The 144,179-nt window shown below is 42.8% G+C and overlaps 1 protein-coding gene across 1 annotated transcript; it reads left to right on the plus strand.

Moving 5' to 3' along the window:
- The first annotated feature begins 100,594 nt into the window (after positions 1 to 100,594).
- Positions 100,595 to 102,236, plus strand: ADRB2 (adrenoceptor beta 2). The gene has a single exon (XM_033096480.1). The coding sequence runs from the start codon at positions 100,848 to 100,850 to the stop codon at positions 102,099 to 102,101; it is 1,254 nt and encodes a 417-aa protein (XP_032952371.1). The 5' UTR covers positions 100,595 to 100,847; the 3' UTR covers positions 102,102 to 102,236.
- Positions 102,237 to 144,179: the final 41,943 nt, after the last annotated feature.

The raw sequence follows: 144,179 nt of genomic DNA on the forward strand, positions 1-144,179 counted from the left end.
ATTCCTAACCACTATAGCTACGTTTTCTGTAATTTGCAAAATTAAACAGTCCCAATTGTTGAACTCAAAAAATACTCTTCTCTGGAGACAACTGATCCTTGGGTGGTGAAAAGATAGCTATCACTTTTCATATAAGCACTGCATTATTTGATTTTTGTAAACTTTGATAGGAAAAATAAAATACAAAAACAATGTTAATTAGGCATGGAGTGTAAGCAGCAAAACATCAAAATCTATGGTTTGTGGCTGTCTAGGGTTACCACACGTGGGGATTTATGTTATACAAGTCTTGGATAGTTCTTTAAGGGAGGCTTTAAATTATAGAAGAGATCACTAGAAAGTATTGTGTCCATGTGTATGCACACACACAAACATATCCAAACAAGGCCTCATCGACTTTAGATGACATGGGAAAATACTCACAAAATACTATCAAGAGAAAAAAGTGGAATGCCTAGCAACACACTTAAAAGCATCCCAAATGTACAAATGCCTGTGGTAGCAGATTAAAAATCTATGAGGAATTTCACAAAATATTAGCAGTGGTTATCTCTGGGTGGCACAATAATACATCATATTTGCTTTTTTTTAATTACACTCTTCAGTATTTGTCAAATTTTCCACACTGAACATGCCTTACGTGGTTATCAGGGAAAAAAGCAATGTATTTGCTCCCACATGTTGTAAAAATGTTTTCTAATTGAAAAGAGTCCTGGGCATTGATGACATAGGGATTTGGGAGCACCAGCTGACATCAGCTGTGTTGAAGGAGACTAGCGTAGGGGGTGTGACTACACCTGGGCCCAGTTGATGGGAAATGGAACCCAGCTCCAAAGGCAAACTGGGATGATCTCATCATCATGTGAGGACTCAGAGCAGCAGGTGTGGCCTGAGACAAACCTGCATAAGCAGAGAGTGAGTTCCGCACAGAGACATGCCCACAGGAACCCAGCCACTCACCTCCAGGGATGGACAGCTAGCCCCAGGCAGCCACGTTGCACTCTAGCTTCTTTCATCCTCTAGCCAGAGATGAACCTGGAAAGTGGAGTGGAGAAAACGAAGGAGCACGTGATAAGGGCACGAGATGACACAGACTCAGGGCGTGTCCTTCTGCACACTCAGGTGATAACAAAGACTGGCTTTGTGTGTTTTAAAGCTTCTAGTATCTTCCTGATCCAGAAGGCAGCCTGGGTCATAAAGTACCTTTAGGAGAGAAAACAGAAGGTACAAAGTAGATGTAGATACTCTCTCATGTTGGCACCAGTAAACATAATAAACTCCAGATTAAGAACACAAAGTCACAGAGGTGCCTTTGAAACAAATCAGCCAATCAGCTGTTAAAAATAGCAAAAATATCAAGATCTTAAGGAGACAATGAAGAATTTTTTTTGAAGGGAAACATTTACCTGGCGAATAAATTGGAAATTAATAGTCCTCCATCTAAGCTTCATTTTATAGCCTAAGACATCAGATAATTAGACAAGACCAATGTTTTTAAACTTTCAGAAAGTTACAGAGTACAATTACCCAAAGAACAGGATTTCAATATAAGATTGAAACTAGTTAATTAACAGGTGAGTTCTCTTGTCTGCATTTGTCCCATGCAGTTTAAAACGGAAATACTTTCAAAGGGAAAAGGCAACAATTCGCCATTCCAGACTTTCTAACTCTTTCCCACTCAGGTCCACACAGTATGTGTGTCGCGCCTTCTCCAAAGCTCAAATGCCTTTACATTCTGCCACGTGGCCGAGTGCAGTTAGACCCATCAGGTACTAGACATTTTTCCAGCATTCCTTTTCCTCCTAGCCTCCACCTCCTCCTTTTTCTAATAATAATGATAATAATGACAAGATAAAATGTAAACTGTTCATCTGACCTCTTAGGGAAAATATCCATAATGCTTTTGGGCATTTATTATTTAACAAGAGCAAATCCTTTAAAATGTCTGAGCTGCTTAAGGACAGAGATGGTCTCTTAAATCATGTCTGACCCCTCAGTACCGGGGCAGCATCTGGCACATAGGGACACTCAGTCACTCTTCTAAGAATAGTGAATGAACTCATGAGTTCTTCCAGCCGACCAAACATAACTACTTCACACCCTGCTATCATAAAACCTCCTCCTTGAGGAACTTTATGTATGATAGACCCATAATAAGTCAATATTACTTATCAGAGGGGCTGGGAAGTAACATGCCTGTTCATTTCCCTTGCACAAATTCCATTGTATGTGCTTGTCAAAAAAATAGAGAGACAAACACAACAATTTAAATAGGGGCAATTTTGCCCTCCATTCCACTCAAGGACAGTTGTATGTCCTAGACTTAGCATGAGCTGGAGGAGTGAATTTCATTTCCCTCGTTCACTTGTACCTCTCCTGAGATGAACATTTCACTGTGCTCAGTGTTATGTACTTTTCATATAACGTTCCCTGTATACAAACAAGCAATATTACCTGACACTCAACTAAAGAGGCAGCAATCCACTCTAAGCTGGAGAAGAAATCTGCGAAATTGGGTTTATTCTGAGATGACATGCGAGTTCCCAGTGTTGCCCTTTATAAGGAAATGTATTAGCACTATAATTTCTGCCCATTTGTTATTTTCACCTTTTAACGAACTGCATGCAAAGTCTAAGATGCGACTGCACTGTAACTATCTACAGAGCCTGGGAAGAGTGATTGAGCGATCTGCTGTGTGTGTGAATGTGCACGTGAATGTGTGCGTGTGTGCATGTTGCCATGACAGGGTGCAGTTTTAGGCAGAATGGAAACTCACCTTTCATCGCAGAGCTTCACAGTCCTTTGCCTTTGATAGTTAAGAAAATAGATTTTGCAGTAATTATAGAGGTCCCTGCTGCAAGGCAATGACTTTTTTTTTCTTTAAATTGCACATATGTTCTTTTCAAAGAGAAAATGAGATCACAGTTGGGGGCAAAAACAGTTGAGGGGTAAGTCCATAGGACAGTGGCTCCCAGAGAATGAGTTCAGGGCAGCTGAACTCATATGCCATACACAGGGCATCCGTGTCTTGGAAAATACTTGTGCATTCCATCATTCACAGCAATTGAAGCTATGAAGAGCATCAAAATTACAAGCTATGTGACACTGGACAAGCTACTTCCCCTCCACAGATCTCATCTCTCAAATGAGCATAACCATGATATCTACCTCATAGGATTAAATGAGATAGCACGTGTAAGTGCTCTGACACATTTTCAGGAAGGCAAAACTTACTCCATAATTAGTTATTATTTTCACTCATCACTCATAAAATGAGTGTTGGGATTAGTTTTGATATTATAGCACAGCACTGTCCAATAGAAATACACATGCCACATACATAATTTTAAATTTTCTGGGAGCCACATTTCAAAAAGTAAAAAGAAACAGGGAAACTTAATGTAGTAATGTTTTATTTAGTTATACACATAGAATATATTATCATTTCAGCATGTAATCAATATAAAATTATTAATGAGATATTTTGCACTCTTGGTCTTGTACTCTGTCTTTCAAGTTGAGTATGTATTACATCTACAGTACATCTCAGTCCAGACTAACTGCTTTTCACTAGCCGAATAACTACATGTCTGCCATATTGAACAGCACAGTTCTAGATAACAGTGAGTACAGTTTTAAACTTAGTCATTTGCTTTGGCTGGGGACATCTAAAAAGCAATGCCTCCAAAGCACTTGAAAGTTAAGCATTGAAACCTTGGGTGAGAGATTGGGCTAGACAGAGATAAGGAAGCTATTCACACTGCACGGATGGCCACCACCAAGCCTGAAATCTTTCCTAAGGGGCCATCTGTTGGGTTACGGCATTATATCCACAAAGCAGTTACCGGAAAATACATTATCTTGAAGGAACAGTTGCATCCACTATTTGGATTTCTCCACGGACCTATGAGAGAGCAAGAAAAATTTTATTACACTTGTTTTCCTGATTAAAGCCCAGTTACTTCACAGTGAGTGACTGCAGTCCTATTTATCTACAATAATCATGAAAAGTTAATGGACAAGCAGAGTTGTAATAATGGTTAAAGGAATGGAAAGATAGTTTTTTGTTCGTATGTGAACCAGAAAAACACTGACAATGAATTGTGAAGCAAAGAGGCAAATCGTGGTGTGTGTATGTGTGTGTGCGTGCATACGCACATGCATGTATCTGACCAGTGAGGCCATGTGACCTGCTAAGGAAGGATTGACTTAACTGTTGACCCAAGAATCCAAAAAGATTCTGAGCAGACACATGCCAGAGGAAAGAGAGGAATAAGTAGATAGGATTCCAGGGTAGGAATTAATAAGGTATTGAAACTATCACTGATGACACTTGGGCTGATCCCCCCAGCCAGGCTGTCTCATGAGACTTCTCACAGCCTAGAGGAGAGGGTCTACTCTCCTTTTCAGGCCTCTCTACATACAGTGGAAATGGCTCTTGTTGCGTCCATCTACGACACCCAGACTGTGGGCCTAAGGATGGAAAATGACTACACATTTGAATCAATTTATTGTCTTTCGATGAGTAAGATAGAGGGCTTAGGAGCTGCAACTTTAATTCTACTATACCTGGGCTTGGATGCTGGCCCCACCCTCTGAGCCAGAGCCTAAGCTCTCCACACCTCTGTTCACCTGGGATCCGAAAGCATCGAGGTACCTCATTCACAGGACTGTTGTAAGTCTTGAGCGTGTCTCTGCACACAAACCTCTAGGCTCAGTGCCAGGTACCTCATTAATATTATCGTTTGTTCTAAACTCTCTTCTTGCAGATTTCACTTTGCTAAAGGAAAGTGTTTAATTTGGCAGATCGTAACCAAGAATAAGCACTTGGATGGTTCTATACATTTTATGCCACATTATGCATTTCATTATTTGGGGTAGTTAGAGAAAAGAATCAATAAAAATGCCAACAAGGAAGGCAATTTTTAAAAATGTCATTACCATATTCAAACATAAAAATAGAAGGGAAAAATGTATTCCAGCTTCTTGAGGAGAATCTTTAAGGTAGCATTGTGATCCCACACCGGAATCTTCTGGGGACAAAAATTCAATAGAAGGAAATTATGTTCTGAGCCTCATTCAAGGGAGTTTAGCTATTAAAACATGAACATACAGCCTCACTTATCAGATAGTTTCTGGCCCTGAGAAGCTACTCTGACCTCCCCTCCAAGCCTCTCAGATTTCTCATCTGTAAAGTGAGAGCGTTATACTAAGATCCCCAATTTCCTTCTGCTTCTCACATCTGAGGATTCTGCATCTGTAATAGACTTCAGTTCTGCAAATTCTGTTAATGAGCCTGTGAGAAAATCAAAATAACTAACTTCTGAGTGCCCTCTCCCACCTGAGAAGAGAGATGCTCCCTAGCACAGAGAAACTGGAAGGCAGCAGCTGCAGTTTGAGAGGTGGCGGGGAGAAAGCAGGAAAAGAGGGAGTTTGAAGGTCCCTGTGGACTAGGTTTCCCCTTCACAGTTGTTGAGACATAGTTACTCAGGATTTGGTTTGTTTTTAAATGGCTATAGGTAGCTGGGTGTGTTTTAATGACATCAGTCTTTGATCAACCAGGTGGGCTGCCATCATCACCATTCCTATTAGTTGCAGAGAATACAACAGTCACATGATCAGGTTCACTCCCTTTCAGATTGATGCACCTCTCCTGCCCCACACATAACTACGCTGGTCTCTTTCATGAGATTATTGAATGTATCCTAAAAGTGGCTACTTGACCCCTTTTATCTGGGAAAACCGAAGATGACAAATGTCTAGGATTTTATTTCTTACAGAGTTCATCATTTTCTTTACCTAGATCCACGTCCATCCTTTGCACACAGACATAAGCAACGGGCGGACTGTATTTTTTACTTTTCTGAGGTTTAATTCCTCTCTTGTATTCTTTTCCCTTTTGTGTTCCAACTCTTAATACTTCTGAATTGAAATAGGAAACTAAATTCACAATTGATGAGAGAGTTCTTCCCACTCTTGCTTCCCCACCTTTTGCAGGCTAATTCCAGGATGATTCTCGAACACAATGCAAGCATTGTCTCTCCAGAAGCTCTCCTGACCTCTCTCTTTTAACACCTGTGCAAAGCCTATCATGTCACTTACCACACTGTATTGAGGTGACTGGTGTAGCAGCCCACTCTCCACCTTGGTAAGCACTGCGTCTCATTCCCCTTCTTTTCCACATGCCAAGCATCGCATCTGGCATTGAGCAAGTCCCAGAAAGTGTTCGTTGCCCGCAACCACCCGACAAACAGCAAATTTTGAAGCAGCTCCTGCAGGCCCATTTTCCTTTACAGATGCGCGAAGGGATGGGGAAATAGGGAAAGATAGGGAAAGTCCCTGTCTAGGTTCCCATGGGAACCAAAATAAATATGGCAACAATTAAGGAGAAATGAATACACTAAAAATATCATTTTGTAAAGTAAGAGAATGTCATTTCTTCAAGTATTCACATTGTATCGGCTGCCCTTTCTTTCCTTGAGAAGAATGTTGTAAATGGCTTAGAAAGTGATCTTTGTTACTTACAAAGCTTACCTTCTCTATTCTAATAATACAATTCATATGTATATTGTTATGAACTAAATGTTTACGTCCCCCTAAAATTCATATGTTGAAATCCTAACCCCCAATGTCATGGTGTTAGGAGGTGGTGCCTTTCGGAGATAGTTAGATCGGGAGGGTGGAGCCCTCATGAAAGGGATTTGTGTCCTTATAAGAACAGACAAGAGAGAGATGGCTTTCTCTCAGTCATATGAGGATACAGTGAGAAGATGGCCATGTACAAACTAGGAAAAGGGTCCTGAGCAGGCTTCGGATCTGCCAGCACTTTGATCTGGGACTTCCTAGCCTCCAGAACTGTGAGAAATAAACGTTTGTTGTTTAAGCCACCCAGTCTACAATATTCTGTTATAGCTACCCAAACTGACCGAGACAAATAGATAGATGATAGATAGATAGATAGATAGATAGATAGATAGATAGATAGATAGATAGATAGATATAGATAGATATAGATAGCACTGAAGGGTCTGAAACTGTGACCCTCTCTCTTACTTTCATTTATTCATTCAGTCAGTTTTTGTTGAGTGCCAACAACCAAGTGCCAGATACTGTGGTAGATTCTGGGGACACATCATGACTAACAGAACCAGAGGAGTCCTCTTCCTCACCGAGCTCACAGTCTAGCAAGAGAAACAGACAACTTACGAAGCAAGTCAAAAATAAATACATTCTTACAAACTGCACCGGTGACAAGCAGGAACTAGCAAGGCATTCTGATGGAGACGAACGGAGGGATAGTTAGGAGGAGCCTTGCTCAGGAAGAGGCATCTAGGACAAGAGACTTGGAGAAGAGAGGGACTAGTCTATGAAGAGCTGGGGGCCGTGGCGGGGGAGGGAGAGACTGTTCCAGATCCATGCAAACAGCCTAAGGCAGGGTGAGGCCGGCGCTGGAGGAACGGAGAGAAGTCTCAGGCGACTATCGCAGAGTGAAATAGGAGGAGAGTGACTGCATGTGGTGAACAGGAATTTAGATTTTGCTCGAAGTGCATTCGGAGGTCACTGAAGGATTATAACCGGGACTGTGTTATAATCCACTATACATTTCAAAGGTCACTGTGGTTGCTCCATAGAGAACAGTGTTGAGGAGATAACCAAATATGGATGCCAGACATGAGGTTTTCAAAACGTTCAGCACAAGATGGTGGTGGTTTAGATACAGATGGTGACAGTAGAAACAGGAAGATGCGAATGTGCTTAATGAATATTTTGAAAGTTGTCATGTCAGGACTTCCTGTGTCATTTCTCTGCTCAAAACCTTTCGATGGCTCTGATTGCTCAGAGTGTAAACCAAAGTTCCTGTAGAATCTGCCCCTTCCCTCACAGTTCTGTCCTCAGTGACCTTGCTGGTCCTTGAACATACAAGCCATGTTCTCAGCTCTTCTGTTCCCGCTGCTCAAAATAATTTTCCCCAGATTGTTTGGATAGCCTCATGGTTCACCCCCTCAACACTTTCCTTTTTGGCTCAAATGTTTCTCCACAAATCGCTTCATGACCATGTTCTTTAAGATCACATGTCCCCACCCCAGCAATGCTTATAACCCTTTCTGTGTTAGTGTTCTCTTTGGCACTTTCCACCTTCTACCATATGTCATTTCATTTTTTATTTTATTCAGGGTCTGACTCTCTATACTAGAATGGGGGAAACTTCCATGAGATTCCCAGAATGTGGAACAGAGTCTGCAACAGGAAGAACCTCAACAAATTTCATTTTATGAGTGCAGGAGGTAAGGGAAGGAATCAAGGGTGAGTTCCAGGTTTTAGGTATAGATGATTGGATTATGCTTTTTAATGAGATGGGAAACACTGGGGGTAGAGGGACTTTTTTATTCTATGATAGGATGAAAACAAGTTCAAGTCCATGGATGATGTCAGTATTTGGAATACAGTGGGGATCAACTTATTATTTTTCGAGAAGGTAAGAAATACTGATTTTGAGGACACTGAGAGTCCTAAGTAGAACAGCTAAAGAGAGATCCGGATGATCGCTCTCTTTCATCCTCTCTCCTTTGCCCCTCCCTTCTTCCACCACTTGCTCCCTTCTTGCACACATCCTTGGGCCTTCCTCATCCTTTCTGCATGGTAAGCCCTCTATCCAACTCTTGCCCTCGTTGCTTATTATCGCTTCTGACATTTGCTTATAGATGTCACTTCCAACCAGACATAATTTGGCTTCTGAATCCCCTGCAAACAAACACAGTGGTTTTTATCATAGAATAAAATCCCTCTACTAATTTTCCTCAACTCATCCTTTCAAACTATTCACCCACTTAATAATAGCCTGAACCATCCCCTGGGAGAGTAAATTGAGACCAAACACATACCCTTCTCCACCTACTTGTTCAGGCCTTCGGTGGTAGGCCCACCTCATTCCTCTCTATTATTTTGTATAATTAAACATGGGATTTATTCTGCAGTGACATGGCATAGCTAGTGGCTTTCCTTAGGACCAAGAAGACTGCTAGAAAGCCTTTGGTGAATAAAATAAACACCAGCATTTCACTGGAGAGCCATGAACTCATAAAAATGCATTTTTAATTGCTCCCTTAACACTTTCATCCTGATGTTAAGCATCCTGCTCCTTGCTGGCCCTGTTAGAAAAGAAATCTTTGAATTTTCTGTTTGAATGACATACAGTTGTGTAGAAGATTAAATGAGGTAATACATGCAATTAGGACAGTGTTGGCATCTAAAAGATGCTCAGTAAATGTTAACTGTTCTGAACTATCAAAGCCCTCTCCCTCTGCCTGTTGTTTGATCAGGGCTCATCCAAAGAAAAGACCCCCAAAAGGATCCTCAAAATCAGGCTAAAACCTTCCCCTTGCTGAAAGAAGTTCATCGCTTTTTCATACTTTTGAGCCTGTCAATCTTCATCTGTTTTCAGCCAGAGACCTCATAAAGGGGTTGAAATTGCTTTTTTGGAAATATTGAAAAACTTAGTTTACCAAAACAAGATGGTTATTAAACTCAAAATCATGAACCTTAGTGTTTTTTGTGGTTTCTCAATGATAGACATACAGTGGCAGGTAGAACGTAAGAATGTGAGCTCTGAAAAAGACCTTATCCAATTTTTATCCAATTTTTTCATTTTCTTTTTCTTATAGGAAATTAAGGTCCAGAGGGAGAAAAGACGTTTGCCTAAGGTTATGTAGTGAGTTTGTGGCTGAGCCAGGATGAAACCAAGGTTTCCAACTCATAGTCCGGTGCCCTTCAGATCATCTTCTTTCACTGGCGGGGAATTCTTCATAGAGACCTGCAGCCAAATCTCACTCCACACAAGGACAGAGAAAGGGAATCCTTAAACCCTGAGAATCCAAGACACTGACAGTCCCCCGCACTCATGGAAACATATCAGGCACAAAGAGAGAGCCAGAAACCAGGGCAAACGTCCTGGTTGGTCCTCCTTGAACTAATCCAGATTGGACCTAAACTGAGTGCCAGTTTGCAGAATCAAGAGCAAGCCAAGGACAGGGAAGGGATGGAAAAGGAAAGTGGTATGCATATCCTACGTTATGGTTTTTTTAAGGCAAGGACCATATTTTTGTAATCTTATATTTCTCAATATTTGTTGAATGAATAAATAACTTCTCTGGCCTTTCTCTGTCATTACCTTTGAACAATATGTTAAACATATTCTAAACCCCTGTCAGAGCATCAGACAGTTATATTAACTTGAAAATTCAAGAACTAGACAAAATTAAGAGCTAAAAAATAAAGTGGACCAAAAACTAAGCTCCAAATAAATGTGCCTAACGGACTCATTTTCTAGCTCATTTATCTTCTTTCACGCAATTTCTTAGTTCAATGTTTGTCTTAAAAGTCTTCTTATTTTGACAATTTTTAGACAAAATATACGTAGTCTCTCCAGTCATGGAGGAAAGACAGACAGTAATCAAATGATCACACCAATAAATGTATAATTACAGTTGCAATAAGTAGTATGAAATAGGGGGAACTATGAGCAACAATAACTTAATTAATAGAGGCCAAGCTTACAGAATGTGGGAGGTGATGGTCTACTGCAATTCATATTCTTCTCCATGTTCGAGTTCTGAGTTCAGTTCTATCTGCTTTCATTTTAAGACCCGAGCAAGAAATTCTCCTACTACCTCAGTGGTCAATCTGATTTTTCAAGTGCCATTCTTTTAGGGGTTCTGCTTCACTTCAAAGCAGGAGCAGAAACAGACAGGAAACTAGATTCTATTTATTCAACAGATGTCTGTGGAATGCGTGCTATGTGTCAGGCATTACAGTTTAGGATACAATGGATGGCAAAATGGACCTGGCTTCTGCTCTCCTGATGCTACAGTGTTGTTGGAGAGGCAGATGGTAATCACATGATCGTACAGCTAAAGATATAAATACAAATTATAAGTGCCAAGAAGTACAGGAACCTATGCGAAAGCATAATTTAATTGCAATTAAGGTTCTTGACAGGCTTTTCTAAGAACTGAAATTCACACTGAGATTTTTTTAAACCACTTTATTAAGGTATGATTGACATGTAAAAAGCTGTATATATTTAATATATACAACACGGTGAGTTTGGTGGCTAGTACATACTTATGAAACCATCACCACCATCACAACCATAGACATATCTATCATCTTCCAAAGTTTCCTCCTGCCCCCTTTATTATTATTGCGTGAGTCGGGGGTGGGTAAGAACACAACATAATATCTACCCTCTTAGCAAAACTCAAGTATATAATACACTATTGTTAGCTATCGGCACTAGGGTATATAGTGGATCTCCAGAACTTATTTATCTTGCATAGCTGAAACTTTGACCATCACCTCCACATTTCTCCATCCTCCCAACCCCTGGCCATCACCATTCTACTCTCTGCTTCTTTGAGTTTGATTATTTTAGATTCTACATCTAAGTGAGATTATACAGTATTTGTCTTTCTGTGTTTGGCTTATTTCACTTGGCAGAATGCCCTCCAAGTTCATCCATGTAGTTGCAAATGGCAGGGTTTCCTTATTTTTTAAGACTGAAAAATAGCTACATGCAAAAGAATAAAACTGTACCACTGTCTTACACCACACACAAAAATCAACTCAAAATGGATTAAAGACTTGAGCATAAGACCTGAAGCCATAAAACTCCTAGAAGAAAACTTAGACAGTAAGCTCCTTGACATCATACTTGGCAACAATGTTTGGATTTGACACCAAAAGCACACACAACAAAAGCAAAAATAAACAAGTGAGAGTACATCAAACTAAAAAGCTTCTGCACAACAAAGGAAACCATCAGCAAAATGAAAAAGCAACTTATGAAACAACAGAAAATATTTGCAAACAATACATCTGATAAGGCATTAATATCCAAAATATAGAAAGAACTCAATAGAAAGAAAAAGAAAACATGATTTAAAAATGGACAAAGGACCTAAATAAATATTTCTCCAAAGAAGACATGCAGATGGCCAACAGGTATATGAAAAGGTGCTCAACATCACTAATCATCAAGGAAATGCAAATCAAAACCACAGTGAGATATTACCTCACACTTGTCAGAATGGCTATCATCAAAAAGATAAAAGATAACAAGTGTTGGTGTGGCTGTACTGAAAAGGGAACCCTTCTGCACTGTTGGTGGGAATGTAAATTGGTACAGACATTATAGAAAGCATATGGAGGTTCCTTTAAAAATTAAAAATAAAACTACCATATTGAGATTTAAAGAATGATAATAGTTAAAATAGAAAGGAGTGATGTGCTGGTATAGATGGAAAAAAACTGCCATCAGGCCAGGTTGTCCCTGGCAGATTATTTGACCCAATGATTTAAACTGTAAACTAGAGGGAATTGAGTATTCCAGAGTAATGAGCTAAATTGCTGAGGCCAGAGAGCCAAATCTGGCCCTGCTGTCTGTTTTTGTACAGCTCCTGAGATAAGATTGGTTTTTACTTATTAAATGGTTGAAAATGATCAAAAGAAGAATAGTTCACGGTATGTGAAAATAATATGAAATGCACATTTCAGTGTTTAGAAATAAAATTTCATTGCAACAGGATCGCACACATTGGTTTTCATACGTATTGTCTATGGCTCGTTTCATGCAACTGCAGCAGAACTGAGTATTTGCGACAGATTATATGTCCTGCAAAGCCTGAAATATTTGCTCTCTGGCCCTGTACAGAAAACATTTGCCATAACTTTTTTTCTGGATTATGAAACAGTGTTTCTCTTGAGACAATAATATTGTCAGCTTTGACATTGCTGTTTGAGGGAAGGATTTGAATGTTTAAAGTCGTGGAATTATATTGGTTCCAGGAAAAGTGCTTTCAATGTGTGTAAAAGTGATCGGCCTGCTCTCTGGCCCCAGGTGTCCCTAAAAGATAAGTGAGGCTCCAGTTGAAGCCTTCACTTCCTTATAAGCCACTCTGCCCTTACTAGAACGAGTCAGTCACTTGCAGGGGTGGGGGCACTGGAATTCCAATTGCAGTGGCTTCTATGCAAAAATAAACAACAAACAAACAACAGTCATGCCTGTGGGACTTGTCCTCTCCCCTGTCAGAAGCAGATAGCCAGCATCTGGTGCCACCAAAGCTGCAAGGACCTGTAATCCTCATTTCCCTCATCTTGCTGCACCGACACAGGAAGGGTGAAAAGGAGCTTGCACGACTAGGAGTGCTGACATTCTCTGTTCCCCTCTGTCACGGTCAGTGGCTCCAGGTGGAGGGTGTGAACAACAAGAAGTGGACATGCTTGGTTGCCCATTTGCTCCATGTGCATCTGACAGCTTGCAGAAACCGGGCCAAGGAGTTTAAAACAGAAAATAGTCCTGCTTTCATCCCTTCCTTTGAGAGGAACATTATAACGAGGAGAAGAGTAGTCTAGGCAGAGGAAACAGCATGCTTGAAGGCTCCCAAGTGAGAAAGATGTTAAAGAAAAGGAAGGAGGCTGGTGTGACTGGAGCTGAAAGAGCAAAGGAGGGAGTGCAGGAGGTGAGGTCAGAGAGAGGCCGTAGCCAGCCCGTGCCAGGTCATCTCAGGACATTGAACTTCGTCATCTGTGCTACCTGAAATCGTGGAAGGGTATTGAGCTCTGGAAATTGATGAATGGTATCCAAAGGCATAGCTCATTACATTTTCCAGAGATGGCCACAGCACATATCCCAACCCCCACGCTCGTCTTCCAATGTGAAGTAGATATTCCTCCAGGGAGAGACGCGCGGTCTATGTTTCCTCCCCTGAATCTGGGCAGGACTATGACGAGAAGTGACCCACAGGACTTCCTAGACTAGGTCATAAAAAAGGGTTGCAACTTCCCCCTGGTCCTTTTGGAACCCAACCGTCATGCTGTGAGAAAGCACGGAAACCACATGGAAAGACCACGTGAAATCTTTCTGCCCCCACCGAGGCCCCAGTGAGCAGCAAGTGTTAACCTCCAGACCCATGAGTGAGCAAGTCTTGAGATAATTCCAGCCAGCCCCGATTTGCTGAGTCACTTCAAGCATTCTGGTATTCCCAGCTAAAGTCCCAGACATTGTGAAACAGGGTAAGTTTCCCCTCAATTCCTGACCCCCAGAATGTATGAGCATAATAAAAAGTGTGGTGTTGTTTTATGACACTAGTTTGCAAGGGGGAAGGAAATTAGGTTCCACAGCAACAGATAACCAGAGCTAGAGGCTAAAAACCCTATAGTCTAGATTTCCTAAATCCCATTCTTGTCAGTTCCCTTCCTTTTTCAGTTTGTAGAATATCTACAGGCAATATTTCCCTTTGGTGTTTAACTTAACTACATAGGACAATACAGGACCCTTTCCAGGTCTGATCTAGGGCTCCCTTACTAATTCTGTTGTAATGGCTTCAGCTCACAAGTTCAATTCTTATTTTTTTTCTTTTATGTTGTATTTATCTTTCTAAAAAATTTTTATTACATTTATTGGGGTGACATTGGCTAGTAAAATTGTATCGATTTCAAATGCACAATTCTGTATTACATCATCCATATATTGCATTTTGTGTTTACCACCCAGAGTCAGTTCTCCTTCAATCACCATGTATTTTATCCCTTTTTCCCTCAACCACCCTGTCCCTTTGCCCTTTGGTAACCACTAAATTGTTGTCTGTGTCTAGGAGTTTTGTTTGTTTGTTTGTCTTGTTCATTTGTTGCTTTCAGTTTTATATCCCACATATGAGTGAAGTCATATAGTTCTCAACTTTTTCTGTCTGACTTATTTCGCTTAGCATGATAATCTCAAGATCCATCCATGTTGTCACAAATGGCAGTATTTCATCTTTTCTCATGGCCGAGTAATCTTCAATTCTATTGCACAACCTAAAAACTCATAGCATAACCTGATAGGGCAGTTGAAAAAGACATTTTAACAGAATTTGCAATTTTATCTTGCTTCTCTTCAGAAATATAGCCCCTCTAAGGAGGAAAACAAAACAAAACAAAACAAAACTGGTAAGCCAAAATCACTCTTGGTAGCTACTGAAGATTAGAAAAGAAATGAATATTATCTGCAAATCTGGTTTTACCTGGCTGCAGAAAAACATGGGAAAAATTACCACCTGCTCAAAAGTTGTCACCTTTCTCACAAACCCTGACATGATTCACTATTCAATCTGCATGCAAATTAGACCAGAACGCTGCTTTCTTACTCATCATAACCTGTTTTCTTGGAAACAAAGCCCTCCTGGGCTTACAGGAAGTTTGACATCACTGCCCAGGTTTCCCCCAAGTGCTGACAGGGAATCCTCCACGGGTGTCTTGTACCAGAAACATGCCTTGCTTGTCCATCACCTGCCTATCTATTCTTGTTGCCCTGATACCCCGAGGAGGAGGCTTCTAGCTAACAGAAAAGGAGGAGAGGCAACTGACCATCTCTCTGCTCTGGTTCTCGACCTCCAGCTTTGCAGCCTCTTCTTTCACAAAGAGGACGAAGTAGATAGTGGGACCGCTGGTGAGGGCTATTTTCCCACCAAAAGGGACTGATAACCCTCAAAGGGGAGAGTAATTTGCTCTGCTTTTGACAGGCCCTTGGGCTGCTCTTTTAAAAAACTGTTCGATTTAAATATAATAGCCTTCCAGATCAAATCTTTTCATTTCTAAGAGTAGATCGATTCCAATTTACTTCTGAAATTCTGCTTTCATGAAATAGCCTGTTTTACCATCTTACGGGATTCTGGCTTTTATGGTGGATCTTATTGAGCTGCTGAGATGGATGAGGTGGGTACGTGAAAGGGTTTTGTAAAGCCTCAAGAGCCATGTTACAGGAAGAAGAATCCTGCTGACTGTCCCACTAACATTTTTGAGCATTTATCAGGTGCCAGCCATGATGATAAGCACTGTCCACAAAGGATTTTGTTTCATTCTCCCAACACCCTTAGGAAGTTGAAAGTCAAACTGTCACCATTTTACAGATGAGGAAACTGAGGCTTGGAGAGCTTAAGCAACTTTCACATGGTCACTCAATAGCTGGGTAGAGACAAAGTTGGGATCCAACCCAGGTCAAACAGCTCCAAAGCCAGCACTTAACAGAATCCAGAGTTGACTCTGACGTGGATCGGAGCCAAGTCTGGGACCCGACGGACAAAGCCTTCCAGGTTTCATTCAGTTCTAATCAGGCAGCAGATCAGCCACACAACACAGTTTTGTAGGATGTCTGATCTCAGTTGATGAATGATAATCACTGCCCACAGTGTTTGCAATTTTTCTTCTTGACTGTTTGGATATGGTTGTTTTTAAAAACCCTTGAAAAAGTACTTAGCACCTAAAAATACCCCCAGTAAACTATGTAATGTAGCTTCTAATTTGAACTCGCTTAGAATGGAATGCACAGTCATCATGATATCAAAAGTAGAAGCTGCCCAGGATGGGAGTTTAAAGGTCTGGATTAGGATTCCTGTTCTGTCCAGATTTGTGGGGAAACTTGGATAAAGATAACTATCCCACCCCCTCTTTGCGTGATCCCAATGGGGGTGTCAGTCAAGAGCCCCTAACCTCTGCGGACTTTAGGGTGTTTCCATGGCCCTTATCAGGGCGGTCAGATTCCCTGGATTTCAAGAAAAGCACAAAAGTAGAGCACATTAATGTTCGAGAAAAGACTAAGCTTCAGAGCTTCACTCCTCAGATGCCCAGACCTGCTCTTTCTAAGGTCTGGTATGTCAACTTTCCTTGGAATCTGTGACTTACCCCAGATCTTCCCAATAAATTCCTCATTGGCGTATATTAGGCTGAGTGGTTTCTGTTGCTTAAAACCAAATAACTTAGTAGAGTGGTTCTTAGAAGGAAAAAAAATCAAAACCACAGCCTAGGTGGTCCCTAAATTCTCCTCCAACCCTAGTATTTCATGGTTTTTATATGCCCGTCATCCTAAGACCTAAAGTTGTTTCTCTGCCACAGCATCCATCCTTCAGATGCAGGTTGAAAAGGAAGAAAAAAAATCTTGCAATTTGACATTTTCCCTACAAGCTTCAATGTAGCTAACTACGTGAAAATCTGGGAAGGTTTGCCTGAAATTTCCAGTCTTCATATTTACTATAAAACGTGATTGTGGTTAAGTCTGAGGAAATTGGAATGAGCTTTGGAGCTGAGAGATCAGCATTTAAAATTATCACTGCCATTGAACCTTGTTTCATCTCTCTGAATCTCAGTTTGCTTCTCTATAAAATGAATGTGGCACAATGACTGATTAAGACATTAAATTGTGTTTTATTCTCACTCTATTTTTAGCTTCCAAAACAGCCTATGCACGTATGCTTGTGTGTAAATGCACGTGCATTAACACAAATGTGTGTGCATAGACTCACACACAAGTACACACACAGAATTCCAAGAACAAGAATTCCAAGAATTCCAGGCCTTTATGTGCCTCTGACGTAGAGCCAAAATGAGATGTCTGCAAATAAAGCCTGCTTCTGGGCCTGGAACTTCAGGAGTGATTTGTGCTAAAGGAGGGAGTACAAGAGGAAGGACAGTCCTCAAGACAAGACAAGAAGATCTCTGGGTTCCACTCGTAATGGGAACGTGGACCCTGATTCCCAGAGCTGTCCCCAAGGAAAGACCAGGACCTCAGAGGGAAAGTCTAGTCTCAGCAAAGTTTCTCCACAAGCTTAGCATAGAAGGTAACTTACTGCCCAATCGAGGACACGTGCAAGTGTGGACAAAACAGGTTATCAGTGGTCACCATGGAAGACTGGGACCAGGGGATTTGTATGTGACTCTAGTAAGGGAGGAAAACTACCCCCAAATCCTCTGGATTGAATTTCCTGCCCTCCTGTCAAGATGGCGACTCAGAGTCAGATTTCATTTAATTTAAAGAAAACAATTTGACATTTCTTGTATGTATGTATGCATATGTATACACACACACATACACACACACATACACATATTTACAAAACTCAAATTATGCAATACACCACACACAACATATATATTCTGGATCCTTCTCATGGCAACGCATACAAATATGACTAATAATTTTTCAATAAAAGTAGCACATGCTCATGGTTAAACAAATTCCATATGTAGAAGGTATAAAACACAAAGTAGAATTGTCCCACTCAGTTGCAGAAGTTACCACTGTTCACTATTTCATGTGTATTCATTTGAATATTTTAAGCATATCTGAGCAGTTCTTATGTCTGTTTTTAATTAGTCTTCACCAAGATGGGTTATTGTGCTCCCAATTTCTTCTCTCCCTGTGGCTATCTGAACTGTCTCTCAACCAAAAGATCCTACAGTCTGATTTCTCAGCCATTCCCTAAGTAGAAGAGTGGTTAGAAATAGGAACTCCAGCAAAAGATTTATATTTCTAAAAGGGCCAGATATTTTGTCTTCTAATTTTTTTGAAGCCATAAATAACAGACAGTGATTAAAAGAAGATACACAGGCTACTAAACAAAACATATATAATTTCGTGTGTGATCTAGTGTTAAAAACAGGCCATAAATGGCTTTTTGCAACAAATCTTATCTACTTAGTCTCAATAATGGTAAACCCAAGTCCAACTTTCATGCTTACAAACCTGTAATGGAAAAGATTTTCTAGTCTGTTTATTCAATGCATCTCTCATTTATCACATGACATCTCTGTTAGTCCCAGTTTCCTAAGCCAAAAGTAATTCAGGAACTTAAACATCTGCTAACAACCAGTGGAATTTTCAGAAAACACTATTGTAAAAACAACTTTGATTACATATCCAGTCTTCTCTGTATTCCTTACAACGATTTCTTGTATGTGGAGGAATCTTGATCATGTCAAAAGCTAAGCTCAAGACCACACTACATTAAGCCCTACTTGACACTACAGTTATTTGTATCGTCGTGCAGTTCCCAGTATTGTCCCTAAAAGGAGCTCACTCAAATGCCATGGAGAAGGGTGTGCACTTCTGCAGGTAATAATAGGGAGTCATCAGAAACTTTTAAGTAGGAGTGGCACTCAGGGTCCGCCATTTGGAAAGATGGCGTTAGCAGCCTCAGGAAGAGGTATTAACGTGGCTGGAAGCTAGAGATGAAGCCCAAATGCATGGTCCAAGTAAGACATGGTGAAAGCCTGAACCCTGAAAGTCGCAGTGGGATGAAGTGAGCCAGGCAGGTCCAGGAAGATAAAATCAGTAGGATTGTTTGACATTATACCAGGTAAGAGAATGACAGGGTCACAATAACCTGGAGGTTTGTACCTTGAGTGGCCCAATAGTGGCATGGAGTTCTAAATGTAGGAGAGGAGCAATGAGTTCCATTAAGGAAAGTTGTACTTGAAACATCTATTAAATGGCCTCCACTTCAGGTACAAAGAGAGCATGCGAAATAATCCATCATGGAAATCAAGACTATAGTTGGAAAAGTATTAAGGGCGAAGAGGGAGAAGATTATATGAGAGATGTAGCAGCGATATAAAGGGACACATAGAAAACTTCCCACAATTTCAGTTCCCAGGGTCACAAGACTCATTTCTACCCAAATTTGCTGTACTCAACAAAGAAGCTGACAATGGAACCCGTCAGCTGAGCCCAGAGGGACTCCCAGGGCTTACGCTACTAAACTTCATCGCCTCACAAGTATCCAAATGATGCCAGGGACAAAGGCTTCCCCTTTAGAAAGGAAACCTGACAGCCAGCTTTCTCCCTCTGCCGTCCAGATGGTATTACACATGTCAATTAGAAATGTTCAGGAAGCGCTTTCCTCTTTGTAACCAAGAGAAACATTTTCCTTCTTTGGAGCCTGCTCCCACTATCTCTCCCTCCTTAAATGGAATCTGATGTGTTTTTCCCCGAGTCATCCATGACTGGTCCTTTGCACTGTTTGTGCTCTTGGTAGAGACACTGCAGTGGGCAGATAAGGATGGAGCTCAATGACGTACACGTCTGCTGGTTTCCTTAGCAATGCCCCAGCAGACTCCCCGTTCCCCTACAAACCTGCTACTGAGTCAGCCTGCTCTCAGCTACAGTCCAGGCTCTGCCAGAACAGCACTTTTAAAATAATAATGACTCTTTCCATCATGGCACTTTACAGTTTATAAAGATCTTTTGCTGTCTTTATTTCGTTTTACCTTCTTTATGTCATTTTCTCTTACAGAGAAGATATTATTATCACCATTTTTTAAGTAAAGAAATCAAGGCTCACTAATGTTTAATGACTTGTCTAGATGGCAAAGGAATAAGTCAAGAGGATGACCTAGATTGCAAAGCAATAAGTCAAGAGGATGAGGCTTGGAAACAGGGGCTCATGGAATTTGGGCAATAGTGGCCACTGAGTCATGGCCAGACTTCCTCATACAGTCTGAAGACCAGATAGGGGTTATTCCAGCCCAGGGTGAAATAGGAGCAGTTCTTCCCTCTGAATTAAAATATGTTTAAGATTTACTGGAAAAGTCTAGCTCATGGGCAGTAATGATAAAAGGCTTCTTAATTCAGCCACCAGCTTGCACCCCAGGCAGGCTTCATAGTCAAAATACAACAATTTCTATAGTGCTCATCACATAACAGTTGTACTATGGACTTATCACAAGTGTGCTTCTACCGTTGGTCAACGTGTAAATTTAGTTTTGCTTTCACTGGTAATTGGCACTGCCATGGCAAAGTGTCAGGTGTAACACTGAGTTGAATGCTTTATTGAAATAGTACAGAGTTGGTAGAACGTGTTTGAATAATTGGTACAGCTTAATACCCAGCTGGCATCTAAGAAAGGGTGTGTGTTTACTGGCATATGGCTGTGTGTGAACATAGGAGGAGCTGGAGATCCACATGCTGACGGGTGATGAAGTTGCACAGTACACTGGAAGCTATGGATGCTTCTGGTACATGGGACTAGTGTTTGCATTGTAAGTATTGCTTACTTGTTTAGAGACCTTTTGAATCTCTTCATCTCCGGAGAGGAGCTCTGGATTTCTAGACTTTGGTTGTGAGTCACACACTCAAAAACCTGAGAACTGCTATTCTAACTTCTCTTTCCGGCACAATCAAAATAAACACGTAAGACATTTGATTGAAAATGTCCTTGAAAGACCATTGGAAAAAAATTTAACAGCCATTGAGTTAAACTATCCATTCAGATTTAGACTCTATGTACAAAAAGTTATTCTACCTGCCCCACCCGACTCATTGATAGGAGTCCCATTATCTCACAAGACGTCTGATGTTTCTACCACACATTTCCTTATTTCCAACAAATTATTCTAGCCGTCTTCAGGGTCAGTACCAGTAGCCTGCAGGTCGCAGATTCCCTGTAATTTTTGTGGACAGAGGATCACAAGCTTCTGCTTGGATCCTTCCAGCAATAAAATGACCCACCACCTCTTAAAGCAGCACTTCCTTAATATTTTTCTTTCATATTGATTAATATTTTTGCCTTTTTATAGCTTCAAGGAGAAGCAATTAAGCGAAAACGATAAGGTTTGGGGTTTTGAAGTCAGATAACCTGTATTGAATTGCCAGCCGTGCCACTTCCTGGTTCTGCAACTTGGGATAAATTACTTAATACTTTGCATTCGTAATGTTCTAATCTATATATAAGGGAGAATAAAAATAATAACAATACCTACGTCTTGTGACTGTGATAAGGATTAATTAAAATAATGCATGTAATATTCTTATAGCACAGTGCTTGGCACATAGTAGTTATTTCATTAACTGTAGCTACTATTAATATGCTACACCTTGTTCTCAGCCTAGTCTTATGGAGTCTTGTAAAATAGATCAGCAAGCTCTTCTACACATAAGCCTTCCCCTATATTTGAAAACTGCTCCCATTGACACCCTTCTGTTAGGGTAACTGATCTTAAGTAACCCTGCAAAATAAGCACAAACCATTTCTGTCCTCCCAAAATTAAATAAAAGATAATAATGCTCATCATTGACGTTTTGGAGAATAAGACTTGGCCTCTAAATAAACATAGAAGTGATTCATAAAGAGGTAACGTGGTAAAGCAGTGGAAAGAAAACCCAGCTGGGATTCCCGAGAAATGGATTGTATAATACTTGCTCCATACCCTTGGGCAAGTCGTTTGACGACTCCAATATCTTCAGTTGCAGGGAGAGGAAATGAGACAAATGTCACAACACTGTCACGGGCACTAAGGAGATACATACGCAAAACTACTATGAGAACAGTGCTTAGCACATAATAGGCATTCAACTGGTTTAGGTTGATTTTTATTTCCAGGCCCAGACACTTGGACTCCACTTTAGTATTCTCAATCTAGATAGTTGTCTACAGCCTTTCAGCTCATGGTTGTGATGGCTTCGTTTACTAGTTTCCCTTCTTTTAGTCTATCCCTGAAAGTCTGGTTCTAATCACTTGTTCAGAATCCAGTAGCAGAATATAAAAGGCATAATAATCATGGATCAAAATCTATGAGAAGTGATCAAAAACAGTGTTGAGAGAAAAGTGCAAAGCTTTCCTTGTTTTCTTTCTTAAAAAAAGAAAGAAAGAAAGAAAGAACTAAGTTCTCATCTTATTGTATAAGACAAGGAAATGAGTTCTTTAAAAAGCCCACAGCAGAACAGGAAACTGTAAATGTGACAGAATAAACAAATAATTAGTTAAATTAGCTAAATAATTTAAAAAATGAAAAAAAAAAAAGTGATTTATATGACCAAAAATTATTGGCTGAAAAAGACTAACAAATGGCCAAAGGACAGTAAATTAATTTAAAAACGAATAAAATTATAAATGAGACCAGAAATAGAGCATCCAGGATAATAGGAAAAAAATGTGTGAAACACTTTGCACAGTTAAATGCTAATTACTTTAAATTTCCATGTGAAATAAAGTATTTTCTCGAAAGCAAGGGAATTGTCACTTACCGGGTGCTGACCATGTTCTTTGTCATAGTACTGGTTGTTTTATGTACATTTCCTTTTCTTGTCTGTGTGACTACCCTACGAGATACATATCTGTCCTCCTTTTCTATCCAAGAACTGAAGCTTAGAGAGATAAAGCTGTATGTCCAAGGTCACCCAGCTACTAAGAGATGCACCTGGAATTCAAATTCAGGTCTTCAAACCCTATCTTAGTTATATTTTTCCACATTTTTATCTTAAAAATATAAAACTTCAAAATAATCACAAGAAGAAAGAAAAAAATTGAATACCCAGTAACTAAACATGTTGAAAAATTGTTCACATACCACACAAACAAAACTGGATGTACTTGTTCAGATCAAAACTGGTCCAAATTTTCAAATAGCAAATAATAACCTATCTACCTACATCATTCCCCCAAAAAGGAAATAATGGCAAACTACCTAAAGTACTATAAAGGGAAATATTGGTCTTAATTATAATTGTGAGTAGGGTACATACATATACACACGCACACACACACACGCACACACAACACACACAAACACACACATACACTACAGTGAGCTTTCCCCTTATAGACATACATTTTCTTTTTAATAAAAAGCCAATTGAACAAAATGATAAATTATTACGTACTATAAGACGATATCATTTATATGAAATTTCCAGAAAAGGCACATCTATAGAAAAAGAAAGTGGATTAGTGGTTGCCTAGAGCTGGGATGGGCGGGAAGGACAGGAGGTAGTCATAACTAAAAGGTATGGAGTTTCTTTTTGAGGTGATAAAATTGTTCTCAAATTAACTGTGGTGATGGGTATACATATTAGGTATATTTGTGAACATACCAAGTACCATCTATTAGTTTGCTAGGGCTGCCATACCAAAACACCACAGACTGGATGGCTTAACAGAAATGTATTCTCTATTAGAGGCTAGCCGTCTACCATCAAGGTGACAGCAGGGGTTCCTCTGAGACCTCTGCCCTGGGTGTACAGATGGTCACCCTCCTGCTGTTTGGTCCTCATACGGTCACCTTCTGTGCACGTGCACCTCAGGTGTCTCACCCTCTTTTTATAGGACACTAGTCATATTGGAGTAGGGCCCCACCTTACCAGCTTCATTTTTACCTAATCACTTCTTTAAGGACCTTCTCTCCAAATATGGCCCCATTCTGAGGTGCTGGGAAGTGGGACTTCATCATATGAATTTGGGGGTGGGAAGGACAGAATTCAGCCGATAGTACTATCAAATTGCACACTTTAAAAGGATGAAGTATGTGATCTCTGAATTCTATCTTAATAAAGCTGTTTTAAAAACAGTATAAGAATGCTCACTTAACACGATAAAAGAAAAATCTTTAACTGAAAGCTAAAATTAAACTTAGAGAAACATCAGTCATTCTCCTTAAAAACAAAACCGTGATGTTACAGAACATTTGGAATGAAGGGTATACGGCTAGCAGATGGGATAAGAGAAGAAAAGGACACTTATAAACTCTTGAAGGAAAAGAAAACTAGGCAAGAAAGGAGATGACATCTCCATGACACTATACCTGACCCTGCCGCGTGTCACATTAAACCATCGTATTATTCATTCACTTATCCAGTTTTTGAGCAGCTACCGGCACTCTGTGATTCTTCTAGGTGTGACATACAAGAGCAAACAAAATGAAGACTCCTGCTGTCATGGAGCTTCCAGTGTAGCAGGAGCAGGGATAGAGACAATCACAAGTGATGTCTGTATGCTAGGAGATGATAAGAGCTACTGAAAAAAATAAAAGGTTTGACAGAACACAGCGACCAAAAATTATTGAGGAACGGCGGGTTGAAAGAGTGTTGGCCATACAAATATTTGGGAGAAGAGCATAGAGACCCTGTGGTAAGAGTGTGCCTGAGGTGCTCGACAAATAGCAAGAAAACCAACATTGCTGGAAAGAAGTGGGCAGAGAAAAGAAGAGAATAGTGAGACCAGAGCAGGAGGTAATGAGAGCCAGGTCCCTGCAGGACCCCATGTAGGCACTCGGGCTTTTCCTCTGAGTAAGATGAGGAATCATTGCAAGGTCGGGAGCAGAGAAGTGACAAGATAATCCTTACATTTTAGAAGCAGCCCTCAGGTTGCTGTGTTGAGATTAGAATGTAGGGAGCCAAGGGTAGAAACGGGAACATTTGGGGACTATTGTGTGCAAAAATAATGAAGACTGAATATGCATTTTATTGTTTAAATGGTGGCATATACTGTACAGATGGAGAGAATGCAGGGGTAAGGTAGAGCAGGGATGAGATAGGAGTCGAACCACCATCTTCCATATCAAGGAGTCAAGTAGGGAGTAACTGAAACTAATACATAAAGGGGGGAAAGCATAGCATTTAGAAATATTAAGTTAATCAAAATAAAATATAGCTAAAAATCGTTTGAAATCATTGCCATTAGAGAGAGAAACTGGGGAAGAGGGACAAGGAATAGCTGTTTTTTTATAAGTCTTTTCCACTCGATGGTATTAACGATATGAATGTAATCCTTTGATAAATTTTTAGAAAGGACCAGAACAAGGTTGGCATTTAAGTTCATAGTTAATGTTGGGTTGGGGAATTGTGCAACTGTGATAAGTTACAAAGGAAGAAGTCTAACTGTTGAGAAAGTATATGTAGAATACTAATTTCAGATGGCAAAATGCCTAGTTAAAATAAGTCAACTGAAATATTTCAGTAAAGTGATCTGATAAAGAGGCTTTTTTTTTTTTTAAACTTACTGGCTAGTAGAATGTCATGTCTAATGAACGTTTCTCTTAAGTGGACTAGAATTGTCTTTACTACTACAAGTTCAGTGCTGAATTCAGCATTCTACTATAGTCCATGATTAATATCCTAGAGACTTGCTCTTTTTAATTCTTAAAAACTAAATCACCATTCAGTTTTACCTGTGGTTTAATATTATTTACTGCTGAGTTCATTTGGGAAGGAAAAAAACGTTGCATCCTTTCCTCCTGGATATTTCTGGTTTAGAAACAATTGCTGAGCAAACCAACAAGCAGTTCAAGCACATGATATGCTCTTGTCAAAAGCCAAGGGCAGGTCCCTGCAGGTGACTGTGAATATTTACTTCCCCTGCTCTGGAAAGGGGAGCAGAAAGTGGTTTCCATCTGAGTTCCCGTCAACAAGTTACACCTTCACTCATCCATCCATCCACTCATGTATTTCATCCCTTGTTCAAATCCTTACTGAGCAAAAGTAAGCTGGGCATCAAGATTCAGGGAGAAAGACTTACCTGCCAGCTATCGGTGGGCTTGTGTGAACAACACATTAAAGGCCAAGTACAGTGCGCTGCCGGAAGGACTAAGACAGAGGCTTGCCCGGAGTCGTAGCCAACTCTGAGCTAGCAAGGGTGCAAAATGTGGGGAAGAGGATGTGACAGAGAGGCAGGAAAGGAAGTGGATTGTATTGGTTGAGTAAAAGGTGGTAGGACAACTGAGCAACTGCAAAGGAGGGAAATGGCAAAAGATCGTGTTATGGGGGAACCATGGATATATAGAGAGAGTGTGTGTGTTGTTCAGTGGTCCTAACCTCAAGTGGCAGAGGAGCCATGCAGAGCGAGCAGAGTGAGCTGGGTCCTGGGACAGACAAGAGAGAGTAGTGCAGACTATGGCGAACTGTGAGGGGACAACCCCCCAAGAGCTCCAGCTGTTGACATGAGGCAGGACCTAGTATTCCCACGGCTTCTAATTTTTCAACATAAATCCAGACTTGTGTTATGGTGTGTGTATGAAACTGATAGTGAATTCAAATGCTATAAGATTATAATGATAAAATCGACCCCCACCCCCCCCAAATATATGGCTGATTTCAATGGCTGAGAGTGATTAGTTTATTATCCCTTGCATAGTGGTTGAGTTGTTCTCACTTTAAACAAATCACTAAAGTTATCCTAAGCCTCCGGCTCTGCATCTATAGTGATAATAGCATTTAATCTAATTTATTTAAATTGTGGGATTTTTGTGAGAATTAAATGAGGAAATTAATGTCCAGCTACATCGCATTTAAAATGCTGCTTTGCTATAAAGTTGTCTGTCATGTAGTTTTATTAAAATACACTGCATATACATAGAAATGATTGCAGTATGCTACCTATAATGAATCATTACAACACACTCTCTACACATATATATTTCTTCTCCTCCAATGAGAGCTCAAGAACGAACTGCATGGAAGGGATTCATGAAGGTCTGTAGTTTACTATGATGTTCGTTTCTTTTCTGCCATTTATTTTGCATTCTGCCAAGTAGTGTTGACCTGTCACAGCTGATCAAGATTGGGCAGGTAACAGTGCTGGGTCGTCCTTAGGGTAACAAAGGAAAGGTGTCAACCTGCACGCTGAAATGCAAATGTCCCCCCAACTCCAGGAGGCTTCAGGAAAATGGCTGGAGCTCAAAAGATGCAGATGAGCTGGCAGTTGGGTTGAGTGCAGACCTGGAGAAGTATGAAAGACATCCCTGCAGCCCAGGAGGATCGACTAGAAATTGAATTGAGGGGAATTGATAGAAACTGTGATTAAAGACACATGATGGTCTCAGGGTATTTGAAAAGAAGGGAACAGCAATAGCCAATGAACAACGTATACAAGCATCTATACGGAGCATGGCCCACAGTTAGTTAGCAATCCCATTTCCAGAAATTTCTACCTTGAGCTAAACGGTAAGTGTTTTGTATAGATGCTGGATCAAAAATGTGAGCTTTTATTATTATTTGCTTGATATGGTTAGATTATATTGTACATATTAGAAAGTGATAAAAATGTGAAGCTGAAAAGATAGATGGCCAGAGACCAGATCACAAAAGGTCTTAGCGGTTATGTTAGGGAGTTCAGAATTTCTCCAAAGAGTTGGGAATGCACTGAAAGATTTTAAGCAGTGCATTAATCACCTATGTTAAATGTGCTACATAACAAAATAGTTACTGCTTTCACTCAACTACGAAATGATTGACAGGTAACTGAAATACATGTAATGTTTTTCTTTTTTTTTTTAGTTCTCTCCAGTGTGACAATGCATCTACCAAGTGTAATCTTTAGAATCTGCCTTTAATTAATAGCGTATGTTCCAGTGGAGAAATGAAATTTAGGTTCCATATGCTCTCCCCAAACGGTGACATTGCTTCTGAACTTTGCATGCTGGTGGCTGCTCTAAGATAGCATAGCATGACCATAAGACAAGGACCATGAGACCTCATTGGAAGAAAGTCATTTCCACACACTTGAACCACAACCGAGATAGTAGACAGCGGAAGTGAATCAAAGGATATATTAGTGCTGCTTCCTGCTCTCTCAAAACAACAGCTGATGGAGGCAAGACAGGGCACTAAGTGGGTGGTAGGAGAGAAAGAAGCTGCATTTTGCTGATGGAAATAGCTCCTAGGTAAGGTCTAACCCACAAATACGAAATAACCTCCCACTGGGGGAATGTTTTCTAATCCTTGATATGAAAACGATCTCAACACTTTTGCCTCAGTTTCTCTCATTATTTCTGGATAATGACACAAAATGAGTCGAGATCAAATGCCTTGGTAAGCTGATCTCCCTGGCACTGCCTAAACTTCCTAGCCCCCAAACCATAAAAGGCACCGAAGGAAATTAACATTGAGCACCTGCTAACCTGCTATGTCTCTTCCCGACACTGCCCCCCTCCCACCAACCATCTGTCATTATCGCTCTGAGGCAGAAAGATTTTGAAAGTAGTCAATAGCCAGAGCGTTGCACTCTGAGTATCTTTTGTTTTGTTGTATTGTTGTTGCCCCAAGTCTAGAATTCCACAGTGGCCACCTGCATCCACTGGTGAGATGCATTCTAATTGATGTCTAACACATTAAGCCACTCACCCTAAAAATGCACTGCTGTATCTACTGGAGAGGACATTAAGTCCAACTGGAAGAGCAAGAGATCGGCATCCTGAACAGAAAGCACCAGGACATTGTGTTCTGTGCCTTTACTCCGCACTAATTGCAGGTGGACTTCCTGGAAGGCATCTAGGGAAGTTAGGAGAACTTTTAATAAAATTTTTGAGGCTTCTCCCTCTCCATCTATTTAGGATGGGTCATTGCTGGGTACCATATGGCAAATAAAGATTTTCTAATATTCCTCCATATAAAATGGTCTCTATGTTCTCTTAAGTCACTGAAGACCCCAAGAAGCCATGACCACTGCAGGAATCAGTTTTGACACCCTAACATACTATACAAATACTAGTAATTACTATTGAGTTAAGGATTATTACTTAAGACATAAGGTCAAGAATGCTATATGATAGGAAACTAATAACTGCCTACTTTTTACCCATCATTACTTCTTCCTTATTATTAGAAACCTGATCTTGTCAGGTCATCAACATGCCATGATGCAAAACTACTTTTTCCAGCCTGACCTCAAGATAGGGGTAGCCAGGTAACTAAGTTCTGCATGAGGGTTTTAAGAGGGGTGCTAATTTAGTTGGGAGGCTTTTAAAAATTTTTTTATTTTTATTTTTAATTTTTTGCCTTTTTGCCTTTCCTCTTTTTTCCTGCCTGGAATTTGGACTTCATGTCTGAAGTTGCAGTGGCCATCTTGCACCTTGAAGATGGCAGTCACATGTTAATGGTGACAGAACAATAAGGTAGAAGAAGCCTAAGACATAGATTGTATTAGGCTGGTGCAACAGTACTTGCCGTTTTTGCAATTATTTGTAACCGCAATTACTTTTGCACCAACTTAATATCATAGAACTACTGTAACAACTATAGAAAGTCAGCCTCCAGACTGCCTGTATTTGAGAGAAAAATAAACCTCCGTCTTGTTAATCATTTTATTTATTGCCAGTTTCTGTTGTTAGCCCCCAAATGCAATTCCTAACCAATTCATCTTCTGTGTAGGAAAACAAGAAAACGGGTGAAAATGCAATCAAGATATGAAGTAAAACAATATAACATTTAAATCCTATCGTTTGCAAGGCATGTTGCATTATCTGTGTGGAGGGAATTAGTAAGTTGGGTCCATGGGGTAAGTATGACGTCCAAATTGGGGGGTAATTTCTTGTAAGAGAAAGCTGTAAGAATCCAGCAGATTTCACCTGTGGCTTTCAAACACTTTGCCCTTTATGGCGATTATAAGCCTGCATTATTTATCAACATTGAATTTGCCTGGTCTATGGGAGAAATGACTGATCCTTGGAAAGTGTTTCCCATGTGGGACCTGGGAGACTTCCGAATCTGTTTAATGAAAAATGAAATAAGACAGCATAACAAGTTCAAGTTCATTTAAGTCAACATCAAGGCCAGGTTCTCCAGAAGAAGCAGGAAAAAGACCAGCAGAGAGGAAGGTAATAAAAAGCTCTTGGTTCTGCTTTCCTAATTACCCCTAATCCAATAAAGAGCTGGACATCTTACACATGCTAATTAATTAAGCCCCCTACCAGTCAAGTGATAAATCCAGGAAGAGGCCTCTCTGCTAAAAGTATGGACTGTGACAGAACAGGGTGGGCTGGAAATAGACATCTAAGTAAGCCGGCAGTGTTTGAAATCCTGCAAGATCAGCTAAGGCAGTGAGAAGCGCTACTAGGACTGTAACAAGGAAAGTACTGTATAAAGTTGAGAACTTCTAAAAATCAGCATGTGTGAAACCAGTGATGATCTCTTCTTCATACTATCCCCCAATCTGTTTTCAATTTCCACCTCACAGTGGAATAAACATATTGCACCCTAATCTCAGAATTCTTTACCTTCTGGAACTCTTCCAAGTTCTACCTTTGCCCTGTTTCAGCCACCATTAGCACATACACTGGCCAGAAATGATCATCTCACAGTGTTATCCTGTTTTCAGGCTTCCCCAATTCGGTTCTGCTAAATCATGTGGCAGAAGACGTTTGAATCAGCCATCATGCTCTTGGCTGCAAATAAAAGAAAATTCAACTCAAATTGGCTTAAACTGTAAAGCGAATTTATTATTTCTGGTTCACTTAACTGAAGAATTCAAAGGTGTGTCAACTTCAGGCATTGAATTAAGATTAGGGCTCTGGTTCCATTTCTCCTGATGTTATTCTTATCTGTTTTCTCTTTTCTCTGATTTCTATCATATAGTAACAAAATGTTACAGCAGTACCTGGTGACACCACCATATAACCCAGCATCCAAAGAAAGAGAGTGCCTCTTCTCCCAGGTGTAACACAAATGGCTTGAGCTTCATTCGTAACAGAAAAAAATGAGGTTAGGCACACACCCGTGAAAAATGTTCACTCTAGTTCAAGAAATGGTATAGGAGTCAGCCTATCCTAAGCTGTGCTGCAGTAACAAATGACCCTAAAACCCCCGTGGCTTGCAAAGCAACAAAGGTTTATTTCTCATTCAACTTGCATGTTGGCTGTTACAGAACAGCCAGGGCTTCATCCATGTCTTCTTCATTCTGGGAGTAAGACAGAGGAAGAAGCCAATTTCTAGGGCATATTAATCTTGTGGCAGAGGAAAGAGTGATGGCAAAGCCACATGCTGGTTCTTAAAACTTCCACTTGAAAATGGCACATGTAACTTCCACCCACATTTTACAGGGCAAAGAAAGTTATTGTCTAAGCCTGTTGTTAGTAGGATGGGAAGTAAAATCATTCTAAAAGAAAGTCCAGATGGGATGAGTTTTATATATTTTGAATATAACACAATCTACGGCAAATGCTGTATACTGGTGCGGTTGCTCATTCCTGAACCAATAACCAAGAAAGGAAGATAGGATTATATTTTTGGGTTTACATCAATCAAAGCCTATTCCTCTAAGTGGAAATGAGATCCATCACACCGAGACCACATGGTCTACTTCATTTACCAATAGATAAGGCAGATCGGATCCTCATTTTACAGATGAGAAAAACTGAAGCTTAAAGCGACTGTATTGGTTTAAGATTGATTATAGAGTCAGAATTCAAAGCCAGGTCATCTAAGTTGATATTCAATCCTTCCATTGTACTACAGACTTTGAATTTGGTACTACTGTGTCTAAAAATAACCTCCTTACTTAGCTCATTCATTTGACTAACAAACTTAACTAACATGGGTAGGAATCATGTTGGAAATTTACTGTTCTTCCTGGACAGTAACCATCTGTAAAATATTTCGTCGTTTTCAAATCTGAAAAGGCCTATGATTTGGAGATAAAGTCATAAAAGGGCACATTTCATCTAGGAAACATGCAACTTCAAGCAATGCCTTCAGAATATATATTGTATAACCTTCCAATAGATCAGTTCGACAATGTCTAGCGAGAACTTTAAAATATGCACATTGATTGACCCAGCAAGTCCACATGTATAATAGAAACTTATAAAAATAATTATGGTTGTGTGGGAAAGTTAATAAAAATAAACTACAAAGACTTTCAATGCAGCAAAATTTCTAACCTAAGTATCCTAAATATCCTAAAATTTCTAACCTAAAATATCCTAAATATTTAACCTAAATATTCAACAACATGGGATTCATTAAGTAAACCAGGGAGGATGCACTGAACACCATACAACCTAGCTATTTAAAAAGAATCTCATGCCTGAATATTTAATTACATGCGATAGATATTTTTTTAAAATTCCTGTAGCAAAAGAAAATCATCAAATAGTATACTCAATATGTTTCCTTTTACATATATGGAATTTTCTTTTTGTTTATGTTTATATTCATATTTTCTACATGAAATGTATATGACTTTTACACTAAGAAAGTAAACAATGAAATTTTCTTTTTTTAATGAGTCACCCTCCAAAACGAAAGCCAAGAGGAACCATGTGAAGCAGATGAGATTGCCATCTGCAGAAGTAATAAGCTAATGTGTTGCTGATTAGACTAGGCTGTCTCTCATATATGATGGAGGAGATGAAAATATAAATTAAGCTATATAACCCATGATATGTGGTTCTGTGATAGCCCAGAAAAATGGGTCTAGGAAAATGAGAAACCATGATCAAGAATGGTCAGTGTGACTCTAGTACTGGCCACCCGGAAGGCTTGTAGTTTGAATTACCCTCATCAGAGAGTGAGGCAGAATTTTACCCGGAGAGAAGTTGACAATTCATCCAAATGTTCCAGCTTGGTGTTTAAAAATATCAGCTTCTTTTCGTTTTCATCCTATACTGACCCAGCTACCTTCTGTCTGAATTTCCTCTTTAATCAAAAAGCAATGCCTATGTCAATGACACATGTTATTTTTCCTGACTGGTTGAACTCCCACGAACAAGGCTCGCTAAAAATTCTGGTCTATGCTGCCAGTTTGGGGTGGGGAGCGGGGGGAGACCTAGTCAATGCCACTGTGTTTGTCAAGGTCATTTCAACCCAGGGTAAGTTAATCCCACCACATGGAAGACAGCCAACTGGCTGCTTTATTTTTAGTAACGTTTCCTCTTTGCTTTCTACCTGCACAATTCCTTGTGCAATCCGATGTTTTGACCAATGTTTCAAAATTTTATCCTTGAGTTCCTTAAAACTTATGTGTAGGTGTGGCCTTCAGTGATTTATTTAAAATGTTTGGTTTAGCGTTATAGAAAGAGAAATTCCTCCCTCACCTGACCATAATTCCACCTACTGTCACAGCGATAAATCTCTTTTAGTACAGCTGCAGTGGATAAGCCCATCTCGCATGTCTACGTCATTGAGCCTCCGTTCAGACTCTTCCTTAAGTCTTGAACTCTTCCATACCATACGTCAAAATTCTTCTCAACCACCAATTCCCAGGTGGAAAAACAATTCTCTTACCCAAATTACTTAATTCTAAAATTCTATTAAGTAAGATCCTATTAAGTGAGAATGTAAGCTCTGTAAAGGCAGGTCCTTTATTTTGTTCCTTTCTGTAGCTCCATTACTTATTGAAAAATGCCTTGTGTTAGTAGGTAATGCAAATTGCATAAATTAATATAATTGTCTTATTCCCAGCTTCTCCCCTCACCAGACTGAAGAAACAATTTTCATCTGAACCTCTCATGGTATTATACAGCATGCATGTTTAATTTTTATGCTAATAATGTTCAAACCTGTAACTAAGTAGAGGTAATAGCTTCAGCCCAAATAACTCAGTTTTCAATTTAACCAGTTTTTCCATACCCAACAATGAATGGCTTGAGCAATTCAAAAATGCATTCGTGCATGAACCAAAGGTAGAGTGATTTCAAGGTACAAAATCAAATTTGTATCCTAAGTATTAGAGTCCTCACCCAAAAGCCAAAACTTTCAGGAGTTTAAAAGTCCAGTTCCTAGTTTAATGGATGAATTCAATAAAACTTCCCTAAAATGTCACTTGGAAAATGCAATTAGCAAGCAACACGTCTGGCTGAAGCCTAATACACCAGTATTATTCATATAATTTGTACTAGTTTACAAAATTTTCTTTCATAAATGCCACATCTTAAGGCTTTCTGTTATGATCGCTGAGCTTGCTGCATTTTTCCCCAAGAAAGGAAAAGAAGAAAAAGTGGCAGAGAGAAGCACTAAGATTATACTAGGGGCCAGCACATACTTATCAAGAATATTTTTAAAAGAAAAATGGAGTGAAAAGTAAGGCTATGTCCCCATTATTGAGCTTCAAAAGAAATTCTGGCCCAGACCATTCCTGGTGTATCTTTCTTCCTTTTCTACAATACAGAGACTTATTTTTGAAATGATAATACACTTCTGGACTTCACCAAGGGGTAATAGAATCTTTTAGTTGAAAATATCATAAACAACTTGAACTAGAACCAGGAAGACAGAAAACATAAGGGAAGAAGTGTGAACAAAGAGGAGTGTCCTGGTCTAGGTAAGGGGTTGGTCCCCCAGAGGTGGGCAGCAGGCTTGTAGCTAACTGGCCCCAGCCGCAGCAGGCTCAGAGATCCAAGGTTGCTGATACAGAGAGTTGGGCACTGTAGAAGAGTCTACTCATATGCACAGGGAATATTCTGCATCATGTGAACGGTAGCATCGTGCCCCAGGTACGTCTGTTAGGTTTGCAATAGGACTCCAGTGGGATAAAACAAGACAAAGAAAGGGGAAATCAGGCTGGTGGACAGACTGGAACTCACTGCCAGACTCTGGATCTGGCAAGGACACAGTAATAAGCTCAGAAAACCAAGATGGAAAAGGTCATAGTCTAGATTTTGCAAGAGTTGGCTGGGAAAGGACAGAGATAACCAGAGAAAAGGACTACGGGAATTTAGGGCTGTCGGGAGGGAAACCGCTGGGTATAAGTAAGCAGCCCACCCTCAGCATCCAAGATGGTGACGCATGTCTTCACCATGCCCTTGTCATTTGAGGACACCAGAAGGTCCTGCATGTCCTTGGCTCATCCATTCTATTTCATCAACTATAAATTACACATAGCAAGAGATACTCCTGGGATTTAAATGAGGTCATGAGGCCGTGTCTGGGACTCTAAACTCAGAAAGCCTGGGTTATATTCCAAGGTCTTGCTACTTGCCATCTGTGGGACCAGGGGGGCAAGGTATTCAATCAGTTATTTATCCCAATTTTTTAATCGAAGAAATTGGAATAAAAATTATTTAGCATATACAGTTGTAAGGACTAGATAAGATAATCCATGTAAAACATGTAGAACCATACTTAGCACATAATACATGCTCAGTAAATGTTTCATGGAGAAGTAGTGGTAACATTAGGAGGTAATGCATATAAAGATTTGGTGCAAAGTCTGGCACACAGTAGGCCCTCAGTATTTCGTAGCTATTATTACTCTGGCTTTCCCTGCCTTTAGGACCAACTCAAAACTATTGTCTACCCCCAATTCCTGCCCCAGTTCTAACCCTTCACTGTAACAGAAATTCCCTGCTTTTCATTGCTGGAAAGTGAATCTCATCACAAATAAATCCTGACCTAGAGAGATACTCCCAGAAACTCGATGAAGTCAGCCCAGGAGATTTCTGGAAGGCAGTAATGGCAAATGAATCTCTTAATTACTGGTATTAATCAAATGCCTCCTAAATGCCCTCACTTCATTGCTTTCCCACGTGACATCCACTCAGAGCCAACTCCTTTCTCTGGCACAGCTCTTGACACCTGCTATTCTTAGAGTTGTTTGATCTGAGACATAATGAGTTACTGGTTTGTCGTACAAGAAAAGCAGCATTTAACCAGTGGAAGGGAAAAGTTGTGGACAATAGTGAGCCAGAATGAAATCATGAAGTCCCAAATTGGACGTGGCGTGGCTGGAGGAAGGCAGGAAGGAAAGAATGCAGAAGGCATGGAAGCAAGAGTAACCACAGGCTTCAGGGTGGCTAAATATTAGACTAGTCCCCTGAGAATACAATTGATGGCTTTTGTCATTTCCTAGTGTACGGCCCATCAGGTGCTAGACAAGGAACAGGTTCCCTACAGGAGCGTCCCTACAGGTGCTGCTGCAGAAATAACACTGGTGCCATTTTACAAGTGCCCTCAAGTACGCCAGCTGTTGTGCCTGCATAACCTCATTTTATCCTCCCAACAGAACTACAAGCGTCATTATTCAAATGCATATTTCACGCACATGTTTGTTAAATAAAATGCTACAAAAAGCTACACACTGAGAAGTACCCCTCCTTTTTTTATCTCCATCTACCCCATTCTTATGCTCACTCCTTATAGGTAACCACTTTGATTTGTACCTTATTTTATCTGCCTGTTTCTGTTTGGTTTTAGTTTTTGCAGACACACACACACAAATAAAAATATATATTCTTATTTTCCCCCAAGGGAGGTAGGATTATGCATGCTCCTTACACACAAGGAAACCAATGTTTAGAGAAGTTGACTGATTCTTCCTCTGGGCTGACCTTTGGCTGGTCAAGAATCCATCTACTCTTAGGGTCATTGTTGGTTATAGGCTCCAACCTGAAAGTCAAGGCTGGAAGTGACCCTAGAGTCTGAAATCAAGGTTCCTGGTTGAGTCAGCAGATTGGAAGGTTTAAAACATGTCATGCTTTTGTCCTATGGTCTTACCAAATCCACTTTGATTATCATTTACCGTCGCTCACTCTGGACCACTGCTCTGGGCCCTTCTGCTGGTCACCTCTCTCCATCTCAAAACTGTCTTGCAGGCTCTCACTATAAGACTTTCTCAAAGGACACAGCCCCAAGGACATGGCCCCTGTCTTAGGGTAGACGACACCAGGAGGACATAGGCCCTGTCCTAATTCTCCACAGGCCCGCACATGCCAGCTGTGATGTCTGATAACACACTACTGAGAGCTCAAGAATAACACAAGGAAAAGAAACACTTTAAACTGGATGTTGGATAGCACAGCTCCTAGAATATACAAGTCTGGGATTGGTTTCACTCCTTCTACACACAGCTACATTTCAAGGGCTGGCTCACCTCCCTCACTGGAGTTTTGTTTAATATTCTCTTTTGCTCCTTGAGTCCAAGATCTTACACCCTTCAGCTCTAGAGAAATGAGGAATTAAAGCCATTCTCTCCCCTAATCCAAGAAGAAATCTGAATTCATTTCTTCACCAGGATGAATCACAGTAAGAATCTACCCCTCCCACCATGACAGGTCCAAACAAGGCAACTCCAGGGGTAGAAAGTATAATCCTCCACATATGTTTATGTGGTCTTAAAAGATGTGTCAGGGGCACTGAACACTTTAATCCACAATGAACTACAGCTCACGCCCACACACATCTTGGAAGAAAATTCAGGCCTGCCTGCTGCCTGTTGAAAGAAATCTGTCTTGTGATAACCTAACAACAATATATAAGTCAACATATTTCCCAAGAAAAAGATAGTGATTTCCTGGAATAGTCCAAACAAAATCTACGTGGAAAAAAAAATGTTTCTGTAAGGAAACAGTCCTTTAAAGACACTCTCAATTTGTGTGTTATTGACAGAGCATGTTAAATCCTAGTCTTTGGCTGGGTGAGTGATTTTGTGGGTTCAGAGCTCCCCTGAGTATAACGAGCATTTGTCTTACATGTATATGATTACACATTCTCACCAAGAGTGAGGCTAAGAATGCAGCTCAAGAAAGAAAAACAAGCCGCAATTTCTCTGATGAAGCATTATGAACAACATAAGGAGGAATTTAACGAGCAACAGGCTGAAAGTTCATGTTGCAAAATGGTGCTTTCAGCAGTGAGACCCAGTCTAAGAATCAAATGGAGCCCCGTTGCCAGCAAAGGCAGGTTTCCATCGTTTTTGTTATAAGTGGCTTATCTTTGGGCCACAAAAGTTTCAGTCCTCAGTTATGATTCAGAATGCCACAGGAGTTGCTAACAGCTAGGGCTAAAGGGAGGAGTGTGATTTATTTCTTGCTGGCATTGGTTCTCTTGTAGCTGCAACCCTGAAAACAAAGTACCAGTAGCAAGAGCTTCCTACGCCAGAGAGGTCCGCAGAAGGCCCAGGAGCCCTGGGCTCCCACTCAGTGCGTGGGCTCCCACTCAGGACTTGGTCATTTACAAACTGGTTGGCTGTAACTCTGGGCACTGGCTAGAAAACAGCAGGTCGACGAAGAATTGGGGTTGTGGTTTAAGAGTTCGCAATCATGGAGGACTAGGGGGGATTGATAGAAGTCAGCTCATAACTGATGGCAAGAGAAAGAAACACTGGCCCCATTTTACAAATGTGCAGCTCCTGCCTGTCAGATAACCCTAGCTCCGTTCCCCTCATAATTTTTGTCCTTTTCACGCTTTTTGCAAAAGTTTAAATGAACTCCAGGATAATTCATTTGACAATAGTAATTATTTACTATTATGGAATTACCTCAAGTTGTGGCCAAGCACTGCCCTCTAGCGGTCTGAAAATTGAAATGCCTCTTCTTATTAAATTGTTTTTAAACTTCATGATCATTTTCAATAGTTAGGTTTCCATTGCTGTCATATCCAGGACGTTTTAGAATGTCAAACTAAAAGGGACTTTAAAATTCATCTAGTCTCTCTCTTTTCATAATTCAATCCTTTCAAAACTGTACCTGACTCTTGCTTTAACACTCAACTTCCATGTAAAGATCGCCGAATAAAACAACATCACAGAAACTTCTCACATCTGATGAAATGGTTATTTTTTCTTTTAAGGCCAATAATTTATCAGCAGAATAAGAGAGGAAAAGGATACTACTTGAATCATAACCTTTTAGGTTTGGCCATGAAAAGAGATTCTGATGTGACTGAGTGCAACTTCTCACACCACCCTTACCTCCTGAGAGCAGTTAGTCAGCAAAATACTGGGGATTCAAAATGATATTCTCTAATTGAAAAATGAATAGAAAGCTACTCTCGGCTCTCCAACGCTACCGTGAAGGAGGGAAGACAAAATGGCCCCAGAAAAGTGGGAAGTTTAGTAGAATCCATCGACACCATTTCAGAAGAACTATAAACAAAGCTGCTCCTTGTCAAATGTGAGCCAAATGAAAAGAAGTACAGAAATTGTGCGAATCTACTACAACAAAAACAGACTATGTCAGGCAAGAAAAAGACAAAACAAACAAACAAAAAAGCTGAAGGAAAAAAATAAAACCCAAAGGAGAAACAAATGCTGATTCTCTTTGACTGTTCGAAGGATGTTAGAGTAGAGAAGAATTCATGCAGACTATGAATTCAATAAAAGAAGAGAAAAATTATCAAACAGTTGACTAAGATGAAAGAAGAGATTGTAGAGCTAAGGGAAAAAATGAGAAGCAAAACGAAGTTGTTACAGATCTCATAAATCATAAATGGAAAAGGAGAGAAAAAGGGGCTGAAAATGGCATGGAGAGATGGCGGGGACAATAATAGAAAATTCAGAATGAAAGACAACACGATTAAAGTAAAGACAAAAGATATAAACAATTATTCAACATGAGGACAACTGGCACCCTTAGAATATAGAGAATAGCAAAAAAGAATTCCAAGATATAACCTAGGAAGAATTTTCCTGAAAGGAAGAACTGTATTCACAGATAAACAGGGCACACCTTCAGTCAAGAAAAATTGATGCAGAATGATCAAAATTGAGATATTTCCTGAAATGATTAAATGTTAAGGATAAAGAAAAAAGTCTTCAGACATCCAGGGAGACAAAGGCAAGTCAGCCACGTAAGGGGAAGAAGACCAGTGGGTTTTAAGGCTTTCCATGGCAACTCCAAAGCCGGGAGACAGTAGAGTTGGGACCACAAACTTCTGAGAGAGTGTAACCCAAGAATGTTATACCAAGTCAGGTGTTATTAAGTATGGAACTAAAAGACAGATATTTTCTGACATGAAAGAGTTGGGGAAATATTAAACTTTTGAACTCTTTTAAAAATAAAAATAAACTAAACAAACTATTTGACAAATAATCCCACCTGAACAAGAGTTAAATAATAATAAAGAACGCATGCATGAGAAAACTATGAAAAAAAATACTACTGTGAATATCGCTATGGTCTGAATGCTTGTGTCCACCCAAAATTCGTATGTTGAAATCCTAACCCCCGCGGTGATGGTGATAGGTGAAGACTTTGGGGCTGAGTAAATCATGAGGGTGGGGACCTCGTGAGTGGGATTAGTGCCCTTATAAAAGAGGCTCCAGGGCTATCTCTCTCTCCTTCCTCTCATGTGAGTTTACATGAAAAGATGGCCATCTAGGAAGTGGGAACTCGGTAGACAGCAGATTTTCCTAGGCCATGATCTTGGACTTCCAGGCGCCAGAACTGTGAAAAATAAGTATTGTTACAAGTGACCTGGTTTATGGTATTTTTGTCAGAGCAGCCCAAACGAGCTAAGATAAATACCAAGTTTATTTAATGTCACAGCTAAGGGCTCTGGCCATAATGGCAGCATAAAAGCATAGACATATCATAAGCCCTAACAAATTAAAAGAATACAAGCAAAATCTGGAGAAGTGAGGTGGAAGGAAGACTAAGAACAGTAATTCTCTTACCTTTTGTAGTAGAGCCAGCAAACTAGAGCGTTAGGCCAAATCCAGGCCACCACCCACTTTTATAAATAAAGATTAATTGGAACAAAGCCACAGTCCATTTACATATCGTCTCTGGCTACTTTCTTGCCACAGAGCAGAATAGTTATGACCAAGACTTTTCAGCACTATTTATGATAGCCAAGATGTGGAAGCAACCCAAGTGCCTATCCATAGACGATTAGATAAAGAAGATGTGGATAAAATATTTACTATCATAAAGGCTAAAATATTTACGACCTGGACCTTTACAGAATACATTTGCTCACCCGTTTTATAACACTGAAATAATATCCCTATATCTAAATTATATAAATATATACATACATCTAAAATGAAATATGTGGCTTAATAATGAGTGTATCTTTTAAACTGTTTTAGTAATTCTTTTTAACTGTAGAGGGATATTTATCCAACCCATATATATATACATGCACATGTCTAAAATAATGTTCATCGAATGTTAATACTTTTTATTTCTGAGTGGTAAGATCTGGAACAATTTGTTGTTGTTTTTATGTTTGTGTACTGTCTGATTTTTTTTTTTTGTAATGACCATGTATAATTTTTAAAAACCAAGAAAGTGATTAATTACACTAGAAAATAAAAGGGCCAGTTTATTCCATCTCTACCCCAGCTTCACTGAGACTGAATCTATTGGTTGAGAACTTCCTCATCCCCTCCGTGTCTTCACCTGAAAACGTCGATATTTTGGAAATGTGATTGGAGAATTTCTGTACATTCCCTAATTAAGAGCTGGGAGGTTCCTTTCCTGGCTTCCTAGAAGACCCGCCTTCAAAGGAGAGTTAGAGTACTTGAAACAGCAGGGGGCGCCCTGCTCTACATATCTGGGAATGTAATCCCGCTTCCTAGCTCCCTGTGTACCTTGCCCAGCCAGCCCTGATGTTTAGACGTGGCATGAATGGCAGTCACTGAACACCTCCGAGACTCAGTTCCTCCACCTCCCACTCCTGCCCACCCCCAATCCATCCTGCACATTGCAGAACAGATCATGCTAAACTCCCGCCAGCATCACTTCTGTAACTTGGCGTCGTCGCACTCAAAATCCATCCCAAACTCCTAAACTAAGGCTGACAAGGCTCCTGCTATCTCATTCCACACGCCACATCATGCCCTATGCTCCTGCACACTGGCATTTTGTCAACACCTAGAACACACTAAGCTGTTTCCCACTGCTGGGCCTTTGCTCTTGCTATTTCTCTGATGAGCTCTTTCCTCTCCCGAGCTCTTTTGCATTAAAGGGATTCTTCTCAATGTTTAAACCATATTCACTGTCAGCTCCTCAGAGAGGTGGTTCTTAATCCTATCAAAAAATATCACCTAGTTTATTTCCTATCACAGCACTGTGGGTATGGTCTTACTTGCACTTATCACCATCTGTAATTGTTTTATTTGTTTAATTGCTTTTTGCCTGTCTCTCCCACTAGAGCCTAATTTCCAGGAGAGTTCGGACCTGCCTGTCTTCTTGATTGTTATATCCTCTGTTCACATGTGTGCTCCACTGTGCCATTGAACTTTACCTACAAAACATATGTTCAGGAATAAAATCATTGAGAATTTCAAGATGGCCACAACCGAGCGGAAACCCTGAGTGTGGGTCTCTGTGCAATTCAACAGAATGAAAGCCCTGGATGCCAGCCCTGAAAAAAAGGGAAGCCATCACTCAAGAGCAAAGAAATAAAGTGGGCTCCAGACTGACTGCCAGTAAATTCCCAGAGAATAAGTAAGCATGATGCCGAGGTCCCCAAAGCCTTTCTATAAAGAAGTACAAAGTTCAGTGTCCAGCCCTCAAGAGAGAAGACAGGAATTAGCGGTCACTCGCTACTAGTTTTCACTATTGGCGTGTAGTATCCTGGGTCCAGTGGGCTTTGTGAGAGACACTAACAACATATAAAGCATAAAACCATGTCTCTAGGGAAACTGAGTTCCCAAAGACCAACTTGCAAATCTTTTGGGGAACCCACCGTATTTCTAAAGTAAAAATCATTTGGCGCCTGTGAGTCCCTGGAGAACATTCGGCTTCTTAACAAGGCAGAGCCCAGCCCAGCTGGGGGCCTTGCTGAGACCATGAAGAGGTGGGTGGAGGCAGCCAGGTGCAACGGAATCCCGGGGCTGGAAGCCTGGAGACCCCCGCTCTGCGATCAGCTCTGATAGTAAATGTGTGACAATCAACTCACTGAGAGTCTCATTTTTCTCTTCTGCAAAACAAGAGAGTTGAATCTGATGATCCCCGAAGGCTCGTACTGAGCTAAAAATAACCAGAAACAGCAAAACTTTTTGTGACAGAGAAGACAGAGAGAAAAGAGTGAGAGTCACATGGAATAACTTGACAGTGCAAATGAACCAGAGACGCTTTTAGAAACCACTGTGGGCTGGTCTTAACTGGCTCTTCACAGGTCTTGAAAGCTTCCTGGCTACTTATGGTCTTTCTTCTTCCAGGCCACGGGAATGTGGGCTTGGCCGGTGGTCACCCATCAGCTTTACAGCCAGTTTGTTTTCTGCCTCTCCACCTGGGGCAGTGCCTTTCTCCTTGTCACACTCTAGTCTAATGGTGGCCAATTTGTGACCCTGGACCGGAGGAAGATCCTGAAGGACTTGTGACCTTTCTAAACTTTTTATCACTCCGGTTTTTCTTACTAACTCATGCCTGGGCTCTGACCTCCTTAAGTCTCTAGGGACATTGCTGGATACAAAGCAGTCAAGAGGCAATAAGGTTTAGAAGAAAGTAAGGTGGGGTGGTCACCTGAGATCTATCTCTGATGCTAACAGACTGGGTGACTTGAAACAGGTAACTTCTTCCGGGGATTATTGGTTTATTTGTTTTTTTCCTCTGTCGCATCTCTTCTCAGGTGACAGCACCCTATTTTTCACTTGTGAATACACTCCTCTTCTATCATAAAATCCCAGTGTTTGGGTGGAACTGACCCTCCCCCCAGCTCTGCGAGTAGGCTCTCACTGTCCCAGTCTAATTGACACAGCTCATCCATCTGGCCACAGTGATGGATCAGGGCTAAGAACCAGACCTGATTAGAGCCAATGAGAACACTGAAGACTTGTAAGGGCTTCTCGGAGAGAAAGAAGCCAAAAGCACCCCTGGGTCTGAGCCAGTAAAACCCTTTGTTTATTTAAGCTACTGTAAACTGAGGTTTTGGTCACTTGTAAGAATAATAACTTGAACTGCTATACTTTGCCTCTTTGGACCTCAATTTCCTCTGCTATAAAACGGCTATTCTGTGGACAGTAATTAGCATGCACCAGCATAATGGTATTACCCTTTCAGGAGTGGCCATAGTTCCAGCAAAGACATGGCAGCAAAGACAAGTTTTCAAAATGTCAAGGACTGCTTTCTTCCACAGTAAGCACCAGATCTCACAGCATTGTGTGCGTGTACATGGCAGCCTTTAACATATGTCGTCATAATTGTTCGCATTTCATATAATTCTGTATGTTTAGCCAAGGTCTCTCTTTTGAGTCTCAGATGCCATGTCCGACTGAATACTGGATACCTTCACATAGATGTTTTATAGTCCTCGCAACCTGGCAGGTCCCAAACTGCACCTGGATCCTCCAACCCTCCCCACCCCTTCCTGTGTTCCCAATCAAAACCAATGGCTCATTTGCCCAAGTCTGAACTTATAAGTTGCCCTTTCCTTCCTAATCCATTCCATTTGCAAGCCTCGTGAAGTCCGCCTTCAAAATTGCTCTCATATTTTCACCTTTCTCTCTAACTCTCCTGCCACTGCTATGTCAGGGCCCACCAATATCTTGCCAACCACTGAAAAAGATTTCTAATTGGTCTGAAGATGGCTCTCTCTGTCCGGGTTCTGGTTTCAGCCCCCGCCCCAATAGCTCTGCTGCTACTATCCATGGGTGACCACATGGCTCCTCTTTGTCAATAAACCTTCCCTAGATTGTCCTAATGGAAGGGTCCCATCTGTTTCCCACGAGGAAACACATGTAGCCCTTACACATCTTCCCATGGAGCAGTTCACTCCCCACAAGGCTGATCCCTATGATGACTCTCTCTGCTTTCCGCTCCTCCTCTCCTAGGCTTCTGCTCATGTAGCCTGGAGAGGAAGGGAGGAGGAAGCTGAGACACCGATGATGGCAGAGCCAGTTTTGACTTTTGGGAAGCCCTGGGGATTTGTAGGGAAAGGAGTGTTCTGGCTCCAACTGTTGCTGGCTTTCTTTGGAATACTGGACTAGCTCCTCTTTGGGGCCCTACTTGTCAATGCTGGAGCAATAGGGAAAATATGATCACCCTCTTACAGATGGCCTCTGGTGCAGGACTTAAGGAAACCTCCAGACACACAGAGGCTTCGCCACCATGCACCTTTGTAATGCTAGATGATATTTTCTATTTATTAAGTTTCTTCCTAAAGCTTTGCCTTGAATGTTCAGGTGTGGGCAGTACTCAGGGAGCTTGCAGTCCCTCCTACCTGGAGGCAAGACAGGTGAGGGAAGCAGAACAAACACACCCCATCTGACCCAGTTGGTAGTGAATTTTCTGCATCTGAGAATGTCATATTTGTGTAGCACGTTACAGTTTAACAAAGGCTTCCATCCCCCAGTGGCTGGCACATGGCTGAGTAATCAATAAATGTCTTGTAAATGATTGAGTGAACCTGTAGTCATTTCTCCTTCTTCAGAATAACCCTGGGAAGGGGGATTATCATTTCCCACTCTGCAGAAAAGGAAACTAGGGCCCAAGTTCGTGGAATAAGTTTCCTGAGACCATACCACCAGCAACACCCGCAGCTCAAACCAGAACCTCGGTGTGTCAGACACCTAAGTGGGTTCATTCTGAAAAGACTGGCCCCCTGTCAGAAGGGCCCGGGGCTTCTGGGTGGGTCGGAGGTCGGGTCGCATGCCTTCCTCAACAGGACTGCGACAGCATAGCACGGGTGGGAGCTGCCAGGGGGAGTGCATGGGTAGGCAGAAGTTCAGGCTGCTAACCAGCTGGGAATTGAGCAAAAGGAAAAAGAAAAGGTCTCCAGTGCCAAGACTCCAGGCAAATGTTTGTTGACTTTTTGCTTGGTATCGACTACTTCCAACTAGGTAGTGAAGCTAACTTTCTGATAGAAAGGCTCCCTGGGGTGGGTGGGGAGTTCACGACCTCGTTGCTATGGTTCCCCGGGCAACCGCAAACCCACAGCAGCCCAGGGATGATGCTTGAATTACACAGAAAGTGGAGAGAAGTACGGAGAAAACAGAGCACTCCGGGGAAAGTGGGGACAGAACAACAAGAATTAAAGGGCAAAATAAGAGCCGCTACAGGGCCAGGCAGCGGTCAGCCCCACTGTGCCTCCAGGATGCTATGGATGCCTCTCCCGGAGTTCTTTGTCACCAAATTGTCCCTGATAACATTCAACTAGGAGGGGTCCAAAGCGGAACCAGCGGCCCTAGCTCTCAGCCAAATCTGTTCAAGTGGATTTCTCGATGGAGTAACCTTCTGAAAACATGGATGAGAACGTTCGCTGTCCTGCCCATCAGCTCTCCTGGCTCGCCGTCACCTGCAGAATGAAGTCTGTGCTTCCTCACAGAGCTCACAGTTGCTCCTGAATTTCAGTCTCCAACTCCAACAATTCTCTTGAATCTGGGCATTTGTGCAAGTTTCTCTCTCTTTGGCTAACTCCTGTCTGTCCTGAGGTTTGAGCTTCAACGTTACTTTCTCCAGGGGTATCTCCTCTGACCTCATTTCTACCCCAATATTAGGTCCAGTGTTCATTCATTCACTTCCCATGGTACCGTGGACCTTTTATAATGGCCACACTGCCAGCGCCACTGGGGATACGTGTGTCACATCCTCAGCTGTACCTCCCACGTGATGCACAGGTCCTGGCACTTAGGAAGTATCCACTAATTGACTGTTGAACAAATAAAGATAAACAGGCAACATCTCTATAAGAACCTTCTAGCTCACCAAACAAGGAAGGAAAAGGAAATAACCAAGTGGAGGGATTTGAGCAAAGAGCTTTTTCCTAAGAACTGAAACCCAGAGAAATAAATGGCCCTTAATTTAGGGGCTGCCAAGGAGTGTATCATGTCCTTGATAACTGTGCCGTTATTATCACTTCTGCGGAAAACAGGGGCCTTCTTGGAAGTATTGGAGGCATTTGGAGATGTCCTGCCTTAGGCATAAAAGCAGAGAATTCACTTTTGTCTGGACATGTGCAAAAAGAGATCACGCTCAAATGAGTGATCAGATCAAATGAGTGACAGAGTGGACAGCTGTGGGCTGACAGAGGAGCCCCGACTAGAGGAGAAGCTGCTTCTCAGCTCCAGCCAACTGTTGAAAGGTAAGAATGCAGGGCACTGTTGTTTGATTTTCCCAGAGAAGCCAGAAGTCCATGTGGGAGGGCTGTGTGTGTGTGTGTGTGTGTGTGTGTGTGTGTGTGTGTGTGTTTCAATCTCCCCAAGTTGCTTTTATTTTTTTTATAGTCACCGATCAGGCCAGAAAAGCAACTTATATAAGGCCCAGAGATGCCTGTGTTTGACCTTTGCACCAAGAAAACTGACCTTACATGGGTCTGTTTATCTAAACCTGCCGACACCAGAGCTCCAAACAGCGTAATTCACCCGTACAAAGTGACCTGTCCATGAATGACTCCATGAGGACAGAGACTTGTCTGGATCAATCATTGGCACAGAGTAAGGTGGTCAATAAACAGCGGCTGAGTGGAAGAGAGAGAATAAATCAATGAAGGTATGTCTGCAGTTCAAGATTTCTACCACTAGATGGCGAAGTTCTTTTTTTGTCTTTTTTTCTGTAGATGGAAGCCTTGTTTTGTTGGAGATTTCTGAGTGGGAGGATTTACGGTAGAACCAAACAGTTCTGCAGAGGAATAACATCTTTTATTAAGATCGTTTTACGAGCACATCTACAAGTCATGCATACTTAGCTTGAACATCCCACAAATACCAATAACTGTTTTCTCTTTATTATTGTTCTGCCTCCTCACTTCCCACCTCAGTCATCTCTGAGTACAAATAAAGTCATGAGAAAGAGACGATTTCCCTTGGAGTCAGTAGCATCATGGTTAGAAGTAGAGAATGATGGCTCAATGGTGGAGGAGGGAGAGGTTGGGTATTCAAGAAGCTCACCGACTTTTGGGGTACATAGACCTTTAACCCAGTTACAATACAGTGCATTTGAAACTCTAATGCTAGTGTATGGAGGATGCTTTGTGGGCCCAGAAGACAGAGCGACTACCCCGTCTTTGTTGAGGAGGGTGCAGGAAGTCCTCAGAGGAATAGCTCATGGGCTGGATGGACCTTGAAGGATGAGAAGGAATTCACCAAGGTACCAAGGCAGGAAGAACATGCACTCACTCGTTCATCAAATAGCCACTGAGTATCTATGTGTGGTTGGCACTCTGCTGGCCATTGCAGAGGCAGCAGTGAGAGGACACAAGGGCTCTGTTCTTAAGGAGCTCACAAGGCCCTGGGAGAGACATTTGCTAATCAAGAGAGGAAATAGTTTGTGTGTGTTTTTTTTTTTAATTACAGTTTGTGGGAACAATTAGGAAGGAAAGTGTTCAGATGCTATGATAGAAAATAGGAAGCAAGAACTATATTATACAGGGTGGTCCAGTGAGGCTTCTCGGAGGAGGAGGCTCTGTAGCCGCGATGGAAGAATGGGAACCACCTGTCATATAGGTGAGGGAAAAGGGGGAGGAGGCAGGAGGGGGGTAGGGGCCTGAGGGATGCTCCTAGCAGAGGGAATAACAAATACTCTCCCAGAAGAAGACCTAACCATCGTGAAACCATTTGTGAGAGGTGGGGAAACCTCCAGGTATATATTACGATGTACAGTGGGAAAGGGGAAAAGACATTGGTGGGAGCTGAGGCCACGGAGATGGGCAGCGTCCCGTTTACAGAGGCGCCCAGACTTTATCTGAAAACTCAGTGTTTCCCAAACAAGTGTCATACCTGTAACAACCTCACCACTTCTGCCATATTCTCATTCCATCAGAACAGTTATTTCTTGTTTTTCTTTCAATGAACTTAATGTTTTACTTAAAATATTTTTAAGGAAATCTTAACATTATTGTTGTTACTATGTATAGAAAAGCAGTACCATTTTCCATTAAGAACACGCACCAGAAAAATAAATACAAGACCAATAAAATGTAAAAATGGTAGTAGATGAGGGTAAAGGGAGTCAAATAAAGTGATGGAAGGAGAACTGACTCTGGGTGGTGAACACACAATGCAATATATACATGATGTATTACAGAATTGTACACTTGAAACCTACACAATTTTACTAATCAATGTCACTCCAATAAATTTAATTTAAAAAAAATTTAAAATGTCTCAAGTGGTTCACATCCTATACTTTAGGATGTGGGAATGGAAGCCATGGAGGGATTTTAATTAGAGAACTGAGGAGATAAGGTTGCATTTCAGAAATCAGTGACGAAAGCAGTATTCCATTTATATCACCTACAAAAACAGAATGACGATCATGACAACCATGAAAAGGGATATTCCCGGACAAAAACGTCTCCCCACAAGGGGCTTTCCAATGGAGAGTTACATGAAGCCAACTTCGAAAGCTCTGATGAATAGCAGGCGACTCTGTAAGAATTCAGAGAGCAACTGGGGTAAGGAGAACCTGCGCTCTGAAATTCCCATGTTTAGTGGCATTTCCTCCAGCTTGAGGAGAATTGCTTAGCTACTTGGCAGAAGGTAAATAAAGGGATTTAGGTAAAGCTGCTGAAAATGAGGAACTAGCTCATAATTCTTGACTGGGAAAAGCCACAACACAAAATCTAATAGACTCTTTTGTTCTTCTTGCAAACTCCTATCTGGCAGCTTACAGAAAGAAGTCCACTTAAGCACCCATCTCCTGGAGCCGGTTAGCCTTCCATTTTTGCCATTCGACAAATACTTCGGAAGCACTTACAAAAAGTCAGATATTGTGTGGAAATCAAAAGCGCTTAGTGAGGTTACACATTCAAATGCCTAACAGGTGCTAGGAGAGAAATATTAAAGAAAGCAGCAGCGCAGTGTAAGACAACAGGGAATGGTGGGGACTGGAGTGAATGGGAGAATACAACCCCCATTTGAAAGGGGTACCTGCTCCTCAGCTCCAGTGGATAGTAACAATGCAGGAGTGAGAGACCTGTGTTGACAGGACTTCAGATATTCCAAATGAAAAAGCAATGCACAATGGTCATTATATTTATGGGGAAAGTTGGGGTTGGGAGGAATACCTCCTGAATTTTAAAAGCTGGCAAGTAAATTAAAAAAGTTTTAAACACTCTGAGGGCCAAGTGTGTTTACATGTACAGATGGGACGCAATCCAAGGGCCAGTGGGTGGCCTCTGGGTGTGACACAGTCTCAGCCTTCTGGGGGCTTGTGTGTGAGGAGATAAGACATGTCCATAAATAACTCCAGCAGAGAACATGGTGATAAGGGTGGTGAGAACAAGATGCTAAAGGAATTCAGAGGAGGGAGGAATGAGCAGCAAATCCCTAAGTGGAGAGTAGGGGTTTCTCACAAAGCTCTTTTTGGCCACGTATCAAGGAACCCACAGAACTCAATGAAAAAGGAAAACGCTGTGTCCAGTGAGCCTGATAGGCCGGTCAGGGAAACAACTAAGGAGGTCAGGACCACGTATAAGCATATACCAGGATACACATGTCTAACCCTTACCCCAGATATCCAAAATAGGAGTTTCTTGAGTTGAGAATTATACACCCAAATTAAAAAATGTCTCTTCAGTTAATTCTCATTACAGCCCTTCCCCAAGAACCTCTCCTCGAAGGAGGTGTCCCCAAAATGGTGACTAAAACAACCAATGTGGCTCTTTTGCCTGTCCTATTCCCTCATATTCAAACAAATGAGGATTCATGGGCTGTCAGTGACTCCCCCTGGAGTCTATAGTCTGCCTGCACACAGGACCCCAGCTACCGGCCTTGGTAAAGCACTGCCTTAGCCCAGAGAAGGCATCTTCTTGTTCCTGGTCTCCTTGGAGCAGGCACTCTGTGCTAGAGTGGCCTGCAGGGTGCACGGGAATTGCTGTATTTCCCAGCCATCTTTCCCTCAGTCTTATCTAGCAACAAATTCCATAACCCTTATGTGGACACAGGTTATCAGAAAATGCAGCCCAAAGTATATATTGAGTTTGCTTGCAAGTGAGGATGGGATTTTTATTCAAACTGTGATATAAATCCAGGAAGTTGACTTACATTTTTCCAACTTATAACTCCAAGTCCTATCAGAATCTTTCCATCTCTGCCTCACTTTTCAGCTTCTTTCAGGCATAGCTGGGCTCAGGTTTCACATCAAAGAAACCCAGCAAGTAGGCCTCGTTGTTTCACTATTATTGTTGCCACGTGAGAGATTTTTCTGGGCTCCAAATCCACAGCCTCTCTCCCCATCAACCATCTCTCCTGAGGGGTTGCTTATCTAAACACCAACCTACCCTCACAACTCTTGCTTCAAACTGTGCACTGTCCCAAAGAAATCACACCGAAGAATGCAGTGTTCTTTGGTTGTTTGAATCACGTACAATTCAAAATCAAGGAGGGCTTTTGCATGCAGAAGTCGGTGCCTTTCTTAGCGTACCCCTCCTCTTTTGAGCAACAACCACTCTCTTCCCTTCTAGATTCCAGGAAAAATACAAGTTGTACATGCCTTCTAAGCTGTGAAACGAAAAAGACTGGATAATGGGAAAGCCTTCGTACTATTAAAATTAATGACTCCACGAAGCCCTAGCAGCTGTCATTAAAATAGAAATATTTGCAAACCACACATGCTGCCCAAAATAAAATAAGGGGAATACCCTTGACTCCTGCAAGAGGAACTGACCCCAGGAAACGTGAAGTTGCAGTCGGTAGGGTAAAGACTGCCCATTCAGCTTGATTATGCCCTTGTGTACTTGACAAGGGGATAACAAGCCCTTTAAACATGATTACTTCATGTTGTCTGTATTTTAGAATTTAGAAACGTGTTTATACCCACAGCCCCATTTCATTTCACAGCAGTCTTCAGTGGTGGGTAAAGCAGAATTATTATAATCATTTTACAAAGAAACTGGGGCGCAGAGAAGTGATATGCAGTGGATACATTATGTGGCTGCCAAATGTCCCGTTACCCTTCTCCTAGTTCTCGTCTGGGGACACCCTCCCCTGTTCTCAGTCCCTGTGCGTCGAGAGGATCTGACAACACCATTCATCACTCTCAGAATGGGGCATGTGAATCAGACCATGAGACTCTTTAGGTCCCACAAATTACTTCAAGGATGGGCCTATAGATTTAGCTAGAGTTAATGAGATGGAAGAAGACTTTTACTGGTTGGCGGAGATATGAGTCCACTTTCCTTCTTACCATGCTGTGATATCTGGAAAGGAAGCAAACACAGAAGAGAGCAGAACCATCCGAAGGAGAGAGACTTGGTCCAGGAGGAAACAACTGAATCTCCTATCTTGGAGCAATTCTTTTCCTGAAAACTGACTTGTGTTGGGTTTTGATGCTTGGAACTGAAGTGTGATTCAAAATGCTTATGGTGTGCACGTGCCCATAATGTCACTTTGTCCGTGGGCAACAGAGAGCTCTAGCTCCACTTTGGTATCACCTTCCTGCATTCATGGGTGTTGTCAAATGGCAACTTCGCTGCAAATTTCAGCGAGAGAAGTAAGAGGGAGGAAACATAGCCAGCGCCTCTTTATGCAGTCGAAAAACTTGTGGCTACTGACCAGCCAGTGGATTACATACCCTTGGCTCAAGTGCACCCTCCCTTCCTGACCCAACCCACAGTGGTCAGAGGGTGGGGGTGGGGAAAGGCTGATGTGTGATAAGGCACAGGACATGGCCACTTAAGCAGCAGAAGCTTTGAAAGGGCAGTTCCCTTAGAAAGAGGCTGTAGGCACAGTAAACAAATCATAGCACGTGTGTTTCTCAACGGTGTCTCAGAGATTCATAAATTCCTGGGCATCGTATGATAATGCTATAATTTTGCATTTGAATTTTATGATCATTCAAATATTTTTTAATAATGGGGTCACCTGCATTACTCTCGGGATTTCAGCGCCTGCACTTGTTGACTTTATAAGCAAATCGGCCCCAACTAATACCACTAAGGCTAATGAAAAAAAAAAGAGGCAGTCTTAATAAGTGATGTGTTCACATCAAGTGAAAGCCAAGTGACATCATCACGGAACTTTACGGAACAAAAGTTTTGTAACAATGCAAGTAGAAAACCTACGATAGGCCATCTGAGGCTCAGGGGACTGTACACAAGACAAATCTTTGAGGACCTTGTCAGAATAGAAGTGGGCAGAGAATTCCTTTCAGCCAAACAGGATTATCCATCATACTAAATGCATTTAAATCATAGTTGTTTTGTAGTTTTATTTGCATATCATTCATAACTTAGTTTTTGTGATTTCAGTTGCATGCAAGCTACAAAGTGAGCCATTTATGCCTACTTTTCTGTGTGTGTATATGTAGATAACATTACAATTAAAAAAATATATCGATGCTGGGAACCATGAGAAATTTCTGTTTTCCTTTAAACAGGTTGGTCAGCATCTAAAGCCTGAAAATCGTCATGGCAGTGTTTCTCTCAGGCCTACTTCCCTATTCCTGACTTTTTCCTTGTGGTTTTGGCCATACAATACCCTTCTAACGGTTCTTTCTGCCTCAGATCTCTCCACCTTCTAATCCACCCACCACAGAGCTAATCTTCCTTACGTAATTTCTTCATGTCAGTTTTAGACTCAAGAATTCCAGTAGCTCCCACATGGTTATCAAACGTAACTCGAAACATCTCTCCTAACATTCAAGTCCTGAGCCTGGCCCATCGTACCTGCTTTGCTCTTCTCATCTGCAGACATGCTTTAATGAACTGGTGAATGAGGATCTCCTAGTCTTTCCTCTTTCTACTCTGTCAGGCTCATCAAGGGAATTCCTCGATTAGGCATCTTATTCAGTTGAGAAAAATAAAAATTATGAGTAGGGGTGGCCGGTTAGCTCAGTTGGTTAGCACCAAGGTTGCCGGTTCGATCCCTGCATGGGCCACTGTGAGGTGTGCCCTCCTTAAAAAAAAAAAAACAAACAACAAAAAAAAAAAAAACAAAAAAAACATCGTGAGTGGTCACAATCCATATTCAGTAACTAGTTGCTGTATGTTTTAGTCATTCAGTCCTCCTCCCACTTTTGATGGAAAAACTATCCTCGTGGAAACTCATCGATTAGGAATTGTCTTCTGAAGAAGAGGCCTTTGGGGTACCCAAAAAGTCTCCAAGTATTAATATTTAAATGTCATTCCAAAAAAATTTATAATACGGACAGCCAGATGGCTCAGTCGGTTGGAGAGCGGGCTCTGGACAACAGAGTTGCTGGTTCAATTCCCACGTGGGCCAGTGCGCTGCACTCTCCACAACTAGGTTGAAGACACCAAGCTGCCGCCAAGCTTCCAGAGGGGCGGCCAGATGGCTCAGTTGGTTGGACCACGGGCTCTCAGCAGCCGGTTCAGTTCCTGTGTGGGGTGTTGGGATGCGCCCTCTGCAGGTGGAGATTGAGGACGGCGACTGGACTTGGGGCTGGGCTGCACCCTCCGCGGCTAGATTGAGGTCCCAGGACGGACGCGGAGCTGATGGGCCCTGGGCAGACGCGCTGTTCCCCAGTATTCACCAGTAAAATAAACAATTTTGTAAAAGTCTTTAAAATTTTTTTTTTTATAATACTTTAGTCCTCACAAAGATCCCTTAACTCTCATTCTCATGCCATAACACCTTTGAAGTTGGTCGGAGACTTTCTACTTTTCCCTTCAGTTGGAATACTGTTGAATTCAAAATTGATCTTGTGATCAAAGTATTTATTATTAGTTTTCCAACATCCATGTTTTATGGCAAAAGCCAAAGTAACCCAGCAAATCCCGAGTGACCTTAGGCAACACTCTACACACAGCCAAGTTTCCATGTACAGAAATGCAACTTACTTTCTTGACTAGTGGATTTGTGAAATTTCAACATAAAGAATTATCCAGTTCAACTTTTAGCCCATTGTCTTTCCACACATTTCAGGAGTTACCAAAAAAAAAATATATATATTATAACCTCCAAATGTTGAAAACTTTCTGGCAAGTAGAACATCCATAAATATAAACTATAGTCATATTTGCCACAATAAGTCACAAGGAGACCCCCAGAAACTAGAGAAGCTATTGTGCAGGGAGCATACATTTATTCACTAATTCACACCTACTCATTCAGATAAATCATGTCCCAAAATAAATATAGTCTTTGTCATTATGGAGCCTACATTCTGATGGAGGTTAGGCCTACCACTTTGTTTTGTTAGTTTTTGTTCTTCTATCTTTTCTTTCCTGCTTTTCTTGAGGATAATTAATCATTTTTAGAATCTATTGATTTTTTAGCTATATTTCTTTGTATTATTACTATTATTCAAGTGGTAGCTCTAGGGAGTTGCAAAATACATTTTTAATATATAGTCTCCTTAATGTTAACATTGTGCCAGTTTGTTAAATGAAAGAAATATGCAACAATATAAGTCCATTTACTCCCAACACTGGTCCTTTATGCTACAGTTGTCATATTTTTTTCATATATAAATGTTAGAAACCCCACAACTCAAACTTACAATATTTGCTTTAAATAGTCATCTGTATTTTAAGGATGTTAAGAGGAAAAATGGCTTTTCAAAAAATATTCACCTACATGTTTATATCATTTCTAGAATTCTTCTTTTCCTACCGAAGAGCCACGTTTCAATCTGGTGTGGTTTCCCTTCAGCCTGGAGAAGTCCTCCTGATTTTCCTTGCAGTGCAGGTCCCCTGATGATGAATTCTTCAGTCCTCTTTTATCTTAAAATACTTTTATTTCACCTTAATTCTTGAAGGATGAATGTTTTTACTGATGCAGAATTCCACGTTGCCAAGTTTAGTTTCTCTCTCTCTCTCTCTCTCTCTCTCTCTCTCTCTCTCTCTCTCTCTCTCTCTCTCTCTCTCTCTCTCTCTCTCCCTCTCTCTCTCTCTATTTTCAGCACTTTCAAGATAGAGTTCCATTCTCTTCTGGAATCCATCACTGCTAATGAGAAGTCAGAGATGATTTGTGGTGTTGTTGTTCCCTGATGAAATGTGCCATTTTTCTCCGCCTGATTACAAAATTTTATTTTTTGTCTTCAGCAGTTTGACTATGATGTACCCAGATATGGTTTTATTTGTATTTATTCTAATAACTTAGGATGACTGTTCTCCCGGAATCTGTAAATTTATCTGTAAATGTGTTTCTTCAAAGGTTTTTTTTTTTTTCCTGCCCAAATTCCATAGTGTGGCATGTGGTTCTCATGGCACAAGACTCTTTCCTCTCTTTCTTTCACCAAATGTTTTTGTGCCCCTCCAATGTGTTGGAGAATAGGGAAGAAATGGTGACCACGACCTTTGTCCTCCCATTGCCAATAGTCTAATGAGGGACACAGAGACCAGTTTCAAGTTCATCTTCCTCTACTTCCTCCTCTGCCTTCACTGCCCTCCCTAATTATTCTCCGGCACACGGAATGTTTTGCCATAATTAACCACTTTTTTCTGTTTCTTGATACCTCTGAGCCTTTGTACATGCTGTTTACTCTTCTTTTCTTTCCTCCTTCCCTTGCTGTTAAAAAGACCTAAACCAAATACCACTTTTTCTAACTCCCCACACTTTGGTACAATCATTTTTTTCTACCTATCCATTCAACTCTCTATTAATAATCTACTTATTGGGGATCAGATACTTTTATACCAGTCCTTATAACTTTTCATTTAATTCTCGTTCTCCTCTCCTGTGTCTTGCAGTGAACTGTAGAATCTCTGGGGGCGGGAGCTGGTCCGAGTTATCTTTTGCTCTGTCATCTAGCATATTGCCCAGGCCCCTAGTCAACAATCAATTGTTTATTGACCCTTTTACATTCTTCTCATTTTACCAACGGGGAACTAAAAGTCCAGAGAGGGGAAGTGACAAGTCTTGCAAAATTGTCTTGGAGTTGTTTTAAGATCACTGTTTCTAAGGGTGGGGGATAAGGGGTTGTCACTATTTCTCTGAGCAACATACTGGAAGGTTTTGTGGAAGTGGCAGGACTTGAGATGAGGTGACAAGTCTGAGTAAGATCTGGGATTCTGTATATACAAGTGAGAGCTGGTAGAAGTTGGGTTAGAGGTGTGATAGTTGATCAGTGGCCTGATGGCTGCCCCAAACTGAATCTATGAACACAGATTGCTAGCTGGAAAACAGAGGGGCTGTGATGGAAAGAGAACTAACCTGCAAGGAAAAACAAAAAGCAAAAAACAAAACTTGTTTCTATTCATAGTATACACATCACTGTATGGTCCTGAACACATCCTGACTTCTTTCGGGGCACCAACTTCTAATAATAAAATAAACAACATCAACAATAATAATAACAACCACTTACAGTCACGAAACCTTTACTGTGTTCCAGATACTATTCTAAATCCTTTATGTTTTACAGATGCCTACTTTCAGAGTTGAAATAATTTGACTAAAAAGCAGTGGAGCTAGGGTTTTTCTCCAGAATGTTGCACTCGATAATCTCAAATCCACCTTAACTAGAAAGATTTTAAAGAAATGCCTTCCACAACAAACCTTCACCCTTCCTGGGCTTATGAGTCACTCCCTTCTAAGGTAACCTATATGTCTAGCTCCCTCCCAGTTAGACAAATCTCACCTGGAAAGCACAGAGATAATCTCTGGTTTGCACACACATAAGACACATGAATCATTTGAGATTCTAGTTATGCCCTGAATTAGCTTGAAAGGAAATCAGTATTTTTAAAAACAGTTTCAGCTCACAGAAGTCTTATTTGCATGGTCCTATATTTCACTGCTACTTTCCATCTTTAAATATTATTTATCATCTCAGCAATTTAGCAAAACACTTTCACATACATTATCTTATTCCGTCAACACAACCGCCTGTTTTCCAGGGGAAGACACAGAGACTTCGCCAGCGATTTTCCTGAAAGCACACAGACAATAAGTGATGATGGTGTTTGAGCTCCAAATACCTTTCTCTGCTATCTCCCCACCTCTGGAACACCGGTTAGCTGCAAATACAGGTAAGCTTATCTATAATTTACTGAAACCACCGGAAATGTACTAAATTACTGAATCACCCAAAGAACTTTCTTGGATCGGCTGCTTTGAATCACGTTAGAAGCTCAGAGCTGGAAGGGTTCCTAGAAGGTCATCAAGCTCACCATCACTCTCCTCTCTTCACTAGTTCCATCCTCTAATTTTTGAGACCCCCCTTCCCCTCATCAGGTAGAGGTTCAGCCTCCCAAAGTATCCTCTTTTATCTCTGAGCAACTTTGAAGGTTATTAACCTTCTGCTGTTGAATAAAATCTGCCTCCTGACATTGTCTCACCCACTGGTCCTTGGTCAGCCTTTTCCTGTTACCCTCTAGAAAACCCTTAGATAATTGATTTCAGTTCTCATCACCCTTGATTCTTTTCATTTCCTCTGTGAACCTGTCTACATCTCAGTTTCCTCGTCTATAAAATGGGTAGATGAACTGGTTTTTGTCAGACCTCCGTAAAGCTTTCCTCCTGTGACCCTATGGTATTTTAAATGTCCACATAATTGTACCCCAAGACAGAAAAGCTTGCTCACTGCCAGGAACTCTAAAAGGAAAGTGTTTCCTAACATTTTGCCCATTGTGTCCTTTCCTTCCTTCCATTTTGTTTGTGTGTGTGTTTTTTTTGCTTTTTTTTTTTTTTTTTTGGAGATGAAGAAGATAGTCCAGAGAAGGTGGGGAGGCGCTTGCCTCATTGTTGATGCTGCCATACACTGGAGCTGAGAAGGGATTGGAAGTGGTTAGGGATGCTGAAAGCCCAAAGCAGCCCCACCCTTTCCCACCTTGGCTTCCAGCTTCATTTCCAAATTATAGGGAGGTTTCTAGATAAAAATCCTGATTGACTGGCATTCACCCAGGGTCCCACACAGCCTCTTCTCTGGCACCTCCTCATAGAGCCTCATATAACTTAAGTGTTTCTGTGACCTCTGCCTCACATCTCCTCTGATGAAAGAATAAAGCCTTTCTGTGGTATTTCTGAAAACACAGAGAGGACCAAATGTTTACAAAATCCGATTAGAGCAATACACTGGCTATTGTGTGAAACAATAACAATAAAAGTAATAACAACTACGTATTTGTTGAAGAGTAAATGCGTTCCAGACGCCAGGCTAAGAACTGTATTTTCTTCATTATGTAATTCCCACAATACCACCACTATGAGGTAGGTACGATTTTCATTACTGTTTTTATAGATGACGAAACTAAGTTTTAAAAGGATATATATGTTACCTGCCCAGTGTCATACAACTGACAAATGGTGGAGCCAGAATTCCAGCCCAAGTTTGTCTAACTCTGGTGTCTGAACATTTTACACTATACAATCTGCCTTATTGTTTTAAACTGTGTCTTAACATTTTTGCATCTAGGTATCACTTCTTCCATGAAGCCTTCCAGGATGTCCTCCAACTCTCATTCAGAGATGGCCACTGTGTTTCATTGTATCTGTGTATCCTTTTATGCTAATGCTTAGGACACTACTTAAAATTGTTCATTTGTCTTTCTTCCACTCTAGACAGTAAACCACTTGAAGGCAACAGCTGTGTGTCAATGTGTTTGTGTTCTTTGCTCCTAGCACATCTTTCTCCTCACAGATATGATTTTTTTTAAGAATAGGGTACTCTTGCTCTAGAGGGTTGTTCATAGCTCTTGGTTTTATGGTCAAAATCGAAAGTTGCTGGATGACAAACCCCAGCCAGCCCTCTATAGGCATGTAGGTGATTCTTCTGAGTGTTCCCAGAAGAAATGGCATCTCTTTGCGTTAAAGAGAGGGAATGGTCCAACTGAGAGGTAGCTTCCCTGAGATTAAGGAGTATTGTGGCATTTCGGGATTTTTACAGAGAACTTTCTGGAGTACTGACTGCCAAATGTCTGGATTATGGACTCTAAGCCATGTGTTTTTGAGAGAAGCAGAGAGAGTCTCTGTAGCTGAGCTTGGACTCAGTGTAGAAAAAGAGAACAAAGACCACTGCTGAGCCCATCTGGAGGACCAGTGACCCAGCAGCAGCCACAGCAGGAGTAACAATGGTGGGTACTTGCGCTTCAGTCAGAACCCAGGCTCCCCTAATTTTCATGCCTTTTAAGTTTCTAAGAGTCTCATACCACCCTGTGGAAGGCAATCCCTCAAGCATGATAGATTTCATTTACTACTGTGTTTCCCCGAAAATAAGACCTAGCCAGACAATCAGCTCTAATGAGTCTTTTGGAGCAAAAATTAATATAAGACCTGGTATTATATCATATCATATCATATCATATCATATCATATCATATCATATCATATTATAAAGACCTGGTTTTATATTATAGTAAAATAAGACTAGGTCTTATATTAATTTTTGCTCTAAAAGACGCATTAGAGCTGATTTTCCAGCTAGGTCTTATTTTCGGGGCAACACGGTATCAACTTTCATGTTTGGGAGCAAAGACGTTTATTACACCAAAATCATGGAGCAAAATCAGACCTGTTCCAATATCATCTATTCTGCCATTTTCCTGGCTTGGCTCTTTATATATAAGCCTCAGAGATTCGAGAAATATTTTTTTTCCCTCTCAATGAGATTTTTTTTTTTTTTTTTTTTTTTTTTACAAATCAACAGTATTTAATCATAGGCTATAAAGCTCTAGGAACTATTAGATTCTTTGAAATAAAAATAACTGGCTTAGTATTTTTAAAAATATTCCCCTAAAACATTCAAATTTATCCAGGTAGTTTTTCTCAGAGATCTGAATCATTCAAACCATCTTCCAGACTTTCTTTATTTGATAAATTAAGGGAAAAGGCAGAGACAGGCAAATTAATATTTACTGGGTGTCAGCAATACCTAGGCACTGGGCTAGGTGTTTTATATTGTTCACTTTCTTTAATCCGCATAATATGCCCTTTGTGTAGGTATCATTCCCATTTTACAGAGGATGAAAATGAGTCTCAGAAGAGATTATATAACTTTCCCAGGTGATCTGGCTAGAAGTGTTGAAGCCAAGATTCATACTCCATGCAGCCGGTCCCAAATCACATTTGCTTTCTCATTTTCTGTGGTAAAAATGATCAGCCATTGAATGTTAGCCTAGTGCTGTACTTAAGTGTCATGTTCTGTAAGTGCTGTTTATAGCATACGATGCCACTTGCAACGATCAATGGACACAATATAGTCATGACTGTTTTTCTAGGTATTGGAGTAAGCATGATATAATAACCTTAAATGTTAGTGATGGTTGATACATAGCTGTACCTTTGCTTTTCAGACTTATTGTTGGTTCTTCCCTTGACTGGTTTGATGTGGAATCCTTGGTTACCAACAAAGAACCAACGAGAACACTACTGGGAAAATTAAACCTGCTGTTTAGTGATTTGCTTTTCAATACAGTTTCCAGGAGAGCATTACAGTGAAGAGAAGGCATTATCTCTACACGTAAACATGGATTTCCTGAGTGTCCCCAACTCAGAGGAAAGGCTGTAAGTCCCCCTAGGAGTAGACCTCTTCACTGAGTCCCTCTGTGGCATGCAGAAAGAGTCACAACTGACATCCTGGCAATTGAGCCATGAGAGTCCCCAGGGATGAGGGCTGTGTAAGTAAATATAACTTTCTCACCATGAAAATCCTCTCAGGCCTGCAGGGAAGCCTGTGACCCACATACTCCGACAAAGATAAAAGCATCAGCGAAATACTTCTTAGGTTCAGTACCTGAAACTTCCCAGAGCATAGATGAAATAATCACTCCATAATTGATGATGAACAACTCACCTGTTTCCAAAAAAGAATTCAGGTGCCCTATGACAATAATAGCTGGAATTATACACAATGTGTTCCTCATGTATAATCCAAAATTTAAATTGACTCATATTCCATAAAATGTACTTTTTAATAATTTAAGTCATATATCATATATTTGTATATATAGATACAGATATGTGTGTGTGTTACGGGAGTTACCAAAGAAAAAAACACTGACTAGAATTCAGATTTAAATTATAATCTTAGCTTTTTTAACAGCACACTATAAATCATTGAAGTTTTCTGGGTCTCAGTTTTCTGAGCTGTAAATAAAAAATGTTGACTTCCTTTAGTATCGGCTAATACATATTACATATAAGATATGCTGCACATCTTTACAATAAGGTACTATATTCATTTCTCCTTGAAATTAGGTTAAATTGGCCTTTTATTTGTTCCCAGTGAACCTTCATAACTCTTATTGTAGATGAAATAAAATAATACCTTCTGTAATTTTATTGTTTAATGTTTGTTTCTTTGAAGACACGTAAGATCCAAAAGATAGAATTGTGTCTGTCTTATTCCGTATTGTCTGCACCTAGCTCAGTACTGGCTCTTTTTTTTTTAAATGAATTAATAGATAACAAAAGACAATAATCTGTGAGAAATTTTCAATGACTTGAGTGAACCTTTACAAAACTAGAAATGACTAAAATTGACCCAAAAAGAAATAGAGATGTAAACTGACTAATGAACCAAGGGAAGAATTTTAAAAAACTGTTATTGTTACTACAAACAGATCATTATTATTACAGGTAATTTTTCTTTCAAATTTTCACAAAAAGAAAGAAAGAAAGAAAGAAAGAAAGAAAGAAAGAAAGAAAGAAAGAAAGAAAGAAAGAAAGAAAGAAAGAAAGAAAGAAAACTCCATGTTTTTAAACAATAAGAAAATTTCTATAACTAATTCATTTTCTTATGGGATTATTCTAAATTGAATCTCAGCAAATAGAATTCATCCATGTGGTTAGAGAGTTATTCTTGGTGATTAAATGCAGTGTATTCTACCTATGCAAAACTGGACAAAATTCAAAGAAAACTACGAACACAGTAAGCAAAAATAAAAACCAGCAAAAAACTTTCAAGAAAATTCTCTATCAACCTTAGACAGAAATCAGACTCATACTGGTAATAAAAGGAAAACTATTATAAATTAACTTTTCTGTCCTCCAGGAATTCAGTGTGATTTTTTTTATATTAAAAAAGGTAAAAAGCATTGTTATTTAATATGCAAGAAACATTTGATAAAAAAAATTACTGAACATTAAAATCGTCCACTCATTGAGCAAATAACTTTGGAATGATGTGTATAAGTCAGACACTCTTGGTTAGTTGACTGGATAAAGATGAGTAAGACACCAACCCTGCATTCGATAACCACGATCACCGTTAGTGTAAGAGCAGACATTTTTTGAGCAATCTTGAAGTGCTAAAGCTGAAAACCTTACACAGCAATAGTGACCAGTAGCTCCTCAGTTGTAATGGAAAAGGCAGGTGGGTGTTTGAGCCAAACAGACAGGATGTTGGATCACGTGTAAGGGGATCGAGGGAACTGAGAGGACAGCGTGTAGTCAGGGAAAGGAGCTTAGGAGTTGGGGATTCTGGAGGTGGGGCAGTTTCATGTGAGGACAGGTACCAGATGGTATATGGTCATGCCATGAATTATGACAAAATGGAAACCATTCAAATGCCCCAAATTCGAGTAAGATAAAGTCCACCGTGACACCTTAAAACAATGGAGGCATAAAAGAAAAAACTACAAAGGCCATAAAGGTACATATATAAAATAATGCTAAATGAAAAAATAAAACAATAGAGTACATTTGAGTACTAACCCAAGGATTAGAGCTGAATAAAATCTCCATTTGCACATGGATAATGATAGGAAGAAACCACAGACAAGTGTACTAGCTTCAGAAAGAGCCTATTTTTGATTTTTCCATAGTGTTATGTAAGCATGCATTGGTCACTCCCAAATTATCGCCTCCACTGAATCAGAAGAGACCTGTCATGACTCCAGAGATTCCAGAGGAAATGCTTCTCTTTCTTTACTCTTGGACCCACAATTAGTTCTGCCTTATGCAAGGGTGAGGGAGCATTCATAAATAAGACAGGTTTGATAAACCTGTTCTTTTCACCACATAAGTCCCAGTTCAGAAAATCCAGCAAACGTCTGAAACAGCAAAGAACAATGGATAAACTTGTTGCTTTAGTTTAACCTGGAATATCCATGGTGTCAATGAGTTTTTTAGCTGGAAGTTAGTCTAGAAATTTAGTCTAGTGGATTTTAAATTCTGTTCCACAGAGATGGCTTAGTAGAGATCACCTTTGGAGAAAAGGGTGACAGGGTGGACAAATAAACACAGTTTCTTTTTCTCTCCGCACACACTTCCCCTTGGTGCTCCACACACACACACAATTCATTCAGAGCAGTTTAGCTAATATCTGTTTTATTTGTATACTGGGGTTTCCCACCTTGGAAGCATATGGGAATCAAATGGGAAGCATACAGAGTCCTGCAGTGGACCCTGCACCCCAGACCTACTGAACTAGAATTTCTAATGATGGAGTCCAGCAATCAGTACCGTTTTCAAACTCTTCGTTGAATTCTGATGCCATCCAAATACAGAAAATCCCTGTACAAAGTACTGGAAAGAGAGACAAGTGGCCATTGCTGAAATGCTTCCAGTTATGGAAGCTTCTTCCCCACAGAAGGCATTTTTCGTTACTAAAGGAAAATCAACTTTCCGTGGAGCTGAACGCACTCTCCTTTTGTCCTCTCATACTGTACAGGATCAATGAGCACCCTCATTCTCAGGACAGGTGAGATGACAAAGCTAGGTGGCTTCTCCCTTTACGGTAGTGCTGTCACCCTTTCTTCTGCTAACCACTTCCATCCACTTTGCCACAATGGTCAACAATATTCAAAGATCATTTGATCACATTTTCTCAGCTTCTGGCCCGAGTTGGAGACCCAAGCCAATCCAGTCAGAGTATATCTCCAAGACTTTTAAAAACTAAAGCCAGAATCTGTGAAGTCATAGGGTTAGAAAAATATAAATCTAGGGCCACTGGTGGCCATGTCTTCAGCCTCGCTGTAGTGGTTGCTGTGCTGGGCCATCAGACCTGCCACCAGACTCAAAACTGATACGCTGACATTAACTCTACCAAATGCCACAGTGTTACCTGCTGGAGGCTCACAGCTGACTCTTTTCTCCGGATAAAGGGAGCTGCCTTGCCCGTGATTATGCCCTCCTCGGGTGCAGCCAGGCCACATCTAGTCACATAGAGGTGCCTGGGCCTCAATTCGGCACAACCCTGAAGGGCTCTCCCAGCTCCAGAGGTCCCCATGGGGTGGGCTGAGTTCTTTGCTGTGAGACACTGCAGGACACAACTTCTCCCTCCACCCAATCCTGCTTCCTTTACTCCAGCACAGCTGTTGTTCTGAAAAGCACTCCAAGCAAATCTCCATCTGAAGGTCTATTTTCCCAGGGAACCCAACCTATGTCACTATGGAGGAATCCCATCAAGAAGGAGGAAATGGGGCTGAGCAGCGACAACTGAGATGAGAGATACTCAGAGGGAACCCGCATGTCCCATGTGGTTCCCCAATTCTCCTCTTCGTCCTATTCTTCCAATTGTGTATAATCACATATGGTTCCAAACATCTCACCATCCTGACAATATGATGCTGAGACCCAAGTACAATTGTCCAAATGTGGGCCTGCTAAGCTAGAGTGTGAGGGACTGTTATACTCATCATACTTGTATTAATTTAGCTGGGGATTAGCTCAGCTTTGCAGCAGCCCAAAAATTCGGTTGGTTTATTGGAGTTTGTGTTTAACAAAGATTCCTGCATCACTTGCTGTCAAGACAGCTCCCCCTCTCTGCATCCAAACATTGTTTTGGCTCCTCAAAAGACTGCCTCAACTTTATGACTGGCAATATTTCTTACCCCTTTTAGACACATACCCCAAACATGAGCCAAGAGCTGGAAGGGGCTGGAGGAAGGGGAGGTGGAGAAGTTTTTACAATTTATAGTATGAAAATAGTAAGTATTTGGAACATACTTTTTCCCCAAATGGCACACGTTGTTCACCATTCCTATGTTCAGCCCCCTTGAGAATTGGAGAGGATATTTCTTTTATGATGGCTTGGAGTTCTTATAGTTCTTATTTGGGACATTTAATCAGATCTAATGTGTTTTGTGCACATAACAAAAGTCCCAGGGACATTCACTTTGCCAGTAATGTGGCTATGTGTGACAATTAGATGCCCTGGTGATTGAAAACAATCACCACTGAAAGAGCCCACTGAAAAAAGTGAAGTGGTGACAGATTTGGGTTAAGATTATCTTCTTTAATTTCTAAATATGAAAAGTCTGGAGCTAAGTGGGACTTTAGAGATTGACTGCCTGAATGGCAGACACTCCACTCCCCTGACACTCTTGCCCCAAGAACCCATGGCAGACATTGTTAATCAAACCCAGTGCTCTAAACACAGGGCCCCAGTGCTGTCACTTCCCCTGGGGTCTTCCCCAGGGCCCAGTTGACATCCCATAATTCCCAGCATACCACATCAGACAGCTGCTATCAATTAATTGGTCCTGGCAAGCTAGATCAACTTAATTTTTTTTTTTACCTGTCCCAATAACCTTCCTCCCTTAAAGGGGTGAAATCATTGATCCAAATTTATATTATCCTTAGTAATTGGGCTTAACTTCCTGATTCCCAGTTCCATGATTTCTCCATCTGTCCTTCTCTGAAAATTCTCCAATATTTTCAACCATGATAGACCCTCAAACTGGTCAGGTATGCAGAATTCTGAGACCCAATTCAACATTACTGAATGGCTATGTAGCCATTCCTCATAATGCTTATGACATATATGGGACATGGAGAATGGAGACCATCTGGAGAAGGAGAGACGGCCAAGCCATGGCTCAGTATCCATGGGGCTTCACACACTCTAATAATAATAAAATGCTAAGACAAATAGAAACATGTCCTGTACCCAGTGACTCATAGCTCTAATCTAATCCCACAATGGCTCCACCTCACTATTGAGAGAGAGAGAAAGAGCGAGAGAGAAAGAGAGAGAGAGAGAGAGAGAGAGAGAGAGAGAGAGAGAGAGAGAGAGATGGAAAAATACAATTCCATGTATGTCCATCTGTTTGGTAACCACAACAACCAACCATAAATGGGAAGTGACTCCTGACAAATGGTTTTGTTTGAAGACGAGGCCACATCTGGCCCCTGAGCTATATCACCTAGAGACTTGAAAATCAGGTGGTCCTTGGGATATTTGGCCCCTTGAAAATGCTGCATACCTGGAGGATGGCAGAGCTGTAGGCAGAACGGAAAACAATTGGCTGGCAGTACGTGTCCTAGGAGCCAATCAGAAATCACAGGATGATGTATGTGTCAGAATCCAGGAAAAGACGTCATTCTTTCTTGTTAGCACAGAAAGAACACACCTGAGTCTCCAGCCCTCCTCCCAGAGGGTCTGAATACCAAAGTACAATAAACCGTCTGGACAGCAGACACAATCCTAACACTTAACATATAAAATTGAGGCCCAGAGAGGGGAAGAGACATGACCAAGAGCGCACAGCAAGAATGTCTGATGTTTCCAAGAGCAGGTTCTTTGAGGAGTAAAAAGAAAGAAGCTGGGAACAAGTAAACACCAGAAACAATGATAAACAAACAATTCATCCACTGAAATACCGTGTGGTACTTACAGAGCTGCTCACCATAGAAAGCAGAAGTCCCATACTCAACCCCTACCCCACCTACCCCGCCAATGGGTTTCCCTTCTTTCCAGCTCTGACTCTTACTGTGGCAAAATGTTAGATGCAAAGTGACTCACTTTGGAAATAGTCTTTGTCACTCAGCTTCTGCTCTCTAACTGCTAGACCAAACTCCTCGAGACTTCAGGGGCCTTTACGACATCTATCACAAGCTGGTAAGAGAGGGGTCCTTCTTGCATTAAAGATAAATAGGTGTTTTGTGGATCAATGACCCATTGCATGAAATAAAAGGCAAAGTAATTCATAATTAACTTAGCATGATTGAAGCTAAAATTAATGCTCAGATGCACCATCCCTTTTAATCCTCATAACAACCCCATGAGTAAAAATGATTATTCTATGTTTTCAAGAGCTAAGGGACCGAGATGATGGGTAACTAGAAATGGAGTTTTGAAGAAAATGGGTGACTTGCCCAGTGGCCAGAGCCAGGATTCAAAGCCAAGTCATCCTGGTTTCCTCTCCTTTGACCTCACTTCCCAAATCCCACGTGACCAAGGCATAATTACGTCTGTTACTTTATCAACACTACAGTTCTGTGGAAAGTTGGCTGAGTTTTGTCACATTAAACAAACAAACAAAAAAGACAGATTTTTGAGGTAGAAAATCCATGTGGCCTTGAGGGACTCACATCCTGTATGTAAGCCTCCATCTTCCTCATCTATATTATAATCTGGGGATAATAAGAGCATCTACCTGACAGGTTTGCTATCAAGATGAAATGAGATAATAATGTAAGTGAAAAGCACTTTATAGTAACTGCTAAGAGTCATTCAGTGAGAAGTGAATAAGGCCACAGAGGATGACAGAAATGGTCAAAGGACAAGCGAAAACCTAACCCAGTGAGCTGGGTATAGTATGAAATCATTACTGGACTCATAGCAAGTAATAATAGCAATACAAGATAGCTCCGTAATGCCTAAAGCTGTATAAAGTTTTCTAGAACACATTTCTCTTCAAACCAATAACCACAGCCATGGTTTGAATCTTTTATCTTTTTTATTCAGTATAGCCACTTACAGGTCTCAGACTATGACATATATGCTAGGAAAGTTGCAGCGGCCTGTGTTACAAACTATATCTAATTCTAACCATGCTCCTCTGAAGTTGGTGCTGTGTAGTGACGGAAACCGGGGCACACGGATGCCTGGCCCCTGGCTCCACAGCCAGTAAGTGGAGGCGCTCAGTTTGAAACGTAGGTCTGGCCTTCTTCTCAGACTCGCTAGGTACCCGGCCTTCCCAGAGAGACACAACTTTCCTGCCCCGTAAGCAGTAACAGAGGGCAGAATTACCCACTTGGAAAAGAGCAATGTTTAGCCCAGAGGAGGGAACCTGAAAAGTCCTTCCCTAAACTCTAAAGGGCTGCCCTGGTGACGAGGATATAAGGTCTCCCAGTGTCTCCGGAGTTCACCTCAAATGACTTTCTCTACCCACTGTGAACAGCGCCACATGCTGCTGAATCAGGCCTCTTGCTTCTTTCTCATTTGTCTCCCTCACATATTTTCCCACAGTGCTTTTTCTGGACTTCTTCTTTCCTTCAATCCTCAACTCACCCCACAGAACCCTGCCTCTCCTTTCTCTCCAACCTCACTTCCCAGTTTTCCTCTCAGCCTATTACTTCTCCCTGAGTCCACTGGAAAGAATGGCCCAGCCTCCATCCTGCGTGCATCGTAGCCCTCCCTGGCCTCGGACAACAGGGCGGCATAAGGTTTAGGGAATGGGCTAGAGTTTGACCCTCTGAGTCTAAATCCAGGCTTTGCTCTTGGGCCTGTGTGACCCTGGATAAGCAGCCTGGCCTTTATATGAGCTCAGAGGACTGCACTCATAGAACCACCACGAGGGTGAAAGCATGAAAGGAGGTCATGCCTGACAAGGGCACATGGCCTGAGCCCCATTATCAATACACTTGCTGCACATCTGATTCAGTTATAGCTGTTATCCTTTTCCCAGCCCTCCTCCCGTCTCTGGGGAAACATCTCTCCCTCTTTTATTTTCTTAACTCAAATCCTCCATTTCCTCACCCCTTCCAACCTTCCCTAGGAACCTATTCTTCTTCTCCATCTACTTTCTCTCCCACCCCACAGCCACTCCTCTGGGACCCCCATCTCTATTACAGATACTACCACCCTGGTGGCCTGGGCTGGAAACCTGACAGTCTGGCTGATTGCTTTGCCTCTACTTCATTCATTCATTCATTCATTCATTCATAATCACCAAGGCCCATGATTCTCCCCGTACTGCCTCCCAGGCTTTATCTGTCCTTGCTCCTCCCACTATTCTCCTTGCTGTCGACCTCACACCCTTAATCAGCACACCTCTCCCTTCCCAACCTTGCCCCTTTGCTCCCCGTGTTCTCAGTCTCTGGAGAACGCTTTCCTCCCCGCTGCACAGCAGGTAGTATTTATCCTTCAAAGCATAACTTATCTGGGTGTCTGTCATCATTTCCAGCTACTGTTCAATTCTCATAGACTGCCCAGTTTTCAAGTTATATTATTATACATTTATGCTTTCTCCCTGAGTAATAAGCAACTGAAGTACACATCACATATGTCTATGTTTCCCTAACAATGCCTAATAGAGGGCCAAATAAAGAAAAAGCCCTTGGAAAGTATGCAGTGATTGACTGATAAAGGTTCAGTTTACAAGCTTGAGTAATAAGGCAATCTGAGTTAAGAATTATATTAGCTAACATTTTCTCCATTCTTATTATGTGCAAGGTGTGGAGTTAGTGCTGGAAAATCAAGATGAGAGTACAGTAGCTACCACTGTGCCAATATCTTACTTGCATTGTTCATTTAATCTTCACGGTACTTATATGCAGTAAGTACTATTATTATACCCATTTTGCAGAAAAGATTATGTGACTTTCCCATTGTCATGTCAGAAACGAATGTTAGAGCTGGGCACATTTCTATTTGCCAATACATTCAACTCAGTATTTATTAACGCCTCCCATCTCCTCTATTTTTTTCTAAAACTCATTCAGGACCTACAGAGTCCTAAAAGTGTCTGTAGACGCTTCAAAAAGTGAGATAAGCATGTAGTCCAAAGCTTTCTCAGCCCCATGCCTTTGTCTCACTGCTTGTGAATAAGGATATGCCGTAAATTCAATACAAACAGTAACAAATAGCACCTATACCTATATTTAGAAGCCACAGAGACTGTATGAATTCTTCACAGACATCAAAGGTAATAGTTTGAAGGTTAAAATTGCATTTGCCTTGAAAAATCATAAAAAGCATAATAAAATTCCATTACTATCAAACTGAAATACTCTACAGAACGCTATGCATTTCAAAGCATTTAATGAATTGTGCTAATCAGAACTAGAAGGAATCAGGTCTACAGTGCCTTTTATTTTTAAGAACCTACACTTGTGTCTATCAGCTGTGGAATGATAAATAAAATACCATTCCTTTCTCCTCGAGTTTACAGTCTAGTAATTGAGTGGTTGAGATGCGTATAATAACAGAAATAATCAGGCAGTCTCATTTATTAAAATAATTAGCCCTAAGGGAGAGAAACATAAATAGAGGCCCAGTTATTCCACTAAATCATGCAAACAACCAGAATTTGAACCTTGACTAAACCTTTTTAGTTATTCATTTATTCAACAAATATTTCTTGAATTCCTACTATGCTCCAGACATTCCTCCAGGCTCTGAGGATAGAGTGGTGAAGAAGGCAAGTAAATTCCTTTCCCTCTTGAGTCTTATATGACCCAAGATTATATGACATAAGGAAGGCAGTGCTAAAACCATGAAGAGAACGCAGCACAGTGTAGGGTCAGAAAATAGCCAGTAGAGGAAGTGGGGAGCTGAAATCCAGAGGTCCAGGATGACCTCAGCGAGAGGGTGATGTGTGACAGAGACCTGAGTGAAGAGAGGGAGTGAGCCATGTGAGGTTCTGGGCTCAGAGCATTCCACATGAAGGGGAGAGCAAGTGCAAAGGCCCTGAAACAGGAATGAGTTTGGCATGGCCAGTGTGGTAGGAAATATGTAAGAAACGGATAGAAATTAGGTTGGAGGAGCAGAAGGGACATATCACTGAGCTCTAAAAAGTCTGTATTTTCTTCTTCGTGCTTTGGATAGCGATTTAAGGGTTCTGAACAGAGGAATGACATATGTGATCTATGCTTTTAAAAGACTACCATGTAACTGATTATTACACAGAGCTGTCTGTGAGAGTCCAGGTGATTTCTAGAACAACTAGGGTTTTGACTGATGGGTGCCAGATGGGAGAGCGGATTGGGTGGGCTAAAAAGGTGACAGGATTAAGTGTAAATTGGCAGTTACAAAATAGTCACGGTGATGTAAAGTGCAGCATGAGGGATAGAGTCAATAATATTATAGTAACTATGTATGGTGCCAAGTGGGTACCAGTCAGGGGGAACACTTCGTAAGTTATACTTGTATAAATATCTAATCACTGTGCTGTACATCTGAAACTAATATAATATTGACTGTCAATGGTAATTTAAAAATAAATAAATACAAATAAAATAACTGGAGTTTTGTGGGTTATCCTGGTTCATCTGGGGTGATTTCATTAAGGAGTGAATGTGGATTACAGTGCACAGAAGACAGCATGGCTCACAGGAAGGGAGAAGCCATTCTCAGTGATGGTAAACACATATGTGGTGATGTAGGCAGAAGTCAGTAAGTTGTGTTAAGTTAGCATTTCTCAAATTATTTTATGTTAACACTAGTTTTGAGGTGTGTGAATGAATTTTACACAATAAAAGGCCAAATAAGCCTGAGAAATGCTCTGTTCAGAAAAGGTAACGAGCCCTCTTTACTGGAGGCCTTCTCAGAATTTTCAGGGTACTTATTTGCATCTGGATTCTTCCAGATGATGCTGAAGTTGGTCAACCTTATTTGACTACAGAACTCTTCACATAAAACACACACTCAGTGTAAGGACTTCAGCTTAAAACCAGCTAAAACCTATTCGGACATGAAAACAGTGATGTAATAAGTAATAGACCTTGAAGCCAGTATTTGGGTATTATGGGTTAATTTGAGGCCAATGTAAACATCTCAGAGTGTGACAAAGCTCATAATAAATAAAAACACAAGAAGGTCACTTTTGCTGTCCTGTTTAGAACTATAGGATAGAGCAGAGGTCTCTGAATATTCCAGGGAGTTTGCAAGATGATCCACTGGAGTGTGGAAAGAAAATATTCATGATATCTGTTTATATTTATATTGTTCAAAAAATCATAAAAAAATAATATTCTAATATTCAAAACACGTATTGAAAGTGGTACATGAGATATGATTTATAAATATATATTATTGGGCTTGGATGTTCAGAAATGTTGTAGGTAGGGATGCACAATCATGAAAAGCTCAGAAATTAGATGATCTGGAGAAGGAAGTATCTGGAGCTTACACTAAGTTGTGGTTATAGAAGTAAAGGGGAAGGAATAAAACCAGAACTTGATGGGAGTGGGCTTGGGGGAGAAAGGGTATTGGGGAGCAGGATGGAGGGGGTCGTCATCAGCAACTATGACAAAATGAGTGAGGAGTGGAATGAATGATGACTTCAAGGCTAGGAGCTAAGAAGATGGTTAAAGTTTCTATTGGGGAAATTAAGAAGAAATAGAACAAGGGGGCCAAGCAATCACTATGCTCACATACACTGCAGCACTAATTGTAGTACTTAGCCACTGTCAGGACCTAAGTGTTCAATAAATGTTGGCAAGATGAATGAATCAGTGAGTGAATTAATCAATGTGTGATATGCAGTGGGCTCAGCAGAGAGAGAGAGAGAGAGAGAGAGAGAGAGAGAGAGAGAGAGAGAGAGAGAGAGGGAGAGAGAGATCCAAGATAGCAGAGTAGATAAACACTGTGTATGCTTCCTTCCATGAACACATTAAAATTACAACTAAATTATAGAACAATCAACCTGGAGAATCATCTGAAATCTTAACGAACAGAAGTTTTATAACTAAGGATATAGAGAAGAAGCCACGTCGAGACTGGTAAGAGGGGCAGAGACGTGAAACGGGCTGACCCCAAACCTCCATGTGATGGGTGAAAACTGAGAGGAATATCTCGACCACGGAGGTTCCCTCCAGAAGAGCAAGGGACCTCAGCCCCAAACCAGGCTCCCCAGCCTGGAGTACTGGTGCCAGAAAAAGGAGCCCCCACAACACGTGGCTGTGAAAAACAGTAGGGATTTGCACCATGCTGGTGGGATGGAAGGCTGCAAGAAACCCAGACATCTTCTTAAAGGGCCCACACACAACGCCACTGCAGACACCCACCCCAGACTCCAGCATAGAAACAGTGGCATAGAAGACATTAGAGACACAGGAAGAGACTAAATTGTGTGGCTTCAGGGTAAGAACTTGAGGGACAGTCACCATTTTAAACAGCAGCTGGCAGGCAAACACCATCTTTCCTGTGTTGAGCCCTCCCCCACAGGCCAAATCTGAATCTGATTGGTCTTTTGAGCTCTGCTCCTCCACCCTGTTGTCTCTGCTGGGACCCCACCCCACCCAACTCCCCCAACACTGGAGGCACTTTCTCCTGAGCAGCCAGCCCTGCCCACACTGCACTCTTTCTTAGAAAACTATCAGGGTCCATGAGACCCAGGTGGGTGGCAACTAGCCTTGGTAAGCTCTCAGACTTTTGCTGAGTAGCTCCAGGCTCAGCACTGGCACTAAACCAGAGTCTACATTAACCTGGTGACCACAACTCTTCCCACTCCAGTGACTTCTAGACTAGATGAAGCAGAGGATCAAATCAGCAATTTGAAAGACAAGGTAATAGGAAACACCCAATCAGAACAGCAAAAGGAAAAAGGACCCCAAAAAATGAGGACAGTTTAAGAGACCTCTGGGACAACATCAAGTGTAACAGCATTCACACCAGAAGAAGAGAGAAAGCAAGGGATTGAGAACCTATTTGAAGAAATAATGATGGAAAATTTTCCTAACCTGGGAAAGGAAATAGACATACAAGTCTAGAAAGCACAGAGAGTCCCAAACAAAATGAACCCAAATAGGCCCACACCAAGACACGTTATAATTATAATGGCAAAGGTTAAAGACAACGAGAGAATCCTAAAATCAGCAAAAGAAAGGCAACTAGTAACTTATAAGGGAGCTCCCATATGACTGTCAGCTGATTTCTCAACAGAAACTTTGCAAGCCAGAAGGGACTCGCACAAAATATTCAATGCGATGAAAAGCAGGGGCCTACAACCAAGGGTTCTCTACCCAGCAAGACTATCATTTTAAATCAAAGGACAGATAAAGAGCTTTTCAGACAAGAAACAGTTAAAGGAGTTCATCACCACCAAACCAGTATTATAAGAAATGTTAGAGGGACTTCTTTAAAATGGGAGGTGGGGAGAATATCAAAATTATGAATAATAAAATGGCAATAATTACATATCTATCTACAATTACTTTCAATGTAAATGGATTAAATGTTCCAATCAAAAGACATAGGGGGGCTGAATGGATAAGAAAACAAAACCCTTACATATGCTGCCTACAAAAGACTCACTTCAGATTGAAAGACACACAGAGACCAAAAGGAAAGGGATAGAGAAAGTTATTTCATGAGAATGGAAATGGAAAAAAAAAAAAAAAAAAAAGCTGGGGTAGCTATACTTATGCCAGATAAAACTGACTTTAAAACAAAGGCTATAACAAGGGACAAAGAAGGACCAATTAATCCCACTTCTGGGTATTTATCTGAAGAAACCCAAAATGCTACTTCGAGGGGACCAGTGCACCCACATGTGCATTGCAGCATTGTTTACAATGGCCAAGGAGTGGAGGCAGCCTGGTGTCTGTCAGTGGAAGAATGGATAAAGAGGAGGTGGTGCATATATAAGAGGAGGTGGTACATACAGTGGAATATTGCTCTGCCCTGGAAGGGAATGGGTTCTTGCCACCTGCAGTGGTATGGATGGACCTGGAGGGTATTGTGCTGAGTGAAGTGTCAGACAGAGAAAGACAGATATAATAGGATTTCGCTTATATGTGGAATGTAAAGAACAAAATGAATGAACAAACAAAACAGAAACAGATTCATAGATACAGAGAACATTTTGATGGTTGCCAGATGGGAGGGGTTTTGGGATTGTGGGTGATAAAAGGGGAAGGGATTAAGAAGTACAAATTGGTGTTAAAAAGCAGTCATGGGGATGTAGGGTATAGTATAGGAATACAGTCAATAATATTGAAACAACTACGTATGGTGTCAAATGGGGACTAGATTTGTTGGGGTGATAGATGGGAGGGGGTTGGAGACAGGGTGAAAAAAGTGAAGGGATTAAGAAGTACAAATTGGTAGTTACAATATAGTCATGGGCATGTAAAGCATAGGGAATATAGTCAATGATATGATAATAACTGTGGATAGTGCCAGGTGGGTACTAGACTAGCCAGGGGGACCACTTCTTAAACTATGTAAATGTCTAACCACTGTGCTGTATACCTGAAATTAATATAAATTAATATTGAATGTCAATTGTAATTTAAAAACTTAAAAAGGGGGGAAAGGTGAAGGGGAATAAGAAGTCCAGATTTCCAGGTAAGGTATAAAATAAATAAGTCATGGGAATGTAATATACATCACAGGGAATATAGTTAATAATATTGTGATAGCCTGGTACAGTGTCAGATGGTTGCTGGACTTATCATAGTGATCACTTCTTTAGGTACATAAATGATGAATAACTACAGTGTACCCCTGAAACTAATATAATATTGTATGCTAGCTATGTTTTTAATAAAAATCTCTTTTAAAAAAGAATGTTCAATGTGTTGTCTACATAAGGTTTAGTATTCTTATTACTATATTGTTTTTAATGAAAGTATTTATAAAAGCTTTCTTCCTAATAAATTCAAGGCATGTATTTTTCTTATGAATTTAAGTAGAAACACAGAGATTTATAGGGGTAAAAATAGAGTAGGAAAGTTTGGCAAAATGAAAATAATCTCCCTCATCAAGATTCTACACAATGCCATTTCCTAAAAATTAAAAATTAAAAAAGCATAAACTCTGATGTTTGTTAATTTTCTTAACATGAGACCAATATTATTTTCAAAAGAGTATGAATACATGTATCTATACTTGTTTTTAGGATCGTCTTTAAAAATGTTATGTCACATGTTTGTTGCAGAATAATCAGAAAATGCAGACATCTATACCTGTTTTTATGATCGTCTTTAAAAATGTTATGTCACATGTTTGTTGCAGAATAATCAGAAAATGCAGGCATCTATACCTGCTTTTATGATCGTCTTTAAAAATGTTATGTCACATGTTTGTTGCAGAATAATCAGAAAATGCAGACATCTATACCTGCTTTTATGATCGCCTTTAAAAATGTTATGTCACATGTTTGTTGCAGAATAATCAGAAAATGCAGACATCTATACCTGCTTTTATGATCGCCTTTAAAAATGTTATGTCACATGTTTGTTGCAGAATAATCAGAAAATGCAGGCAACCAAAAAAAGGAGGGAGGGGGAGTGTAGATAAAGCTTCTTATACTACCACCCAGAGATAACCCAGGCATATTTTTACAAAAATGGGTTTATACTATATGTACAACCTTGTAATTTTCACTCACTAATATGTTCTAAGCATCTATGCATGTCAATAAATATGCTTTCAGGAAGCCATTTTCAGCATGTGCATAATATTCCATTGCATAGAATTATTACAATATACTCAACCAATCCTCTGTTATTGCACCATGAAGCTGGGGTGTTTTTTTTGTTTTGTTTTGTTTGCTTGTTTGTTTTCATTATAAAGATGCTGCAATAAATACACAGCCACTACATCTTTGTCCATATGCTTAATTAGTTTCCCAGGCATACTACCTGAAGGTTGGATTGCTGAGTCATTTACCATGTCTTTGATATGCATTTTCAAATTACCCTCTGGTAATTTTGAGTGAGATTTCATAATTTATGTGACCGCTTTAGTTCAAACTATACTTTCATGTATTCATACTTGTATTTCATGTATTCATACTTGACTTGATTTTGCAGCAACTCCATGAGCCGACCTTGTTGTCATTTCACAGATGAAAAAGAATTTCAAAGTAGTATAAGCCTTTCTCAAGGTTACACAACACTCACTCTGAGCTTCCACCAGGGCTCTTTCCACATCACTGGATGAAATGCCAACAAGTCAATGAAAAATACCAGTACCCTGATCTGAGCTTTCCTCTTCAACAACAAAATACATGAGCTCAAGTTTCTAATGAGGGTGTTTCAAAATTAAACAATCGTTAGATATTGCCTGCTTGACATTGGATTCTCTTTCCTTGTAGAGAAGGCTTCCTGACTTCTTGCCAACAACTAACTTTGCTCTTGAGTCACTCCCTTTGTTAAAATATGGTTGCTTCTAACTGGTGCCTGGCTGTTCATACTGTTTAGGGTGTTTGGATATTCTTGTTTGCCTTTAAACGGAAAAAGGACCAGAGAAATACAGAGCTCAAAAGAGCTTTGCAGATCATTTCAACTCCACCATAGCTAGGGGAGATAAAGAAGCCTGTCTGTGTCTAATTGGGAAGTGATTTGGCCAAGGTCATAGAACCAGTGAATAGCAGAGATAGGATCAGAGGGCAAAGTCACCTGACCTGCCGCCAGCGCTCTGGTTACCATCACAGTATCTTATGATTAGTTTGTACCTTAAAATCATGGAGTCTATTCACATAATTTTGCATTTGGAGAAACTAAGGCCCAGAATGGAGAAGTAACTTACTCAATGACGCACAGGTAATTAATAGTAGAACTTGAGTGTTGCCCAGTTGTCCTGACTCCCAGTTATGACGCGGGTCTCAGACTTCACTCTGCCCCGCCACCCCAATCCACACCAAAAGGCCAGGATCGGGGTGGGTTGAGTGGGGCATTCCGTTCAAGTGCAAATTTTAGGGGGGCACTAGGATAAATAATATTTTCATACAACATTTTTTAAAATCACAATGAATACAAAACATCCATGATGAACAAAATATCCAAATTTTAAATAAAGACCGGATCTGCCCCTGCATTTACGTGATTCGTCTCACTCACCTCACACCGATCCTCACCCTAGTCGATCCTGTCTTTATTTCAAAATTTGGTATTTTGCTCATCATGGATATGTTCGTATTCATTTTTGTGCCTCAGGCAAGTGCTTCATCCACCTCACCCTAGTCCCAAACCCTGTCAGGGAACCTCCAGAGCCTGGGCCTAAGGAGACCTTTTAAGAAAGTCTCCAGTGGTAAGACCAATTGCTCACAAGGTGCTATAGGCCTGTGACTAATGAGACCAATCACTTGGTCAGAAGAGCCCTCCAGCTGGGTCCTTGGGCCCTGGAGAGATGGCAACTGAAGAAATTGTTTATAGACCTAAAGTTGTTAAGAACTCAAGTTCTCACTATACCAACTTCAGCCATCCAAAGATAATTATTTAGGAATCTGTGTAAAGTTTGGTACTTAGTTTTGTAAAATCAGCTGTTCAAGCACTAGGTGTGACGAACTGATCTGTCAACAAATATGAACATCTCTGGGCCTCTAGGTGAACTTAACATGAGTCTATGAGGGCAGGTGGCGCCCAGAAATGCAAATGGAATCTTGGGCTGTACTCACAGGCTTGTGGTACTCAGGAGCTATGAGCCTAATTCCATGGAGCCAAGAGAAGATAGTCTCACCCCTCTGTAGTGAAGTCTCAGGTTGTTATTAGAGGCTGGAAGGGTGCTTGTTATGGGTTGAATTGTGTGCCCCCCCCAAAGCAAGTTGTAGTCCCAACCCCCAGTATCTATGAATGTGACCTCATTTGGAAACAGGGTTTAGCTGATGACAAAGTTAAGCTGAGGTCATTAGGGTGAGCCCTAGTCCGTCATGACGGGTGTCCGTAGAAAAAGGAGAACTTTGGGCACTGGGATAGACAAAAACACACAGGAAAAGGCCATCCGTGTGCAGATGAAGACGGAGATCAAGTTGAAATATCTCTAAGCCAGGGAACACCAAAGATCGCCAGCAAACACCTAGGAGCTAAGAGAGAGGCCTGGAAAAGATTGTCCTGCGAAGTCCTCTGCGGGAACCAACCCTGCTGACACTTTGATTTTGGAGTGCTAGCCTCCAGAACTGTGAGACAAGGAATTGTTGTTACTTTACGCCCCCCAGCTTATAGCAGCCTGAGGAAACAAATGGACTGCCCCAGGAAGCATTTGGCCCAGGAGCACTTGGGAGCCCGAATGAAGCAGTGAAACCCCGTCTATCTTGATTCTCATAGACAATGCCATTCCCCTGCCTCGCACAGGGCACGGCACATAGGAGACCCACAGTGACTCTTTACTGAGAAAGAAATGAATTTCAAAGCCATCTACTATCATTAAAGGAAAAAAGAAGAGGTAGACACACGAGGTTACCTTCCTTCAACTTCTTACTCATACTGAGCATGAGCCATTTTAACCTCGTTTTATTTTCAGGGGATGAATCATAGGATGTGAGACACAGACAGCATGAGAGAGATTATGGAGTTCATGCTTCCACTCTACAGACGAGGAAAATAGGATTTAACGACAAAAGGGACTAATTCCTTGCATATGCACGTCCCATACAGGGGAACTCTTTTCCCATTTTTTCCATCATACAGTAACACATCCCCTAGTACTTTGCTGCCTCTACAGCTTAAAATTTAAGTGAGAAATGATTCAAGTCTACCAGAAGTCAGGAAAGATATGGTGCCTGCTGGTAGTTCTCTTGAAGGAATAGCAACATCTAGTATTTATGGAGAATTGATTTTGTGCCCTGCACAAAGCACTTACACCGAATTATCTCATTTAAGGCTCACAGCAATGCTACTAGGTAGGTTTTATATTTTATCACCGACTTACATGGGAGTAAAACAGATTCAGAGAAGTAAAGCAACATTTGCCCAAGTGGTAGGATTCAGGTTTAAACCAAGGTTAGAAGGTTTCTGAAGTCTGTGCTCTTAATCCACTCTGCCGTGCCAGGACTGGACAGTCTCCAGAGGCCACATGAAGCAGTAGAAAGAAGTCTGGGCTGGAAGCACGGAACTTGGGAACCATCTGCATCCAGCCACCAACAAGCTTGGAAACTTAAGCAAATCTCTTCACCTCCCTAGGTCTTCATTTCCTCATCTGAAAACTGAAGTGGCTGGCCTAAACCATGCATGTTGAAGTCTTTCTATAGTGAACTTTAGCTTTGTTCATTCATTCCACAAATATTTATTAAGTGTCCATTATGTGCCAGGCACCATTCCAGACACTGAGAATAAAACAATAACCAATATAAACAAAGTCCCTGCATTCATGGAGTTTGTATTTTAGGGGTGGGGCCGATGAAGACTACAAAATAAACAGGTTAAAAGGTTCAGTGAAAGATAAGCCCAAAGAAGAAAATAAAGTAAGGTAAGAGACTGAGAGTGACAAGTACGGGATGGTGACTATTTTATATGGGGTGGTCAGGGAAGGCACTCTGAGGAGGGGACCTTTAAGTGAAAAATGGAACAATGCAAAGGAAGGCATACAAAATGAGTATACACGGGCTACGCGGAACTAAAGACAGTAATACCTCAGGAGGGTCCAGAGCTAGTAAATGACTATTGAAAATTCCTCAAATTTAAATCAAATGCACATGGACACTTTGTTTAAGCCTCTCCCCCTTTTTGTCCGTATATCTTTCATCATGAATCCAATTCCATGATGTAATTTTAGTATAATTTAGTCGCCTCAAAATTATATGATTTGCTCAGGTTCAACTGTAATTGTTCTAAGCTTAATTGAGTGACTGAGCCAGAGTAGTTCACAGAAAATGACCAGCGATCGATGAATATACGTTATTGCTGGTGTTCCAGCTACTTGGGTTAAACAATGACTTTACTGAAAGATCTCCGATGATCTTGGGTCATTCAGATTGTATTTGACCCGTTTACGTGTTAAAAAAAATTAAGAAGAAATGGTTTCTAAAGTCCATGGATTGATTCTACCTTTACATAGCTCTGACATCTGTTCACATCTCTCCATGTCTACCACGACTGCTCAGGTCCAGTCCACCACCATCTTTCATCTCTGTCTCCACTCTTGCCCCCTTCCAATTCATTTTCCATACTTTAATAGCAAGTTTGGTTTTAAAATGGAAACTGTATCATGTCACTGTTCTCCTGAAACCCTCCAATGGTGGTTGCTACCAACTCACGATGGTGGTGGATACACAACTATGTGCATTTGTCAAAATCCATAGAACTGCACACCTAAAGACAGTAAGTTTTACTGTATATAAGCTATACCTCAATAAAACTGACTGTAAAAATCTCCAGGGATAGTCATTGGTTTCAAGGTAAAAATCTAACCTTTCACAGGGTAGTGATATTATTCAGTGGTTAGATATTCATCCTCAGCCTGGATTCAAAGCCCAGTTTCCTCACATCACTTACGAAATGGATAACCTTGAGCAGGTCATTAACCTCTCTGTACTCATTCTCCTTATTTGTCAAAATGAGATCATAATAGTATCTACCTCTTAGAGTTGTCATGATGATTAAATTAGTTAATTCCCATAAAGTACTTAGCACAGAGCCTGTTGTATTAGTGCTCATTAAATATGCAGTATTACTAACAGAATGACCACCTAATACCCTGCATGATTAGCACCTGTATTAGTGGGCCAGGGCTGTTATAACAAAGGACCACCAACTGGATGGCTTACACAACTGAAATTTATTGTCTCACAGCTCTGGAGGCTAAGAGTCCAAGATTACGGTGTTGGCAGGGGTGGTTCCTTCTGAGGACTGTGAGGGAGAATCTGTTCCAGGCTTTTCTCCTAGCTTCTGGTGGTTTGCTGGCAATCTTTGGCATTCTTTGGTATATAGATACATCACCTCAATGTCTGCCTTCATGCGCACGCACACGCACGCGCGTGTGTGTGTGTGTCCCCGTCCAAATTTCTCCCTTTTTATAAGGATATGAGTCATATTGTAGGGGCCCACCTTACTCCAGTGTGACCTCACCTTAACTAATTACATCAGCAACAAATTCTATTTCCTAATAAGGTCACATTGTGATGTGTATATATAGAACTTCAATATATAAATTTTAGAGAGACATAACTCAACCGATAATAGGCCCTGACATGTTCTCTTATCATCTCTGCCTATAATACCGCTTCCAGCAACCTCCCACACCCATCAGATTTTTTTTGGCAATCTCCTTCTCTTCCCTCAGCTTTCAGTTAGCTATTGCTTTCTTGGAAAAGTCCTCCCTGACATTTTGCCAACCCATCAATAAGATTAGGGACCTTTCTTATGTTCTTCCAGTGTGTCTGTACTTACACACCTCCCACAACCCTTATCACTTTGTACTATACTTTCTTATTTACTGACCTGTCTTCCCACAAGACTTCAAATGCCTCACGGACAAAGATTACTTAATATGGAGTCTCAGAACCCAGATGAATTCTAAGTAAATATTTGCGAAGTTGATAAATGCTAATGTCTCTTTTTATATTCTGAGCATCACCTACTTCATTTTCTATACATGGCTAGACGTTAAAAAGCTGCAAAAATTAGAAAGCAAAAGTTTTTAAGCAACATACCATTTGGTGTTTAGTTTGAGGATCAGAACTCTGCTAGGTATTTCAAATAAAAGGTATTTAACACAAGAAATCGATTGCTCTATTGTTGGACGGATGTAAAAGCAAAAAGGGAATACCGAGAAAAATCCAGATACAAGTAACTGCAAGAAGTGGCCACCACTCCTAGGATTGAAGGAAGAGAAAGGAAATGGAAAGGTTACCAGAAACTAAGAGTCAGAGGATGGTGCCATTTTGGCTGAGGCTGAAATCTCAGAGAGGCAGAAACCACATGGCTGTAGCTTGGATCTCTGAACTGAAGAACACAAAAGCTGATACAGGATGTGCTGAAAGTTGCTGGAGGGAGAGCCATGACTGTCCTCTGCTGTCAGAGGGAAACACAAGATACCCAGCAAGGAGCTCCGGTCGAGGAGTTTGCAGACTTCCAGCCCCAGCACCACAGAGCGGAGATAGGGAGGCACAAAACCAGCACAGGAAAGAACCCAGTACAAAGGTAACTGGATCGCACATAATTAGGAAAGATTCTGTCCAAGGGTTTCTAACCCTGGCTCTGCCACAGGCTGACCACATCCTTAGACAAGCAGCTTCCCTCCTCTGAGCTTCAGGCTCCCCACCCGTGGCAAATGATCTCTAAGGGCCTTTCCAAGTATGAGGAGGGATTTGACAGGAGAAGCACCAGGAAGTTGCTGGGGATTTCTGAACGATGTTGTCACTCTCTAGAAGATCCTATCCCAGGCTTTAGCCATCAAGTAAATATGACATTTCCTTTTTCCTATTCTGCAGCTACCGTTCAAATATTTCAAAGAAAGCAAAGGAAGGAAGAATCAGGGCTGCATTTCTCCAGTATGGTGGCTCCCTTAGACAAACTGATTCCCAAATAGCCATTCAGGACAACATTTCACATTCAGTTAAACGAACAAATAACAGAAATGCAGGGAGTGGGGAAAAGGGAGGGAGGAGCAAGTGGGGAGGACGGGCGTACAAAGAGCACCTGTTTTGTGTATATACAGGGCCTGACACTACTGTGTGTCTCATTCACATCAACACTGTTTCCTCTGGTCCTCTTGTCCTGGCCTTGCTCTGCCTCCCATGGCCTTGTTGGGAGTTCAATCATGGTATAGGGAGCCTTGGTTCGAGTCTCAGAATAGCCACATGCCATCCAGGATACCTAAAGCAAGGCGTTTATTTTTGCCTCCTGTGAGCCTTGCTTTTCTCCCTCCCTGCAGTTCTGCCTACCTCTCAACATCACAAGCAACAAATGAGCTAATATGTGTGCAAGTGCTTTCTCAACCTCGGGACTGTTTACAAAAGGGCAGTCATTTTATGAAAACACATTAAATATGAAAATGTATTTATAAAAATGTGTTACATATACTTAAGATTTTTGCACACAGATGTGTGCTTTCGACTTCAATAAAACAATTACCAAAAAAAAAACTATAAGAAGCAAAAGGTGATTTAAATGTAGTGTAATGTATGAACTAATGGCAGTATCAGGTGATAAGAAGTGACCTACTTAGATAACAGAGCCAATAGCGTGAGTAAATAGATAAAGGAGAGCTAAGTACTCTAGATTTTATAGACATAGCTAAAATTCAGTAGGCATATCCCTTACTTAGCTCTAGCTTTGCAAAAGGAGCCCATGTTTAGTGCAGAAAATTTGGGAACTATAGGAAAACATGGAAAAGAAAAGAAAAATCACCAAATTTCCCCCTCACGCACACAAAATTAAAAGTTCTCTGTGAATTACAAAAGCAAATGGACTGAGGGACTCCCTGGTGAAAATGTTCTTTATTCTTGTCCTTCTTTTCTACTTCTTGACAGACTCAGAAATCAAGAATTCTTATAAGCCGGGCAGGGATAGCAATGCACGGGGTCTACAGAAACCAGGAAGGTGGTATGGCAAGTGAAACAGCTGGGACGAGCCACTGCAAGTGCCATGATAAATGGCAGCTGACCCCTGGCTGAAAGACAGGGACATTAGGGAGTGATGGAGACTGCAGCAAGCTCAAGACTACGTGTCCACAGGGTTGCTTAGCTCCCAGCCATTATTCCATATTTCCAGGATGGCTGGCTCATGGATATTTTTTAAGAGAAGTTGGGCATCTGGAATTTTATGGGAAAATCCCCAGTTTTTTAAATGTTAGTACCTAATTAAATTTTTAACTCTCTAGGCCAAAGACATCTGTAGGCCAGATGTGACCTGTGTCTGCCAATTCTCAACCTCTTCTAAAGGCAACGAGGGTAGGGATTCTTTGTAGGTCTTCGGCAAGAGAGTAAAAGGAGCAGATCTCTAGTTCAGAGATCTCCTGAGGCAGCTGGCGTGAAGGAGGGACTGGAGTGGGCAGAGACTGGAGGTGGTGAAAAGAGAATATTACAGGTAAGTGATGATTGGGGCAGTGGAGAGGGAAGCTGGAGAGGAGAGGAAGGGTGGCGTGGCGTTCAGAAAATTGATACAGGGTGGGGCCTGATGCCCAAGGGAGGTGCCAGTGTTGCAGTTTTGCCTAAAGCCCTAGGGACCCACTGCTCAATTTTGAGGAAGGAAGTACCTTGTTTGGTAACACAACTGCAGAGGAGGAACTGCTTAGTATTAGAGATACCTCTTCCCCAAATAGCAAAAGGACTAAACAAGCCATTGATTCTGGGGCTTGAAGACAGAGCTCCAGAGGTGGCCGGGAGGGGATGTCATGTGGGCTGAGCAGTCTCAACCAGAAAACAAGGGAAGGGAAAGAGGAGCGAAGTGGGAACCAGGTCCTATACCTTGAAGGGATTGGGATGCTTAGTCTAAAATAAAAAAGGCACAAGGGACACACAGGGAGCAGGCAACTTACTTGCAAAAAGTATTTACTGAACATCGTGTGGCAGGGTTTCCAGTTGGTGCTACGTGGATTCAGGGGGTGGAATGATAAGCAAAAGCAAATAAAATCCATGTTGTCTCTGTCCTGAGGGAGCCTTCTGGAAAGACATCGATTGAATAATCTCACCAATAAATGCCCCCGTGCCAAACTGAGATAAGCATTGGGAAGGAAAGGCACCGAATGCGGAGGGCGTGCCTCGAGGGTGGGGACCGAGACTTCCAGGGGAAATGAAGATTCAGCTGAGAGCTAAGCGGTGAGTAAGCGCCAAGGAGGTAAACAGGGGGAAGGAAAGGCTTGTGGGTATCAGGAACAGCGTGTGCAAAGGCCTGACCCACTGGAAGGACTGAGAAGACCAGTGTGGTCGGAACACACCAGGAAGGGCGAGGGGATGGAGAGGGCGAGGCTTGTTCTATAAGGTCTGCTAATGCCTCCATCGGGAAGGCTGCAGACACACTGAGTACAAGATCCCGATGGAGGTGTTGGGGATGTGTTGTTTGCTTTCAAATAGAAAGCGGCCATTTACTCAGTTCCACGTGTCCCAGGCCCTGTCCTAAATCATTGTCTCATGAATCCACACCATAGCCTCAGAAGGTGTGTGTTCCCTTTCCCATTGCTGTCTAACAAACACCCTCAAAACTTAGTGGCTTAATAAACAATCATTTTATTATCTCCCTTGATTGTGGAAGGGGCTCACCTAGGTGGGTTTTGCTTGGAGCTTCTCATGGGTTTATCGTTAAATGGTGGTTAGGGCTGGAGTTATCTGAAGGCTGGGACTGCGCTGAAATGGTGGGAAATGCTGGGGGCACCTCTCTCTGTGTGGCTTCTCCCCCTCGTGACTAGTTTGGGCTTCCTCTTTGCATGGAGGTCTCTGGGAAGTGTATACGGTAGAGGTCTTCCCCTAGAGCAAGGAATTCAGGAGAGATAGGCAGACATCGACACTCCTCATAAAGACTGACCCTAGAACTGCCTCGATGTCACTTCTGTTATACGCACTGGTCACCGTAGTTAGACTAGATTCAAGGGAGTGAAATAATAACCTCCACCCTTCGATGGGCCATGGCGTGAGCATATAGGAGGGAAAGAATCAGTGACGGCCATCTTAGAGATAAGCCATCATCGTAATTCCAGTTACTATCCCTGTTTTACAAATGAAGGGATCAAGGGTCAGAGAAAAACTTCCCCAAGAGCCAAAAACCAGCAGCACGTGGCAGAACTAGAATGCAGACCCAGGTCTAACGGACTCCAAACCGTCCTGCATTTAACCACTGTGAGATTCCTTCAGTGGGACAGTGGAGCAACGGGAAAAGCCCTGGGTTCTGCTCCCAACACTCTGACTCACTGTGTGACATCGGGTAAGACTCTTCTCACCTGTGGGCCTCATGTATGCAGTGAGCGTTGGGCAGCTCTAGGGTCCTCGGGTTCTGAGGGGCTGTGCTGCACCCTCTGAGCTGGTTGGTCACCAAAGGGCTCCTTCCCCCACTTAGCCCATCAGCGTGTCAGCTCCAGGGTGGGGCAGGGGCCTCCGCTCTTCCTCCTTCTCTTTCCTCGTAGCAACGCTCTCTTTGCTCCCTGGCTGCTCTGTTTACCCAGCCTCTCCTCCACTTTCCCCCTTTACTGTGACCATAATCAGTAAGCGACGCCTTCGGCCTCTCCCTTCCACAGCTCCACGGCCTCCCTTGAGTGGCTGATTTCACTCTTGACTTGCAACTTTATAGAGGCTGAGGCCAACATCTTTTTTATGCCAGACAGGGCACATCAGGCTTTGTTGCATTTGCAAATAATTGGTACGTCACGAGAGTATGTATAAGTGAATCCATGCTCTTGCTTTGTGCAAACTGCCAAACTGTACACTAGAGGGCAAACCCCCTGAGGTCAGGAATTGCATCTAACTTACTGGTCACTGTACCAACAGCGCCTTAAAAAGTGTGTGGCTCACAGTAGGCAACCAAAATATATTTGTTGGTTGCACCAGCTAATATTTTTTTTAATCCCGGGCATTCAATTCTTTAAGTTTCCACTTTATGGTTCAACTCATCCTCAAAAATATTTGAGTTTAATTTTCTTCTTCCGTCTATTCTAATTCCTGATATTTCTTTTCTCCTTATTGGTTTTTGTGAGTCTGATGTTTTGGTCCTAGGAACATTCCCTTTCAACTTAAGCCATCAAAATTTAAACTTGCCTCTAGACCAGGGGTGTCCAAACTGCGGCCCACAATCCATTTTTAATTGGCCCGCAGCAAATTCCAAAAATATATTTAGTTTACTTAAATAAACCAGGTGAGGCAATACGTACTTCACCTGGAGTGAGTGGCCCGGCTGTTTGTGTATTTTACTGCATACGGCCCTTGGTGAAAAACGCTGAAAAGAATTTGGACACCCTGACCTTTCACTCTTCTTTACAGTCTCAACTAAAATGTTAAGGATAAAAAGCTGTAAGAGAGATTGAGAGTCAGAAACCTCAGCTTTTAGACCCATTTCTCCTACAGTCTCTGTGATATTTCTCAAATTCCTTCCTTCCACACTGTGGATCTCGATTTCCCCATTTAGAATGTGAAAGGGTTGGAATATCAGTGGGTACCTTTTTAGCAATGCAGCGTTTGCACAAATCTAATTTTATGCAGAAGGAGCAGGACATAGAAAGCAGCTACAAGTGGAGCAACTCTGGTTCGGGGTGACCCTTGCTTTCTGTGGCTGCCTCTGAGGCCCCTCTGCTGAAACAGGGGTCTAACGAGCTGGGCAATCCTTACAGGCCCTCCAAGTCTGAGGCAAAACGATTCATAGGCCTGTTAATCCACTGGACTGTCAAAAAGGCCCTCATCAGCAGGCAGAGGCAGGGCTACACACTCATGTGCTCTCCAAACCGAAAACCGGCCCCAGAAGCTGCTTTAGCTAGCTCAGTCTTTTACTGCTTCCTCATTTGTTCAAGCTTTTGCCTTCTTTATTTTCATTTCCTGGTTTCTTCTGACATCCTTCCTCTTACTCCTCCAAAGATGTTACTGTTACTAAAAATTTTAACACTTTCTACTTTGACTTCTTGGCTGCTATCTGTTGCACATCCCCTCCCCACCCCCACCCTGGTCTCCATAGTCACTGACTTATGATTGAGTTCACTAACGTTTGCTTAAATTGCATCTCAATTTCGTCACCATAAAAAGGTAGTGGTGATCAAAGGAAAGGACTCTTGACAGTATATTCTAGGATTATCCTGGGCCATTATCCTTTTTTATTAAATTTCGCTTTTTAATAGTACTCGTAGTAAAAACTCAAACAGAACAGATGAGTTAAAAAATGAAAGTAAAAGTACACTGTCCTGTCCCACCCTCCCCACCAGGGCCATCTGCAAGTGCCCAGTCCATTAGACACTATTAGCTATTTCTGAGTGTCGTTCCAAAATATGGTTGTGGAAATAGAAACACGTCACTTACACAAAAAGGTGACACACATACGTGTATTATTTTGTTTCAACCCTTTTCACCTACTATCTTGGAGATCTTTATGAATCAACACGTATATCTACCTCATTCTTTTGAACTGTGGCCTAAAATTCCATTGCACAGTTACACTCATTTGTTGAATCTATTTACACATTTCCCTATTGATGCATATTTGTATTGTTAGGTGGATGTCACACACAATGGTTTGTTTACAAAAATGGGGACATGTTACACTGCTGTGCAATTAGCTTTTTTACTCAATGATATCCTTTGGATATTGCTTCATACTACCTGGTACAGAGCTCCCTCTTTTTAAGAAACTAACAGATTTAATTTTTTTAGAGCAGTTTTAAGTTCACAGCAAAATTGAGAGGAAGATACAGAGATTTCCCATGTTACCCTGCCCCACACATGTATAGACCTCCCCTCCTCGCCCCACACCAGATGGTACATTTGTTACCACTGATGAACCTCGTGGACACATCATAATCACCTGACGTCCGTAGTTTGCGTTACAGTCACTTTTGGTGTTGTACATTCTGTGGATTTTGACGAATGTATAAATGCCATACGTCCACCATTGTAGTATCAGATAGAAGAGTTTCACTGCCCTAAAAATCCTCTGTGCTCTGCCTACTCATCCTTCCTTCCCCCTAACTCCTGGCAACCACTGGTCTTTTTACTGTTTCCATAGTTTTCCCTTTTCCAGAATGTCATATAGTTGGAGTCATAGAGTATACATACCCTTTTAGATTGGCTTCTTTCACTAACTAATATGCATTTGTTTCCTCCCCGTCTTTTCATGGCTTGATAGCTCATTTCTCTTTAGTGCTAATAATATTCCGTGGTCTGGATGGACCACAGTTTAGTTATCGACTCACCTAGCAAAGGACATCTGATTTGCTTCCAAGTCTGGGCACTAAATGAACGTGAATAAAGCTGTTACAAACACCTTTGTTTGCATAATAATCCATAGTATATCAATACTTTAATTAATCCAGCCATTTTCCTTTTACACTCATTTAGATTGTTTCCAGTTTTTGTATTTTTATTATACTAAACAATACCGCAGTTCCAATCCTTTACAGATATCCTTTACAGATCTGTGTGCATCTATCTCCAAGAGAAATTTCCAGCAGTGGAATTGCTGGGTCAAAGGGTATATGCATTTTAAATTTTAATGGGACAGACAATAACTGTGTCTTCTTGAGTCTAGTACCAACCCCGAGTTTTTGCAAAGCATTAAATTTTGCTAGTGTGGTAGGTAAAAAAAGATTTCTCCTTGTTGTTCCTGGTTTTTGCATGTGGATCCACTCACTTCCTTTCATCCCTCATGGCCCAGATGACCACTCCATATGCTCCACAGCTTGCCACACACCCCTCTCTCTGTGTTTACCTGAATTCTCCACTTGCTGAGGTCTGTCCTATATTTCCTCGCCATAATAATCACAATCCCCTATAGGACGGAAGCCTTCACTGTCAGCCAGCCCCACAGTCACACACACATTTGTGCATTTGATTCTCACCACCAGTCTGGGGGCAGGTAGGAGAGGAGTAAAAATCTGCTTTACAAGTGAGGAAATAGATCTGGCACCCAGCACAGAGATACGGGAGCAGTGCCATGTCCCTACTCTTGCCAAATTGGTTTCTTTCCTCATCCGTTCACTTGGCACAGGGCTGCTGAGCCCATCTCAGGGAAACAGCCTCATTTATGCCACGGTTGGCTTTTTTCTGGATCATAGTATTCCGTGGCCTGTCCCACGCCTCCCAGGATTTCTCTTAAACCTCAACTCCTTATCCCAGCATTCATGGGTTTTCCAAATAAACAGGCCAACTCATATCTTACTGTTTCCCTCCTCATATACCAGATAGTGCAGCTCTCCTGGAATAACCACTGGTCCTCCAGCATCGTTCAAAGTTTCCCACTTCCACGCGCATTCACACTGTTTCTTCTCCATGGTAGTCCCTCCTTCCACACCTAACTGCCAACATCTCACCTCTTCTTCAAGCCCTGCTCAATGGCCACCAACGGAGTGAAACGTTTTATGATTTCTCTTTATCCCCCCCAAGTAACTAACAAGACCAGCCTTCTGTTGAATGCACGTCTCTTTTTTATACCTCATTTGTAGGCTTTATCATCCACCCTGTCATATCATAATTACCCTTCTTATCTTCGCTGTGTTACCATAAATCTTTGAGAGGCAGCACCATGGTTAACTGCTAACTATGCCCCCAAGAGCTTTCGGCGGGACCTGGAAGTAGTAACTAAGGTGCCTAAAAATTCTCAAATGAATGTTTTTTAACATAACAAAAATGGAACCATTTTATACAATCTGGTATACAATTTGCTTTTCATACCTTATGATAAAGCATGAAAAACTTCCTGAGTTAGTGCATTTAGATTTACTTTATTCTTTTTGATAACTACACATCATAATAGTGTATGTTTCATGTACATAATTAATATTTAACCATTGCCCCTTTTCTGAACAATTAGTTTTTTAAATCTTTCTTTATTACAAACAAAATTGAAACACTGTCTTTATGAACAAACGTGACATTTATGGAACAAATTTCTAGCAATGGAATCGCTAGGTGAAAGGATAGTATGCATTTTACTTTTTAATGAATTCTACCAAACTACCCTCCAAACAGTTGTGCCAATTTATTTTCTTTTTAAAAATCCCATTGGTCTCTTGGCTAAAGACTCCTTGTTATCCAATGCTCACCTGCTATTTTGTAGGCCTTCCCCGTACCTCTTCCCCAGTGTTTATGTGGGGAGACGGGATACTGAATTAGTCCTTTTCTGCCCACCACATCGAGTTCCTAGCTCTAGCACAGCATTTATTCCATTACATGGAAGTCAGGTTTATGCAGCAACCCTGCTACTAATCTGGGAGCTTCTCAAATACAAAGACCCTGCCTTGTTCATTTCTTTATATCCCTCAAACCCATTCTTTAAGAATATCTAGGGTGTGTGTGTGGTGTGTGTGTGTGTGTGTGTGTGTGTGTGTGTGGTGTAGTACTTGCCTTCTGTATTCTGGACTCTGTGTTGGGGTGCTGGGCATACAAAGATGAATCAAATAGCATTTGCAAGCAAAATGGGGAATAGTAATAATATAGGGTAAGTGCTTCTAATGGGGTGACACAAAAGCATATAGAAGAGGCATCTAACCCTGTCTATAGTCAGTAAGTTTTCCTGGAGAAAGCTCACAAAGCATGAGTGTGTGAGTGATGTGTGTGTGTGTGAGTGTGGGGGTGTGTGAGTGTGTGTGTGTGTGTGTGTGTGTGTGTACACGTGTTGGGGGTGGTGGGGCCAGTGCAGAGACGAGAAGAGAAGGGAAGGGGGCTGCTACGAATGGAGGAAAGGACATGGGCAAAGCCCAGAGGCTCAAGGCCAATGACTTCCAACCTCTCACATCCTCCTTCTCTGTTCAGAAATCGTGATGAGGATGCTTGGTCCCAAACCTTGGTCATTTGGCTTTTTTCCCCGTAACGGATTGGAAGCTGCTGCCTCTTTGTGCCAGCAGTCTGGTACAGCTTAGCTGCCAGATGCCAATACCCAGGGCACATGCACCTCAAAAGCCTAAACATGAAGTCTTTCTTTGAGTCTGGACTTCTGCGTCTGAATATCCTGAGTTAGTGGTTCAGAGGCAGCCTTTTGATCCGATAGAGCTGGGTTTGAAGCCCTTCTGCTCCTTTTACCTACCCTGTAACCTGGGGCAGGCTGCTTAACTTCTACTAACCTCAGTTCTCTCTTCTATAAGTGGGGAATAACTGTGCCTATCTCTCAATATTGTACAGAAATGAGAATAAAACAAGAGAATACACAGGTAAGGTGCTAAGCCCAGCTCCCAGCATCTAATACATACGTAAATAAAAACTATGCCTATTGTCTTTCAGTCCTCTCAGCAACCACCAATTGGTTACGATGCAATCGCTTCATTCAAACTTCTCATTTGACAGATGAGGAAACTGAGGCCCAGGCGGGGCAGTCACAGTAGGTGTGAGGGCCAGGGCAAGACTCTCTTTCCTCTGAGCCCACAACATGTTTCACTGCCCCACAGAAATTAGACTTAGCTGTGGCATCTGGACCACCTCTCCTTAACCAAGTGAGGTTTATCCTTTGGTGCCATACCCATAGAAAGCACTGCTTTGGAGAGAAGCCAGCTCTATTTCTATTCCTGAGTGAACTGAAGGCATTTCTCTTCCTTTTCCCTTCTTCCCCAGCCAGAGTCAGCTTTATCTTCTCCCCTTGTTTCCCCTTTAGCCCTGCTCCTTGCCTTCCTTCTCTCCAGCAGACACTGCTTGATCGTTTCACTTCTTCTTTTCTGCAGGGCTCACACGATTTCTTTTTCTCAGGTTCCAGTCCTGGACAGTTTGTACTTGGGGGACCTTCAGCCCAAGAGGTTGTATCTACAATCTCTTCCCTGTGGGAGGTTTCCTGAGTGCCAGAACTTTCAGACCTTTCCGTGGCTTCTCCAGGTTTAATATCAATAATTAATTGAGCACTTACTATGTGCCAGGCCAGTTCTAGCTACTTTGCAGATATAAACTCCTGTGATCCTCATAACAACCCTGTGATAACAATTATCAACAGCCCCAATTGACAGATGAGAGAATCGAGACACAGGAAGAAGAAATAACTTGTTCAGGGTTTCATAGCTATCAGACGAAGCAGGACTTCAAACCCAGCAGTTGGCTCCAGCGTTGCTCCAGAGCTCCTCACGGGATCGCGCAGGGCCTGGCTCTTCGTCTAAAGCCACGCACTAGCTTTGCTTCTCCCACTCCCTGGCTGGCTTCCCTTGGGAGCCCTTCCTTCATCAGTCACTTGCACCCAAATCCTCATCTTGGTGGCAGCTGCCAGGAAATCCAAATTAAAACATCTCCCAAAAATCTACCCCAAAGGTAACCACTATTAGTAGTTTGACACATACAAAGGATTTTTTTTTCACCCCGGTTGGATTAATTTATTTATTCATTTGAAGGAACGCCCATCGAGAAACAAATGTAATGCCCTGCAATCGAAGCTGTGCTAGAACATCCAGAAAGATGATAGTGATGGTGGTGGTGATGATGATGATAAGAATGATAAACATGGTTCTTGGAAACACTGCGCTAAGTGCCTTAAATGCACTATTTCATTTAACCATCAGAAGCATCCCCAGACGGTACCACTATTCAGGGAACAGTTCCACGGTAATGACAGCCACCGACAGACACATCACCCCAAATCTACTTATCTCCTGGTCACTGTGGTATTTTAACTTCTTTTTTGATGTCCAACCAAAACCTCAAGTTCGATATGACCATATCTGAATTCATCACCCCTTCCTGTCTCCTACAGACACTCAGGCCACCGCTGTCTTCTTTCCTATTTGGCCATGGTCCCACTCCTTTGACTTATCCCCCAACCCCCAGCCAATCCAAGCTATGCTGAGTTTTTCCACTGTCATGTCTCTTGATTCTCTCCCTTCCTTTCTAAACCCAGTTTTTCACACATTCTCTCTACTCCCTCAACAATCGTCCAAGGAATTTTAGCTTCATTTTTCATAGGAACACTCTGAAGCCCAAAGGGTTTAAGCGTATTGCCTGAAGCACTCAGCTGGTTAAGGACAGGACCAGGATTGGAACCCAGACCCATCCAGCTCCAAAGCCCATGCTTTTTCTATCACAGCAATGTGTCTCATTAACACAAGGCTGGGATTGAGATATCTTTAGATATAATAGAAATTCTTTTAAATCCTTCAGTAACACTACATTAAAAATAACAGTGTACTAATTAGGAGTTGTCCCTTTTACAATTTCCTTTCAGTCTTTTAAAATAGATGGAGAAGTCCCAGTTAGTGCTAGAATACCATTACTATCTCCCCAGGACTCACTAATCTTCCTTTTCAATAAAAAGAGAGAGGGACTCAGGTTCAGAACTTTGGCAGGCAACAAAATCTAGCTAGAATTTATTAACATTGTTCCGTGCTCATGGTTACCTGCTATTTATGGCAGATGACACTAGTCTCCCACATGTGGTAATGGAAGGAAAACAAAATTTTCTTTAAAAATAAATGTATTTGAGTTTTAGAAGTAAATCAACATCAAGAAAAATATTTAGTAAATGACAGTACACCTGCTACTCAGAATAGCAGGAATCACGATGGTGAAATAGGGAGAAACAATAACTGAGTTGTTTTGTAGGATATTGACAGTTTTTGCTTGCCAACTCCTCAGTAGCTCTTCAGAGCAGGAACTCATCTCCTCAATGGCCCTCAGCATGCTTCCTTCCCATCATAGGCTAGTGCTGTTTAGAATAGGAAGTCTCTTAGATGTTACTGAGCCCAAACTCCTACTCCCATTTCATGGATGAAGATTGAAGCTCAAAGAAAGAAGGTGACTTCTTTAAGGTTATATTCTGGGGGTGCCAAAAACAAGAATACAAGTGGACACTTTGGTCAATGTTGCTCAAGCAGTAGTTTGCTGAATCAGAATTATCTGGACGCTGACGGTAACCACTTTGAGCACCTCTTATAATTGCAGAAGTCAAACGGGACTTGTATTCATTCTTTGTTATTGGTATCTACTGAGTATTACAATTTTAATACAATTTTCCTCTCTTGAAATGTGTATACATTTTTTGGCATCCTCTGTATAACAGTATAGTTGTTCTGGGACCAGAACCTAGTTCTACCAACCTCCATCCATGCTCTCTCCTCTGCGCCAAAGTGCTTCCATCACAAAGAGACATTCATCAATATACACGCTTTATTGTGTATGTTTTATGTGTCCCAAATCTGAAGGAGACTCCATCCAAGCAATCCCACTCAGATTCAGCAAGAGAATTAAGCCCTATGCCCTAAAGCATCCACTACATTGTATGTAATCACTTCATCTCTATGAAGTTATAGGGTAATAGCTATGTACCATCCTCGGGAGAACTGGGAAGAATAGTCACTCAAACAATTATTCTGTGTGGTTTAATTCCCTTGTAAAACTCTAACTGAGAAAAGCTACTAGAGTTTAGTCCTTTTGAATAATTGAATCTCCTCAGACAAGAGTCTTTCATATGACCAACTGAAGTCTCTCCTGCGTTAATTTAATGTCATCTCCCTTTGTTCAGTCCCCCTGAGACGCGGAAAAATTTATTAGCATGTCTCTCATAAAACGCTAGCATAGCAGGAAATTAAATTCATCTGGTATAATCAGCTGTTCTGAAAGCTTTGCTGGTTGCTCTGCTTACTCCATGGTTGCCAAGGCAACTGCAAATTGATTTGTTTGATAACTCGTTCTAGGATCATTCCAGGTATTGATGTTAAGGTTGGACATCGACAAACCCATGGATGGCGAAGGAGACTCCAGACCCAAGGCAACAAGGAATATTTAACCTGAGGAGGAGAGCTCAGAAGAATCTCAGGAACTCGCCCCAAAGTTAAAGAGAGAGGAGACTTGTTTGAAATGGCCTCAAGGGGGCAGACTTAAGATCCACGGGTAGACGCTATGAGAAGATAAAGTTCAGTTCAATATCTGAAGAGTTGGAAAAATATACCCTGACAAAAGAGCTGGTGAGCTTGCTTTCACTAGAGGTGGCTCTCTAAGAGTTTTGGCGGGTGCTATTGTATAAGGAGCTGACTAGACGTGAGATGCTTCATTCAAATACCACTAACATCCCATCGAGCTCTATAAGTCAATGTTAATGCCGATTTTCATTATTGTTCTTCTTCCTAAGGAACCAAGCTTTGTGCCCTTTTTCATTCTTTTTCGGAGCAATTCAAATTTAAAATAAATTACTCATTACCTATGTTCAAAGGGTCCTTTTACAATATGATCTGAAAAGACAAATATGTACTTGATATATACATTTTGATTCAAAAGAAGATAATGATGGTAACAGTTATCCCTCTTCTAAGGCAGCATGCTAAATGCTTTACATGCATTTAATCTCATTTAATATAAACTTAACATGATGATACCGTACAGAGATAAATATTAAAGACCGATATTTAAGACCATCATTTAGAAAGAAATCTACAAATGTTTCTCTGCACAGAGGATCATGAAGATGGAATGAATGTTGTCTAAACCAAGACCAGGGTAAGATTTTCTAAGCCGTCCTGCTATTGGTGTGAGGGCATTCCCTGGTACCACAGAGCCTCACTCCTGTTCAAACATTCATTTGGTAAATCAAAGTGTGTGTGTGTGTGTGTGTGTGTGTGTGTGTGTGTGTGTGTGTGTGTGTTTTCCTGTTTGGCAGGCAGGAAATGACAAATCAATGTCTTAAGGGATTGACAAAATATGTAATTAGACACTATCAATCACCATTTTAAAAAGCCTGCTTTTTCTTCCATCAGATAAAGGTATATTTAGTCTACTAAGAACTTTCCAGTTTAACTGAAGCATTAACTCTCTAAGGCCACAAGCCCAATAAACAGTGCCAGCCAAACTCCTCTGCTGAGAAATCAAAGTAGAGCACTGAGCAGTGAAAACATGTGACGGCAGGAGCAGACCTGACTCCTGGGCTTCCCTGCCACCTTCCCCTGGACACTTCTTATTTCTACATTTCAGTTTCCTCATTTGCAAACTGGAGCGGGGGGAATAAACTAGATGATCTATTGAAACTCTCTCCCATTCTAACTCTCTCTAATCCTATAATTCTAAGAGGAGGTCTGAAGAAGACTCTTGGCATGAAGATAACATGTTGAAATTCCTACCAGCTTGGTAACACAGGACAGGGAGAAAGAGGGACAGAGACAGAGAAATTGTCCATTTTGCAAGGCTGGTGGGCAAAGGTCTGGACCATCCTTGTTGACATAAGCCGTCTTCCCCTCTTGATTTAGTGTTCCTGGGTTTTTAAAAAGGTGTTTCCCAAAATATTCCATGTTAAATTTTTAAGTGACTTATGTGTATGTCTAAATGATCAATTAGTGTTTGTCATAAAAGGACTTTCTTTGTTCTTTTTTTGTTATGGGAAGGTTAAACAATATGCTTATTTATTCCATAGCTTCACAAACAGGAAGGAGGTTTTAAATGACTTAATTCTACAATTCAGGGTAGATGTATATTTAAAGAAACGTTGTTGCATAACAGACACTGCCGCTTCCTAAAATGCATCATACCAGAGCCAATTTTGGAACACACAAATATGAGGTGGGTATATTTTGAAAACTATGTGAACATAATAGATCCTTAATATTTGTGGGTTTTATGGGAAGTATTTGTTTTTTAAGGCATCTGTCTTTGCAAGCCATTTCTGCAAGTGAAGGAAGTTAAAGGGGGCATATAGGTTAACTTTTGCTTCTGAGCTTTGCTTTTGGAGTAAAAGTCCAAGTTACTTTTGTCCTAAAGTATTTTATTGTTCTATTAGAGCAGACTAACAACATATTCTAAACTACTGAGTAATTTATATAAATTTCATTTATAACCCACACTTGACATTTATATGTGCAAAAACACTTTCACATTTATTATTATATCGTTTGATTCTCACTCAGCTCAAGGGAAGTGACTTTATTACCCATTTAGAGATGGAGGAAATTAGGCTCCATCTTTTTGATTTGCCTAAGGAAAGAGAGCTGTAAAGTTCTAAGGCAGGAGGATCTGAAGCTAGGGTATTCCAATTCCAGTTGTAGTCCTTTTTCCCTATACTCCATCCTTTTCTGCGAATGATGACACAGTACATTGAAAGGATTAAAAAATGGGTTTTTGACTCAGGCAGACCTGGATTCACCTCCTGCTTCTGACACTGCCTCACCCTGTGCCCTTGGGCAAGCTAAATTCCTCTTTGAGCCTCATTTGTGAATTAAGCTAAAAATAGTACCCCCCCCCACCATGGGACTGTGGGAAGGATTAAATGAAATAATGCATGAAAAGCACATGGCAGAATGTTCCATAAACGTTAGCCATTGTTATGTTATTATGTAATCTACAAAGTATGTTGGTTACCCTGCATGAAATACTTTCAGTTTTTCAAAGACACTACTCATACATGTGAAATCAAACCCTGGAAGTTAATTTCTTTTTAACAGTAAAGTCACATGCCAGATACAAAGGATAGTATTTCATAGACAAAAACCCTAGTTTGAAGGCCTGGTTTGACATTTTTTTTTTTTTTTTAAGGAACAATTATCTTTTGCTTTCCGTGGCTTCAAAAGTCCTTCATGTTAACATTCCTAATAAACTGTCATATGAAATTGCCATTTTTTAAAGTCAAGAGTCACAGAATAGCAGCAATTTCAAGTGGCTCAATCCAACAGATCTACAAACTTCCTAGAAGAGGAAAGAAATAATTTTTCCAGTTGTAATGGGATTACTGAAGGCCTTGGGGTAAAAAGAAAATTAATTCCATTTTCAACACATTTTCATTTCAACTAATAATAAGGGAGTGATGCCACACTCCCCAAAATTAAAAATTAAAGCATACAACTTTCTCTTTCTATCCAAAACACATACAAGACAGCCCAGCTCCAAATGAAACCCAAAGAGTGAAATTGTGTCTTGATGCCTGTACATTTCCAAGGAGAGCACCAAAAGTACTTTGACAGCGAGCGTGCTGAGGAAATCGGCAGCTGTTGAAGTCACCTCCTGTGGTCTTGCCAAATGTTTGAAAGGGAATATGCTTGTGTTCGCGCGCGCGCGCTCGCGGGGGCGGGGGGTGAGTGTCGTGGAGGTCGGGGTGCATGGGTGTAGGGTTTGGGTACCTGGATGGGGCGCTCTGCTTGCCTCCAAGTGAGCGTTTGTGTGTTGTTTACTTCTTTCTCTGCGTGTGCCCATACCTTTGTGCTCTGGGTGCTTCTGTTTGTTTCTGGCCCTATCTCTGTGTTGTTCAGGGACTGCGCCTGTAGGTTTTGGTGCGCGCGCGCGTGTGATTGTGGGTGCGCTGGACGGGTGTGTCTCAGTGTCGGTATAAGCCTGAGCTTGTCTGTTGGGGTGCATGTGTGCCTGTCCATGCGTGTCTCCGTGGGCACTCGTCTCTGTTTCCGATTATGGGGAAGTGCCCATGTACTGCTCTCCGTCCTGAGACCTCAGGCCACACAGGCGCCCAAGGCGGACAGGTAGCAGCCACAGAAGAGCCCAAAGTTCCTGGCTTGGCTGGTAAGCACGCCAGCCCCAGCTCCAGCCCTCCTGGCCCAGCCAGATGAGCGGGAGGGGAGGTGGCCCGCCCCGGGAGCAGAGGGCTCCGCCCGGGCCAGCCCCAGGAGGGGCGGGAGAAGGGAGGAGAGGGGCGGGAAGGGGAGGGAGCCTCGCCCCTTTGGGGCTGCCCGTGTGTCATTGGCGGAAAGTTCCCGCACGTCACCGGGAAGGCAGTTCCTCTAAAGTCCTGTGCACATAACGGGCAGCGCGCACTCTGAGGCGGCTTCTCCAGATAGCAGGCTGGCATTGACGGGCACCTGAAGCCCAGAGCACCCCACAAGCTGAGTGCAGGACGCGCCCCTACCACACCCACTCCCAGGCCGCTGGATGAGGCTTCCAGGCGTCCCCTCGCTGCCCGCAGCGCCCTGCCGAAGGTCCGCCCTCTGAGGCGCGGCCAGTGAGCCAACAGCCAGTGCGCTCACCTGCCAGCCTGCGCGCCATGGGACAACCCGGGAACCGCACCGTCTTCTTGCTGGCACCCAACGGAAGCCATGCGCCGGACCAAGACGGCACGCAGGAGCGGAATGATGCATGGGTGGTGGGCATGGGCATGGTCATGTCCCTCATCGTCTTGGCCATCGTGTTTGGAAACGTGCTGGTCATTACAGCCATTGCCAAGTTCGAGCGTCTGCAGACGGTCACCAACTACTTCATCACCTCGCTGGCCTGTGCGGACCTGGTCATGGGCCTGGCGGTGGTGCCTTTTGGGGCCAGCCATATCCTCATGAAAATGTGGACTTTTGGCAATTTCTGGTGTGAGTTTTGGACTTCCATTGACGTGTTGTGCGTCACGGCCAGCATTGAGACCCTGTGCGTGATTGCAGTGGATCGCTACTTTGCCATCACGACACCCTTCAAATACCAGAGCTTGCTGACCAAGAACAAGGCCCGGGTGGTCATTTTGATGGTGTGGGTTGTGTCAGGTCTTACCTCCTTCTTACCCATCCAGATGCACTGGTACCGGGCCACGCACCAAGAAGCCATGGAGTGCTATGCCAAGGAGACCTGCTGTGACTTCTTCACGAACCAAGCTTATGCCATTGCCTCTTCCATCGTGTCCTTCTACCTGCCCTTGGTTGTCATGGTCTTTGTCTACTCCAGGGTCTTCCGGGTGGCCAAAAGACAACTCCAGAAGATCGACAAATCTGAGGGCCGCTTCCATGCCCAAAACCTCAGCCAAGTGGAGCAGGATGGGAGGAGCGGGCACGTACCTCGCAGGTCCTCCAAGTTCTACTTGAAGGAACACAAAGCCCTGAAGACTTTGGGCATCATTATGGGCACTTTCACGCTGTGCTGGCTGCCCTTCTTTATCGTCAACATCGTGCATGTGATCCAGGATAACCTCATCCCCAAGGAAGTTTACATCCTCCTAAACTGGGTGGGCTATGTCAACTCGGCTTTCAATCCCCTCATCTACTGCCGGAGCCCGGATTTCAGGATTGCCTTCCAGGAGCTTCTGTGCCTGCGCAGGTCTTCTTTGAAGGCCTATGGGAATGGCTGCTCCAACAGCCAGGACAGATCTGACTACACAGGGGAGCCGAGTGGATATCACCTGGGACAGGAGAAAGACCGCAAACTGCTGTGTGAGGATGCCCCAGGCAAGGCAGACTTTGTGAACCGTCCAGGTACTGTGCCTAATGATAGCATTGATTCCCAAGGGAGGAACTGTAGTACAAATGACTCACTGCTCTAATGCAGTTTTTCTACTTTTTAAGGACCCCCCCCCAAAACACTACACAGACTATTTAATTATTGGAGTGTAATGCATTTAGAATAAAGTTGTATAGAGATGTGCAGGAGGAGGACATCCTTCTGCCTTTTTTTGTTTTTTTTTGTTTTGTTTTGTTTTGTTTTGTTTTTTCTAAGCTGTAAAAAAGAGAAAACGTATTTGAGTGATTGTTTCTTGTATAGTTTGGTTCCTCTTTGCATGGAACTTGCAAGTTGATGTCTGAAGGGCTTCGGTCCCAGAGGACCTGGGGCTGCTGTGTTTTGATGACTTTTCTGTGTATCTACCTCATTGGTCAAGTATTAGGGGTAATATATTGCTGCTGGTAATTTGTATCTGAAGGACAGCTTCCTTCCTGCACCCTTGGACTGGAGGACCCTGAGTCTCTCGTGGACCTTGCAGCTGTGAACATGGACTCTCCCCGCTCCTCTTATTTGCTGAAACAGGGTGTTGTAGGCAGGGATTTCAGGGGTAGCTTCAGTTGTTTTCCTGAGCAAAGTCTAAAGTTTACAGTAAATAAATTGTTTGACCATGACTTCATTGCACCTGTTTCTCCAAAATCCCTTGACTGGAGTGTGGTTGCTTCCCCCCCTGGAGACGGCAGGTAACTATTTGTAATAACTGCGCAGTGACCTAATGTGGAATGGCACAGGAATGACATGCTCTGATTGCTTAACCCTTTCATTTGCCTTTGAATCTGCAGCTACCCACCTGTATCTCTCCTAACGCTAGGGCCCCTAAGTCAGTTCTGCCGGCTCCCAGCCTAGCTCATCTCGCTGGTCCTATGGTGATTATTCTGTGTTGTTACATCAGAAACACTGACTCATAGAAATGGAGTTACAAGCATCTGTTGTGTCCCTCCATGCACCCCTACCACCCACCTTCCAATTCTGCTTGCTTATTAGCTGCTTATACTTATGTCTCTGCCATGTCTTCTAGTGGAGATCTTTGTGCTGCATCAGGGCTTGGCATCTGAGGGCTAAGGAAGGCGTCCGGGTGAAAAAGCTACTACACATCACCCTGTAATTCCAAGGGAAACTGAAAGGGCATTGGTCAGAGGGAGAAAAGCTGGAAAACACTTATCTGATGAACACCTCAGACCTAGACACAGGGTTTTAGCTCTCTTCCTCTTTCTTTACTTCTGTCCCCCCCCCCACCCCGCCTTTGACTCCCATCACTTCAGTATACACCAAGATTTCTCAACCTCAGCATTATTATTTGGACCAGATAATTCTCTGTGGGGGGGGGCTGCTCTGTGCATTGTCAGATGTTCAACAGCATCCCTGGATTCTACCTATGAGATGCCGGTAGCACCCCCTGAGTTGTGACAACCAAAAATGTCTCCAGACATTGCCAAATACCCCTTGAGGGGTGAAATCGCCCCTGATTGAGAACCACAGGTACAATTTAAAAATCTAAGCAGGTTTTTAGATTCTGTGTAAGGTAAGCACTTTATTTTGCCATCTCAGACAGGGATTTTTCATGGTTCACTCAGTCGGTTAGTGACAGAGCCGGGACCCGTGTTCTTTCCACTCCATCCTGCTACCTTCTGACCTTAACCTTCCAGCTGCCAGATACTGACCGGGAGATGTGAATCGTTTGGGAGGGTTTATCAATGGAGGCCAGGCCTGGGCGCCATTACTGCCTGTTTGTGGAGAGACGATATTGCTGGTAAGAAGCCCATGAGGGAAAATCACAAAAGTAAACACATTTCTTCTCCCACCCCCTTTCTATTTTTGCCTGTGCGCCTGAGCCAGAGCTTGGCCCAGGTCTGACCGAGTGGATCGTCCTCCTTGGCAACGCCAGCCTGGAGATCAGCCTGCAGGCTTCATTGCCATTACTCGCTCATGAAGCTGACTCCACTTTTCTCTTCCCTTCTGTCCCAGCCAAGGTCCCCAACCAGAAAAGCACTGGCCTCTTCTGCTTCCTGTCAGCTCAGTGATGGGTGGCTGGGTGACCCCTGAGCTCTCAGGAGAAAGTGAGGTGTCCATGATTTTGGAATGTGCCGTGGTGAAGAGTGTCTGCCATTCAGTACTTTCACTTTTTCTCCAAGGGCTCTCATATCTGTTATCATGTTCTCCTTCTCCTGCTCTGGGCCCCACACCCAAAGATATAGGCAGCTTCTCCAGCTCATCTCCAGACTCTTTGTAGCCTCATGGGATCTTGGAGTTGGAAGAGCCCATAGAAAGCATTTGACATCAGAAGAGACCAAAAGCCTGTGAGGGAGGATGAGCTACCGAAGGTAAGAAGCCAGGGGTGTCAGAGATGAGGCGCCTGCGGGAGCTGGTACGTTCTCTCTACCACACACTCACTGAATTCTGCCCTTACCCTCAATTGTGGAGGCTTTTCTCTGGGGCTGTCACAAAACAAATTCATTTCAGTGGATGTTTTTATTGCTTTGGGGTTCTTAACAGAAAATTCAGGCAATAAATAATCGGCTCTAGGGACAAGAGAAAGATGTGATCTTTTACCCAAAAGGATCCCCTAGGATGTCCTCAGCATTTAGGAAGCTGGGAGATTCCTTCACTCTTTATGACCTGTCAGAAATTTCAAACCACTCCAGGTAGAAATTTCCCATAGTCTTATGTCAAAAAAAAAAAAAAAAAAAGGTTGAAAACTTTCCTCGTTTGTAAGTCCCATGGACAATAAATATTATTAATACACAATGTTGTATATGTCCTCTTTTGGTTAGAAGAGCATCTGACATCATTTCAGTTAAAAGTTCAGCCATGAATGTTACTTCAGATTCGTAGCTAACGGGCAGGGTAGCCGTGGGCATGTCCCTTTAGGAATACTTGAAGAACTTTGATCAGTTTCAAGTGTCTTGACAAGCAGGAACATTTCAGGTGTGTCTCCATCCCTTGCTTTCTCTCTCCTTTTGTTTTCCTTTGTTTCCTTTGCGGGGCAGGAATTTGTCGGTGTCCCTCTGTTCCTGTTTGCTGACAGGTTGGTTACATAAGGTTTGTGTTGGCTTCATCGTCATAAAGTTTTCTTTGCCTGGACAGCAAGTTCTCAGATTCTGTCAAATGAGAACCTTATCCTGAGATGCAGGCTGACAGGTGTGCACAGCGGCAGGACAGAGAGGGTCTCCCCACCGAGATCATTGTTGGGGGAGGAATCTGGGGAAAAGGAGCTTGGACATAGGAACTATCATTACAGGATGCTTAGAATGTTGCTTAGGAACCTACTGCCAAAAGAAGCCTAGACCAGAATCAGTTGAGGGATATTTATGGAGCACCTACTATGCACAATATGAGAAAAATAGAGGCTTCAGTCTCTGCCTTCTGTAGCATAATATTAATAATATTATGGACTCTTACTAAATGTTAGGAACTGTGCTAGGCAGCTTTTAGGCCTATGTCATCTTTACTGTCTTATGATGTAGGTAACATAATTGTCCTCATCTGACAAATAAGAAAACTGAGGCTCAGGAAGGTTAAGTAACTTTCCGAAGCTACACTTCCGGCTAGTTGCAAAGTCAGGACTGGAACCCAGGTTCGTGTGAGTCCAGCACCCACGGAGCCTAGCACACATGCAAACCAGGAAGCCGCACAAGGCAGCTTATAATGTGTGCCAGAACAAGTGTAAGAACTGGAAATGCAAACCTTGTTGAGAGAAGACAAAGATTGCTGTGGGCTGGGGCAAGGAGGAATGTTCCTTCAGAAGCATGTGACTGCAGGGCTGCTGGAGACGGACAGGAACCAATCACTGAAATACCTAGTTTGCCTCTCTGAGACTTGGCTGTGTCTTTTCATCAGAAAATCAGTCCAAACTGAAAAGAGGATATGGAACCTTTGAACAAGCCCAGGGTGAAGCAGAAACACAGTCTGCCTTATGTCCTGGCAAGTTCATGTTTGGTTCTAAAATTGAGAAGTTCTCCTACATTGAGCAGTTAGCTGAAAATTTGGCAGGCCTGGGTGGCCCTATTGGTGTGTTGTCCATTTTGAGGTAGCATTCTACGTAAGGGAGCTGATTTTCTGACAGCAGAGAGCAAGGCAGGGCAATACTATTTGAATGAGACTTTTCATGGACAGCACAATATGCACTAAATCTAACTCTGTACTGATCCCCACTTCACTGACAGTGCAAATAAAATGTGAAGGAGGAATTTTTGAAATACCTAAGAGAACAAACTTCCCAAGTACTTTCGAGAACTTGAGAAACACTGGTGTCTGATGAATAATAGGAGGTAGGGTGAGGCAAAAAGAGGCCCAGATCTGTAAAATAATGGGCCCGGTACAGGTGGTCTCTATACACTGCTCAGCTCTGCATTTCTATGTATATGTAGAGGCTGATTCAAGACTGCAGTTTATATTTCTAATTCAGGTTGATGACATGGGTCATAAAAACCGTGGTTGAATATCCTAGTGATGGTCGGCTTGCAGTAGAGAATGTGAAGAAGGACTATTTGGTGCACGATAACTGCCTTCAAATATTTAAAAACCACTGGAGGGAGAGGAAAACCAGAGGGCAAGCAGAACTTCATGGGAAGGTAGATTCCAGTTCAGGTGAAGGATGGACTTTTCTAAGAGTGAAATAGGTTATCTATCAGAATAGTGAGCTTCCTGCCATTAGGAGCATTCAAGAGAAGCTTAAATGAAGGTCTGTGTGGGGCGAAGCACATGGGATTCTTGCACATGAGCTGGACTGAGCTCCTTCCAAGTCTGTGATTCTATGTCCTTGAAAACAACAGACCTGAATGCTTTGAAAGATTGTTCCCTAACTCCAGCTAGCCTTCTCCCCAAATCCTCTGGATTTTAGAGGTTTCACTGCATTCCTAAACAGGAAAACCTCCAGGGGAAATCAGGATCTCAACAGTCCTTGGCTGTGGTGGAAATCCAGAAATAGAGCAATAAGGTTAAGCAGTTTTCCAAACTATTAGGTCTTTTCATCAGCTGCTCTTCCCATGCCTTTTGCAAATGACCTACTAACTCCCAGAGAGAGAATAATGAGAGCTGCACAGTCCTCTCTGCAAAGGCTATTACATCGTTCCCCACCCTTGGAATCATTGGATTTCCTGTGGTCCTTCCGTCACCCTCACAGGCGTGGAAGGAAGGGAGGCAGGTCCTTGGCCAGCACGGAGCACTTCAGAGCCCTCTGGCCCTAGAGCCTGGAGACCTGGGGTCTGGCATCGCCCACCCACCCACTCACTGGCTGGGCAACCTCCGATAGGTCACTTCGCTTCTCTACATCTGTTTCATCATCTCTAATGAGAAAGAGTTTAGTTTACATGAGTCCTGTGTTTCCTTCTTTCTCTAAAATTCTGTAAGATTTCAGGAAGTCTTCAGTGAGGTACATCTGGCTCCAGTGCTTTTATTTTAAAAGCACATTTTTTCTTCCTATAAAGGTGGTAGAACTCATTGTAGAATATTTAAAAATATATGAAAGCGCACAATGAGATAAACCACCCGTAAAGTTACCAGCCTGAGATAGCCATTGTTACCTGGGACGCACGTGCTCCCAGGCTTTGTCCTAAGTCTGGCCATCCAATTGTGTAAAAATACATTTTTAAATGAAAATGGAATTCGATTATTCATAAAATTTTAGACCCACTGCTAAAACTTTTTCAAATGCTTCCTTGAATATATTTTATGTGTAATATGATCCAGATATCATAATTTCTACTGGTCTATTGGCCTGGCAATGTACAATGGTCAGCAGTTTTCAAATTTTATGGGGTACAAAAGAGGTATCAGCCCAGAGCCTCTGGATTGGGAGATGTGAGCTGGGCCAATAATCTGCATTTTAGCAAGTTTGCCAGGTTTTTCCAATATGGGTGGTCCATGGACCACATTTTTAGGGACAAGGTTACAGAGATACATTTTGTAAATTCAACAGAATGTGCTGTTACCCCGACCCCACCCCTTGCTAGTGATGAAAATGTGTTTCTAAACTTGTGTCTTTGAAAGCATGTTCTCTGCACCTGGGCTCTGATCTGATTTCAAAACACGGGAAACTCAGCACGGAACTCCCAAGGCAGGGTTTTTTTCTGCCTTATTAAATGCCGCTGCCCTAGTTTGTGGACTTGTGTTAAAATAAGTCTATTCAAGTTATATAGTGACCGACACCTACCATTTGAAAAGTGCACCAGCAGGTTTCTGTTCCACAGAGCACCTGTTGCGATAACAATGGCTAATGATTATATTTGTCCCCATTTTATAAACAAGGAAAACTGAAATGTGCGGGGGGTTAACTAAGTAGCTGAAGATCCCATAACCCATTGGAGGAAATGGGACATTTTTAATGGGTGCATTTTGTTTATTTTCCAGAGTTTTTTTTTTTTTTTTGAGAGGACTGATTAATTTCTGAGCCTTGGAAATAAGGGTCAAGCCCCTGCCATTTAGGTAGGTTGTGGCGAAGCATAAACTAGGAAACCAGGTTGCGCTGAGACCTGCAGCACACTGTCCTTTACCACTTTTCAGCGCGATGGGAGTGAGCTGCCCCTGCCAGGCGGGATGCAGACGCAGGCACCTGGTAACAGTACACTGGTTTGCACTGAGTCAAATCACTACTTTTGGGTCAGGAAGCCCTTGACATCTGCTCATGGGGTGCTCTTCCCGTTTCTCTGCCCCGGTCTGCGTCAGTATCTGAGGTTTCACATTAGAAAATATCGGGGTGGGATGGGCATTGAGTGAACCCATCGCCTCCTCAATTCAGTGACCTGGAAACCTAGACTGAGTCAGGTGGGGTCAGCCAGAAGGGTGAGGGAGGGACCATCTCTCCTGGCTTGTTTCGTTATTATTTTTCCAGTGCTGTGAGGACTGGAGTTTCTGAATGTGTTCATTTATCCAGGAAGAGAAAACAGTTTTTAAAATCACAATAACAACAGCCACGACCAGGCAAAAGGGGAGTCCTAGGGAACTCCCGTTTTCTTTTCAACCACACCACAACCAACTTTGCAGCCCCAGGCCTTGAATCCAAAAGCCACAGCTGCCTTTTCTGGGGAGTTTCTTTCATTATCCCAGTTCTGGCTCTGTTTTACTGCCTAGTTTTTCTCTTTATAGAAAGCCTATTAGATGTTTCTAAATATCACAGACAACCCTGACAATCTCTTGGTGGATGGTTTTGTTTTGCTTTGTTTTGTTTTGTTTTGTTTTGTTTTGTTTTGTTTTGTTTTGTTTTGTTTGAGAGGTACTCACTGTTCTTGTGATATGTATTGTACCAATAAGCCTGTTCTCACATACACTCAGCCTCCCTGTCTTGTTTCAGTTCCCACAGTCTCCAAATACTCACCTAGCTTCCTCAGCCTAAAAGAACCTAGGGTCAACCTCAAGGGTCTCATGGCCAGCCCTAGAAATCTCTTTCTATAGGATCGTGGAAGGATCAGTGGTGCCAGTTTTGGTGTGAGTTTCCCGACATTATTTTATTTTATTGCAGTGGGTCCCAAACCCTACAGAGCCCCAAAATGATTTGCAGGAACTTCTCAGACAATATACCTTCCACCCCGCCACCCCCGCTGCCCCTGAGATTCTGATCTAACAGGGCTATGGTGGAGGGCCACGGATCTGTTTTGCCACAACTTCCTCCACAGAAACCGCAAAACAGATGCTCTGAGGATCAAAATCTGGGGACCTAGAGATCACACCGTCTTCCCCTTTCTACCCTTCCCCACTCAAGGGCACAAAATGTAGGCATGTAAAAAATAATCCCATGCAGCTCTACACATTCACAAAAATAATCATTCTCTCAAATAAACCGAATCGTAGTTTCCTGTGTTATCAAGTAAAACAATATAGATTAAAAAAAAACAATTTATAAGTAAAACATTACTATAAAAGAGGAAGGTGACAATCAAGTGCCTTAGGCTACTGGCACTTAACTTAAAGTGTGTGTTGTGACAACATGGCATCTCCACAGTCATTGCCCCCAATAGAATCATTGTCACCTGGTCCCAAGACGGGGAGATAGCAGCACAGGAAGAAAAGGGGATTTTAGCTCCAGTGATAGGATTTTGCTCCTCGACCAGTGCTCCTTCATCCTAGACACTCTGCCTTGGTTGAGTCAAATCATACTAAGGACTATATGAACCAATTTGCCTAATGTACATAACCCTCCTACTTAGAAATCTGAAGGGGGACCCACCCAGCTACAGCTACAGAGAAGAGTATGACTTACACATATACATACACCTCTGCAGACACACACATAAACACACACACACACACACACACACACACGCACTTTGACATCGATGCCAACACTCATCGCACCACAGATACACACATGCATTTTCACAGATACCTGTTCACATCTATGCTGTTTTGTGTATATTCCCATATACACACATATAGGATACAGACAAACTCCAGCCTAAATGTTCTCCCGTGGATAAATACACACACAGGGGCTCCTAAGCGTTCTTCTGTGTGCTTCAGAGCAGTAAACATGCTCTTTCAGTAGTCATGGTGCCACTGCTGCCCCAGTGCTACCTACAGACTGTCTGGTTCATATGCCAGCCCCACCTGCTAGGTGAGTATATACACCCTTGATTATTCAATACATGTCTAGCGTAGTCTTACGGGCCAGAACCTACTAGGTGCTGAAGATCAGCGGGTGAACACAAACAGTTTACCTTTGCCTTTACTGAGTCTGTGTGTAAGGGGAGGGTATGTTTTATAAAATACACGCAAATACAAAACTGCAACTGTGGTCTGTGCTATGAGGGAGATGCAGGGTGACTTGAGGAAATCTGACCAATAGGGAGAGCTCAGGACACATTCCCCCAAAGACGTAAGTCAGGTTTCAGCTGAGAGCTCAAGGATGGCTAGATAATTTCTAGAAAAAAGAGAGGAGGGAAGAACATGCCACTTAGGGAGAAAAGCATGTGCAAATGTCCTGTGCTGACAGGGAACTTTGTGCATACAAAGGACTAAGCAAAGGTCAGTGTAGCTGGTGTGCAGAGACGGGGAACTTAGCAGGGTGCAGGATGGGCCTGCAAGAGGCACACAGGGACCACACGTGAAGGGCCTCCAGGCCTTATTAAGGATTTGAGCCTTTTTCTTAAGAGCATTAAAAGCCATTGATACATTTATAGCAGAGACCAGATTTGCATTTTGAGACTATCTCTGAAGATAGGCCTACTCATACAAAAGCATAGATAAGTGTACATCTCTGGGTTCATAAGTGCACTTGTGTGTGTTTTCTTGGAAATACATATTTGCATGTAAGTACTCTCTTACAAATGCTGCCTCTGTGAACACACCTGTAAATATTTATACGCATGGTATATATAATCCTAGTGGGTGCTGGGAGACACCCTCTTTTCTGGGTACCATCAGGACTAAGCCAGACTTTGGAGACGGACTACAAAAGTGGTGCTATCAGGGCTGAACCCTCTGACTTTAGAGCTTTGGGCTTTGAGGCTTGGCCTCATGCATGTGCCTGCAGCTTTGCTCCCCATTCTCTTGGCTCCGAGCACCCAGTGACAAGGTGGGGTTTCTTCCAGAACACGCTCATTGACTATTCTTGGCCCAGGCAAGGAGGGGAGGAAGGGTAGGTCGGGTTGCATAAAGATTGCCTTGTGCCTTCCCAGAGTTGTAAGCAGAGCCTCTGCCCAGCTCCAAGCCTGGAGTGCTCTTTGCATAGAGTTGGCAATGCTGAGAAATAAACATAAGGATGGGAAGTCAGAGGTCTGCAGGTCCTGGTGGGGACTGTGGTGGAACCCGAGGTAGTACGTTCCATAAGTAACCATTGCGGGAATTACGACACTGGAGGAAGAAACAGACCGAGCCCGGCAGGAAAACCTTTTCAAGGCAAGATGTCTGACTCTGTCCCTACTGCCTTGGCAACATAAACTCATGTACACACAAATTTACACATTAACAAATTTTCCCCCAACGCAGGTAGCATCTCACAACAGAGGAAGTAGCAAGTAATTTGTCAGCCACAACACCCTGCATTATTTTCCCTCCATTGAACTAGAACTACATTTGTGTACATTTTGCTCCTGTTTACCACAAAACCAGCAAGGGCCTTGTCCAGAGCCAGCAACAGACTCCAGGGAGACCGATAGGAACATTCATGCAGAATTAAAGACTCACCTGCAGCCTTACATCGCAGGCCATAGAGATGCTCCCAAGTGATGTTTTCAGAGTCGAAAGACTCCTGCTCACTGAGATTTTGTGTTTTCAAATGTGGGCTTGGAAAATGTTTTCTTCCATAATTAAATGGAATTGCATAATGTAATTTGAAGCTCTTTTTATTTTGCTTCAGGCTGTGTAAGGAACATCCTTCTTTTCTCCCAGTTGGGTGCTCTTTTATGCTCTCCTGGCAGGAAGCTACTAGATACATCAAGTGCTGGAGACCATAGCACTGGGCTAAGGGGACGCTGTGTCGCAACAGTTCTCATATTGATCCAGCACTTGGCAGTCCGCAGGGCTTTTATATCTGCCGTCTTATCTAAGCCTCACAACTCTTAGGTCAGCATGGTTGTTCCTATTTCACAGATAAAAAGACTGAGGTTAAAAGGTTTGCCCAAGGGCCTGGAGCTAACACATGGCAGGGTTGGGACTTGAACTTAGGTCTTCATACTCATCCTCAGGAAACAACTCAAGTTTGACAACACTTTGCTCCCCGCCTGAGACACAGGGCTCTTTTCACTGTACTTTTCTGCTTTCTGCTGTATTTTGTCTTATAAATCCAGGGTTAACCCTCCCCAACACTGAAGCCACAGCTGACAAGCTTCAGATAAGTGATGACCTGCTCCAAGGACGTCCCCAGGATGATTTCAATACTGACAAGCCCCAAACCTGGGTGAGCTCATGCAGGGAGTGGGCAGTGCTCCCACTCTATCTACTGTGGCAAAAACTCCAAGCCTTTCGGGTTCCGCATGCCAGACGTCAAATGCACGTTCACCAAGTCAAAGCTATGGGATGATGTGTCCTGCTTCCTATACCTGTCCTGCTGGCAGCTCAGGGCTCTACTGAGGCTGTTCACTTTGCTTAATTCCTCTTGGATCCGGATGTTTCTGTGGGAAGACCCAGTGTGATTTGCCCCAATCCCACACCCACTGGGCACAGGCCAGCCTGCTTTGGAGGGCCAAGTTCCACACCTCGATAAAAACTGCAGGCTCCAAGAAGTAGTTCAACTTCTTAAAAACGGCTTGTGTTTGGTTGAAATGTTTTATTTTAGTCATAGCAATTAGATGTTCTTGTTTTGCACACACATCCTCCAACAGAATTGGCTTCAGCACAGGTGAACAGAATTTCATGGGTCTGGGAAAGCTTGGGGTGGATGACAATCCCAACCATGAGGAAATCTCCCATTAGCAATCTCTTCTCTTCGGAGTGTTAGCTTATTTGGTTTACTTTCCAAGCAATGTGTGACTGATTCATTCACTCATTTATTCAAAAGATGTTTGAACACTTACGTATGCCAGAACCTGTGCTAACGATTGGGGAATACAACCATCACCAAGGTAGACATGGTTGGTCCCTATTTTTCAGTTTTATATGGTTTAATAGAGAAGACAGACAATGAAAAGAAAATTATAAATGATATTTGGATCAAGCTCCCTAATACTAACACCAGAGAAACTTAAATATAATTATGAACAGGGGTGAGGGATGGAAAATTGGCTTCTGGATTTTGCCAGTAGATTCAGAAAGGTATCTGGTATCTGTTAACCACACACTGGCCACTGACCATTTATAAAAATGTTACCATTTTCCTTTTAAAAATGTCACACGGAAAAGCAGAGTTGATGGTAGCTCTGAAGGATATCAATTGTCTCAATCATCGTCCACCTCTGGGATACTGTGTCCATTTCTGAGGGTCACATTTTTCAAGGAAAGGAGGACATATAGGGGCCTTCTAGGTTTGCCAGACTTAGCAAACAAAAATACAGGACATCCCGTTAAATTTGAATTTCAGATAAGCAATGAATTCTTTTTTTCATAGAAGTATGTTCCAAATATTGCATGGAAGACACTTATACAAAAAAAGAAAAAAAAGACTGTTTATCTGAAATTCAAAGTTAACTGGGCATCCTGTATTTTACTCTGACAGCCCTCCTAGAGAACAAGGAGATAATAAAGAAACCCAACATTTTGTCTCAAAATGAATAGTTGAAGGAGCCTGGCCTTTTAGGTTGGAGACAATGATGCCGAGAGTAAGAACCTAGATTTGTGTAGGGAAGCATTTTCCAAACAGTATTTCTAATAGTATATATGCGAAGTAGTAAAAGAGACACTGGGAGAAAAAATAGGTTTGAGTTCAAAAATCTGGGAGGTCAAAAGTTTGGGAACCGTTGCCTGCCCAGGATTCTCCTCCTGGAGTTGGCACTCTGCAGCAGCTGGGTAACAGTTCTGAACCGTCTGGCAGGAAACATACCTGGTTGACCTGGTTTAACCTAGCAGGCCCACAGAATGCTATTTTTGTGTCTTTGTCTGTTTGTTTTGATATGTTTGTTTTATAGAGGACACCTATTTAGCATCATGCAAACTTCCTACTCTGCTCAGCACATTTTGAGGAGCACGCGTAAAAAACGATCGTTGTCTTCAAATTATCCCAAATGCACCTGGGTAGGGAGCAAGCGGATTTCATCTTTGCAAACCAAAGGGCAGATCTGGACTCAATGCATGGACATATCTGGGAGACAGACGAAGACTAGAACTTGCTAATAATTACAATAGCCTGAAAGGTAATCAGCTTCCTGTTCCTGGAGACATCAAAGCAGAAATGAAATGCCATCAGGGACACTAGAGGAAATTCTTATTCTGTGTAGGGAATTCCCAGGGTCTGCTCTGAAAGTGTGTTCACATAAAACACAGAGGGGGCCTCCATCAGCTAACCTCCTTTAAACTATCCCCCAAGTTCTATATCCTTTCTGCAGTCCGAGTCAATCCCTTTTGGATCCACTCTCACTGTGCTCCCTTCACATCTGTGGGTCAAACCCCTCAAGGAGATCAGTCCTCACAAGTGAGTGATCTTTGCTCTCCTGTGAGCCCCTTCATAGCTTCTCTGGGTCTTATCTGTCAGGAACCCATCCTGAGCCTGTGGGAGGGGCTTATAAAACTGAGCTGTAATGTGGCACTCACAGCAGAGCTAAGCAGCCCAGAAGAGGGTGGGATCCTATGAATCCTAGCCCCATACTACCCTGGGACTGTGGGCCTGCCTCGTGCACTGCCCATGGTGTAGTACAAATCACCACATATCTGAGGCGCTTGGCATCATAGAAACCAACAGAGGGTCAAATCCCAACTCTGCCCCTTCCCGAGTCTATGACCTAAAGAAATTGCTTAGCCTCTCCAAGCTGTGTTTCCCTTATGTGAAAATATATATATATATGGAACTAATGATACTGCAGTATAGTATTATGGAAATCAAAAGAGATGAAAAATAAAAGACCCAGCAGAGTGTCCAGTACATAGTGGACATTTCAGTTAATGTTTATGTAATGGATGGTTGTGATCGATCCCATGATGGTGAAAACTGTCAAAGAAGTTAAAGGACTTCCTTAGAAATGCACTAATCAGTGTGCCAAGCTGCCAGGCCCCAGACAAAGTAATATGCTAGAAATTGCCTACAACCTTTACCACCTTCCTTTGAGAATCTGCTTGAGAAGAGAGGGTAAGGCGTGTGTGTTAAAGAACACAGCTCTCCTTCCTGCAGTCTAGAAACAGCACTGGACCTGGGGGCAGGTTGCCTTGGTTCCTGGTTTAAGTGACTCTTCAACCTGGTCCATTCTGGATTCCAGTCCTCCTCTGTGAGATAAAGGGGTTGGACTGAGGTCGCTTCTAGATTCCACGAGCTGTGCCTTTGAATTCAGGGGCAGTGAACACAGATGTTTAAGTAATACTAATGGCCTATGGTACTTAATGAAAAAAAGACCTTGTCAAACTAAAGCTGTGTGTGTGTGTGTGTGTGTGGACATGGCAGCATGCACTATACACAAGGTGCTCTGACATCATGTTAGTTGTCCCCTGCTCTTGTACCTGACTGTAGGTTTGGCAAATAAAGGGTTAGATCCAGAATTAGTTGTGAAGACTGACTTCTGAATGGGGAGAGCTGGGTTCGAGTCCTAGTCCTGACTCTACAGGCCAAGCTTGTTCTCTATCGCCAGGGAGTGACACTCCCCTCTATCCCCATCTTTCACGTGAGGGGTTTGGTCCCAGGATCTCCAAACTCTGTGTCTCTTGGGAAAATGTCTCTGATCTATTTTCGCTTGGTTTCGCATGCTCTCCGCAAGGATTATCATCTGGCTGACTCAAATTGTGCTTATTTCTTTTGTTTGATCTGCTCTGGTTTCATAACACGAGTTCTACAGCCAATTTTAGCCCTTCTTGGATTATGGGAGTGTCAAGTGAAGGTATTGGAGTACTTGTCACGGTTTCTGCCGAGGATACTTGCCTCCCCCTTCTCCACCCCGCCCCACCCCGACGCTCCCTCCCATCTGGCACACCCCTCCCCCTCCGTGGATGACACGCTAAGTGGAGTCTGGTTTTCACATTAGCTGAGCGGAGGCCCTGAAGTCAGAAATCCTTGGCACATGAGTCACTTTTTGTCTCTTTGTGCCTCATTTCCCCCAACTATAAATAGGAGGAATCTTGCACTTTCTCGTCTCCTGGTGTTTGCCGCTCCCGGTAAAGGTGGTTTTGTGCAGATGAGGTGTCCCCTTCCCCTGGCAGGTCTCTACTTTCACAGGTGGTCTCTCTCTCTCTCTCTCTCATGTCACAGACTCTCTAGTAAAACTATGTGTCTCTCTGTCTCTGCTTCCACTCGTAGCCCCCTCCGGAACCCTTTCATCACTGCCTGAGTGCACTTTCTAACACGCAGACGTCAGCTTTGCTGAAAAGCCTTCAGTGGCTCCCTACAGTGTTTCCCCAAAATAAGACCTAGCCAGACAATCAGCTCTAATGCATATTTTGGAGCAAAAATTAATATAAGACCCAGTCTTATTTTACTATAAGACCGGGTATAGTATAGTATAAAATATTAAATATAAGATCCAATCTTAAATTAATTTTTGCTCCAAAAGACGCATTAGAGCTGATGGTCCAGCTAGGTCTTATTTTGGGGAGACACGGTATTAGCTTCAGGACAAAGGCCTGAGCAGGTGAGTTCACAGGATGCACAGTGGAATCTCGCACTGAGCACATGACACAGCCCGCAGGTACCAGCATGCAGCATGCAGTGTGCTCCTTCAGTGGGGCCTATGAGGGGCGAGGCGGGGTGCTAGGAGTAAATGGGGAAACCGAGGCTTGGCCCTGGGTCTAAGAAGCTTATGCATGTTTTTAAAAGGTCAACGGGTGCACAAAAATGTTTTTATTTTTGAAGTCCTGGAAGTGCTCTTAGAAATCATTGACCTTGCCCAACTGTCTCACTTTACAGTAGTGGGAAGTGATGTCACAGAATTGGCAAATTAGAAAGAAAAACATGTCTTGGAGAGGTCTCCCTGCTTCTACTGTGCCTCTACCCCCAGGAGCGTCTCTCTGCTCTGCAGCCAGAATCATCTTTCTGAGCAGCTTGTGACCATGTCGTGCTCCATGGGAAAGTTTTCTGTGGCCCCCACTGTACCTACAATCAGAGCCAAACTTCTTCCCAGACCTGTGGTGCCAGCGTGGTCAGGACCCCCAGCCTGGCTGTTCCCTCTGACGTGAATGCTCTTCTGCCAGGTCTTCGGGCTTCTTTGTGACATTCAGTGTCAGCTCTAATGGCCCGTCCACGGGGCTGCCCTCCCTGGCCATATGTACCAGGGGATAGGTGCACAACCCCACTCCCTCCCTTCCCATCTCGCTGACTGGATGTGTTCACAGCACGTACCACCATCCGCATCTTCTTGCTTGTTTAACTGATTCTTCTTTATTATCTGGGTCCACTCACCACAGGGTAAGCTGCAGGAGGACCAAGACTTGCCTCTATCACTAACGTCTACAACATAATTGGTTCACAGTTGACACATAAGAAACATGTGCTGAGTGACTAACCAAATGAACATATATCCATGGCAATTTGAAAATGCAGAATAATAAAAAGAAGCAAATAAAATACTTCCTCCTTCTGGATATTACTTCTGTTAATATTTTGAAGTATTTTTTTTCCAGGTCTTTTTTTTTTTTTTGTGTATATGTATGGCGTGTAGTGTATATTTAATAAAAATTAAGATTATGTTAAATTATGGTTTATATCCTGCTTTTTTTCACTTATCATTATATTTTATCTCCTCATGTTGCAAAATACTATTTTAAGTGTTGCATAGATTTTCATATGAATGTTACAAAATTAATTTAAGCATTTCCCTATTGTTGTACACTGATACCTTAATTTTTCTTTCTAATTGATCTATTCTCTGTCCAAATCATTCTAATAGAATTTGGTTTTTAAGATACTTCTGGTCACTGTTCCTCACTATGAGTAGTTGGGTAAAAGATGTTACTTTGTTTCCAGAAAATGTCAACATACCAACCCTTAGTTTTGTATGTTTTCTGTGGCCTCTTTCAGTGGAGACTGAGTTGGTTGATGATCTAGTTACTAAGCCAAACATATGTGGTTAGTAAAGGGTTGTGTTTCTAAAACTTCCTGTTTGAAAGACAAATCAATTTAAATGTTCATAAGTGAATGAAGTGAATGGGAAAATGGAAGCCAATCCTGATTACGTCTAATGCAGACTCTTAGCCCAGGGATGTTTTCCTGTTGAAATTAATGAACACTCAGGTACAGAAGTTTCAAGAATTTCCAAATATTCATAGACATAAAATCTTTATGAACTAAAAGAATATTAAAGATAACTAACTCTTTTACTTTTTAAGAAAAAGGAAACAGAGACTCAGAGAGAAGCAACCTCCTGGCAAGGATGTCATAGCAAAAATGGTGGAGCCTCTTTCCATCCCCTCCTTCTCTTCTCCCTTGCTTTCCTCTGTCCCTTCCTTCCTCCTTTCGATACTTTTCATGAACTAGATTTCGGAAAAGATTTCACAGAGCTGGAAGAGATCGGAGAGATGAACTCCTCCAACCTCTTCATTTTTGAAGATGAGGAAATGAAGGTCCAGACAAGGGAAGGGCGTTGTACCAGGTCACACCACCAGTTTGCGGCAGGGCTGCGATGAGAACCCACTTCCTCTTCCTTCTCATCCACCAGTCTTTCCACCGGCTTCGCTTTGTGGGGCTTATCAAGTCAGCACTGAGCAACGTCTGCCCTTGGGCTGTCCTTCCTTGAGTGCTAAGAAATCGTGTTATTCCACATAGAGAACTGAGAGAGCAGAGCTGTGAATATAAGCCAGCCAACATTTCCCACGTATTGGCTGTGGGCACAGCAACGGAGCAGTGCTGCGATAAAACAACACAGACAGCTGTACCCACCTTCTCCCCATCCCCTGCACCATGCAGCTCTGCGCCCCCTCAGAGCACGAGGACCTCTCCTTTCTATCTATGGCACTATGCATGGGATCTTCTGATTGCTGACCTCTCCCAGGAGACTATAAGCTTTCTGAGAGCAGAAGCCCTTTTTCTGTCTTTGTTTTCTCAGCCTTCTGTGCTCTATTAAATCGGTGCCAGGTACATCATAGATGCTCCATAAATATTTGTTGAATGAATGAATAAACCCAGGCTCTGTCTTAGTTTGCTAGGGCTGCCATAGCCAAAGTACCACGGACTGGTGCCTTAAATATTGGATATTTATTTTTTCACAGTTCTGGAGGCTACAAGTCCAAGATGGAGGGGCGGGCAGGCTTGGTTTTGTCCTGAGGCTGCCCTCCTGCTGCCACTTCACATGGTTTTCCTCTGGGCACCCTGGTGTCCCTCTGTGTGTCCTAATCTCTTCTCCTTTGAGGGTATACCAGTCAGATTGGATTGGGGGTCACCCTAAAGGCCTCGTGTTAATTGAATCACCTCTTGAAAGGTCCTAGCTCCAAATACAGTCACATGCTGAAGTAGTGGGGGTTCAGGCTTCAACATATTAATTCTGAGGGAACACAACTCAGTTGATAACAGTTCCCTATCCCTCCGCTTACATTGTAATAAAAGGGATGGACACATAAAACAGAACGATAAGACAATGTAGTAACTGCTATCATATAGGAAAGTTAAAGCTTTGGGGACCCCAGATCATGGTTGGTTAACGATCACAATGGCTGCCTCAGCAAGTACCTGGGCCAGGTATTCTTCTGGGCACAGAGGTTTTATCTCATTGAATCCTGGCAAGTAAAAGTCAGCAAACTTATACTAGTGCCTGCCACATGCATCACTGTGCTAGAAGCTAAAGATCCAAAATTATATCCGTTTAGATCACAGTGTAATAAGAAAATGAACATATACATATGTCTGGTATATTACCTCCACCCATTTCTGTCATGTTTATGGCTCACATACCACTTATTATTCCCCAGCCGGGTAATTTAGTCTGTGTCCAACCAGAAAAATGGAAAGTCTTTCGCATTAAAAAAAAAAAAATCATATTATGATGAGCGCTTTGCAGATGAAGAAACTGAGGCATGGCCAGTAAGGAACTTTCTCCATGTCACACACCTAATAAGTTGTAGGCGCAGGGCTTACCTATGCTCATTCTGGCTCCAAAGTCCACTCTTGGAACTAGTGCCCCAGACTGCCTCTCCATCATAAGTGATCTTATTCTTTTTGTCCCAACAAGAAGGGGGACAGGAGACCACTGCAGAAAGGAACAAAATTTAAGCTGATCCAAAGTGGAGTAATGAGAGCAGGAAAGAGAATTACAAATAGAGAACACGGGATTGTAAAGGCTGAGGTCTGCAAGGAGAGATGGCTGAGCAGGGTTGGTGAGTGAGGTGAGGCTGGAAAGGTATGCTGGGGTCAGATTAGGTCAGGTCTTATTTTATATAAGAGTAAAATCAGGCTTGATTCCCTCTAGATGCTAAGGAGCTATTGGACAGTTTAGCAAGAGGTCATTTCATCTTACCCCTTCATTTTACTAAAAAGGAAACCAAGCTGCAGAGAGAAATGACTTGCCCACAGCCACATGACCGGTGGCCGTGCTGACCAAGGGCAGCACCCAGATCTGCCAGTGCCAGTCCAGTGCTACACTCTGTTAAACTCTGCTTGCGTAAGCATGTGAAAACTGACAATGGAATAAAATGGGTTTTTTTCTGTGTTTTCCCGTATGTTCCATCCAGTTTTCACCCACTCTTTTTTTTTTTTTTGGCAATTATTCATTTCCCTAAGTTTCAACTAATCAATATTTTTTCATTTAAAGTAACTCCTATGGTTCAAAGTCAGGAAAATCCTATAGAAATGGCTCACAATGCAGTTCCGTGTGTGACTTTGTAGAATGTGGTCAAATGGCTCCCTGCTACACTTCATGGACTAGAAGGACCTGTATTTCTTATGTCTAACAGACAACAGAGATATAGAGATTAAACTAAATAGCCACTCCGGCCAGGTTTGTTTTACCAAACGAATATATTAGGTCTGCAAACATTTACTGGTGCATCTTGCATGCCAGGCACTGTGCTAGAGTCTTGAGATTCAAAGTTACATAAATACAAGCTGGTTTCCCGAGTACAAGCCTCTCCCCAATTAATAGTGCAACGCACACGCATACATGTATATGCGAGTCTGGAATGCTGTCTTAAGCCTTTTCTGCTTTGCGTGTAGCTCCTCATCGTAGTAATTCTCCAGCCAGGAAAACAGAAGCCACTCTAGGTCTTTCAACATAGGAAATATAATATAAGGAGTCGGGTGCATAAGTGATAGGAGAACTGAGAGACCACACGGGATGGTGAGGAACCAGAGATTAGCAACACAGGAAGACATCACTGGAGGCACGCGGGAGAAGGTGGTGTTACAAGATCCCAGAAGCCAGAGCATTTGTTTGGCCGGAGCTGGAGGCACGAAGCACATGAAGCCACAGCTGAAGATGCCTCTGGAGGCAAAGAGAGGAGAAGAAACAGCGGCTTCTCCCCCTTTCTCCCCTAACTTTCTATCATAGACTCCCATCTGCCAAACTTGCCTTGAAGCAACAGGCCAGGGGGCCGGGAACCTGTAGATCTCTGTGATGCAAAACAGAGCAGGAAGCAGGAGGAAAGGCACAGAGAACAAACAGGGGCTGACTGGCACCTCTGGGTGACCTTGGACAAATCGCTTGTCTCTCAGTCTTAGTTTCCTTGTTGGTAATTTGAGAAGAATAATACCTCTCACGTTTGTTGTGAGACTTACATGAAATAAAATACGGGAAAGCACTTTATAAGCTTCAAAAGGCACGCATACAAATTAAGGGCTTTGGTATTGGTTTTAATCCAAACTGCTTGGGACTTTAGGCTCTAATAAAAAGGAGTGGTATTGAGGTGTCATCAAGAACTTTGTAATGCCTAAAGGAAGTAGCTCTGCGTTTTGACACTTGTTTCACTCGGTCACTCTGGTCCATCACATAACTGAAAGGATGTTAGAGCAGGCTCTGTATCCTATCTGGGGATCTGTGGTTTTAAACCAAAAAGTGACAAATAAGGAGGACTCTAGAAATTACTGCTAGACCATTTATTCCACCCTTTTCATTTTGCAAAGGACCAGAGAGAGGACAGAGTTTGCACATTGTCACAGGCCAAATTCTGGGCAGAAAGAGACATCCAGCTCCTTCCTTCCTTGACTAGACCTCTCTTCCTTGGACCCTGGGGTTTTAAATTGGTCTCATGGAACAATTTGTACTTTCAACTTTTCCTTCCTCCTTTTCTATTCATCCTTATGCCTCCTTTCTTTCCTTCTAGTCTCTTATCTCTTCTTTCTCATAATCTTTGACAACTCAGTTTCACAGACTTCCTCTATGCTCTGCTGGTGGAGAACAAGAGCTTAGCACTGAGTCATACGTATTTTAAATCAAGAAGCTGTAAATTTTTCTACATAACTCAATTCCTGTTTAATATCAAGTGTAAGAAAGTATCATCACAAACTCTTTGAGACCCGTTTTTCTGCCAACCTCAGGGCTTCTTGTGAAAACTATAAGGTACAATCGCTTCCTTTTTACTGGCAGAAAGTACAGGCCGTGGCCACAACTTCTGACTAAGCACCAAGTCACTCAAACCAGGCCCATGAAAATGGGAGTATTTTCACCAATGACACAAGGTGATTTGGCACGCTCAGCCACAGTGACCCCGTCTTCTGTAACTTCTAATGTATCTCAGTGGCCATTGACGTTGGTCAGTAGATGATAAAGTTAAAGGGTGTATTACTCACTTGTCAAATGAAGAGATTGTGCTTTGATTTTTTTAAGTTCCCTTCCAGCGCTGACATTTAAGAAATCTGTATCTTTCCACCAAAGAAGGCCTATTATGGTCACAGAAGCACGAAGATAGTAATATTCCCCTGAGTGACTCATGGAATTCCCAGTGGCCCACTCTGCATTGACATTTGGTGTGGCATCTTAAAATATCAGAGCTGGAAGAGCTTCAGTCATCATCTACCATGAGTGCATTGAGGAGTCTAGGACCTGAAGCTTATGGGTGTCCATTTACTGGTTCCATCAACAGAAATTCGTGCCCATGCCATGTGCCAAGCACGGTACTAGTTCCTGGGGTACTATAATGAATAAGACAGAGGAGGTCTCTGTCCTCACATATGCATGATAACAAGGAAATTCAAAAATAAGCAAGATAAGGATAGTTTGTAATAATTGCTTGACAGGTAATAAAGAAATATAATGGATTCATTCACTTTATTCAATGGCTATTGAATAAGTTGAGGTGGTGAGGGGTGACTGTTGCGAAAGTAGCCCTTAAGATGAGATCTGAAGCTTGGGAAGAAACCCGCTGTGGAAACCAGGGTGCGAAGAGGTTATAGGCTGAGGAAATAGTATGTGCAAAGGCCCCGAGGCAGGAAAGCCCGTGGCATATTTAAGGAGTGGAAAGGCAGCCAGTCTGCTGGAACGTAGTGAGAGAGCAGTAGTATGAGGAGTGTTTGAAGGACTTGGCTGGGACTAGATTGGCCTCATGGCCCCAAGTAAATAGCTTGGGTTTTATTCTAAGAATGAGAAGCCATTGAATGCTCTTAAGCAGGTAAGCGACAACCTGGTTTTCATTCCTTAAAGATCCCTCTGCCTGCAGGTAGGAGAATGGATTGTAGAAGAGACACTGAGGCTACTGAAATAGTCCAGACAAAAAGATGACAAAATTAGTAGCAGTGGAGATGGAAAGCAGTGGAAGGATTTGGGATATGTCTAAATATAGAACCTATAAGGCTTGCTGATCTCTTGGATATAGAAACTGAGAATCAACGGAATCAAAGAAGGCTTGTAGGCTTTTGAATAACTGGGTAAATGGATGTGCGGTCACCCGGTCTTATATTAATTTTTGCTCCAAAAGACCCATTACAGCTCATTGTCTGGCTAGGTCTTATTTTCGAGGAAACACAGTATTGAACACACATGTGGTAATGAACATTAGAGGTGGGTGGGATTAGAGAGACCTATTTACTGTAAAGGGAAACTGGGGTTTCAAGGGGTATAGATTGAGAGTGTACAGGTTTGTGGGTGGCATAAGAATTGGTATATTAGCCAGTATTATCTGTGCCTTAAGAGAAAGTGAGAACTTGAATTACTTTACAGCATAGGTGTTCAGTGTCTGTGATTTTTACCCCTAAGGGACATTTGGCAATGTCTGGAGGCTCTTTTGGTTGTCATGACTTGGAAGGTCAGGGGAGGATTGAGGTCCTCCTGGCTTCTAGTCACAGAGACCAGGAATGTTGCGAAACATCCTTCAATGCACAAGACAGGCCCAGTAACAGACTTACCTGGCCCAGGTTACTTTGGGGCATTTATGCAAATGATGGCCCAGAGAGGAGTGCCCTAAAGGTGTCACTCCAGAAGGACTGTTAGGAAGGAGCCTGGACTTGCTTCTGTGGCAGAGGCTGGCAGAGGCTGGCAGAGGCTGGCAGAGGCTGGTGACTATGGGGCTGGCAGAGTTTCCCTATGGGTGGGGCTCCAGGAGAGGGCTTAGAGCCCTCTGGGGCCTTGGGAAGAACAGAACATTGACTGGATCAAACCAGAAACCATTGAGCCCAGTGGGAGGCCAGGTGGATGCACTGCCAAGTGCGTACTGGCCAGCTGAGCAAGAGGATAGGGATGGCTGGGGGAAATCAAGGGTTTCCAGAGGAAGAAATGAAGCTGAGGATCCTAGGGGACAGGAGAGGAGAGAGCAGGGACACCCGTCCTGAATTTGGGTTTCTTGGGGCTGTATTTCCCAAACTAGATTCTGCTGGTTCTCATGACTGCCTGCACAATAAAATCACCTGGGGAGATTTTGAAAGTACTCACACCTAGGCCCCACCCCAGAGACAGTGATTAAATTAGTCTGGGCCCTAATTCTGAAACTTTAAAAGTTCTTCCAGGTAATCTGGGTTGAGAACCACTGATCTAATCCAAGCGCTGAACACTGAGCTGTCTCCCGGGCCAGACAAGTAAGGGAGGAAATGAGGGAGAGGTCAGGTCCCCTCTCTGGCGGCAGCCTGGGCTCAGCTGCAACCCACCACTGCCTTGTAGAAATCTGGGCTCCGTGTTGCCAAAACTTCCCGTTTTCTTGTGTGTTTTTTTTGTATTTTTTCGAGAAGCCTAAATACAGACTTTTTTCAATGTTAGCTCCAAATATCTTAATATTCCATGCCAAACAAAACATGTATGCAGAGCGCATTAGGCCCTTGGGCTGTCATGTAGCAACCTCTGATCCAGTCCACTGGTTTTCACACTTTTTTGGTTTTAGCCACAGGAGGTTTTCCCCAAACAAGTTATTTTGTGGAACCACTGTCGATTAAAGAAATCCAAGCAGAACTTCAGTGGGTGCAGGGCAGAAACACACTCAGCCTTTCCATCCAGCCCAGGCAGCTCTGGTAGCTGCTTCTGGGTGAGGCCCCTCTGGCTTTGGGGAATCTCTCTGGTCCATTTATCAGATGAGAAAACTGAGGCCCTTCAGAGCACAGGCCCAGAGCAGAACCAGCCTCACAGGGCCATTTAGAAATGTGTGGGGATAGTTAGAGTTGTCAGTGACGAAGCAGACACTGCGGTCATTTTTGCGGCTGGTGGCCAGGAATGTTAAACTTTCTGTATTATCCAGGAAAATAAAGAATCATCCCACACAAAATGCCAACAGGTCCCCATGGGGAAACACCAGATGAGAAAATGGAGACTCAGAGAGAGGGGACATCAGCTGGCAAGCTTACAGCAAGTGCACCCTAGAAATTTGGCCCCTGACTCACAAGCTTGGGGACTTCATCTGTACCCACTAAGGAGAGGTCACTGGCTGGGCCAGGTTGGTCCTAGTCCAAAACACAGGGGAGAAAAGGGATATTTTAAAATTAAAGCCAAGTAGCCTTTTAAGGTGGAGCAGCCACTACATAAAAAGCTGAGTGCCACATTTTGAGACGTGACTCTGGGAAAGAAGATGGGGGCTACTAGATCTCTTCCGCCTGGGCTAGAGGCCAGTGGTCAGCACTGAAAGGAGGCAGATCTGTTGCTGCAAGGAGCCCAGGTGCTGGGAAATGCTGGAGGCAGGGCTGTCGCACAGGTGTGTTGGCCCCATTGATTTATTTTTAAAAAGATTTTATTGGGGAAGGAGAACAGGACTTTATTGGGGAACAGTGTGTACTTCCAGGACTTTTTTCCAAGTCAAGCTGTTGTCCTTTCTGTCTTAGTTGTGGAGGGCGAAGCTCAGCTCCAGGTCCAGTTGCCGTTGCTAGTTGCAGGGGGCGCAGCCCACCATCCCTTGCGGGAGTCGAACCGGCAACCTTGTGGTTGAGAGGTCGTGCTGCAAACAACTGAGCCATCCGGGAGCTCAGCGGCAGCTCAGCTCAAGGTGCCGTGTTCAATCTTAGTTGCAGGGGCCGGAGCCCACCATCCCTTGCGGGACTCAAGGAGTTTAACTGGCAACCTTGTGGTTGAGAGCCCACTGGCCCATGTGGGAATCGAACCGGCAGGCTTCGGAGTTAGGAGCACGGAGCTCCAACCACCTGAGCCACCTGGCCGGCCCGGCCCCATTGGTTATTTAATCCCTAGACCAAAATATGCAAGGTTCAAAAATAGAATGTGGGAGCAGAAGGTGAAAGGAGGGTGTTACCCAGCCCTCCAAAGGAAACAGAGCCAAAGGAGAAATCCTTTGGCATCACAATGCCACACATTGTACAGTTTCCCCTGCTTATCAAATCACTACTACAGAATCGCCGTCTCAATAGCGATGAGGCAAGGGCAGCATTATCCACATTTCACAGGCCAGGAGACGGGGCCTCAGAGTGCTGCTTACCTGGCACTGTCCTTTTCAAGATTTGATTTTGTTTGTTCATGCCTTGGTTAATCATCCTTGCGAGGAAGGTCAGAGGGCGGATTCCTATTTCCAGTTTGCAGTGTAGACCAGAAATTCTCAAACCACAGTGGGTACCACTATCATGGGAGCACTTGGTAAGAACACAGCGGTCCTATCCTACTTCAAGCGGTCTGGGTCTCTGTCCTCTCTATTAACACTCACATGACTCCGACGCTCACCAGTGTCCACCCAGTGTCTCCCAGCTCAACAACACAGGTCCCCTTCTCCTGTACTGGGATGTCACGACAATGTTAAATTGTGTGTGTTTCTAAATGCTTACTCCCTTAACTGGTGATAGAGAAGAGACAACATCCAGTGGTGCACTCAGAAGCCAGCTTTTGGTGAGGGGGCAACCCCTGATGTGTCGTGTTCCTATTTGCATGGTGGGCATATTCCCACCATGTCAATCTCAAACTACCAACGTGACATCACCGAGTGTGCAGCACACAGAAAGAGATGTGCAGAGTTGACACTTTCAAAACAGTGCAAGCCAGCACCGCGCACACAGTATTCTCCAAAGTCGGGGAGCTTCCCCCGAAAACATCCAGGGTTGGGACATGGGATGGGTTCATGGTCTATGACAGCACCATTTTCAGGGGCAACACTATCATTCCCGCTATTTTATATGGTTTTTGAAGAGCAATAGACATGATGTTGGATCCCAACTTTGTGACTAGTGGCTGTGTGACCTTGGATGACTCTAGAACCTCTCCTTGGATTAAAAGTGGAAACAGTAACACAGTCTTCAAAGGAAAACTTGAAAGACTGAAGGACATAACGTATGTACTTATGTAAGTGAACAATGGGCAACTATGACACTTAGTAAATGTTGGTGCTCTCCCTTTCTCTCCCATGTCCCTCACATCTTTAGACTAGAAAGGACCTCTTAACTCCTCCCATCTAGATGTCTGCTGGGGAAACAGAGACTCAAGTAGGGAGATTACTTTGATTAGCACACCACAGCCAGTTGGCGTGAAAGCCAGCCTGCATCCTTTCCTCTTAACTCAAAAGGTCAGGAAATTTGTCACGAGACCACGGCCTCCCTTCCGTACCCTCATCCTCAAAGTACTCTCAAGTGGGTTTCCACGGGCCATCCTGGAAGCCAGGCTGTGGAGATTCTGCATCACGTCTGCAGTGCAGTGATTTTGTGAAGGTCACAGTCCATGCAAACGTTCTGACGAAGAATTCCAAAGGCATTGTGCTTCAGCAGCCTGGGCTTGGGACTTGGGCTGGACCTACAGAAGGTCGTTTTCACCTTTCTGCCACAGATGACGGAAACATTGAGGCGACGGATTGTGTCTCTGCATCCTTTCCCTTCACACCAGCTAATGTGTTTTTCATTTCTTTTGGCGGGCTCCATTTCCCTCATGTTCTCCCAAGCTCTTCCTCTGGGCTCCCCAGGGCTTCCCACAACAAACCTGCGTGCTTGGGCAGCTGAACAGTCTGGGGCCGTTGAAATGCATCCCGGATATGCCTTTGGCTGTGTTTTTCAGCCCCAGCCCCAGCTCTGGTGGCTGGAACAGAGGGCCAGCTTCAGCTATTCGGATCGCCTCAGTGCGTCTGCAACCTGCCCATCCGGCCTGTGGAGACGGAACTTCCTCTCAGATCTGTCACTAATTTACTGTACTGGACCCCAGGGAAAGACCTTTGCCTCGAGGCCTCAGTTTCTCGATCTCTACAAATAACAACAGTAATAGTATCTTTGTTGCATATGGAACACTGCACATTTTACAATAGTCCCTTTACCTGTGGCTTCCTGTTTAATCCCATTACGACCTGCCAGGTAAGTGATACCACAACAGGTAAGCTAGGACTGCAGCCTGGAGCTGCTCACTGCAAGCCCAGGGCTTTTTGCCCTACCCCTTCGCTGGCTCTTTCATTAAAAGGAGGAGGTTGGGCTGTGACATCAAGTCTGTGGGTCTGTTCTGCTTCATTGTCTTGGCTTCTCATGCTCACTCCTCACTGCCATTCTCTTCCTGTGGAATTCGCTTTATTCCCTGAGAGCCCAGGGGGTAATGGAGCATGGCTTGTGTGAGCCTCAGAGAGCAACCAAAGGGTTAAGTGGAAGATATTCACTCTTTAAAGTCCCCATCTGAATTCCTGGAAGAGCCACCACGAAGAAAACAAATAGAAACACTAATTTGAAAAAAACATGCACGCCTATGTTCACTCTAGCATTACTTATAATAGCCAAGATATGGAAGCAACATAGGTGTCCATGGATAGATGAACGGATAAAGAAGAGGTGGGACATATACACAATGGAATATTACTGAGCCATAAAAAAAGAACGAAATCTTGCCATTTGCAACAGCATGGAGTGACCTAGAGGGTATTATGCTAAGTGAAAGAAGTCAGACAGAGAAACACAAATACCGTATGATCTGTCTTACATGTGGAATCTTAAAAAAAAGAAAGAACAAACCAATGAACAAAGACAACAAAACAGAAACAGATTCATAGATAAAGAGAACAAACTGATGATTGCCAGAGGGGCGGGGTGGGGGTTGAGTGAAAACAGTGAAGGCGTACAGGAGATACAAACTTCTAGTTATAAAATAAGGAAGTCACAGGGATGTAACAGCACAGGGAATATAAACAAGCATATCATGATAGTTTTTGTACTGTGACAGATGGGTACGAAGCTTATCATGGTGATGCCGTCGTAAGGTATATACACGTCAGATCACTAGGCTGTACACTTGAAACTGAAATAATTTTGTGTGTCAACTATACCTTAAAAAAGGAAAAAATAAAGAAGAGGCAGCACAAATCTTCCTATTCTTTTCTGTTCTTTTTGTCCTTTTGTGCACTTGTGTCCTGCCACCCAGTAATTTTCTTGGACACAGAATGTATTTTGTTCCATTCTGTTCAGTTCCTTCTGGCAAAGGGGTCAGGCAGAACGTAGAGTATTGGTTGGATCCATCAGCTCCACAGACATCCAGGCTGACTGCAGACCACCAAACTTGCTCGTGTTTCCCCGAAAATAAGACCTACCCGGATCATCAGCTCTAATGCGACTTTTGGAGCAAAAAATAATATAAGACCCGGCATTTTATATTATTATATTATATTATATTATATTATATTATATTATATTATATTATATTATATTATATTATATTATATTATACCTAGTCCTATAGTAAAATAAGACTGGGTCTTATATTAATTTTTGCTCCAAAGGACACATTCGAGCTGATGGTCTGGCTAGGTCTTATTTTCAGGGAAACACAGTTGATGGTTAGGAAAGTAAAGATGAGAGTGTTTGAAGTCCAGAGAACATTTTAGGTGAGGGAATTTCCCCACGTATTCTGAAATGCTCCCACTTCCACCCTGTCTCTTTCACGGAGCACAGCCTTGTCTGGTCTCCAGTGGGCATTCATTGCTCCTTCCTAAATGCAAACTCCACCTGGTATCTCAGTGGCCGTGCTTCTACTCTGCATTTCATCCTTCTCTGTATCACTTATCTGGTTCTCTTGGTAGACTGCAAATTCTTCCAGCAGAAAGGCCATTTCTTAATCACATCACCACCACCATCACCCAATACTTAATAATGATGATGATGAAGATTACAGCCCTGGGAAGTGTTTACTGTGTCAGGCTATTCAAACAATATCCTATTTACTCTATTGAGGCATCAGCCTTTTGAGGTAAGTAATATTACTATTCCCATCTAAACTTTCCAAGTGTAACGGTGACCCTACATCTACTAGTTTAAGATTTAAACCTCTGGTGTAATTTCATTTGACTGTGATTTGGCTTGGGACCTTTTGAAAGTTTTTTTCTTTGCTTTGCTTTCCTCCAGCCAAAACTTAATGACTCTGTTTGCTATGCATTTACTATGCACACCAGTTTCAATGGTTCTGTTTACCGGTCCCAGTATGTGCCTGGCCGCTGGTGACTTGGGAGAGGTTTTTGCATCTGTATGAGATCCACTCCTGACCGTAAGGCAGGCCAGCCTCTGGGAAGCGCCTTTTTCCTGGGGTTGCCTGGCCAACTTCTCCTTTCCTTCATTCTGCCTCTCCTTGCATGGCTATAAAACTTTTGGTGGTATTAAGAGTGAGAAGGGAGTCTTTGTAACAAGGAGTCCACTCTCTTCCCTCAATGCTGGCATTTTGGAATAAACCTGCTTTTCTTTTCACCAACCTCACCTCTCAAGTTTTGGCTTTCATGCGGCAAGCAGCCGGACGTTTTGCACGGTAACACATGGGTTATGCAGAAGTAAAAGAAGGAGCTAAGATTTCCAACCCAGTTTTGCCTGCTTCTCTAACTCCCAACCTATGTTCTCAATTTCTATGCTACCCTGTTTCCCCAAAAATAAGACCTAACAAGACGATCAGCTCTAATGCGTCTTTTGGAGCAAAAATTAATAGAAGACCCGGTCTTATTTTACTATAAGACCGGGTCTATAATATAATATAATATAATATAATGTAATGTAATGTAATGTAATGTAATGTAATATAATATAATATAATACTGGATCTTATATGAATTTTTGCTCCAAAAGACACATTAGAGCTGATGGTCCGGCTAGATCTTATTTTCGGGGAAACGCGGTATTCTGCCTTGCACAGTGGCTGAGAGAACAGCCTTCCACGAGCTAATTCCCATTGTGCCTTGCTACCAGTCGTCACTGTTCAAACAGAAAGAACACTGACAAGGTCGTTTCACCCCGCGCTTATTTCACTCGTAAGGAAATTATAACCAAAAAGGGCAAAGTGAGTCAACCTACGTGACCTGACCAGTTGGTGGCACAACAGCCAGCCTCACGCCATTTCCCCTGCTACCTCCAACCTCTCGGCCTCTCGCTTTCCTAAAGGGTTTCCAAGGGACTGGAATTGCTGGGTGTTGGAAAGCTTAGGCAGGAAGAGGGTGTAGGCACGAAGAAGGTATGTCATGCTTCACGATCACGCTATATAGGACACCAGGGACACTCCAGCTTCCCTGAAGCTTTACTTTCCTGAAAAGTTGTGCGTAGATCAAGTGCTGACATTCCCATTCCAGTAAGTCAGCCTCCGGTGGGTGAGTCAGTTTGGCTCGTGGCTGGGCATCAGTGCCATGGCTTTGTCTCTGTGCTGGCTGTCAGGTGACTGTATGTATATGGACTGTAGGACTTAGAGATTACATACATCCACATGCAGTGTACAGTATATGGTCCATATGCATCTCATGTCTATACAGAGGTGCCCCAAAAATGTAGACACATTTTAAGAAAGGAAAAAAACTGTATTCAAATTGTAATACTCAATACATACCGATAACAAAAGATGACTACAAGTCACATTTGACTTCTGCAATTGCAAGAGGTGCTCAAAGTGGTTACCATCAGCGTAATTTTAATACCGTTTTTTCCTTTCTTAAAATGTAGATACGTGTTTTGGGGCACCCTCTGTATATATGCATGTATGTATATATATTATATATAAAACCTCATGAAGTTATATTCTTTCACTGTAGTCTGTGTCCCTGGGTTACGAGTTAGCCCCCTATTGACATGTTACACCAGGCCATTCTTTGCTGTAGGGGCAGTCCTGTGCATTGCATAGGCTGTTTAGCAGCTTCCCTGGCCTCTACCCACTAGATGCCAGTGGTACCTCTCCACCCCACATGGTGACAACCAGAAATGTTTCCAGACCTTGCAAAATGTCCTCGGAGGAAAATGTCCCTCGGTTGAGAACCACTGATTTACCCTCATGCATCCTGTGGTCCTTTGGTGCCAGTTCATGAAGAGATCAACTATGCTAAACTTCAGCTAGGATTTATACCGTTAGGACACTCTGACCTGTGATTTGAAAATATTTTTATGGTTTCCATCTACTTCATGCTTGCTATGTGCCCAACAGTAGCTAAGTGATTTAACTACTGTCATTTATTTCTCACAAGAAACCCGTGGGGCAGCTACTGTTTCCAGATTACAGATGAGAAAACTGAGGCTTGGTGTGGCTTGTCTAAAAAGCAGCCCCACAGCTAACAAGCTGCAGGGAAAAAGTCAAGACCAGGTTTATGCCCTTCACCTCTGTGCAAATGTTCCTGAATCCAATAGGTCCAGTTCATGGTGGGTGTGTGTTTTAATCTCTTGGGTGCTTGGGGCAGAAATAAATCTTGAGAACCACTGCTGTGTGCTTTGACATCATTGGTTGCTTATCCCAGAATCACTGAATATCATCAAGGTTGGAAGAGACCATCAGGACAATCTAACCCAGTAAGACATTCATCTGATAATCACACAAATAATGAGTAGTGCAATTATAGTGAGTACTCTGATGGAAAGGTGATATGCCTGGGGAACAGACCTGGCCTGGGGTCAGGAGAAGCTTGCCCAGGGAGTGGATGAGTAAGAGTTAGTGGGGAAAGAAAACAGGAAGATGTCACAAGCAAAGAGATTCCTAAGGTGGCAGGAACTGGGCAACTTGGCTCCGGCAGTTTCTGCAGGATTTCTCAGGGTTGTCAGGAACCCACTGCAGAAAAGGACACAGAATATAGAGACTTGGAAGTCCTGTAGGGGTGAGGTTGAGGGTGGAGAGAAGTGACTGTCATAAAATTACAAAACTCCATCCAATCCCATCTCTCTTACAGAGGAAGAAACAGACCCAGAGAAGTTACTTGTTCCAGGACACACAACTAGAGGATTGCAAGAGGCGGTGTGACAAGTGTATCATTTTTATTTCCAGGAACAGTGCCACCGCCTCCAGGTTCCCTGGCATTGCTTGACCGTCCCTTCACCCCAGAAGGAGTCCTCCAACTCTGAGAGGATTTCACTTTGAACATAGGACCGTGCCCCAGGAAAGGGGGTATCCACACTTGGGCTCAATACTAGTTCAGCAATCAGGAACCCCAGAATAACTCGTGCCTGTAGAGGCAGAAGTTACAAAATAGTAGTCCACAGGTCAGATCTGACTCACAGATGTATTTTGTTTGGCCACACGATATTTGCAAATATTTTAAAAATGTATTGCCACCATTTAAAAATCAGATTTCATATAAAAATTCAGATTTCTAGCCTGCATTCCTACATGACAACAATTACCTGGCGCTGCTGCCTACCTCTCCTCACTTTCCCCAGGTGCCCACCTGCCCAGTCTGTTTCACGGGCCACCTATACTGCTGCCTGGAGCACAGCAGACCTGTAACATGGCATGCATGTCCTGCCCTGTCCCACAACCGACCTCAAAGAGCTGCAGACAGTGACCTTGGAATGGCCCCCAGAGTCATCTGTCTGCAAGCCACTGGCCAATGCCAATTCCTTCAGCTGTCACTGCGCCTCCGATTCCAGCTGCAGTCTCCTCCCTGTCCTGTCACCCTCTTTCTGACCACACTCCCTTAGGTCCATTTCCCTCTTAAAGGGATGTATTCAGAACCAAAACAATGCTCCTGGTGGGGCTGACCCAGGCAGAGAATTTCAAGTCTTTATATTATACACCATTAGTTTTCACCCTTGCCAACCTGCCCAGCAAGTACAACCCATTTGAAGGAAACCTCATAACATACAAAGTTGATTCTGTCTTATGACTCTAGCCAAATAGAATAACCCTCAGGGGAAAACATCAAATCATTTCCTGAGACTCTACACAGGCAAACCTGAAACAATGTGGGAAGAATGACAAGCATCTCGAAACATTTTTTTATATGTAAGTATAAGCAGTGAGAAAAGTCTAAGAAATATACTTGTAAAATACCAGTGATCTAACTGGCTTTTGGAGGTTACTACTCATTCTCTCTGCTACCAGAATGAACCCAGGTCAGCCTTTTCTTGCCCTCTGGGGTTAAAACTGAACAGGTAGAAAGCAAGAAAACAGATGATGCTACAGAAAAAACACCGGCCTGGGCATCTGCTGCAATGAGGACCGCTGGGAACTCTTAGGTAGGTAACTTAACTCCCAGGGCCTCCGTTTCCTCACTTGTGTAATGAGATTGTTGAGTCAGGTTGGAGGGTCCACAAATTAGGGCAGGGCATCCAAAATCCTTGGTCCTTTGTGTGCAGCGCTTCCCAGCCTTTCTCCTGTCATGCATGGGATCGTTTACATAATGCTCCCTTTAAAACTGGCTTCAATTCTAGCCATAATTTTTTAGTGTAGCCTCATCCCAAAACATTTACAAGAACACAGATTTGATGTGTTATGATTTTAGTGTATATTAAAATAAATACTCAGAAATTAACATGTAAATCAATATTGGTCCACATGCCACCTAAAATCATCTTTAGGGACCTCACACTTGGGTCCATGGATGGACTCCAGGAAGCCCCTAAATCCCCTAAAATTGTATTCCAAGCTGTGTGTAGAAGAGGAGGGAATTCTGTGCGGAGAAATTTTTAGAAATTTGCTGTGATTCTCAAGGGTCCATCTGTTCTGTAGCAAAGCTGAGACCCATCTCCTCCAGTTGGATTCCTAAGAACCTGTCAGATCTTTCTTGGGAAGGGATGGGCCAGAGGAATGAAGTTTCTAAAATAACTTGCCTGGGGCTCTTTTCAGTAAATTTCCTCCAATCTTCCTTTTGAAACGTCTTCTAATTGTCTAAGGAAATACCGGGTGTAGTTACTACCAAGTGGGGTGAGAGGGGGAGGGCTTCTCTTGGACCTGAGCCTGGGAATTCCACAGGCACAGCCTAATTCTGACTTCCTCAAAATCGTGGGCGGCTCAGTCTTGGAGGTGCTGGAAGGACAGCACCCTGCAGAAAGGAGCCGGGCTTTGCTTACAGTGACTTCATAAACACGTGGCAAAACCCCCCAACTCCAGAATCGTAGGGAGCGCAGCCTCAGCCTGTCAGCCCTTCCTCCTGGAGGACCGGGGAGGAAGTGCAGCGCTGCGGGACCGCCGCTGGGAAACCGGCTGGGGCTCCAAACGCGCTCCTGCCAGCACCGCGTTGCCTGCCCGAACTCCCTGCTGCTTCCGCACCTGCCTGCTTTGCAGCTTGCTGAATTTCCATACGTGTGACCGGAATTATTAAGTGGCTTTGACGGTCTGGCTATAGGAAAAGACCCACGGACTCTCTCGGGCCCTGGAAGGGAGGGTGGGTACTGCTTCCAGCAGACAGGAATATGAACACACCAGCCAGACACCTCACTTTGTAGCCTTGATCCTGCTCTGTCCTAACAGGAGGCGGCCCAAACGAGGAGCGGAGTTCTTCATCAAAGAGCCGCCAGTAGTGGACATGCAATAAACGCTGAATGAATGCATGATTGGCAAGCACTGCTCCGGGGAATTAATGCCAGATACCGGGATGGAAAAGGTGGTCAAGGAAAGCTTCCCAGTAGAGGTGATTCTTGAATGAGGCCTTGGGCTCAGGTGTAATTTTAACAGCATAGGAGAGGATGCTATGATGTGGTGAAACAGAGGCCACTGGAGTCTGGCGTCTGACTGGGGTTGAATTCCGACACGCCCACGTGCCTGCGTGCCCTCGTGCAAATATTTTAACCCCTCAAAGCCTGAGTGTCTTCACCTACAAATTGGGCACAAGGATGGCGTGTGAGCGTGAAGTGAGAAAAACCACGTAGTCACGCAGCGGAGAGCAGCAGCATATATCTTCCTGCTGGTCCCCACCAGCGTCGTTTTCATCATCAGAGAGGAACGCGGGGTGGACATTCTGTGGGGAGAGGCAAGGGGTGGAGCACAGCGGAGGCAGCCGGCTTGTCTCTGATTTGCATGATCATCTCACCTGAACTACTCTGGGCCAGAGCCGGAAATCCTGCCAACAAACACCAGAGGGGCCTTGTAGAAGGAAAGGGCGACCCCCTCGTCCTTCTCAGCAGCCTCTGCTCTGATTGGCTGCACCGCCCCAGGCGGTCTGCTGGGCCCTCTCTGCGCTTCTTCCTCTGACTGTGGGGCGCTGGGCAACAGGACAGAGCCTCCAGCGTCCAGCCACGGGGAGCTCCTGCATCCCCAGGGCCTGGAAGCAGATCGGTCTGGGGTCTGCATTTCCCTTGGAGAGAGCGAAACAAGGCAGCCCCGCAGCACAGTGTCAATCAGCATCCAAGGAGTGAGGATGTGGGAGGAGCCACAGAATGGCCAGTGATGCTTCCTGAGCTTTTGCTCCTGGGCAGGTCCAGTGCCCTGAAGCTGGTGTCTCTTGGTGCCATGGGTCCCGGTGGGTCCTGTTCAGTCCTCACGTGTCTGTTATCAGCCCCTGTGACGGGGACCCAGCTGCTTTGTATTTTCTTCCTTGCACTGACATTATATCACAGCAGTGAGTGTTGGACCCTCTGTATTGGGACAGTGCCAGCCACCATACTCAGCCCTCAGGGAGCGTTTGCTAAAACTTGGAAGGATGCAGTGCCTCCACCTAACAGACGTGCCATAAATAGTGGTCAAATGGTGAGAGTTTGCCTCCCTGGCTGGGGGACATGGGTGGGAGCAGCAGGAGGGGGAGGATTTTGTTCAGGGAAGCCTTCCTGGAGGTGGGTTTTGAGCTAGACCTTAAAAGATGGAGTGAAATTTCAGAGAAGGCTGAGCAGTGGAGTATTCCAAACAGAAGGGACAGTGCTCAGACATGGAAGGCCCTGGGAATGTGTGAGAGATCAGGAACAGTTCTGCTTGGCTGGAGCGGTGGCCATGGAAAAAGGAAGCTGAGCCTGGAGAAGTTTGCCCAGATCATGCCAAAGAAGGACAACCTGCCTCCCGCGGGCAGTGGAAAGCCAATGATGGCCTTGAAGGAAGGGAGTAAGGTGATCTGATCACTGCTTTCAGAAGATTAATGCAACAGTGCATTGCAGAGTGGATCTGAGGGAGGAAGGAGACAGAAAACAAAGATCTGAAGCCAGAAACGTGAAGGACGCATGAACAGGGTTGAGTGGGTCATCAAACAATGAGTAGGAGAGGCGAGAGTCCGAGATGAGTTTAAGTGCCTACATGGCTGATTGAAAGAGAGTAGATGCCACAGCAGCATGAGCAGAGATATCCAGAGGAGAAGCAGAAGTGGTTGGGGGTCAGGAAAGGAAAATAATGCAATGTCTGCTCTGGTCCGTTATTCAGATTCCCCATTGGATGAACACTTGCGGACATACAAGTGGCAAAGTCCCGCTGGCTATTGGAAACAGAGCCTGAAACTCCCGGGGTAGATAAAAGCTGCAGAAATTTTGAGAGTCACCTCCATGAAAGTCATCTCCATGGTCCGAGGCTACTAGGCCTTGGAATCAGCATAATGTATAGACTTGGGTAAATCTATTTCTAATCCTGGCTCTGCTTCTTCTTATGTGTGCGACCTTGGGCAAGTCTCTTAACTCATCTGAGCCTCTACTTTTCCATCTGTAAAAGGGGAATGATAAAAAATGTACCTCATAGTGCTTTAGTGAGAATTAAATAACATACACGTGTGAAGTCCTTAGCATGGTGTCTACTAGTGGTAGACTATTCCATATACATAAACCATTATCATTATTGTTTTTATATTTTAACTTAAGACAGAGGTTACAAATACAAATGCCTACAGGGGCCCAACTGGAAAGATAAATGAATTAAGTCCGTTTTCCATCTCAAAGGAACAGTGGCTATTAACCTTCAGCAGATTACTGCCACCTGGGAATGGAGATCCTGGTTACCAGACTTGGCGATTTTCCAACAGAAGCCAGAAATCTAGATTTTGGGGAGGAGGGGGGAGTTGGCTGATATTTCCCATTTCAAAATGTTGACTAAATTTAAATCACAAAATAATATTGTGGCATTCCATAGTGTATGGACCAAACAAAACGTGTGTGTGGCAGTGGGGGTTGGGAAGGGAGGCTGGTGCTGCCCAAGGGCTGCCATTTGTGAAATCTGATTTAAGACAAGCTTCTAGCCCGATGCAGAGACCCCGGGTGTCCCTTGGGAAGATAGAGCTGCCACTTCCTCCTCCGTGTGAAAAGGCAGGCTTGTAGGGGGTGACCCTATCCCCTCCAGCCCTGCATTTCTGAGATCTCAAGGATACGAGGATATGGAGCCTTGAAGGTGCTGAGACGAGCACTGGGAGGGGTCCAGAGCTGGTGGCTGCCAGGCAGGCTGGGGGAGAAGCCCGTGGTTATTTACCTGCTGTGGAAAAAGACAAGCAGGAGAGGTAGTGATACCCGATCTGACTAGTTAAACCACTTTACTAAGAGCTATATCTGAACTGAACCAAGTCTTAATCTGAGTCCCAGTATGTGTGTGTGTGTGTGTGCCCACTTGCCTGAGCTGGGGAGACACAGGGAGAACAGGCCTGAGTGTAAATCTGCCTCCTCTATTTGCCTGTCTCAAGTTTGATCCTGTGTGAATGGACCTTTCTAACCCCTTGTACTCACAGAGAAGGAAATGTCAGCTGTAGCTCCGTTTCCAGAAATCATCACAGCATCCCCCACTTCGGCAACCCTTGTGCCAGGTCTCTGGGTTCTAGAACTCAGTGTGGAGATGTAGAGAACCCTACAGGTCAGCCTGAGTGTCAAGAGCTGCCAGCAAGCTCAGACTTCCACCAAGGGACAGCGGGGCATCTCAGGGCCTGCGTTGCAAAGACGAGGCAGGGCAGTGCGTGCCCAGCAGGGACAGTGGGAATTCTGCCTGTCTCAGCAGATGGAGGTGGGGACGCTAGGAAGGCAGGATCACCTTTCAGCAAGGTGCTTGGTCAGGCCTAAGGTGAAGATTTGGTTTCCTCCGCTTTGCTGGGATATTTCACTTCGATCCATGATTACTTCCTACCTCAGAGCAGATGTATTCTTTTTTAATTGGGGAATATTGGGGAATAGTGTGTTTTTCCAGGACCCATCAGCTCCAAGTCAAGTCGTTTTCAATCTAGTTGTGGAGGGTATAGCTCACTGGCCCATGTGGGAATCGAGCCGGCGATGTTGGTGTTATGAGCCACCCGGCCGCCCCCAGCGCAGATGTATTCTATAGCTGCTGGCCAGCCCAGAGCCCAGTCTTTGGGTCAAGCCACTGTTCTATATTGTCACCTTTAGCCAGGGTGTCAAGGTCAGGTAATGCTCAGAATGCCAAGCTATGTGTCAGGAGCCTCCCAGAGAAAGGCTGGGGGACAGTAGGCTTCTGGCCTGGTCCACCTGCTATGATAATGGAGGTGAGGACTGTAACCAAAATGGCTGACGATAGAGGGGGCTCCACAAGTCTGCAGAGACAGCTGCTCCCAAAGGAGCACTCAGCCCTGGCGGGTGCCAACTGCTACACAGACTTGTCTAGTGGGTAAGGGTACAGGCTCTGGAGTTACACCGCCTGGGTTCTTATTCCATCTTATTCCATCTCTACCATTCTCTGCCTATGTGACCTTGGGCAAAATACTTAACCTCTTAGAACTTGACCTTCCCAGTCTTTTAATAAGAGAGATTCTAATAATGTCTCACAAATGGGGTGTGAGGGTTAAATCCTGGAGGTAAAGCCTCTAGCACCGAGCCTGGTGTACAGAAAAGATAATATTTAGTTTAAAAGAAAAAAAAAAGAAAGAAACCTACAGAGAGTTTCCCTTCTCAGAAAATGTCCTCAGAGAAGAACAGAACAACATTGCAAGAGGAAACCCAAGTCCTGGGGAAACATGAGCTATTATTGTTATTCTCCAAATGTAGAAAATAGATGCGGGTTAGAGGTGGTATGTGGTATGGTGGAGCTCCAAGGAGCAAGAGCGGTGTGTCGGGAGGACACCTGGGGTGGGTCCCCACTCTGTCATGTTGTGACTCATCTGGTGACCCATCACAAGTAAGGCCATTCGCTTTCTACGACGCTTTCTACGCCTAGGCCTTGCTTTCTCCATTTCTAAAATGAGTGGGTTGGGCCATCTGACCTCAGAGGGCACTTCAACTCTACAGCTTGAATCTTACGAGGATGAAGAAACAAAGATTTAATTAACAAACCCCAGATTGTAGAATGGCTGTTCTGGGGGAATTTTTTTTGTTGTTTTTTTTTTTTAAGGTAAAATTACCCTGAAAGGTAACTTTAGGTGAAAATAAAAGCCAGAGGTGGCGGGATAAGAAGATTCAATCAGGACCTAAGAATGGTCTTCAAGAATGTGGAGGACATCCCATGGAAACAGGATGAAGCAGGTCCTGGGCGATCTGAGGGGAAAAGGCGGACGGTGCCCCATTTCACGGGAGGCTGTTCCGACAAGCAGAGGTGTCTTCCCCAAGATGGCTTCAGGGAACATCCTTTCCGTTTCTTGAGGTCTCTACTCAAACAGCAGCTCCTCAGGTCTCTCCTTCTCATCCTAGCCCTAACTCTAAGCCTGTCTCCACCTGCTCAATCTAAACTGTCACTTCTGTCACTCTCGAGGCCCTTCACCTACACTTCACGTCACAAGCAGCCTGACATCACATTATGTATAGTATTATCTGACTCCCCCAGAGGACAAGCAGCTTCACCAGGGCAGAGAAGTTGTTTGCCTCCTTCACTGCTGAATCCCCGGCTCTTAAAAGGGGACCTAGAAGGTAGTGGGTTTTCAGTACATATTTGTGGACAGAAAAAGAAGGAGAAGGAGAGGGAAGAGAAGGAGAATAAACAGGAGGGGGAAGGAGGAGGAAGGAGAAGTACTCCTACAATATAATGCTGTCTTTTGTCCTAGTGAACAAAACCTGAAGTTAAAGAACTAATTTCTAATTGTTAAAATTCAGAACTCGTTCTGCTAACAAGGCAAGGCAAAGGGGGAGGAGGCAACTTTCCCTTTAACGCTGAAATGTCTTCTGTATATTGAGCCCCATGAGGAAGGCCAGTGGGCATTGCCCTGGGGCAGGGACACCCCGGGAGAAGGCTGAGTAAAGCACAGGTGCTCCATCTGGAGCAGGCCCTGATTCGGGAAGGATCTCCCCCCGTATTCTGGAGGTTGTTTGCTGGCCTTGCATGGGGTTTTGAAAGCATGGAAGTTCCGAAACTGTCCTGAATTTTCTCCTGCTTTGCATCCAGGAGGCCTGTAACTTTCAGGAACTGTTGATTGTCTAGGGAATATAAACAAAAGAACAAAGGCAAAATCGAGGCATTGGAAGGAAAGGAACCTCAGAGTGGACGGAACATAAAATCTCAGCGTGGACTTCAAGTGCGCTGAAGGCACATCCTCACAAGCCCCGGCGGGGGTGGGGGGGGTCCAGAGGAGCCAAGAAAATTCCATCCTGGTTCTCAGTCCCTGTTCACAAGAATTTCATAGGAGGGTCATGTGTCCCCAGAGCTTGAGCTTTTCCTTGCAAATTTGGCTGCCAGTGGCACCTCTGTTTGCTCTGAGAGAACAGAAGAGAGGCGCCAGGCAGACTTGCTTTTATTTATCTAAATATGGTCTCTTTTCTGAAAGCGCCGTCAATCAAACGTCAGGGGACCTGGGGGCCAGCAGGGCATTTTTACTTTTCCATCTGTATGACGTTTGGCAAGTTCCTTCCCCTCTACAGGACTCAGTTTCTCTTTCTGGAGAGAGGGAGAGAGAAAGAGAGGGAGAGGAGAAAGAGAGAGAGAGAGAGAGAGAGAGAGAGAGAGAGAGAGAGAGAGAGAGAGAGAGAGATCTAGACTGCATTAGGTCGGTCACCTTTTCTCTTTCCTTCAAAACCCCTTGTCAGTGGCCTCAAAGGCTTCGGTGTACTTTTCCAGCCTATTCTCTTCCCCGACCCCTCCATGCCTCATTTTAGGTGGCAGATACCCTTCTTCTGGCTTGATGTGAAATTGTACCCCCAGAATGGAGCACCACTGAGTCTCAGTCACAGACACCACAGTGAGGTGGGTTCTTACCACTGGCCAGACCAGGGCCTGGACCTTGGGTCACTTTTCCTCTGGCACCAGGGCGAATGGGCCCATCCTTTCTTTCTCTCTCTCTAGAAGCAATGACACCACTGCCTCTTTTGCCAAGTTTCCCCCATAGCACAAGACAGTGGAACACCCCAAAGGGGAAAAGCTGCCAGGAAGGGTTCTTGGTGTTGGGTGAGAAAGTGGAGCTCTCCCAGCATATGATTCTGGAGCTACCAGGGGATCCTTTTCTGCTAAATAGCAGCAGTTTCCTAACGGATGAAATGGAAATAAGAACTCTGACCAGCCGTCTCAGAAGGCTTTTGTGAGAATCAGATGGGAAAATAGATTTGAAGGAAATCTTTGAGTTGCTACTGAGACCCTTGGGTCCAAGACTCTCGGCCACTGCTCTGACCTCCTGTTTCTTCACTTGCCCATCCTGTTAGCCAATCCAGCAATAACAAAGCAGTTCTGAGTATGGGCTCTGGAGCCAGATTGTCAAGAGCTTCATACCAGCTGTCCTACTTATCAGCTGTGTGATCTTTGGCAAGTTAACTCACCTCTCTGATCTTCAGTTTCCTCATCTGAAAGGTAGGAGATAAAACAGAACCTACCTCAAGGGTGGAGGTGAGATAATGTATGAAAGTACCCGAGATGTATTAGTTCCTGTTGCTATTAGTGTTGTCTCTTTGAAGACCCCCAACCTGTTGATGAGAGCCCAGCCATCACTGATAAGATCAGTATCAGACTCATCTTAGCGAATCTGGTAGACTCCCTGCAAACAGTTGGTTCTTAAGGTGTGGTCCACAGACCTGGAGATCCTTTCAAGGGATCCACAAGCCAAAAGTACTGTTCAGATAACACTGCTTTGCCTTTTTCACTGTGATGACATTTACACCAATGGTACAAAGGCAATGGCAGGGAAAACTGCTGGTGCCCTGGCATGAATCGAGCTGTATAATTCATTGTATTCTTTTTTTTTTTAAGATTTTATTGGGGGGGAGGGGAACAGGACTTTATTGGGGAACAGTGTGTACTTCTAGGACTTTTTTCCAAGTCAAGTTGTTGTTCTTTCAATCTTAGTTGTGGAGGGTGCCGTTCAGCTTCAATGTGTTGTCCTTTTAGTCTTAGTTGTGGAGGGCGCAGCTCAGCTCCAG

Source organism: Rhinolophus ferrumequinum, chromosome 24 (genome assembly GCF_004115265.2).
Source record: "Rhinolophus ferrumequinum isolate MPI-CBG mRhiFer1 chromosome 24, mRhiFer1_v1.p, whole genome shotgun sequence".
Taxonomy (NCBI): domain Eukaryota; kingdom Metazoa; phylum Chordata; class Mammalia; order Chiroptera; family Rhinolophidae; genus Rhinolophus; species Rhinolophus ferrumequinum.

Bases quoted from the DNA above. Each gene is read 5' to 3' on its own strand.
- ADRB2 (XM_033096480.1), top strand. From the start codon at position 100,848: ATGGGACAACCCGGGAACCGCACCGTCTTCTTGCTGGCACCCAACGGA.